General features: G+C 34.8%; 8 protein-coding genes, 1 long non-coding RNA gene and 1 pseudogene across 13 annotated transcripts in view; 3 read left to right on the forward strand and 7 right to left on the reverse strand.

The window, feature by feature from the left end:
- The window catches only part of LOC147406559 (uncharacterized), a 10585-nt gene extending 10310 nt beyond the window's left edge, over positions 1-275 (reverse strand). Inside the window, exon 1 of one of the 2 annotated variants that reach the window (XR_015176494.1) lies at positions 58-275. This is a non-coding gene — a long non-coding RNA (uncharacterized LOC147406559). The remainder of the gene's footprint in view (positions 1-57) is intronic. The other variant, XR_015176493.1, reaches the window with a different exon arrangement.
- A 9632-nt stretch (positions 276-9907) lies between these two features.
- Positions 9908-13877, forward strand: LOC147406561 (protein BEARSKIN2-like). Its single transcript, XM_086434655.1, has 3 exons — positions 9908-10070; positions 10979-11256; positions 13314-13877. The coding sequence occupies exons 1-3, from the start codon at positions 9908-9910 to the stop codon at positions 13875-13877; spliced, it is 1005 nt and encodes a 334-aa protein (XP_086290781.1).
- Positions 13878-16077: 2200 nt separating this feature from the next.
- LOC147406562 (glycine-rich protein) lies at positions 16078-31744 on the reverse strand. Its single transcript, XM_086434656.1, has 3 exons — positions 31436-31744; positions 17028-17202; positions 16078-16267 (listed from the first exon to the last, which is right to left on the reverse strand). The coding sequence occupies exons 1-3, from the start codon at positions 31581-31583 to the stop codon at positions 16174-16176; spliced, it is 417 nt and encodes a 138-aa protein (XP_086290782.1). The 5' UTR covers positions 31584-31744; the 3' UTR covers positions 16078-16173.
- Positions 31745-32917: 1173 nt separating this feature from the next.
- Positions 32918-53418, reverse strand: LOC147406563 (CLP protease regulatory subunit CLPX3, mitochondrial-like). The gene is made up of 15 exons (XM_086434653.1): positions 52372-53418; positions 51644-51705; positions 51332-51432; positions 51110-51193; positions 50480-50526; positions 40457-40531; positions 40295-40372; positions 39294-39350; positions 38480-38550; positions 38275-38374; positions 38027-38131; positions 35241-35303; positions 34990-35112; positions 34626-34784; positions 32918-33290 (listed from the first exon to the last, which is right to left on the reverse strand). Exons 1-15 carry the CDS (start codon positions 53125-53127, stop codon positions 33243-33245), a joined length of 1929 nt encoding a protein of 642 aa, XP_086290779.1. The 5' UTR covers positions 53128-53418; the 3' UTR covers positions 32918-33242.
- A 1398-nt stretch (positions 53419-54816) lies between these two features.
- LOC147406564 (putative serine/threonine-protein kinase PIX13) lies at positions 54817-58202 on the reverse strand (annotated as a pseudogene). Its single transcript, XR_015175717.1, has 5 exons — positions 58053-58202; positions 57311-57479; positions 55927-56066; positions 55711-55834; positions 54817-55272 (listed from the first exon to the last, which is right to left on the reverse strand). The product of XR_015175717.1 is annotated as a putative serine/threonine-protein kinase PIX13 (transcript).
- A 4724-nt stretch (positions 58203-62926) lies between these two features.
- EMB2217 (Pentatricopeptide repeat (PPR) superfamily protein) lies at positions 62927-68695 on the forward strand. Its single transcript, XM_086434658.1, has 2 exons — positions 62927-65648; positions 66956-68695. Exon 1 carries the CDS (start codon positions 63105-63107, stop codon positions 65628-65630), a length of 2526 nt encoding a protein of 841 aa, XP_086290784.1. The 5' UTR covers positions 62927-63104; the 3' UTR covers positions 65631-65648; positions 66956-68695.
- Positions 68696-71027: 2332 nt separating this feature from the next.
- MMT (methionine S-methyltransferase) lies at positions 71028-82433 on the reverse strand. Its single transcript, XM_086434657.1, has 12 exons — positions 82010-82433; positions 81736-81929; positions 81462-81668; positions 81269-81364; positions 80066-80254; positions 79477-79665; positions 79163-79399; positions 75708-75842; positions 73542-73847; positions 73191-73370; positions 71788-72753; positions 71028-71678 (listed from the first exon to the last, which is right to left on the reverse strand). Exons 1-12 carry the CDS (start codon positions 82224-82226, stop codon positions 71379-71381), a joined length of 3216 nt encoding a protein of 1071 aa, XP_086290783.1. The 5' UTR covers positions 82227-82433; the 3' UTR covers positions 71028-71378.
- Positions 82434-86082: 3649 nt separating this feature from the next.
- Positions 86083-93525, reverse strand: LOC147406567 (PHD finger protein ALFIN-LIKE 3-like). The gene is made up of 5 exons (XM_086434663.1): positions 93069-93525; positions 92930-92962; positions 90927-91155; positions 86803-86938; positions 86083-86711 (listed from the first exon to the last, which is right to left on the reverse strand). Exons 1-5 carry the CDS (start codon positions 93166-93168, stop codon positions 86439-86441), a joined length of 771 nt encoding a protein of 256 aa, XP_086290789.1. The 5' UTR covers positions 93169-93525; the 3' UTR covers positions 86083-86438.
- Positions 93526-98864: 5339 nt separating this feature from the next.
- On the forward strand, positions 98865-114465 carry LOC147406568 (GTP-binding protein). 3 transcript variants are annotated; one of them, XM_086434659.1, is made up of 10 exons: positions 98865-99072; positions 100647-100927; positions 101020-101393; positions 101507-101731; positions 101904-102163; positions 109846-110054; positions 111868-111993; positions 113257-113442; positions 113736-113873; positions 113990-114465. In XM_086434659.1, the coding sequence occupies exons 2-10, from the start codon at positions 100757-100759 to the stop codon at positions 114296-114298; spliced, it is 1998 nt and encodes a 665-aa protein (XP_086290785.1). In that variant the 5' UTR covers positions 98865-99072; positions 100647-100756; the 3' UTR covers positions 114299-114465. The 3 variants fall into 3 exon arrangements, with proteins under 3 accessions (XP_086290785.1, XP_086290786.1, XP_086290787.1); XM_086434660.1 differs by having other exon boundaries at positions 100708-100927; XM_086434661.1 differs by having other exon boundaries at positions 98866-99072; positions 100647-100901; positions 101021-101393.
- Positions 114466-124770: 10305 nt separating this feature from the next.
- On the reverse strand, positions 124771-127146 carry LOC147406569 (protein ATAF2-like). Its single transcript, XM_086434664.1, has 3 exons — positions 126812-127146; positions 126317-126585; positions 124771-125622 (listed from the first exon to the last, which is right to left on the reverse strand). The coding sequence occupies exons 1-3, from the start codon at positions 127017-127019 to the stop codon at positions 124954-124956; spliced, it is 1146 nt and encodes a 381-aa protein (XP_086290790.1). The 5' UTR covers positions 127020-127146; the 3' UTR covers positions 124771-124953.
- Between the last annotated feature and the right edge of the window lie 17033 nt (positions 127147-144179).

The following is a 144179-nucleotide window of genomic DNA, read 5'->3' on the forward strand; positions in this document are numbered from 1 at the left end:
AATTAAGGGAAAAAGATTGAGAGAACACAGATGGGGATTAGTGAATCGTTGAACTACCTTCTGATGGAGCAAAAGTGATCAAACGAAACTGGACGGCGTATTTGATCGAGAAAATCATAGAATGTGATCAACCGAGACGAAACATCCATGAATTTTGTCTCTTGTTTTCGTTAGAAATTGAATTTGACCTCAATTTTTTTTTTCTTTTTCGCCCTAGAAATTCAATGTAACCTCTCTCTCTCTCTCTCATCTCTCTCTCTCTCTCTCTCTCTCTCTCATCTCTCTCAATTTAAACGGATGGCAGTGGTTTCAAATCTGGGTTGGACGTCTCGTTCTTCAGACCGAGTTGTATCGGACGACTTATCTCGTTCCGTGATACACCATTAACTGGGTTTACAATTATATATAAAAATAATTATAATTCTTTCTAATAAAATGATGTAGATTAAATCATGATTAGTCATAATTTTTTTTTAAAATTTAAATAATAAATATTTAAAGAATAGAAAATGATTATTTTAATTATAAACTACAAAATCCGAGTTGTCTCAAAAAGGAAAAATCTTGAGTTCAAGCCGACTATTAGAAGTTGGCAACCCCTCGGATTTTTACCAGAGGCCCAGACATCTTAGTTTCAAAATAATAATAATAATAAATCCCAGTCGACCCGGCCAAGATTTTCAAAATATCATTCGAGTAAACTAGTTTATTAGGTGAGATGCGTGAAGCCTGAGACGCAATGTCCATCCATCTCGATGGTGAATGATACCCAGTTGATCTCAAACAAAATTTGAAACCATGCTTACAATGGCACATGAGATTACGAGGACCGATTGTGTCCCCTACCACCCGAGTCTCCGATACAAATAGTTATTTATCCGATACGAACAATTGGTAATTCAATAGCATATGATGGAAGTTTGAACATTATCTGTATTTTAATTTAAAAACAAGATACTTTCACATTAAGAATTAAATTAATTTTCTTAATTACAGGGATTATGTGTGTTTTTAGTCATTTTAACAAAGTAGTTCCACATATGTTTTGTGTTTAGATCAGATTGAGTAGAATATTAATAGGTAAAAATAAATTAAGGATATGACACATTTTTACAGATATAAATTTTAGAAAAAATTATTTAAATGACCCTGATGGAAGGACTCTTTTCTAAATAGTCCATATGTTTAGGACAGTCTCCTAATAATTCATTTAGTAAAATTTTCGTTTCTTAATAGTTATTAGATCTCATCTCACGGTTATAATGTTTTTGAAATATCTAGACTGCACTATTCTCATTTTCTTGGTGATTGTGGTCATTTATGGCGATCTTTGATCATGCATCATGAATGGAGAATGATATTCTCTTAATTTTGGCATTTAGAGATATTTTTTATATTTATTTCAATAATTTATAAAAAATGAAGAACAAAATTGAAATTCTAGATTTTTTTATGATTATATTTTAATTTTTGATTTTGAACTATGATTTATGCATTTTGGGTATTTCAAGGAGATTTACTCAGTATAGAACTAAAAAAAAAAAAAATTCAATCATATTTACAATGTCGAATTTATCATTTTTTATTATCTATTTCAACATTTTTATTGTCGAACTCACCATTTAGTGTTGAATTCACTGCTTTTTTATCATTTAGTTCAACATTTAATTACTGTCAAGTTCAATGGAATTTTTGTTCTTATGAAAATATTGTTGAACTCGACTCGACAATAGTTACATGTTGAGCTAAACAATAAAAAGTGGTGAACTTTGCACTAAGTGATGAGTTCGACAATAAAAAGTAGTGAAATCGACATTATAATATGAACCAATTTTTATTTTTTCGACTTCGATACTTGGTAAATTTCCTCGAAATACCTAAAATGCATATATCATAATTGCAAATTAAAAGTTACGATGTAATCATAAAAAAAATTTAGTGTCTCAATTTCGTTCTTCATTTTTTTTTTAATGAAACATCGAAATAAATAAATAAATAAAATATGACTAAATTGTCAAAATTAAGGGTATATCATTCTCCATTCATCATTCATGATCAAAGATCATCAGAAATGACCTCGCCATCGAAAATCTAATTGAAGAATATGTGAAAAATGATAATTTAGATATTTCAAAGACATTATAAACATGAGATGATCCAGTCCAAGATACTCTTAAAACAAAATACCCTTAAATTCTTTAAAAACCTTACTTATATAAAATAGAAATCCAAAAATGTTGATAACAGTCTTCTCTAAAAATGTGTTCTCTCCCTTTGAAAATGTAACCATTCTATAGATTTCCCACCAAACTACAAATGGGATCAAAATTCATACAATCTTTTCTTTTGAGATAAGAACTACAAGTCTACCAACTTTGCGAAGAAATAATATGGAGGGGAAGATCGTGGGGGATGTTAGGTTGATAAACTTAGGACGACTATATTGATTGACAAAATTTATCCAATATGGCTTAAAAGTTTTCGGATTGGACTATTTTTTGTGAGAATGATCTCTATGGTGAGAAGATTATCACCACAAAAAAAAATAAAATTAACCCAATATGAAACTTTTAACCCCATCAAAAGTGATTTACAAATTTACAATAAAAATCGATGGTACACAATTTTTTCAATTTTATAAACTACTTTTAATGGGGTTAGAAATTTCAAATAGGGGTAATTTTTTGTAAGAATGATCTCCTCACCATAAAGATTATCAAAATTTTTTAAATCATATAGGATAAATTTTGTCAATTAACGTTATCGTCCTAAGATTGTCAGCCGAAAACTACCTGAAAATCATATTTTAGAACTTAGATTAATTGATCAATTTGTTTAGCCCCAATAAATATGCTAATATAAGCTAAGACAATGCAAAAGCTGCATGAATGACAGGTAAAGCTCATTGTAAGAAATAGCCAAAGTTGATAACAAAACTTAAATTAATTCGAAATTCGAATCAGTTTGGGCAAGACATGAGTAGCATTCGATTTTAACTTGGCAACTTTCAAGAGTGGCCTACTATACAAACGAACTTGAAATGGGATAGGGTTGGCATACAATCGCACAATTACACGTGGCATATTAAAATTATTTCCAAATGAAAGTCAACTGCATCACCAATCAAAACCGCCAAATCGATATAATCGGCTTCATAACTGTCATACACGAGGCATGATATCATTTCACACTTCACTCAAAAGGAAATCAAACAAGAAATCTGGAAAAGAGTGCATCTGAATCCAAGTAGATTAATGTGAAACCTTCCAAAGTCGTCCCCACATGCCCAAGGCCCGAGCTCAAGCTATGGCGGCTGCGTCTCCAACTATTATTGTTGTTATTATTATTATTATTATTTGTTTAAATTATTTATTATTATATGGGAAAACACATGGGTAGGTACAATAATACTTCACAGGTGGGACCCACACAGCCCAAAAATCAAGAGATCTAGGTATTTGATCTTCTCCATATTTATACTTTCATGCATGAATTTTTTTATTATCTCACGATCATACTCGTATCTCAATGAAAAAAATATCTCTGATTCTTGCAAAAAAAATCTTAAATTTAAGATAATTTCTCAAATCAAGATCCTCTAACGATTAAATTAGCAAAAATAAAAGAAGGTAAAAAATTAGAGAACCAATCAATAGTCCTACACCTATGTGGTGATTCTGATATTTATAGATTCAAAGAGTCCATCTCCCTTTGATAATCTTTCTCAGTAAAATTTTTTTATTGTTATCTTAACGATTATGTGTTGTGTTAGAAATTCTTCCAATAATAATCTCCTGCTAATTTGATCTAAGAATATCACTACAATTGGAATCCTATAGATCTTAGAGTATATTCTATTAGGATTTTTGTGGACTATTTTTGTATCTCTTTTGAGTGCAAGTATCACTCAAGTTGAATTCGGTCAAGTGTTTTTACTTTGCCACATGTCACTTTAGTGAGTTCTTTTCGATACTCAAGGGAGTTGACACAGGAACGTCTCGATTTAAACCACTCATCAATTGAGTGAGCTTCTAATTTAAATAAATCACCAAGTGTTCATTCTAAGTCAGCCATCTCATGCATTAGTGTGCACGTGGAAGACTTTGTTGGTTTATGTCATCAGGCGTAATTATACAACTCACATTTCACTTGTAAGGTCTTATATCTATAATGATAGATGATCCAATCACATGGTAAATTTTCCATTCCTTAGATTTTGATATTGAAAATGTGGACAATTCATTCAAATGTACTTTGGGCTAATATTTTATATTTATTATTATTGTGAAGAAGATGAATTAGTTGCTAACAGCATTTTTTTTTTTTTTTTTATAAAAATGTTCCCAAAGTACATTTGAACTCACTAATTATTATTATTATTATTATTTTTTTCTGGTGTGCCAAAATGAATAAAATTGCATATTTACAACTGTCCTAACCACATTAGTTAATTTAATAAAACTACAAAAATATCCCTTTAATTTTTAATATCACAATGAGACGAGGCTTTATCTAATGAAAGGCTTAATTTGTTGGAATTCTAAATTATTAATGTGGTTGTCCTTTTTGTTCAGACAATCTTCCTGTCGAGAAGTAACTTTAATGATGATTCCTTGCATTGATATGGTACTTGTCAAAGATTCTCCAAAACGCACATTAATATTTGGATTAAGTTTTTCAAATTTTATCACTCACCTAATATCCAAAAGTCTTTTCTTGTAGAAATACTTTTTCGATTTATAAATTTCCTACATTTCATAACTGTTTGATCTCTCCCAATCTTCTCTTTGTGATTTGTAAGACTTGACTATAGTCTCTCCCATAAGCTACGAAATTGGTTAAGGGAGGTCAACAAAAGGAATGTAAGTAAATAAGAAAATGACTCTTCAGACGAGTGAACTCGACCAGGAACGACAACCTTTATCAAAACAAGGCACCATGGTTTAAGATCAACCTAAACTACAACTCAGATTGATTGTCAAGATCACACCAGATATTGACACATGTTGAGATGGAATGAATTTCACTTTTTATCCTAATATTATAATGACACAAGGGTTTGGCGCAAATTCAAAATCATCCTAATTAATATTTTAAAATTTTGAAATTTATTTGCATTTTATTAAATTATAAACTGATATAAAATTAAATTATACAAGAAATTATAATCTTATAAGATCCTAACTTATGTAAATTATGTTTATTTTACACACATCACCTACTAATACATAACTAATACCATGACCATTATGATGAGAATGACTTAAAGTACTATTGGATATTCGAAAATATTATCCATGTAGTCTCTTAGGTAGAAGTATATATATGAACTTTGAACATCGGTTGCAAGGATTAGAAATGACTCATCGTCATGTGGATCATAATTCCCTTTAGAAAGAAAGAAAAAACATGTATAGAAAAGCACCCTTATACACAAGTTACCATACGTTTGTCAGTCATTTTATTTCTAGAGTCACATATTCCCTTTCCTACCATTCTCTTAATTTCTTTTTTTTTATGTTTCTATTATTATTATTTATTTATTTATTTATTTTTATTGATAAGTTGGGATTGATGGGATCCCTCCTAGAAAACATTACTAACGAGTGTAAGAACGTATAAGATCTTCCTCTAAAATACATTGAAGTTCTTGACAAATACTAGAAGACTCCTCTATTACAAAAAATTCCTCAGAATAAGTTCCTAATCTTGATAAGAAATCTACTGCTTTGTTGCTTTCTGTCCAAAAGAATTCGAACTTGCATGTACAAAAACTAAAGATAAGGTTTGAATTTCTTTTACCCCCTCCGTGCATTTTCAAGATGCTTCCAACTCCTTCTTTATACATTGAATTGAGTATAAAGAATCCGAACTAAAAATTATTTGAGGGCTCCTTGTTCTCTTATAAAAAAAAATTATTATTATTATTATTATTATTATTATTATTATTTAAGATTGTGCAAGGCACAACTTATCTTTTTAGGGCTGAGTTAGGGTTTGGCATGGTTCAAATTACTAAGAATCCGATATTTTATCATTGAGATTATTTAAATGAGATAACTAACTCAGTAATGGACCAGAATTGAATACATGTCTATGGTATCATCACCCATAGATGTAACCAACTAAGATAGATAACACCTTCTTAACTTTATTGTTAAAGTAGAAATTAAAACATTTTGGTTTATTCATCTTAACACGAACTTTGAGTAACTGTTGGAAGGATTAGAAATCAACTCATCTTCATCTGTGCGGATGTTTAATTATATTCGATCTCGTGGACTAACAAGAGACTTTCATGTGGCCATTAACACATGAAAAGACTGAGTTAAGACAAATACGTATTTAATCATTAAAATCCATAAATTCACTCGACAGACAAGTGGTTTAAGTCAAGACCCCCATGTGTCAACTCCCTTAAATCCTTAAAAAGACTTAGCCTAAGTGATATGTGGCAAAGTCAAACCACTTGTCTAAGTTCAAATAAGTGATCTTTGCATTGTGAAGTTGTGGAAATAGCAAAAGAAGCCCCAAGGATCCTAATAGAAGATTTCATAAGATCTTTAAGATTCAAATTTTAGTGGTATTCTTTGATCAGATTAGTAGGTGGTTGCAATTAGAAAGAATTTTGATACAACATGAAATTAACAAGATAGGAACGAAAAGATCCTAATACGCACAAGATACTAGAATATTGGCAGGATTCTCATGAAGGATGTCAGCAATGTGAGAAGGGCTCTTGGAGTCTATAACTAAATGAATCAACACAGAGGTAAATGACTTATGACTCATTCTCTTATTTAATATTCATTATTCTTACTAACTTAATCATCATAGGTTCTTAATTTGGGAAGTCTTTCAAGATTTGAAACTTTTTCTATGAATCAAGATGATGATCTTCATTGAGATTTGAGTATGGTATTAAGTAATCCTTTTTACCCAAAATAAGGATCCTACAGTCTCCTTTAAAGAAAAACATGTATGATAAACCATCTACATAAAAACACTCTTATATATAGGTGACCTTATGTTCATCAATCTTTTTTTTCCCTAGAGCCACATATTCCAATTTCCTATCATTCTAGGTCTTTTTTTTTTTTTTTTTTTTAATTATCATTATTGAACTTTGAAAATTTTATAATTTTTTATTTTTATTTTATGGATGATTCAATCTACAAGTTGACTTGCAATAAAAATAGTATCATTAGAAAGCTTAAACAAGTTTCAAAATGTTCATCTCTAAACATTACAATTTAAGTACAATTTTACAAAACAGTTTTCTATATGTATGATGCCCGAAATAATAATAATAATTTTTAGTATTAACAATCATCATCGCCCAAGCGTCGTAAATTTGGGGGCGAACTGAGCCACTCTTGGATCCACTCAATTGTCTTCAAAGCCCTTTTAATACCACAACAAGACCATGGTTATTTTACCTACTCACTTACATATTTAAATATAAAAAAATTATTATTTTTATTTATATAAAAACTTATATAAAAATAAAATTAAGAAATTCTATTATTTAAGAAACACCTCATGCCGTCATGGGCATGCATCTTCATTTGATTTTACTAAGAAAAAATCTCATGTAGAAGACGAATAAATCATCCAATCAAATACGATTTCTATCTAGAAAATCTTTGTGGTAGTTTTTAAAACTCAAAAACTTGATTCCCATAAAAATATGTTAAATTTATAAATATTTAAAAATTACTTTAAAATATTTTAGATACATAAAAAAAGATTATCACAAAATTAAAGTATATCAAATTTCTAACCTGACTTGATGCATTTTCGAGCTAACTTGACTCTGATTGAAAAGTTTACTCTCGATGATCCGAGTCACATCAAAATCTAATCGGATCGATCAACTCAGCCAAGTTTTGAGTCTACTCGATGATTTTTAAAACCTATGATATTATGTAGGGCAGTATCGGGACTATCTAATTCTTTTAGTTTTACACTATATGTAAATATATATAAGTTGACATTAATTAATCTAATATGAATTTCAGCCGTCCAAAAGCGAGAATTTCTATGAAATTTTACAACTTAATTAGCTGTTTCCAAGGCCTTTTGCTTTAGAAACAATCCAAATCTCTTAATTATATTACTTTTTATTTTCTCGGGATCGTTAATTGTGTTAAAATATTTCAAAAAAAAAACTCATAAAAATTACCATTATCTCTTCTTGGTCTCATTCCTTTGACTTGCTTTTTACGATATCTTTAACCTAATCCCACGGCGTCGTAATAGGCGTCAACAGTTTGACATCACAGACTCTCACATACATTATATTGTTGGATTAAGATACAGACAAGATATCTTTATCCAAAATTCGATAAAGATATACTCTGAAGTAACATGTCCCATGAGCCTTGCAAATGTTATCAGATTCCTTCCTACTAGATTGAATCATGAAACAATATAAAGGGAACCAATCTTTGCCATACTAATAACCAATTCGAGAATCCAACCATTCAAACCCAATCTAGACCACGAAAATTTAGAGGGGTGAGAGGTGTCATTTGGACAAACATGATAGTCCACATAGTCTAAATGAGGACCTTAGTCGAGGTTCTACATGATCTTTTAGTTGAGTTCATGCAACCTTTATATATAAGAGAATAACATAATTTTTTTTTTTTTTTACACTTAGATATTTTTGATATTACAGGTTTTTTTCTTTTTTTGACGGGCCACACGTACCATCCACCATTACACGTGTACAACAGTTAAATATACCACTTTATGGGGCATATAGAAACTTGAAGGTGTGATTTGGGAAGCAAATCCAGTCGATGTTATAATTGTACTCACAACTTGCGTACTTGAATTATTTATATACATGAGCAAACTAGCAGATCAAATTATTAGACTTCGGCGAACCAAAAAACAAATTATCTTTACCCACCCATCCGAACTGAGTTTGTTCTAGAGTAGAACATGTGAAACTAACCAAATTTGAACCAATGAACCATGTTACATAGATCTTCACGGCAAACTGATCCTATGGACCGTCTAGATCCATTAGTTAGCAATTCTATGAAAATTTAGTATAGTAATAATGTCGTCTAGTTTGGATTCGATATATGATAAATCAACTAAATTTTTGGCCAAGAATGGAGAACATAAAAAATATGACACAAGAATTGTTTGAGTATATTTTCAACACTTAGAAAGGAGTTAGGATCCATAGACTCATGAAGAAGATTACATAAAAAAAAACACGATCTCCCAACCATATAAACACAAAATCCAACAATTGTGATAAACGATGTATCTAAGAATACATCCGTAAGACAAATCCAAATGATATTTATATTCATGTTTGACGACCACAATTGATGAACGATGATTAGATTATTAAAGAGTGATGATCGATGTTGTGATAAATGAAGTATATATGTCAATAAGTTGAATGCCATAATGATGAGTGTTGCATGATGAACACGAGATCTTTTGGAAATTATTCTTTTGATTCGTCCGGTAGATCGAATACGCTAGTTCTTGAATATTTTTGGATTACCGAATAGAACATTGTCTTATTTATTTGTTAGGTATACGTGAATATTATTCAAGATTAAGATGGATCAATGATTTCTATAAGATTCAAATCCAATGGCTAAGAGTCATTATGATGTTTTTTGCCATATAATACAGGTCCACAAAGAGGTGGACCAAACATTTGTACGGTTAATATTAGGATTTAGGGTCATCGAGTTTGAAACCTATAAAAATCTTGATAAAGACATCTGTATCATTCTTTACCATGAAATATATAAGTTTGTGACAACCTACGTAAAAAGTACTTAAGTCGTTCTTCTTCTCTTGTCTCTGCTTATATTAACAAGAGATTAAGGAGGAGAAAGTGATTTTTCATAGTAGTTACTAACTGGAAATGTCTTCTTCTAATGGTGGAGTTCCTCCAGGATTCCGCTTTCATCCAACCGATGAAGAGCTCCTTCATTACTACTTGAAGAAGAAGGTTTCGTTCGAGAAGTTCGATTTGGAGGTGATCAGAGACGTGGATTTGAATAAGATAGAGCCATGGGACTTGCAAGGTAAAATGAATTACTTGTGGTGTGATTAAATGAGTTGAGCCCTTGTTCTATTTTGATTAAAACAAGCTTGTCGAACTGCCTGAGTTTGTGGTTCCATCTTGACTTATTAATTGTAGAAGAATTCCAAGCAAGTTAGAGTCATATATATGCTTAATCACCTAAAATGTCTGATCATGTCGAATTGTTGATACCAACCTAAACATGGTATAGTGATGCCCACATCAAATTTATGATAGTTAGTTTAAGTGTGGGTAGTACAGATTTTGAAATTTTCTTTTATAATGGATTTTTGATAAATTTTCTGCACTTAATAGAAAATTTGATTGGTTTTTATCATTTTGGGAAGCTTGGTGTATGGGTATTTTTTGGTTCCTTCTTAATTCTAAGGTTTTTTTACAAACTTTTTAATTTGGTTTCTTCTTCTAGGTTTTCACAAACCCTCCCACCCAAAAAAAAAAAAAAAAGATCATATGAGATGAGATAATTGGCGTCTCTCTAATCTTATACGATGGTTGATTATATCAAGGTGAATTCCCATTTCATGGGCTGAAAATGAGTTATTTAACTGTTCATTTTAATTACCAAAATGTGAATGATCACGATTTTGTTCATAAATAAATTGAATGGTAATGAATTTGACGGTTTTAAAGGGACAATTTTGCAGGTTTAAAGTGACTATTTTCAATTAATCACTTTAAACCTACGAAATAGTCCCTTTAAAAACCTCCGAATTCATTATCGTTCAAGTTTTGATAATTAAAATTATCAATAAGCCAGAATTTTAAATTGGTCAAAAGTTGATCACTTTTTCCTAAATATCCCATATATCAATGATTGATATGTTGTAAGTAAAATTTGGTGTGGTTATAGAAGTTCTCATATGTTTGTGTTTTATTGATTGTTCATAGAGAGGTGTAGGATAGGATCTACGCCACAAAACGAATGGTACTTCTTCAGTCATAAAGATAGGAAATATCCGACAGGATCGAGAACGAATAGAGCGACAAATGCAGGGTTTTGGAAGGCGACAGGTCGGGACAAATGCATTAGGAACAGCTTCAAGAAGATTGGTATGAGGAAAACCCTAGTTTTCTACCGAGGGAGAGCTCCACATGGCCAAAAGACTGATTGGATCATGCATGAATATCGACTTGAGGACAACGATGATTTTCAAGGCAATGACAATGTAAGTAATTATGCTCACTCACTGAAAGTTGGGCCATCAACAAGTTTGACTTAGATCTTAATCGCCATGCAAGTGGCATATATACCCTTAATAAAAAAAAAGTGACTTAAATAAATTATCTTAATCATTCAAAAAGAATATAACCCATTACATGGTTATGGTCATCTCCTCGATGGAAGAATATAACCCATTATTATGATTATTAGGAAGTGGTAAGCCGAGTCTTGATAAGCTCTTTAGGAAGAATAGGTCAAGAGTTCAAACCCCATGAAGCAATGAATTCCTTGTGGCCACCCTCCAGGATTAGGTTGACTCTCGACTCAACCAGTTGCACATATGACTTTTCGAGGGGGTGGTGCATGTGATGGTGGGTTAGTCTCACCCAAAGGGTAGGGATACCCAAGATAAACACACACAAAAAATAAAAAAAAAGACCAACACTATATGAAGGTGTCAGCTAGCTTAGTTGGTAGAGGCATAAAACAAAGCCACTACCAAGGAATTCTGGGTGTCATGAAGGAAGCTTCGGCTCATAGTGGTCATGATTTGATAGGAGAATATTTTCAAAAGAGTCGTGATTTTCTAACTCCCCCTTTGACAAACTCTCTTGGCATGGCATGTGCACAAATCATAGATTTTTTTCCTTGGGATAGACAACTACACATATTTATGGAGATGTAAAGTTGTATACCTTGAGGAAAAAAATCTATGATTCGTGCACATACCATGCCAAGGGAGTTTGTCAGAGGGAGAGGAGAGTCAGAAAATCATTATTCTTTCCAAAAGGATTTTGCAAGGCTCCAATGACAGTAGAGTGGAGGCTCTATTGGTTGTGATGTAATGATATTTCTTGGAGATTCTATAGGGAAACTGATTTTCCTACTAATTAGATTAGATTCCTAGTGGAATCTCTAGGAGATATCCTCACATCTCAGTCATTGGTTGGACACAAAGCCTTCAACATCATTTGAGGTTTGAGGTTAGAAATTTTCTTTTAAAAGATTATTATGTGGATCTTCTAGGGTTAACTTCAGACAGTAGGTGTTTTGATGCTAACACAAGTTTACTCAACTCCTAGAGAATATATCCCAACACTTTGATTGAATGGATGATCTTAACCATCCAACGATCCAATCAAAACTAAAGCTGCATATATAAAATTGCATGAGATGCATTGAATCACTGATGATGATGATGTATCGCACCATGATATGATAATATATTATGAATATAGATACCATTAATTTGATGTATCTCATGCATTTAAATATTTATATTATGGTGGTCCATATGATACATTAAAAGTAGAGTCAACATGTATTAGCGTATAAAAGTTTCTAACAGGTTTAGTGAGAATTAAGTTACTAGCAAGCTTTAATATATATATATATATATATATATATATTTTATGCAATGATTTGGTAAAGAGAAAAATCAAGACGGTCTTGACCAAAACATTTCAATATATTAAAAAACAACCGTCATAAATGCATGTGGTTTTTGTATGTGGTTGACATGGCGAGGGCACATAATCATAGATATTTTTCTTCGGGATATAGAGGAAAAAAATATGCCATGTACAAAACAGTCATCATTATTCATTCCAAAATATTGTGTACCTGTATATTGCACATGGAAAATGGACGGGAAAATGATTTTTCCTGAAAAATACAATTTTTAGATATATTATTGTCCATTTTCCATTGATTTTATTTTTCCAACTAGGTTGGGAAAATGTTTACCCATCCCATGCTTAATTCTCTCATCCTTACCCCTACCCTCAAAATTAAAAATCAACCCCTTCGAGAAATGAATTGGTACAATTTATTTTCTCATGACTATTTCCTCAAGAAATTCATTTTCTCTTGAAATGAATTCCATGCAATCATACAAACCCTCCAAAACAAGAAGAAATTAGACTATGTTCTTGCAAAATATTTCAAAATGACACAAAATTTCAAACCATTGCTACTCTTTTTTTTTTTTTAATTCGTTTATAAAGTTATTCATGAAATTACTAATATTAATCGAACTTCGATATATTTTCGTGTACGCAGGAAGATGGCTGGGTAGTCTGTCGCGTGTTCAAGAAGAAGAACTTATTCAAAATTGGAAACGAAGGAAGTGTGGCGAGCGCAGGTGCAACCCATCATGCCCAAGTCCAAGCCCAACCCCTCACGACTCTTAAAGACACTCAATATGTACATGTACAAAGACAACACAACCAGACTTTCGACCTATACAAGCCTGATCACGGCCTTCAGTACTCCCACATTCCTGATCCTCACTTCTCCAACATGCAACAACCTCAAACCTTTCTCCATACCAACAAGCCCATAAGTTTTCACCCACAACTCCTAACCAATCAAACAGATTGTGATGCTGCTGGACAGGTACAGTATCAAGCGTGTGAATCAGCGGATCAACAGATGGGAGGAGGAAGAGATGTGGGCCTCAACGATTGGGCCGTGCTCGATCGATTAGTAACTTCTCATCTTGGTCATGAAGGAGACTCTTCTTCTAAAGGTGTGAGATTTGAGGATGCAAATCCTTCATCAGTAAATCAAATTAATCAGCTATCAATTCGCGGAGAAATGGATTTCTGGGGATACACAAAATAGAATGATTATTTTGGTTCAAAAAGCTAAACGAAACCAAAATAATCGAACCTTCTCTTATAATTTTAGGTGATTATCTATATCTATATTTATATATATTAATTTGAATGTAATTAATGAACCATTTTTCGGTGGGAAGAAAACGATTTTCGGCTTCTCTTGCCCCCATAATTGGGTATTCATTGTACCTTATGTCATTATTTCTCGTGTAACCAAGGATTAATAGATTTTTAAACAAACTCACTCTCTCTCTCTTCCCTCCGAAATCCAATCTGATAACTACAAAAGTCTAGATCAAGAATTTGGATTTTGCCTAGGATCCAATCTGATAAGTTATCAGATCGATTTTGGATCAATCGAAGATGATCCAATAAAAACCTGTTCGTGATAGTGTTTGTAATGTATAAAAGATGCATATTTATTAATGGTATATGATACATATTATATTTTTATTAGATTGAATCCAATTGGATTAAGAACGATCTGAAAATATTGATCTTTCAGATTGGATTCGGAAATATACATTATCATATTAGTTTGGGTTTGGACTTATATGACACTTTGATCGAGTCTTGGTCTACTAAATTCCTTTTTGGATTGATTAGAATTTGATATCAATCCAACCCAAACCCGAACCATTGACAATCCAACTAGAAAAGTGAATCAAATGCCCATGTGAATCTGGTCTTCCTCACCTAACGGAGGAACAATGTAATCAAAAGAGGCAATTTCGACTGTCACTAAACAAGAAGATATGTAAATTCCAGTACCCTCCAACTGACTCTCCATCCTCAACTCCACCTTCTCTAAAGGCAGAAGGAAGCAAGCCATCAACGAGCCAAGTAGGCGAACCTTGTCTTAGGGGCTGCAAACAATGAGGAATGAAACTAGTCGGCTGACTACACTAAAAAGAAGTAGGCCCTCCTATGCACAACAACTTGACGCACTTCAGCCCCCTAGGGAACAGAACATAACGGAATTCCACCTAGAAAGTCTTTAACCCCTCAATTGCGGGGCCTCCTCATATCTAGTATAGTTCCGTCAGGGCCAAAGAGAAAGTATATTCAATTAAGCAGCTACTCGCTAACTATGGCTTAATCGACTAGACTACTAGTATCAAGTGTAGTTCCGTCATGTTCTTGTTATGGCCGTATCTTGCAGGGCACTCTTTATTCTTCATTCGAAACTAATGACTAAACTGATGAATGTCAAGTCGAGGGTTTCTGCCTTGTTATCAAAAACGGGAGTTGGGTAAAGCAAACTCCCTCCTTGGATGAGCAAGGGGCTTAGTCAAGTAGAACCGAGTTGCGCAGCTTGATGCGCATCGAGAAAGGTCCGACATATCTTTTTTCTTTTTTATTATCAGTGATCTCATTTATGCTATGCCCCGCATCGTGATTGCGTGTGTTTATTGAGCCTTCTTCACTTCAACGCCATGCGCTTTGATTTGCTTTTATAGAAGAGAGAGACCGTTGTCTTGAGAGTGAAAAGCAAGTGCAAGCGATAGAAAGGATAGTCCCTCGTGCGTTCGCACTAACAAACAACGAGGTCAGCTAATCAATTTATGCCCAAATAACGACAACGACAAGTGAGCCGGTAGCGATCTACCAAGAACAACTGAAGAAGTGGAGCGATCAACAAGAGGATTCAACAAGCTCCGTGAGAAAGTAGTCATTTGTTGTTCCTATAGTAGTCTAACTCTACCTTGAGCAAGCCTACGATCCAAGCAAGGGCTAATCGTAGAGCACCCTTGCACGGTAGCACATACCTCAAGGAGCACCAATCTCCCCCGGCGAACATCTATCTGCACGAAGCCGACCTATGGATAGAAAGAAAGATGCAGGAAAGGAAAATGAAATATGAAATACGGTGAGTGTGAGATACGCGGACGGGGAGTACGCAGCCGAACAACCGCAGGGGCTTCCAGCAGTGATAGCTGAACTAACCAGAGGGGCCGCCCAAAACCTGGAGCTGACATTGAAATCTCCAATCAACGTCGGATCCCGGCTATCCGAAAAACGCAGACTGAAGCGGAGGATCACAAGCTCTCTCTAAAGATTTATGCGCAACATAATAAACATTATTATTTTATTTTAGGGTTTAGGATTTCATTCAAATCATTATGGGGTGCATTAGCATGAGATGAGACGAGTTTAGAACAAATATCGATATAATCAAAACCCAATATAAATGGAGTGTAAGATGTTAAAACTGTAATATTGTCATTATTATTAAGCAGGGAGGATAAGAGTATTTTATGATTCAACATTCAAAACTCACATTATAGTCTTAACTAGCTTCATCTTCTCCACTTCTCAATCTCTCTTGACGTTGCACTGATTGCCTTCTTTGTATTTACAACCAGTTCATCGAGCAGAGCACCGATATCCTCTCTGAAATTGCCAAGCAAGAAAAAAAAAAAAATATATATATATATATAGGTAGAGACTGAAAAATAAAATGTCGTAGGTGAAAAATTATAAAATAAATACAGCATATAAGATATTACATCTAACATCATCTAATGCTGTTAAAATATCCTTAAATACTGGTGTCCAACCTCATCAAGATGATCTATATAATCTTCTCCTTTTTTTGAATAATGCTGAAGTGACCTCAAGATTAGACTCACATTGCACACCCTAACATGAAGGTGTATGGGAATCGTAGATACTTTCCTCGAGATATGAGTGAAAAAGTATCAATGGTTCCTATCCACTTTCGTGTCAAGATGTGAGATATGAGGTCCAATCTTGAGGTCAATCCAGCACGACACTTTTTCTTTTTTGTTTGACAAATATAGATGTATCATATATTATAAAAAATAAGAGCTCACGAGTGGGTAGCTAACCGTGTATGCTTCGATTGGTTATCCTTTTAGTATAATTTGTTCTTTATTGGTTTTAAGAGCCTAGCTTTCAGAACCGTATGTCACACCACTTTCTAGTACAAGTTAAGAGTTAAAGAGAATTCATTCAAGTCCTAATTAAGGTCCATTGTTTGTCACTGAAACACTTGCTTTAACCCTCCTTTTTATTTCTTTGTTTTTCGGTTGACAGCGAAGTCCCTATAGCGATTGAAACCAACAATGTTGTGCATAAGAGGGGAAGAATGCAGTTAAGAAACCAACATGATTAAAACATATATACTTACTGAGAAGGTATATCTCTGCCCCCACTAAAGAGCTTTCCAACATTTGTGTACTGTCGTTTCTCATCATGTGCATATCCCCTTCCCACACCATAACCAAATCCTATACCAACACCACATCCGGCACCAATTCCAAATCCGAAGCGTAACCCAGGAATTCCAGGACCTAAACCTATACCTGGAGTGGAAAGAGTTAAAACCCATTTCAGCATCCAAAATACATAATCAACTAAACAAACTGTCTTATATCAAAGCAGCCATGTTTTTTTAAAAGATAGATTACGCCGAAACGCAGTCTTGGCTCAGTCTATGCTAGGACTTGCCATATAGTGTAAAGAGCCATATCAAAACTATAATGTCAATCATTATACATCCACCAAAAAAAAAAAAAAGTGAGAATCAGTCTTGAGAATTCCTGTCATGCGAAACCCTAATCTCAGATGAAGTAGTAAGTACAGTTGACACACAGAAACTTGCCAATTAGCTTGCTAGATTAATGTTTTTGGCTACTAAAATGTTTATAGTGTATTTTAGTGCAGAAGCCAATATGTGCTAATAAAAGTAGGAATATGTCACTGTTGTTAAAATATGAAATAACCTAATGAGAAGACTATAAGGACAGTCTATGTAAATCACACTAGTGCTTGTGGAGTACATGAACAGAATAGGTCACTGTTGCCTAATAACGATTATTGTAAATTGAAACATTGCACGTTGTCTTTTTCACCATTAACTTTGACTCCATCTCTATAGGGTCTGTATTTATGGATTCAGCTATCTTTCACAAGGAAATTTCCATGGTGAGGAGATCATCGGCACCAAAAATCAGGCTATGAACCCTAGCAAAAATAAAAGATCTCATTTAAAAACAAAGTCCTCAAAGAATAACAATTTAAATTTTCTCTAAATAAGTTAGCACCTTGAAAGATCAAGAGGACCATTTGAGCAATAAATCCTTCAAAGAGAAAATGATGTTCCGATAACGTTCTTCCCAGCCAACAAACTCCCATATTGCTTTATTTCTAGATGCCCCAAGGAACACAAAAGGAGTCACCAGAGAATAATAAACTCTCAAAAAAGAAAAAAAAAAAGAAGAAGGTAAAGTGGTCCAGCTGCCAAAGACCACGTCATAGAACTCATATGGTCCAAAACATCCCAATTATTTTTTCAAAAGATAACATCCCAAATTGATTGAAGAACAACCTCCATATTTCTCTAGCTAGGTTACAATGGAATAAGAGATGGTTCACGAACTCGTCACTTAGCACATAGAGTAGAAATCTACATTAATCTATTTGTGGGATATCGGTGAGAATGCGTTACAAGAACGCTGTCCAAGCAAAAAAAACATCTAGGAACCCCCCCCCCCCCCCTTTTGTTGTGTATGTGAACACCCTTGTGAAGCTCACTTAGTAATTTGGTCAAAACACCTATTGGGTACTTAACCAAACACCTTATATGCTACACACCTTCCAAGACCTTGTTTGATAATGGCAATGAAGGGTAACCCAACTAATAGTAGCAAATGCAAAGAAGAGAAACAACCACACAGAGAAAAGAGTAAGAACGCAATACCCAAAACACAAGCTTTTAGGTAGTTCACCCAAAGGCTACGTCCATGGAGGTATGAGCGTTGGAGCTCGATTTCACTATAAAGAAAACGAAGCAAATCGATACAAGGACTCCCATTATCACTTAGATTCACCTTCTAGATCTCAATTTTCTCAAACCTCTCAACCTCTCCTCTCTTGGGTTTCTTTCTTTCTCTACTCTCTTCTCTAGAAAAGACTTGGACTTGAAGTTAGACTTGAAGTTAGACTTCTTACAACAAAAGAACAAAACCCTTTTTAAAAGCACCACATAAGTGAGTTACTTACATAAGTTACAAGCCCAACCCAAATTACCTTGGACCTACCCAATAATACACACACTTGGACTGGGACTAATTGATTTTTGAGCCATACTTCAACTCCCCCCCCCCCCTCCCCTCCCACCAAAAAAAAAAAAACGAAGGGAAAAGTATCGAGGAATAAATGCAAGCAAATTTAAAATTTCTTGATGAGATAAAGCTAAAAATAGAATCAATCTCCCAACCATTCAAATTTCTCCTTAATTGAATGACATTTTTTGGAGGGAGAGAATAACATCAAAAATTCATCTGTAAACAGGTAGTCCTTGCACCAAGTGTTTTTCCAAAATCTAACCTTGTACTCCTTGTTGATCATGGGACTAACATTCAAAAACTCTTAAGTGCATCATGCACTTATAATTAATAATCTATCTTGCACTTAAGTTCTTCAACAAGCTCAATGAACCAAAATGTCTCATCTAAGTTGATGAGAAAATGCCTCATTGAAAGGGGCAACCCACAAGTTGAAAACATGGAGAGAAAAAAATTGTAAAGACATATAATCGCTTCCAAAATTAAGCCCTTGTCAATTAAGAACTCCACTATTAAAAAAGAAAAACTACTTGTAATAAGAATCGACTAAGTGAAGTCAAGTCAGAATAATTTTAAGAAACTCGATGATTAGCATGTTACACGATCAACTCTTACTGAAAATGAGTTTCAACTCTAGTCTAACTTGAAAGCCTTCTTGATCAAAGAAAACTCAGTCAAGTCTTAAGTTGACTCGATGAGCTTTTTAAAATACTGATTCACAAAATAATGGGTCCATAAAAGCTATAGCCAAGAAAAATAACCATTATCATAGAACAAATGCTACAGCAATACCTAGCAACAGCCACACACTTGAGTAACCAAAAAAATACACTTCCCATCTTTAAAAAAATTAGTCAAAAAGAAGACCTCTAAAGTTACCAAAAATGGAAGACCACTTATTAAAACAGTTTTAACTTCCAAAACGATTCTATCACTTCATCCTTGTTATTGAAAACTTTGGCATAACACTCCTTCCAAATGGCCCAAAAACCCCAAATGGAAGGAGTCTCCAAAACACATTGCCTCTAGTTCCAAACGTCGAGGTTGGCCATCCCTCAACAAGCTCTATAATGCTTCTAGGAACTATATAGCATAGATGGAAATGCTTGAAAAATTCATCCTAAATAATTTAGCAAAAGCACAACGAATAAGCAAGGCCACCATCACTTGTATTTGATAGATCAAGATATGTATTAATGGGATGCGTTTAAGGCGCCCACTATATTAATAAGGGCACCCATGAACTATTGAAAACTTAAGATTTTACCATGATTAGAGCACCCCACCTATGTTGACATGTTCATGTCGACATTGAAGGAGGCATGTCGACATGCCTCCAGAAAAAAATTTGGCCTATGTCGACATGTTCATGTCAACATTTCTTGGTCAATGTCAACATGAACATATCGATAAAAAAATAAAGATAAAAAGTGGGGTGCTCAAATCATGGAAATAAGTTTAAAAGGTGCCCTTACTAAGATGGGCACCCTTACAAAGAATTGGGGTGCCTTTAACATTGGCCTTATTAACGAAAAAGGAAAGAGAAAGAAGACGTGAGAAAAAAAAACACAATAAGAATTACAAATCAATTTCCACCGAAAAAGGAAATCCTAAAGAAAAAAACCTCTAAAATCATGAAACATTTTTTACCAATAAAAATAAAACCCATAGTGTTGAAAATGATCTTCAGAGCAACTCCAACCCACATCTCTAAAATTTGGCTCTATATTGGCATTTCTCTGAATTTAGAGAAGATGCACTCATTTGAACCAAGTTGAACTCCAACCGGTCTCCCCTCTAAATCATTATTCATTCTCTAAATCACTGTTCATATAATTAAAAATAGGATATTTAAGTAAGACCCCCGAGCAAAATGGTCTCAATTAGTGTTACCCCACCCCCCCTTTGAAATGCAAGATGAGGTCTACTCCTTTGGACTTTCATTGACCATTTTATGAATACCAAAAACACCCTTATTTTGATGACCCATTCTGCAAGTCGCTTTTGGCCTCTGTAAATCCCAGATCAAACCCATCTGACCTTCGATTTATTCCTCAACATTTCTTTAGTTTCTTCTCCACTTGATCTTCGACTCTATAGCTCTCATAAACTTGGTTTTGCTGGATTTGTTGTTTCAAATCTGTTGATTAACAAAGATCCATCTTGGAGTTCAAAAATCAAAGAGACTAAAGAAGCTGATTCATCAAAGTTAATGCCTTGGGAGCACAAGTTTTAATTTTTTTCTGATTTTTTTTTTCCGTAATCGAAACCCAAGTACCTCCATTGTTGTTTCCACCACTCTAACTCAAGCTCTCCCCAAGGTCTAGGTCCAGTTCATCCTCATCGTCTCTATTACCTATATTTTCTACACATTAAAACCCGTCTCCTCCTCTCACCCATGTAACAAAGAAGAATCTCTCAACAATCTCAACCACATCTTTAAATCTTCCTTTACACCCAACATCTCCACCACTTTGTCATCCATGATTCTGAATCAAACAGTTCTAATTTACCCTAAAAAAATAAGGCTTTATCACATTATCTTCGAAATCGCAACTTCAACAAATCTTTGGGAATTGAGGAAAAACTACATCTAGCTTTGGTGGAAACCCACCAAAATGAGGAGAACCATTTGGTTAGACAAACCCATGGAGACGAAGGGCTTCCACCATTGAAGATCTAAAGCAGCACAACCCGATTCACTTATAAGAACAGGATCATAGATTCGTGATTCGGATCTTGAGAATCGTATCGAAAATGTGTAGATTGGGTTTGAAGAACAGTGAAGAATAGTGATGATGAGGATGAACTAGACCAAGAACTTGGGGAAAGGTCAAATTGGAGTGGTGGAGACGACAATGGTGAAGAACAAAGAAGAAGATGAGAGTATTTTGGAGTTAAATAAGGATATTTATGTCATTTCACATAATTGAGGGTATTTTTGACTTTTAACAGTCTCCGTTAACGGAGAAGCGTTTTAGATAATAACTTGACTAGGTCAACGAAAGTCCAGGGGGTAGACCTCATCTAGCATATCATAGGGGGTGACCCTAATTTTGTCTATTTTGCAGGGGGGTAGTGCAAATTTACCATAAATATAAAATAAAAATAATAGAGTTGCAACCCAACTTTACTTGTTACACCCAATTTACATATATAAAAAAATATTCATTCTCAAAATCACTGTTCATGTAATTAAAAAATAATAGAGTTGTTATTGGCAAACCAACTTTACTTGTTACACCCTAATTTAAATATTAAAAAATAGTCAACCATTGAGAATAAGTAAAAGTTAGTTTCAATAGAAATACATTATTTTAGATTTCTATTGGTTGGATTAAGGATTTTATATGATCTTAATCGTAGTTGTAAACAATTGTTGAAGTTGTTTGAATGGTTTATGCTTTGTAATGTTGAAGTAATAACTTGAACCAATTTTTGATAATATTTGCAAGGTGTATTATAATCTTTAATTGGGGTGTGATAAATAATGTAAATAGTTGGGATACCAATTACAACTCTAAAAAATAAAATTTAGATGGAGATAACAAATGATTATTTTGTAGGAAAAATCGAGTATAATATTATATTAGAACAAACTTCAAAACTATATCTTTCTTTGAAAAGAATATAAAATACTAAACATATGACATTTGGATAAGTCACCAACACTAATAAGGTGGTAAGTCATCTCCTCCATATCCACCTTGATACTAATTAAAGTTATTAAAATCTTCATAACTATAAGTAGAAGATGGTCCACCAACTTAGAAACCACAAACTTTTTTTTCCTTAAAATTTTCACCTTTTTACCACGAAAATATTCACATTAGATTGGATCTTGAATTGAGTTGTATTTTTTCATGAATTATTTTTCTTGTCGTTCATGTTGAAGCTTTAATTTGTTACGATCATTCTCAAATTTTAACATCATGACTTGATATTGCAACACTGCATCTTTATCCATTTGAGCAAAATATTTATTCCTTTCATTTATTACCTTTTCAGTTGTCAATCTCTTCCTCATTTTTTTTCGTTATTCCCATAAGACGACTAGTCGAATCAGTATGCACTTCGAATGATGCTTGTTCATCTTTATCCGTATTCAAGTCAATAGATGATGGAATTCCCAGAGATTTGGATGCAGGAGTCCATATTTGAGACCATTTAAAAAACTCAAATCACTAACACTTGAGAACGGTAGTATCAACTAGGACTGACAATGATTTGGTATCCGATCCAAAAAAATCAGATTTGGGCATGAAATTTGGATTTATGGGTCAGATTCATATTTGAATTTTGAATCCGAAAAGATTTCGAATTAGTCTAAACCCAATCCGTTTTAATGGAACCTTCTATGTCTCTCTGTTAACAAAGAGAAAAGGGAGAAAAAAATCCCCTAATCCATTGCCCACAAGAAAAGCTCTCCCAAAACCCACTATCATCAAACTCATCAACAATCGAGCCTCTAACTCGCTCTCTTGTATTTCCTTCTCCCTATTTGCTCTCCACATGGATAAGAGGAGAAGCTGTTTCTCTCTACAATAATGACTCTTCAATCTATTAAAGCAAAATCCTAAAGTTCTGATCTTGGAAACACAGGTACTCCATTAAAGTCCCTACCTAGTTTAACAAACGCATTCATCAAATCAAACTTGACTCTCTTTCTCTCTCTCTCTCTCTCTCTCTCTCTCTCTCTCCACCAAACCCTAATTATTTATTCTCAAAGAGATAAAGCAGTGGGAAGAAAAGGAAAAAAATACCTAGATAATTTGTCCCAAATGTAGATATTTCTTCCCAACCCATTAAAAAAAAAAAAAAACAGAATTTGGTTCAGATCAGGCCAGGTTGGGTGAAATTGAAATCGGATCGGATTTGGTTCCAAGATTCATTGGTCGATCAGATATGGATCTAGATCATGAGAATAAAATTCGGATCAATAGTGGTCTGGTGCAAATCTGGTATCGAACCGATCCATTGCCAACCCTAGTATCAACACATTTCTTGCCTTCCTTAAAGATGGGCCACAAAAAGTCAAATAAGAATCTTTTTTTATTCGGATCTTGTGCAAATAGGGCTAAGACACTAATCAACTACAAATAAAAAAAAGAAATTAAAACAAAAACCTTAACTATTATCGTTATATGTAACTACTTACAATATCTAACTCAAAAGCACCATTTTAATTGAGATTTTCAATTTGAGAAATGCATCCCGTCAATTTGTTGATTTCCTTCATAATTATACTCATACGACATGAAAGAGATTTGAGTTTCAAGGTGTATCGCCTGCATAGCTAGGTCTACAATTCTCAAATATTTATAAAATACTCCCATAATTTATATTTTTTTATTGACATCAAAGATAGGATCATAAGAAATCTCAAGCCATGCACTACATAAAATTTGATATTCCTTAGTTGAAAATGCTCAATCATGATTATAAGATTTTGAAGACAATTCAAAAAACAAATATTATTAAAATAAGAGAAAGAGTTGTGATTTTGAAATAAAAAATTTACTATTTATAAACAAAGTATTATAGATTGTAGTTGATGAATCCGATGGTCAGATGGTTTGGTCAAGACTAAATGTATTTTTAACATCTAATGGTTGAGATGAAAAGAGGATTTTTGATTGATATGGACAAAACTTGTCACAAATGTCTTGAATAGAGTGTTTAATCCAACAGTCGGGATTAAATGTAATTTTTGCATCTAAGGATTGAGATGAAAAAAAAAAAGGGTTCATGGTTGACATAGAAAAAATTTGTCATAAATATTTTAGACCTTTTGCATCCAAGGGATGGGAAGAAAAAAGAAGATTTGTGGTTAATATGGACAAAATTTATCATAAATATCTTAAATAAAGTGTTTAATCAAATGATCAGAGCTAATTGTACTTTTTTGCATCCAAAGGTTGAGATGAAAAGAGAGGATTTGTGATTGATATGGACAAAACTTGTTATAAATATCTTGAATATATTTAATCTAATGGTCGGGTTAAATGTACATTTTGCATCCAAGGGTTGAGATAAAAAAATAAAAGATTTGTGATTGATATGGCTAGTTATTAATGTTTTGGATAGAGTGTTTAATCAATGGTCAGGATTAAATATATTTTTTTGCAACAAAGGGTTGAAATGAAAAGAGGGTTTATGGTTAATATGTACAAAAATTGTCATAAATATCTTGGATAGAGTGTTTAATCTAATGGTGGAAATTAAATGTACTTTTTGCATCAAAGAGTTGAGATAAAAATATAAGGTCTGGGATTGATATGGACAAGACTTGTGATATATGTCTTCAATAGAGTGTTTAATCCAATAATAAAGATTAAATATATATTTTTCATCTAAGGGTTGGTGTAAAAAGAAATAGTTTGTGCAGGAGATTAAATGTACTTATTGCATCTAAGGGTTTATTTAAAAAGATAAGATTTGTGATGAAGATTAAATGTATTTTTTGCATCCAAGGGGTGGTGTGAGAAAGGATTTGTGATTGATGAACAACATATAAGTTACATTATGATGCACATAAACATAATATCATGTAATACATGTTTATTCCAATAACGTAATGGTCTCTTAATAATGAAAAATCATGATTAAAGAACTTCAAATGCTCATTCTACATCTTTTTGGCATACATCTTGCATTATTGCAAAATACTGTTTCTTAGGACCTTGGGGTTGAGAAATAATTTGTATAAGAGTTGACCACTTAGGGTATATACCATCGGCCAAATAGTAACCAACATTATACTCTATTCCTCGATGGTATGATGAGCAGGAGTTATACCTAAAGCGATGTTCACAAATAGGTTGGATGACTGTAGGATATTAATATCGTTGTTGGAGTCCAATATGCATACCATATCCAAATGACATGATGTCACTGCTTCAAGAACTGTGGTTGGTGATCCATTACGTCCTAAGTATTGTCCTTTCTAAATCATTAGATAATTTTTCCAAGCCCAATACATACAATCAAGTCTTCCCAACATTTTAGGGAAGTCATGTTTTTCACATTTTGATAATAATCTTGAAATATCTTCAACATCAATTGATCTCAAATATATTATTCTCCAAATAATTCTACAATTACCCTACAAAACTATTTCATACATTGAATTGCAATGGACTAATTAATTCTTACGTATTCTTTTTATAAATGTAAACTTATTTTACTTATATAAAGAGAACACATTATTCACTTTACTTCACAAATTTGTTGACTCTTTCAATCATCTTGAACAATGAGCTTCAGAGCATGTCTATCTCATCTACCATCTTTAGATTCTGATGAAGATGATATTTCTCCTCCACCTTTCTTTACTTATACAAGAGAAATGTAAGAGTGAGAAAAAGAGCATGTTTTGTTAATTCGTTTGGATTCCTCCAACAATGTCATTATAGCTCAAGCTCTCGAAGAAGAAGACGAATTAAAACGTACAGGTTCGGTTTGTAAACATATAATAATACACCGTTGGAGAAAAGAATGTTATTTTCGACTTCTTCTTTAGTTATATTGCATTTTCTTTCAAATGAATCTAAAACCCTAGAGTTTATCTTATCATGGATTGAACAAAAAAAAACACTTCGAATAGTTCCTGAATAATGTTATTTTCAACTATAGAATGATTATTTTTCTAATAACCCAACATATGAGAATAATATATTTCAGAGACGATTTTGAATGCATCGAAGTCTATTTATTCATAGTCGTTTATTCGTTAATCATGACAATTACTTCATGCAAAGGACAAATGGTTTTGATAGACTTAGATTGACGAGCTTACAAACGAATACATAAGAATTGATAAGTCCACTACAATTCAATGTATGAAACAGTTTTGTAAGGCAATAGTAGAGTTATTTGGGGAATAATACATTTGAGATCACCTAATGTTGAAGATATTTCAAAGCTATTACAAAAATGTGAAAAGCGTGACTTCCCAAGAATGTTGGAAAGACTTGATTGTATGTATTGGGTTTGAAAAAATTATCCAATGACTTAGACGGGAAAATACTCAGAACATAATGGATCACCAACTAAAATTTGTGAAGCATATCGGGCTCCAACAACAATATTAATGTACTACAGTCATCTAACCTATTTGCGAACCTCCCTCGCACAACATATAGATCCTCCTGCTCATTATAACATCTGAGGTAAAGAGTATAATGTTGGTTACTATTTGACCGATGGTATATACCTAAGTGGTCAACTCTTACACAAATCAATTATCAATCCCTAGGTTGTAATAAACAGTATTTTGCAATAATGCAAGAAACATGCCAAAAAGATGTAGAACGAGCATTTGAAGTTTTGTTCACGATTTTCCATTATTAAGAGATCAGTACATTTTTGGAATAAACATGTATTACATGTATTACATGATATCATGTATGCGTGCATCACAAGGCACAACATGAAGTAGTTGTCATGACTAACGACTACGTCGCCAATACAAATAAATAGACTTCGACACATTCGAAATCGTTTACGAAATAGATTATCCTCATATGTAGAGTTATCAGAAAAAATAATCATTCCATAGTCAAAAATAACATTATACCCTCCCACAGTGTATTATTATATGTCTATGAACCGAACCTTTACGTTTCAGATCATCTTTTTCGAGAATTTAAGTTATAATGGCATTATTGGAAGAATACAAATGAATTAACAATACATGCTCTTCTTCCCACTCTTGCATTTCTCTTGAATAATTAAAGAAATGTGAAGAAATACCATCTTCATTAGAATCTAAAGATGGTAGATGAGATAGACCTGCTTTAAAACTCATTATTCAAGATGTCTGTGAAAGAGTCAACAAATTTGAATAATTAAAATTTTATAAAAAGAATAATGAGTCAAATTATATATTATTCATCAACTACAAATCCTTTCTTTCACGCCAACCCTTGGATGTAAAAAGTACATTTAATCTCCACCACAAATCCTATCTTTTTTACATTAACCCTTAGATGCAAAAAGTAAATTTAATCTCTTTACCAAACAATATATCTTTTTACACCAACCATTAAATGTAAAAAATACATCTAATCTTCACTACAAACAATCTTTTTTAAATCAATCTTTTGATGCAAAAAGTGCATTTAATCCCCACTATTGGATTAAACACTATATCTAAAACATTTATCACAAGTCTTGTCTATATCAACCATAAACATCATATTTTCACCTCAACTCTTGAATGCAAAAAAAATACATTTAATCTCCACCACAAACCATCTCTTTTTATACCAATCCTTAGATGCAAAAAATACATTTAATCTCAATCATTAGATTAAACACTTTATCCAAGACATTTATCACAAGTCATGTCCAAATCAACCACGGACCCTCTCTTTTCATCTCAACCATTGAATGCAAAAAATACATTTAATCTCTACCATTAAATTAAACACTCTATCCAAGACATTTATAACCAATTTATTCCTATCAACCACAAACTCTCTTTTTTTATCTCAATCCTTGGATGTAAAATGTACATTTAATCCCGATCATTAGATTAAACACTTTATTCAAGACATTTATGACAAGTTTATTTACATCAATCACAAATTCTCTCTTTTCATCTCAACCATTGAATGCAAAAAGTACATTTAATCTCGACTATTAGATTAAACACTCTATCCTAGATATTTACGACAAATTTTATCCACATCAATTACAAACCATTTATTTTCATCTCAATCCTTAGATGCAAAAAGTACATTTAATCTCAACCATTAGATTAAACACTTTACTCCAAACATGTATGACAAGTTTTATTCATATCAACCACAAACCCCTTATTTTCATCTCAACCCTTAGATAAAAAAGTAAATTTAATTCTAGCCATTAGATTAAATACTCTATCCAAGACATTTTATAACAAATCTTGTCCATATCAACCACAAACTCTTTATTTTCATCCCACCTCCTAAATGTAAAAAAGCACATTTAAACTTCAGCATTAGATTAAACACTTATCCAAGACATTTGTGACAAATTTTGTCTATATCAACCACAAACACTATTTTTTCATCCTAACTCTTGGATGTAAAAGGTATATTTAATTTAGCATTAGATTAAACACTTTATCCAAGACATTTAATAAGTTTTATCCATATTAATCGTAACCCTATATTGTCACCCCAACCTTGATGTAAAAAGTACAAACCATCTGACCATTAGATTCATCAATCACAATTCATTATAATTTTTCTATAAATAGTAGACTTTTTCTTTCAAAATAACAATTTTTTGTATTCTTATTTCTATATTCTTCTTTTTGTTGAAATGTCTTCAAAGTCATATAATTATGATTGAGCATTCTTAACTGAAGAAAATCAGATTTTATGTAGTTCATGTATTGAGATTTCTTAGGATCCTCTATTTGGTGTCAATAGCAAAAAAAAGATAAATTATGTGAATGCATTTAAGAATTTTTTTAGAATCGTAGACTTAGGAGATACAACTTGAACGCCCAAATCTCTTTCATGCGTATGAGTACAATTATAAAAAGAATCAACAAATTTTTAGGAATGCATTTGTCAATCAAAAATCTTAATCAAAATGATGCTTCTAAGTTAGTCATTATAAGTATTTATGTATAATGATAAAATTTAAGTTTTTTTCTATTTGTAGTTAATTAGTATCATAGCTCTATTTGCACAAGATTTGGATGAAAAAAATTATTATCTAACTATTTGTGACCCATCCTTGAGGAAACTAAGAAATTGACTAATGCTACTGTTCCCAAACGTCATCGATTTGAATTTTATGAAGGGTCTCAAACAAGGGCTCTTACATCCAAATCTCTGGAGACGCCATCATTTGTTGACTAGAATGTAGATAAAGATGAACAAGCATAATTCAAAGTACATACCAATTCGACCGGTCGTCTTATGGTAAGAAAGAAAAAAATGAGAAAAAAACTAACAACTGAAACAAGTCAAATCTTTCCTAATATATTTGAGGAAAATTGCAAAATCCTTCAAACTTTGAAAAGATAAACAATGAAAAGGGATAAACATTTTGCTCAAATGGATAAAGATGTAGCATTGCAATATCAAGTCATGATGTTAAAAGATGATAATGATCGTAACAAATTAGAGCTTTAACGTTAACGATAAAAGAAAAAAAATCATAAAAAAAGAACTCAACTCAATTAACGATTCAATCGAACATGAATATTTTCGTGGTAAAAAGTCAAAATTTTAAAGGAAAAAAAAGTTTGTAATTCCTAAATTGGTGGACATCTTCTACTTTAGCTATGGAGATTTCAATAACTTTAATTATGATCAAAGTGAATTTGGAAGAGATGACTTACCACCTTATTAGTGTTGACGACTTATCTAAATGAAAATGTCATATGTTTAGTATTTTGTATTTCTTTTTCAAAAAGTACATAATTTTAAAATTTATCATAATATAATGTGATGCTTTTTTTTAAGGTCTAATGTGACGCTTTATTTTTCCTAGAAAATAATCATTTATTATCTTTATCTAAGTTGTTATATTTTTTAGAGATTAATTGGGATCTTAGCTTTTTAAGCTATTTATCACATCCCAATTAAAGATTAGAGCATATCATGCAAACATTACAAAATTTTGGTTCAAGTTATTACTTCAACATTACAAAGCATTATAACCCATTCAAACAACTTCAACAATTGTCTACAAGTAGGATTAGAATCATGTAAAATCCTAAATCCAACTAACAAAAATCTAAACAAATAAAAAAATGAATTTCTATCGAAACTAACTTTTACTTATTCTTAATGATTGACTATTTCTTTATATTTAAATTGGAGTGTAACAAATAAAATTGAATTGCTAATAGCAACTCTATTATTTTTTAATTATATGAATCGTGATTTAGAGAATGAATACTTTTTATATGTAAATTGGGATGTAACAAGTAAAGTTGGATTGCAACTCTATTATTTTATTTTTTCATTATATGATTTAGAGAATGAATAGTAATTTAGAGGGGAACCAGTTGGAGTTCAACTGTTCGGACAGGAGGGGAGCATCTTCTCTAAATTCAGAGAAGATGCCAATATAGAGCCAAATTTTAGAGTCATCGGTTGGAGTTGCTCTCAGAGATTTGGAGACAGGTTAGAGTTGGGTTCGGAAGTCTCTATCTATAAATTTAGAGATATAGAGACCGGTTGGAGTTGCTCGCCTTTGAACGCTCTAAAATTCTTTATATACAAATTCCCCAATACCCTAACAAACCGCAAAAGGGGTAATAGAATGTAACAACCTTTCTTTGTACCTTAAAGATTTGATTTTCCAACATTGAAAGAGAAACAAAATAGCATTTGGAAAACACCATGAGATATTAAAAATGCAGAGAAAGTGATTACAGATTTCCTTTGTAATTGTAATAGAAAAATGAACAACCTTTCTTCTCATATTTAGAGAGAGAGAGAGAGAGAGAGATGGATACCTCCCATGAGACCGAAGCCGACACCAAAACCACAGCCAGCGCCGAGGCCAAAACCTGGGCCCACCTTCCCCAACTGCTTCGTCTTCACCACTGGTAGCTTCCACAGCAAACCCATCCCACCATTCTCCCTCTCATCTCTACCGCTCATCTCTCTCTCTCTCTCTCTGTGCTACTGCTGGCCCCTAACCCTAAGAACTAAAATTGTTGAAAACGAGGAGCTTTGCCTTTGAAAGGAAGAAAATTGAAAACCCAGTAGTATCTTCGATATTCTGCCAGTCCTCTTCGACGGAGAACACCTTGGGCAGTAGTTGTCTTCTGAGGACACGTGTCTTTATAACCTGACTTTGTGAGTTAATATTATATGCTTTACAAACGCATCAGAGTCGATGAGGTTCATGGGCTTGGTCCGAGCCCATAAGGGCAGCAGAATAAAATGGGGGGCCCAATTAACCACAAGAGACTCCAAGTTGAAGCCAAACCCTTTTCTATTTGGATTGCATTTACATTTAGGATAAATGATTTACGTGTGACAAAACCATAGATTTTTGTCCTCGAGATACACAACTGCACATATTTATGGGGATGTGCGGCAGTGTATCCCAAGGAAAGAAAATATAAGGTTCTGCCACACGAGCTACGGGAGAGTATGTCAGAGCGGTGAGTCAAAATCATGACTAAAATTTATTCTCTTCTGTACCTTGCTTGACTCCCAACTCCGCCGCTGGAGGCTCTGTGTCCAACAAGCGGATGAGATGTGAAAGCATTGCATAGAGATTCTCTACAAAAGCTTTTTTATTTATTGATGATTTGGGAATATCTGGGAGATATCATCTCCTCAGCTGTTCAGTGGATACAATCTCCAACATCATTTACATATTTTGAATTTTGCTGGAAGACCAACAAACATTGCTTGAATTCTTCTTATGTTGAAGGTGCCAACTTATCTAAGTAGGTAAGGAGGGATTCATGTTTTCCAGGAAGGCGTATCACTGACACATAAAATGCCAAGTTCTTTGATCATGGCTTCATAAGCTTGATCTCTTGAGCCTCACGGATGTGGATCAACTCTTATAGTCTCTCCATGAGGGGGTTAATCTTACGGAAGAATAATAAACGGGTTTTGACCATACGGCACAGAAAATTAAAAGAATTTGATTTAGCATCTAAAGCTGTTGGTTAAGAAACAAAAATAAAGAATAGGTTTCGAGTTAAATCAAATGTGACAGTGATTATAGAAGATGTAGCTCTAGAAGAAAAGAAGGTATAAAAAAAACGTCGACTTTGTTTATCCGACCCAAAACCTTTAATTTTGAACCAAATGTTTTCAACATCTCTTTTAACAAAAATTGCCTTCCCTTCTTACTTGAAAAGAAATAATGGAGTAAGACTTCAGACATCTCCAAGTACAAACAATGTTGAATACACATGGGCTTGGACCTTGTAACCCAAAAAAGAAACTACATAACAACGGTTAACTTGGAATGTGAAAATTAAACACCTTTTTCCAAAATGAGAAATGTTTTATACAGTAGTGTTAGCTTAAACTAGCATGTTATATTTTCTCTTTATTTTTTCTCCCAGTTTTTTCTTTTTTTCCCATTGACAAAGAAGGCTGCTTGTTTTCACAAGGAAACACAACAAATGCACCAAATTTCAATGAGACCTACATATAAACAGAGAGAGAGAGAGAGAGAGAGAGAGAGAGAGAGAGAGAGAGAGAGAGAGAGATTTAACAATTGTTAAAACAATAACTATGGTAATGATGAAATTTTTCATCGGCCGTGGCTGTGATTGTGGCTCTGGCTCTCTACACTGAGACCTCCAACAACTCCCCATCAGTCACCTCTACATTCCCCTGAAAACATTTATACACAACTTGTTTAGCGTCCCAAAACTGGATTGATTACTTTTAAAAACCAAGTCAATCTTAGAATTAGACAAATAGGGTCTCATATAAAAGCATTCAAGTGGGACCCTCCCCCTCCCTCGCATGAGATTCAGAACAGACCCAACTTATTTTCCATATATCATTTAACAGTTTCATGACCATTTATTGAAATAATTCATTGTCTCATGAACGAAATGACTCTATGTGGCAACAATGTGATGTGGTCAATAAGCATTGGCTATGATAAGTGGGCACGCAGAAGCTCCACCTGGAGAGGCATAAAAGAACTATACAGCAGTTAAGGTATTAAATCTCAATTTCGACGTCTATTTTGATCTTGGAAATAAAAACATTTTGTGAAAATATTTCGATCAGTGTGGAAATCAATACAACTTTCAAGAAAATGATGGAAATATTAAGGAAGTTCCCATTGAATGTATAGAAAATAATAAAACATAAATGAAAACATACTCATAAGTCATCAAACTATAATAAACAGCTACCTATAATATATATAGGGCAATGTTCGGCAAACAAAATTAAGAGCCAAAATTTTGTCCTATATGGGTTAGAAATTTCAGAATGGGCTGATTTTTTGTGATCAGCCCATTCTGAAATTTCTAACCCCAGTTTACAAGTTGAAAAATCATGGACCATTAATTAGTAAACTACTTTTGATAAGGTTAGAAGTTTCGGAATGAGCTGATTTTTTGTGAGGATTTATAACAAACAGCCATATGAATTATAGAAATAAAGATTAGTAAAATTTCACTACACATTGACACGAGTATTTAAGAGCCTGAACCTAAAACAACTATATGCTTATTGGACATAAGAATAACGATATCACATAACTATGAATAATTTGATATGTATCACTTTCTTAAAAGAATAAAATATTACGTACAAATTATCACATTATTATTATCTATAAAAAAAAATACATTCTCACTATATCATATGTTTTTTTTTTTTTTAAATATGTATGAATAAATTACTAATATATTTAACTAATCAGAACATAACAATTGAATGTGTGCACTATATGAATATTTCGATCAAAGTTTACCATTCATCACAATATATTTCGCCGAAATCTTGCATTTTTATACCTAACATTTTATTATTTCGGTCGAAATTCACTATTCACTGAAATATTTCGTGAAATGAATAGTGGTTCCAATCAAAATACATACATAAAGAACTTGTCGGGTAAATTTTGTGTCGGACCTTGTGGAAATGGAAATATTTCGGTATATTTCGTGCAAATATGTCAAGATTTAATATAGGATAGCAACATACCACTGGATCCTTCAACTTGGTTTCAGAAAGGTATCGCTTCAATGCGCCGTCTCCTCGGAGAATTTTTGCTCCGCATCCTGGCACGTTGACTGAGCCGATCGATTCCTCATCAACCACGACTGCATCTACTCTGTCCTTTCCTGTCTTGACGTCTGGAATCTGCGAATGCAAAAAAGCACATAAAAGGCTACCACTAGGGACTAATACCTTAACACAAACACATGAATGCTAATGTGACATCTAACAACCCATGCATGATCCCACAAAGGTCCCGAGTATTGAAATCGGGGATTGTCAGATGGCTTCAACAATTTAACCACACACCCATTGTTTTTAGTTTGCAAAGAGTGGGGATCATGAATACCTCATACATAGCTTCAGTAAGAATGCTTTCCAATATGGCCCTTAAACCTCGGGCACCAGTGTTCTTAACCATTGCTTTCTTTGCAATCAGTCTCAGTGCATTGTCTGTAAAATGTAGCTTGACCTGAAATGTGATATGGGCATTAATTACTACCACATGAAAGTGTACAGCTCGCACAATTGAACCCTGATGGATGTCACCAAAAATAGTACAGATATCCCTGGCAAGGAAGATATGGAACCAACACTTACATTATTCATACTAAACATTTTCTTGTACTGTCTACCAAGAGCATTCTTGGGCTCTGTCAGGACCTATTAAAGAAAATAATACCACAGAAATTCTGTCAGTCACCTGGGAAGATGCAAGGAGAAAGTAATGTTTGAAACTTCAAAACCTGGCAGTATGCCTTTCTAGATTGATTTGCCAGTTCTGTGCTCAAATAAGTATAAAAGCACTCTGGTAAATCATTATCAACCGCATCTAATTTTCAGAAGTTTAGAGTTCAAGTTGTTGAGAGACAGGTTGATAGCTAAAGTTGGGTATTTGAGTCATGTTTGAAGTGGCACAGAAGAAAGTACATGCTTAGGAATATAACTACCAAATCCTAGAATGCAATATTGAAAAGTGAATTTTGCAGCAACCTAAAATCCTAGTTATGATCATTTATGGTGTAAAAAATGTTCAGAAACTTGGATTTAACAGTGGGATTAATATTTCATTTTCTAAGTTTAACATGACCTAGCCAAGTTAATAGAGAACCAGAGATTTCTATAAAAAGTTTTGGTTTGATGGTCTAGTCAAAGCCAGGCCAAACCAAGAAAACTAGGCTGAGTTCAGAATATGGTTAAAAGGATAGGGACACAGTGAGTCCAAAATCCCAGGTGAATGAGGACCAACCTCACTTGGTACTGACTCGTCCTAAACTTAGACTCAACTTCACCTTCAGCATTGGCTGATCCGTGTCCAGATCTGCCCTTGAAACATGGTTTAGACAGGCAAATCTGATCATTCAAGATGACCTATCCAACAAAAACATTCCATTTCAAAAATAAAAAATAAAAATCAACACCATGTTGTAATATTTTTTTTCCTTCTTTGATAAGCGAGAGCCTACACACCAACACTCCTTTTCCAACAAATCTCATTCAAATATTATTTTTTCACTTGTTACTTTGTTTTATTGTTGATACAACTTTCATGCATAATAGCTAATCTTTCTCTTTCTTTCTTTCTTTTTTCTTGTTTTTTTATCTTTGATAAGCAAGAGCCTAATGCATATCCAAATTCTAAACAAAGAGCTTAAAATAGAAAAAGATGTATAATGCAGCTAACCATGTCATACTCATGCGTGGGTCACACACCAACACTCGTTTTTTCCAAAAAATCTTACTTCTCAAAATTTGTCTTCAGGCATGGCTGATCGGTGTCCAGGTCTCAGTTCCTTACAACATGGTTTAGATGGGCAAATTTGATCATTCAATATAATCTATCTAACAAAAACATTCATTTTCACTATAAAAAATCCACCAATGCCCGACTCATGCGTAGGTCTAAAAATCTTACTTATTCAAACATTTTGTTTTCACATGTTACTTTGTTTTTATTGTTGATCCAATTTTCATGCATAATGGGTAACCTAAAATTTTCTTACCTGATACTTGACATATTACAGGGAAGGTCCTGAGAGCAAGGATTGACCCTAAGTTTCAATCTTTTTGCACTAGTTATGAAAGATTTAATAATTCATATTCAAGAAGTCCCTCGGTAGATTAACACCAAACTTATTTAAAACACACCAATTAATGAAGTTACATATTACAACCAAAATAATGTTATACCCACCAAATATCTATCTTCTTCAAAAATAACCCTACAACAAGACTACGAAATCCCTAGACGAGAATTTTGAAGAAGGAGGTAGAGAGCACATACAAATAAAGGGAGAGAAGATCTTCTGTACACATACCCGTTGCAAACACAACCATGCTGTATAATTCTAAAACATTGGAGCCTACAGTGGAACTTTCCCTCTACGAACCTCGCCAATAGCTATCTCATCTCGATCATGCTATATTGTACTCAGTCGTGCTCATGGTTGAAGGTCGGGAAGGGAAAGAGAGGTTTTTCTGAATCTCTCACTCACCTAGTCAGTTTTTTTGCTGAGAATAAACAAGCATAGCAAGGATCGAAGGAGATTTTTTGTCCTCACAATACTTTTATTAGGATATAATAATAAAAAAACACCAATTTAGGAACTTTACGAAGGAACTTACTTGGAAGCTACTCATGAAAGAGCACGAACGAGGTTTATTTCCTTCGTTTTCTTTCTGACTCATTATGAAGAACCTAGTTCCATCTAACTCTAGAAGTTGTTGACAAACCATATACCCCAAAAGACCAATCTGATGGGGATCGAACTGGGGCACAATACATGACACCCAGGAACAGAGGCGGACAACACAACACTCAACAGAAGCTTCTCTTTGTGAAGCACTCTTTATTCATTACAACTTCAAGAAGAAGACGTGGGTGGTGGAAAAACAAAAGTTGGTTATTCCTTGGACCCTCATTTAATTTATTATAAGTCTCTCTCTCTCTCTCTCTCTCTCTCTCTCTTGGTTAGCTTGGAATTGGGTTCAAGGGGGTTTGAATCTAGGACGTGGGAACAACACTCCACATGTCTTACCAAATTGCTCTTATCAATGGGACATTGTTTTGTAAGGGTGTTTATGGGAAAAAAAATGGCTGTGGAGGATGCTAACACCCCATCTTGAGTTTGAGGGGGTTAATGTGTCTGGCACTTCTTATCAATATTTGAGACCAGCACGAGTTTTTCTATGTTAAATATAAGCCATCGAATTGTTACTGTTACTCATAGAGAAAACAGACAAGGGAAACACCCAAAGTTACCTTTGATTTTCCTTCTCATCTCTTACACACACTCCAAAAAAACTCACTGAGGGGAGAAAGGAAAAAATCTAATAGCTCGCAAAGAAGACAATATTAGATATTACAAAAAAGGAACAAAAGTTACCTGAACTAGTTGGTCCTCGTTCAGAGCTGACAAACTAACTAGGATCGGAAAGCGTCCAATAAATTCTGGTATGAGACCATATGCAATAAGATCACCACTTTCAACCTGCAAAAAAGAAGAGCAACTTATTTGGGCGATGATGATGATTCAGGTTAAAAGGAAGTTCTACAACTGTTAGTTTAACATGTTCGAAAAATATACAATGATGACGTTTCCTGTTTTTAGCCGTGAAGTGTCACGATTCTAACCGATTCCAATAAAGATGATGCAACAACAGCATTAGTTAGTCCGCCAGTCCTCATGTTAGCACGAACTGGTGCTCCAAAGCCAATAGAAGAATCTTGCCGTCTAGTAAAAGAGTAGTGAAATGTTTTAATTTTTCAAAAGCCATTGTAAACAATAAAATTTGATTACAGATTACTGCCAAAAGATAATATCATAAGATCGCAATACCTTTCTGATATGGTCTTTTCCAGATCAACAAATGCTCCACCACATATAAAAAGGATATCTTTTGTGTCTATCTGCACATTACCAAAAGTTCAAAGGATAAAATCAGCGAAGAGCTGGAATGAAATCAATGGTGAAGTTTTCAAAAACTAAAAAACAAAGACATTAAAATCTTAACTGGGATCTAGAACTATCAAAAAACACGTGCTATAAGCATCAATCTACTTCATTATCAGATCGCTGGCTCACAGAATCAGGGGCCCCAGGCATGTAAGGGAAAGAAGCCTACCTCAATGGGACTTCAAACAATTTCAATTTTTACAAAACATTATTAGGTTTTCTCATGTTGATACACATTGATAAGCACATCAACACAGATGGAGTTGTGGCTTCTTTACTTTATAAATTCTCTTTCTACTGCTCCAAAAGAAAAAGATTAAATACCACGTATAAAGCAGGCCTTTAGTTTTTAAAGATTTCAAGGTCTACACTTTTAGAATTTTGTTTAGGACATAATTATAAATGGTTGATGCAAGTTTTTTTGCCTTCTGCTTCTTGCCTGTGAGGATCTTCCCTTTGGCTTCAAGTAAGAAAAAGTTGTTACCTTAAACTTCACTTAGATCTGAGCTTGATGTAAATAATGGCAATATATGATTTATAAATCCCACGAAAGAATAATAAAATAGTATCATCATGGAATATATGAGGAAAATGACCAGGTCCAAAGGATGCAATTACCAAAAAAATAATAAAAATCTTACATCAAATGCATAAGCTTTTACACAAAATTTAAGAGAAATTGTTTATATCAGTATACCTGAATATTATCACCACGAGGATGCTTGCGAGCCCCCTTCTCAGGCACATTCACTATCTGGATTAGATGAAAGTGTTAAACTTTTAGATAACCATAAGAACAGATGGTAACGGTTTTAGAATCGAGTTCACTTTCTTATTTTTGAAAGAGCTTCTTATTGAAAAAAGAGAGTGGTGTGTCTTTCACATGAATATACCAGATAGCATGTATATATAAACCCTTTGAAACACGTCCAAAGACCTCAAATCCTTGTCGATAGAATGCATTGAACAAGATAATTAACTGAAAAGTAGAGTTTTTTTGTTATGCACTGCACATGACAGATCAGGAAGATGCTTGCATGAATACTCTGTCATTTGACATATGGTCCTTTTCAGAAAATCAACTATGGTTAAAATCAGAGGTTCCAAGTAGAATTAAGGAGCATGGGTTCAATAGATGTACCATACTAGAGGACGTAAACCCTACCCCAAAACCCAATAGCACAATATTTGTCACTGATATTGACGCAATTGTACAAATATAATATGATTAAGAATGGAAAAAAAACGAAAAGTGTAACTAACAAATAGTTATGGCAGTACAAGTTAAACGTGATTTTTAATATATGTGTGGGTGTGTATGGGACAGCTACATCCCTCAAATGTTTATTTCTTTAGTCAATGAAACCAAGAAATTTTCATTTTGATCTTACGATGCCAGCCACAAGAAACAGGCACACCACTCTGCATCACAAGCATGTGAAAAAAAAAAACATAGAGTACTTATAACAATTATAAGACAAGTTTTTTTTTTATACTTAGACCAAAAAATACAAAACCAGTATCCCTCCTCTACTTTTTTGCCTCGATTCTTGAAGACATTAATAAGTACAAATCACAGAACGGAAACTATAAGGTAGGCTACATACAACCAGCATTAGTTCTCACAAGTTCAGTTATGGAACTTTAGCAACATAAACAAAATAAATTGCCAGAGTAGTGTACATATTATGTGCTTACAGTTCCTTCCAGCATTTTCAATAATGCCTGCTGAACACCCTCCCCTGATACATCTCTACTAATGTTTAAGCTCTCAGCCTGCAGAAAGAATTTATTAGATAATGATACTTACATCCTAAATGCAACTTTGCATTCAAAAGATGTGCTGAAAAATGGAAATACCTTCTTAGTTATCTTATCAACTTCATCAATGTAAACAATCCCTTGTTGAGCTGCTTGCACATTGAACTCAGCAACCTAAATGCCAAATTTAAAGGAGGAATAGTACACTAAGTTCATTGATAGATTAAAAGGAAATGCAGACAGAAAGGATGTACGGAAGTTGTAGACAACTACTGAATAAATAAAACAAGGGCCAAAGTTGAGAGAGTATATGCATCAAAAGAGGCATCATTAGCAACAAGTTAGCATACACACACATACATGCAAACATACATGTACAAAGATACATATATAAATAATTACAGCATATACTACATGTACTTGATTTGCCTCCTAAAATCAAATTCCCTAATACAAGTCCTTGGACAACTTAGAAATGCCTTTCCAGACAACAAGCCCACAAGATGAAAAAAAAGCAACTATTGTTTTTCCAACTTCCAACCAAATTTCTAGTACCAAACCTACTAAAACCACCCTCCAACTAGTTGGTTGGTTTTTGCAAAACTTCGGAGCCCATTTCCCTAGAAGACCTCTATTGGCTACCTTGAAGATCTAGTTCCTGTACCCCCCACCCACCCACACACACAAAACCTCCATGGGTGGGCAGTGGGCTTACACCAGAATTCCATTCAATAAGATACATTCTGTAAGAATCATTTAAGTGGTTACATAAAGAATCCCTTCCCAACTTTTCGATACGATGAGCAACCGACGAGAGAATAGACAAAATGGATTGGAATTAAAAAGTAGCAAGCATAAAAAAGAGTACCCAAAAAAATCAGAGTCAAATTACCCCCTTTTGACGTCTTACCCTTTTTTCTGCATTGCAAGCCTACACTCAAGTTCTTCTAACATTGGATCTTGTATTGCTTTTTATTTGTGTGACACTCCTGAAGGCAAGCCAATATGAGATAGGAAGACAACCACCTCACAAACCAGCAACCATCCCAGCTCCTGTCAAATCCGCAACTCCAAAAACCCCACTCTTTATAGAGTAATTGAGAAGACCAGAGATGACTTCAAAACATAAGGTTTTCCCCTAGATCGAAGCTGTAAATGGGGAGTTGAACATAAATATGACGCTGACCACAAATTAAAGGTGGGAATACTTGGGCGTTCTTTTTTATTCAAAATATGCGCGACTTTCAATTGCCTTGAGAGTGAGATAACTGAAACCATGGACCACTATGATGAACAAAAAAAAAGATAAAGACGGTCACCTTAATGAAAGCCTCTACAGATTTTAAAATCTGTGTTAGTGACCAATTAAACAAGATTTACAACAAAAAAAAAAAAGAATGGTTATCATTAAAATGAAATCCTAATCCACGTTCTCCATTTAGTAGCCAATGGGCCCACATTCTCATTAGCAATAAGAACTTCATCCAAAATACAACTCCCTGCCAAATCACCACAAGACAAAGAAATAATCAAGCCCAAGACTTCTTTAAATCTAGTCATGAAGATCTTACAAAGACTTCCCACGAGATTTATAGGAAGCTATTCTCCCAAATCCCTTACGTGATGAATGTGCTATTTGGACAATTGTGAAGATACGTTCTCTTCTGAGAAACTTTAAATAATCCCACGAAAGCAACTTTTTTTGTGAGCCAACACCACCTAAAATATATAGGAAAAACAATTGGGTATTTAGGTTAGAGATCACTATCTCTGCTTAATGAGCGGATGGCAATTGTCATACCATTCTCAGTCTCCCCAACCAATTTCTGACATCCAAAAGGATACTCTAAGAAACTAAACCAGCTAAAAATGTCTAAAAGAGGCAAACATGCGCCAAAATAAAGTTAGGCCTCTCAAATCGTTGCATATGCAAATTTACAACTGTTTGCAATGGAAAACAACTTAATATACTTGGTAGCTTCAAAAAAAGAAAAGGTTTATTGGAAATGGATTGAACATTGCTCATCCACCAACAAAGAGAACCAAAGGGAGAAGCAGTGTAGTTGATGTAGGACATCTACAATCCTAGTTAGAGTTTTAGTAGGATTTATATTTTCTAGTTTTAATAGGATTTATATTTCATCGTTATGTTAGGAGTACAATTCCTCTTAGTTTATAATCTATTTTAAATTCGTTTTTATTATTTAGGCTATAATTAGAAGTGCTTAGAAGTGTCCAATTTGAGTTCTAATAAGATTAGAAAGTTGGTATTATGTTATATATAGGTTAAGAATGTTAATTTTTGGTATTTTAGTAGGATTCTAAATGGTTATGATGGAATTATCAATAAAAGGAGCTCCAAATCCAAAATTCAATGAAATAATCAATCAATTCAATTATATTTTCTCTCTGAATCACTTTTTAGCTTTATGTTTTATTTTCTTCAAGCTATTGCTTGTTTATCAATTGAATCTATTGATTCAAATTGATTTTGAGTGTTCCATTGAACACAACCTATTGAATCTATTAATTCACACGCTTCCGCTATATCAGTAGTTAAGGGTAAAAGGCACAAAGGCCTCCTAGTGCCTAAAGCGCAAGGCGGGGCGCGCGCCTGAGTAAAGCAAGGCACAATAAAATTTAAAATTTTAAAAATTAAATAGTGATAGGTGGGTTCTAAATATTTTACAATTATAACATGTATAAATGTGAGCTTTTACAAACAAGTTAAAGGATTCAACACTTCAAGAAGAAGAACGATCAATATTAAAAGAAAAAGTAGAGAGGAATAAGGAGAATAAAAAGTAAAAATAAGCCAACAACATGTGTTGTTGCTACTACGACAAAACAACAACTATGGCTATCAATGGATGGGTTATGGTCAAGCTTGGTTGAGCAGTAACCAGACCCTAAAAAGGAGGGCTTAACCTTAGACTAGCCCGATACCCTTATCGGGCCTAAGTCAACTAAGTCGTAACGAGCTTGGACTGAGTAAAAATAATTAAATGTAAAGTTCAATGTTTTCAATGGTAAAAAATTGAACTTTCCAAATAAATTTTATTTTGTATGTAAAAAGCATGCAATCAAATATTAAATTAGTGTCTTAATTAAATAAATTAATTCATTTTTAGTGAGCACACCCGATGCGCCTTATGCCTTGACTGAGGAGTACCTCAGTCAAAGCGCGCCTTGGTGCGCCTCACTTACACCGCATTGCCTCGCATGTATTAAGGCAACTTCGGCCACCCCATCTTGAGCGCACTAAGGTGCTCACCTTGACTACATTGGGGAGAAGAAGAGATTTTGTGAGATAGGGGGTGTTCAATGGTGATAGTGAGCATTACGAGAGAGATGGGGTAGTGGAGGTGGTGGGCACTGAGAGAGTATAGAGGAAGATGGATGAGGTGGGATTGAAAGAGAGAAGAGGATGGCAGTAGTGGAGTTCAAGAGAGGCCAAAACCTGTAGCCATTTACAAATGTTTTTAGTTGCTTTTGGACCCAATTTGCATTCTAAAAAAAAGGAGGGACGAATACATTTTTGCCATCAAGCTTGAGTAAAGGCTAGATTTTCCACAACAAATATTTGCATTTGCAGTCGCACCAAGCAAGGCTTTAGAGTGATAACTTGCAATCATCTTCCTAATTCTCTCCACTTCCTCCAACCCACCCCTCACACCTTGATACAGGACAATAATGGTATGCTCTCACAGGATTTGCTATCTTCAACAAACTCAAGATCTTAGGCTCCAATTAGTTCCCCCTATCGGAACCAACTTACAAATGACAATACTCACCCTTGGTCGAATATCTTCTTTACATCTCTTTCATATAAAACATGCTACCTCTTCTAGTAAACAACTTTCCCAAACTCTTCCAACTTTTTGAGAACCTTTTATTTCATGCATAACGCAAAACTTGCTTCACTCACAAACCACGGCCTATTGGGCATCACTAGTAAGCGACAGCTTGCTATCTAAAAGAAGAGTTTTAGAAGAGAAAAGTAAAACCTAGCTCCATAATTAGAGCTTGGCATATATATAATCGATAATAAAGGATTAGTCATAAATACCCTTACAAAGAAATAAATAAAGAAATAAACTAATATTAGTAAAACTAGAACTAACTATCCTAATATTTCCAATACTCCCCCTCAAGATGGGGCAAATATATCAACTAAACCCAGCTTGGCGAGGTGAGAGTTAATGGCAGAGGGTCCTACAGACTTTGTAAGCATATCGGCCAGTTGATCTGAAGAAGGAACAAAGACTGTCTCAAGTGCACCAGATCGAACTTTCTCCCTGAGAAAGTGAACATCAACCTCAATGTGCTTAGTTCTTTCGTGAAGGACTGAGTCAGATGCAAGCATGATAGCAGACTTGTTGTCACAAAACAACGATGAGGGACCAGCAATCGGAAATCCCAACTCTGTCAGCAAAGATCTAAGCCAAAGAAGCTCACATGTGCCAATAGCCATAGCACGATATTCAGCTTCAGCAGACGAACGAGAAACCACACTTTGTTTCTTACTTTTCCACGAAATAAGATTACCACCATAGAAAGTACATAAATCAGATGTAGATCTCCTGTCTGTAATAGAACCTGCATAATCAGCATCAGTGAAACAGGACAAATGTGGTTGAGTAGTGGACGAATAAAATAAACCGAGACCAGGACAAGACTTCAAGTAGCGGAGAATACGATACACAGCGTTAAGATGAGAGGTACGCGGAGTATGCATAAACTGACTGACTACACTGACTGCAAAGGTCAAATCCGGTCTAGTGTTAGTCAGATAAATCAAACGGCCTACGAGTCTCTGGTAAGATGAAGGATCAGATAAAAACTCCCCAGATTCAGCATGAAGACGATGATTCTGATCCATTGGAGAAGAAGCAACCAAGCATACCAGTGTCCTGAAGCAGATCCAATGTGTATTTGCGTTGAGATAACGAAATACCACGACGTGAACGGGCCACCTCTATCCCCAAAAAGTACTTGAGGGGACCTAAGTCCTTAACCTCAAAAACATTACCCAATTGCCTCTTAACCCTGTCAATCCATTGTACATCATCACCAGTTACTATAATATCATCCACATAAACCAAGACAATTGTATTGCGACCATCTACTCCTCGTCGAATAAAGCAAGTATGGTCAGAGTGGCATCTAGAAAAACCCATAGATAGAATGACCTCAGAGAAGTGCTGGAACCAAGCTCGCGGAGACTGTTTTAGGCCATACAGAGACTTGAGAAAGCGACATACTTTCCCAGGGGCAAATGTGGCACTAAAGTCCTGTCCCGGAGTCTGTGTAAATCCCTTAGCAACGAGACGGGCCTTGTAGCGATCAACAGTACCGTCTGCAAGATACTTGACAGTGAAAACCCATTTACAGCCAACAGTTCGCGCCCCAGAGGGAAGAGAAACAAGTTCCCAGGTATGATTCTTCTGCAATGCATCCATCTCAGTAGTCATAGCTTTAGTCCACTTAGGATCACGTAAAGCCTCAGATACAGACCGAGGAATCCGAATAGAGTCTGTGGTTGCAAGATAGGCTCGATAGGAAGGAGATAGACCTTGATAGGAAATAAACTGGGCAATAGGGTGATCAGTAACACACCCTCGCTTACCTTTGCAAAGAGCAATAGGTAAGTGAGAGTCAGAAATAGAAGGAACAGGAGTAAATGTAGAAGGTGATATACCTGAGTCCGAGGAAGAAGGTGGCAAAGTTTGAGAGGGGGGAGGGCGCCGAGAGTACACCTGTAGAGACTTTGAAGAAGAAGGTGGGGAGAACACGGGTGAAGGTAGCACTATAGAGTCCTGCAAAGGAAAAGAGTCCTACAAAGAAGATGAAACAGGAAAAAAATGAACATTTTCAAAAAATGTGACATCTAGGGAATGAATAAAACGATGGGTGAGTGGATTGTAACACCGATAGCCCTTTGACATAGATGAGTAAGCCAAGAAAATACAACGAATGGCTTTGTCATCGAGTTTGGTGCGATAGGGAGTTCTATCTTGAACAAAGCAAGTACACCCAAAAACTCTCGGTGTAATGGGAAAGAGAGTGCGATCAGGATGAAGAACATGAAAAGGTACCTGTCCCCCTAAGGTACGGCTAGGAACACGGTTCATTAGAAAAGCAGCAGTAAGAACGTCCATATTCCAATAGGGCTTGGGAACATGCATCCCTCGTAGAAGACAATGGACGATGTTCATGAGGTGACGGTTCTTACGTTCCGCCACCCCGTTTTGCTCAGAGGTGTATGGGCAAGTTAACTGATGAAGCATACCATGTGTATGGAGATGGGACCAAATCCCATCAGAAATATATTCACCTCCATTATCGATCCTAAGAGATTTGACAGTTATGTCGTACTGAGTCTGAATCATTTTTAGAAAATTAACAAAAATAGGGAGCACCTCAGAACGAGAACGCATTAAATAAATCCAAGTACAACGAGAATAGTCATCAATAAATGTAACATAATATCTATGGCCATTAAAAGCCGTAACAGGAGAAGGCCCCCAAACATCAGAATGAACTAAGTCAAAAATAGCATTAAAATGATGCATGCGAGGAATATAAGATGTACGTGTGTGTTTAGAAAGCTCACACACAGAGCACTGAAATTTGTGTCTATTACAAGAAGTTTTTAAAGCAGGAAATAATGAACAAAAGTGCTGAAAGTTAGCATGTCCTAAGCGAGCATGCCATAAGTCTAAAGACTGGGAAGAAAAAGTATGATTACCGGTGAGTGGGAGGACGGAAGCTGGAATAGCAGTTGGTGGAGCGCCAAACAGATACAACCCATCCCTCTCATACCCCTTGCCAAAAATCCTCCTCGAAGTCAGGTCCTGAAAAACACAGTAGGTAGGAAAAAAGGTTACCGAACAATTTAGAGATTTTGTTATACTACTCACAGACATAAGGTTAAGAGATAGGTGAGGAACATGAAGAACAGAGTCAAGTGAAAAATCAAGGGTCAAGGAGATAGTACCCTTGCTGTGAATAGGGGTAAGGGATCCATCAGCAAGGCGAACCTCCTTATGAGTAGTAGGAAAAATGGGAGAAATAAAATGATTAGACTCACCGGTCATGTGATCAGAGGCACCAGAATCAATTACCCAAGTCAGAGGAGCAGAGCCAGACTGAGAGGCATGAAATGCAGAAGAGTTACCTGGAGGTGCGGTAACAGATGCGACTGTTGAGGATGAGGGAGTCTGAGCTTGAAGTTGATCCCGTACAATAGTTGTAATCTACGTCTGTAGGTGTTGCAAATCAATAGTTCCAAGGGACGCAGATTCAACAGAAGTAGATTCAACAACAGCAGCACGGGGCTGTCCCCCAGAAGATCTCAACAGGTGGGGATAGAGTTGAAAACAACGAGCCTTTTCATGGCCAATCTTCCCACAGTGGTTACACGTAAGACCATTACCTTTACCACGTCCACGGCTACCACGACCTCGATTCCCGGATACTTGAGTACGAGAGTTAGAGAAACCCGAATTGACTGCGAGAGCCATCTGATCTGTATCTAAAGTAGGTATAATGGTAGGAGACTGAATCTGAGGGGGAGCGATACGGCGACGACACTCATCACTATCAATGGTCGCAAATATCTCAAATAAGGACGGTAGAGGCGTGGTATTAAGAATTTGAGTCCGCAGTGCTTCAAACTCAGGACGAAGACCCATGAGGAACTGATATGTCTGATGACGAGCAATTCTCTTGACTACATACTCGGCTGCCTCAGCAGACAACTCAGCCATAGACTCATAGTGCGAGAGTTCCTCCCAACGAAACTGAAGAAATCCAAAGTAATCGGCAGCACTCTGATTTTCCTGTGTAGCCTGAGCAATATCCCGGTTAAGTTCATAAATTCGGGAGTCATTACGAGCATGTGCATATGTTTGAGTGAGAGCTGTCCACAAAGAAGAAACGGTCTCATGATACATAAACATAGTGTAGATGCGTTGCTCCATGGAATTAAATAACCATCCAAGAATGGTGCAGTTATCAATTTCCCATTGTTCAAATTTTGGATCAATGAGTGGTGGCCTAAGAATAGCACCAAACAACCAACCAGATTTGCCTCTACTACCCAAATAGAGGCGTACAGACCTAGACCAAGACTGAAAGTTACGACCATCTAATGGTGTATTAGTTATACGCTGGATTAAGAAATTTGCCCCAAGAGTTGTAGTAGAATCCTTAGTCTCGAGAGGCATTGTCATTGCACACTATTTTGGATTGAAGGAAGATCTCTCGTTTAGTATTGCCGAAGTTCAGATAATGCACAACTGCTTGCTGTCGAAGAAATTCACAAAATAATATCTTCGTATAACCTTAGAACTATTATAGAACTGATCGTAAGGGCAGTTAAGGTCTAATGGGCTGATCCCAAGGGTTGTTCAGGGTCTGGATACTGATTGGAGAACTGTTTGCAGCCTGAATGTCTGATCGTAGGGCTTGAATAGAGTATATAAACAGATCGCAAGGCTGTAATCTCTGTCTGCTGGTGTCGTAGGCTTGTGAGGGATCATATAACCTGATCGCAAGCAGTTTTTAGGGCATAAAACCTGATCGCAGGTTTCCTAATGTCCTATAGATGTGATCGCAGACTAGATTTGGAGCATACGACCTGATCGCAGGCTGTTGCAGAGCATAAAACCTGATCGCAGGTTTCCTAACGTCCTGTAGATGTGATCGCAGACTTGATTTGGAGCATACGGCTTGATCGCAGGCTGTTGGAGGGCATAAAACCTGATCGCAGGTTTGCTAATGACCTAGAGGTATGGTCGCAGACTTGATTCAGTCCATACAACCTGATCGCAGGCTGTTGTAGGACGTAAAACCTGATCGCAGGTTTGCTAATGACCTAGAGTTAGGATCACAGACCTGATTCAGGCCATACAACCTGATCGGAGGTTGTTTAGAGCATAAAACCTTATTGCAGGTTTGATCGGAAAAAAAAAAAAATTTTTTTTTTTTGGAAGAACGAAGATGGAGGCTCTGATACCAAGAAGAGTTTAGAAGAGAAAAGTAAAACCTAGCTCCAAAATTAGAGCTTGGCATATATATAATCGATAATAAAGGATTAGTCATAAATACCCTTACAAAGAAATAAATAAACTAATATTAGTAAAACTAGAACTAACTATCCTAATATTTCCAATACTAAAAAGCGCCATTTGACTGTTATTTCTTCATTTGAATATTGTTCATTGGGTTTTCAGATTTTACAAGTTAAAAGAAAACAAAGAATGGGATGGAAGACTGTTACAATAGTTCCAATACGAAATCCAGGATCCCATGACGGCAAATATTGTGGTACGGTCACTGATAAAAGGAAACAGCTATCCATCAAAACAAAACAAAAAAAGCAACAGCTGAAAATTCAACAGACAATCCAAAAATTAATTTTGAACAATATAAATTTGATACCACTTTTCCATGAGGTTTGGTTGATTGGTTGATATGGGGGGTGGTGGGCGGGCTAGGTTGATAGTGAATACATTTGCATGTGAATAATATATGATTTTGCGTTGATGATGGCTCCATAATAGGTGTAGAGAACCGCGTCCTCATGGTTTTGTTCCGCTTCATTCCTCTCCAATACGCAGGTGTGGCCTTTAGATCTTCTTTGAGTTTGGTAGATGAAGCTAAGAAGAAACATCCTCTGCTTGTGTGAAGCCATGAGCTTTAGGATTTCATTGCCAACCCTAAGCCAGTAAGGTATGGTTTGCATCAGGTTGACAATAAATGTTAACTGCATCAAGACATCCTCTCTCTTCCTATGTAAGCTAAGCTTGCATTACCAGTGCCAAGCCTAGATAAATGAGCGAGTTGCGTTGGACTTACAGCTGGCATAAAATTCTCTTTCCCAATCTCTCCACTTGATTTCTGAAGTCACTGAGTAATGGTAAAATAAGGTCCATGTTGTAAACCCCAAGGTCTTGTCTATGATAGACCCACTTATGGGATATGGCATAGGAGGTTCGTAAGAATAACATAGATCACATTGAATGTGCTTGCAAAGCCTCAAGTACGATGTAGTTTAAATTGTTGTTAAAAAAAAATTGTGAAGACATCTAAGAATGTTATAATCGTAAATCATACCGTAAGCAGCTTGTACAATATAGACTCCACATCTTCTCCAACGTAACCTGCCTGCAGAAATCAATACTTGCTTGTTTTTAATGTGTTTTATCAATAAAGCAACTAAGAAGTTTCTAAGTTGGGTACATTCATTGAAAAAAAAAAATTATAAGGAGGGGGCAGTTGTTACAAATAATTTCATTATTTGCATCAAGAATGTTTCATTATAAGCAAGAATTCATTAATTAAACAAAATGATCGAGATGACCAACAATTCAAAATATAGCCCCTCTACAAGAGTTAGTTTTCCAAGTAACAAACCCAATCCCACCTCCCCATAAAGTCATCAAAAAGAACTTCTCTGAACTCCAGAAAAATACCAGGGAAAAGATATTTAAAACAACATTTGAGAAGGTTCGGCATTGCATCAAGAATGTTGTAATACTTTTTCCCTGTATGCATAACTATCAGTGACTACGACAAAATATATGGAGTGAGACTTTAGTAAGGACAAATGGATTAAGTACTAGCTAAGACCAATGGCTGCAAGATGCCTCAAAGAACCCATTTCCATGATCTTATTTTCATCATCCATAAGACAGTAGATATTGGGGAGCAAGCTTCCCACGGAATGAAAGATGGGTGTCTAACTTGCCTGTGTTAATGTTGTTGCATCTGCAATGACAAAGGGCACATTTACAAAGCGAGCCAGTGTTTTTGCAAGTAGTGTCTTCCCTGTTCTCACATTCAATATTATAAAACGTAAGCCAAACTAACTCTCTCCCAATTCCACAGCTGTTATCACACTAACACCAGCAACATTATCGATAAAATCAATTACTAAAGTCGAGAATCACAAAGCCGTAGTCATACCAGAGCCAGTTGGACCCATTAGGAGTACATTGCTTTTCTCCAATTCAACTGAATCATTCTCATCATTTTCTGCCTCATGATTCCCTGATTTTGCTGCAGCCCTATTATTTGAATCAACAATCTCAGTTCTATTAGGCAGCATCAGAGGAACAAGTACCTAACTTCTAAGAGCATCAAACAAACAACAACTGCTTACAAATGAATTTTGACTAGAGGACCAAATTTGAGTGCAATTTCATCATTTGAGGCACAAAATAAAGATTATATGGATCACAACAACAGAGTAGATGGGGAGAATCATGAAAAACTAACCCTTTCTGCGAGGACGTGAAATATATCCTCTTGTAGTGGTTATAAACACCCACAGAAAGAACCTGCAACCATAGTAACCAAGTTCGGATTTGGAAATTATTCAAAGGAGTCTCAATTCTGTTAAACCCGGGAGAGTATCAGAAAATTTTCCGGAAAATTCTGGGCATTATATAAATGATGTTTTGGGTTACTTCAAAAAACCTATCAACTTCAACCTCCCAAAAAATCCTATCTTGTTCTTGAGATTAGAAGGTTGATGAAGATGGAATCTTGGGGTTGAAGGAATGGGGGTCATTAATTGGCAAATCCCAATTAACAGAGAACATTTTCAACTTCAGAAAAAATTGGAGAATATTGTGACAGTATAGGAAAAACTTAGAAGAAAAACAAAAACAAAAGAACAATTGAGGGATTATATAAACGATGTTTAGGGTTTCTTCCAAAAACCTATCACAACTTCAACCTCCCTAAAAATCCTATCTTGATATTGAGATTTGAAGGTTGAAGAAAGATTGAATCTTGGGGTCGAAAAAGGGGGTGATTAATAGGCAAATCACTGATTAATTCGTTAATTTGCCAATTTAATCTACTGATCCCTTTTTTGGAAAATTTTGTGACAGTGCCTGCAACATGGAAGATGGAACAAACGCCCAAAAATATTTCCTTTTTTCTCCTAAATCTCAATAACTAATCGAAACAAACCCGCCTTCACATCAAAAATTACAAACCTTTTTCGCTCTTTCCTGCCCAATTACAAATTTATCAAGCCCTTTGCAAATCTCCTTCGGCGTCGGCAAATCCTTCCCCAAATTCGACCCACCCCACCCATTATTCTCTCCACCTTCACCACCACCTGACCCACCTGGACCCGCGGCTCGTATCACATTCACTCCGGGTGGGAACGGTGAGTCGGACGCCGTGTGCACCGCCAACCCATTTGGTGGCGGCCAATTCTCCGGTGTGTCGCCACTATACGACCTCAGCGTATCCCATAACGAGATCTTAATCCGATTCGCCGAATCATCTTCACCATCACTACCACCATTTTTCTTCGGCGAACCATCCTTCCCTCTAACGCGTCCGATCTCAATAAAGCTTCCTTGCAAAGGTACAAGTTTATGTGGTCGGAAATAATACGCAGTTTTGCAATTAGGGCACAGATTGACAGCTTGATATATGGCTTTGTGACCATGATTGGAGAAGATTAGATCCATCTGTTTGGAACAACGAGGGCAATTAGCTTCCGTTCGAATTTTACCGTTTGAGAAATCACCACCTGTGCCTCCATCCCATTTATGGCGCTCTTGGAACCCTACAAGGGATTCTCTTCGACGATAGGTACCGATATGGAGGTAATTGAACCGGGTAGAGATGGGCGATTTCTGCGAGAACCGGTAAGAAGACCGGGTTTCTGATATTGTGGTGAACCGGACGGTTCTTGTTGCTGTTTCTCTTAGATTTTTCCATCTGAAAATTCCAGACATCTTTCTCTTCTTCTTCTTGTTCTAATCTGAATTCAATTATACATAGAAGTGAAATTCAGAACCTAATGGAAGAAATTGAGAAGATCAAAGAGAGAATTTGGAGAACTAGTGGAGAAGGAGATTGAGATGAACTTGAGATCTGTGAGTGTGTGTGTGTGTGTGTGTGACAGAGAGAGAGAGAGAGATGAGATTGGGATCTGTTGTAACAGAAGCGTTTGTCCTATTTTAATATAATAAATTAATTTTATAAAGAATAGGAAGAAGGGATGGAGTGCATGTGTATGGGAGAGATTATTACAATTGAAGAGAAAGTCGAGAGATTGCTTAGCTTAAGGCTGTGTTTGGATTGAGGGAAAGGGAGGGAAGAGAAACTCATTAAGGGAAGGGAAGGGAAGGGAAAGGAAGGGAAGGTTCTCTTCACCCTGTTTGGATTGAAAGAGAAGAGAAAAGAAAAAATCAACTTTCTCCTGTTTGGTTAGGATTCATAAGAGAAGAGAAGAGAAATTATTATTGTCAAATGACTATTATACCCTTCATAGTAAAAAACAAAATTCTACTTATACAATGATACAAACCTTCATACCATATTTCTTACAGAAATTCCCTATTATCAAACTTAAGAAATACAAGATTGTATATCATGAGAGCTTATATTTCCACCAATGTTTTAAAAATCAAATTGATTCATTGGTTCAATTTGGTTGGACAAATGTATGTTTTTATTAAAAAAACTAAAAATACTTGTTCATCTCATTGACTCAAAATCCAAGTCATTTGGCACACTAAAATATGCAAATTTGAGATTAAAGACATGGTCCTAGACATTTTAACCTACAATGATGGACCTTTTCAAACTTCTTACAATTTTTAGCTCTCTCAAAATGTTGAAGTAAACTATCAACTTCCCAACAGTTACTAGCACACATCATCTCTAACCCAAATTCAAGATTAAGCCATTTATTTTCGATCAATTACTAGGGAGAGTGGATAACATTGATTAGAAAGGCTCATTTTTTATTATTATTAATATCGTAAAGTTATAATGTTTTTCTAGACTATTTTGATCTAGATTAATTGTTCTTGATCGACTGGCGCTAATAAGGGATATTCCATACTAAATATTTACAAAGTCTCAAGAAAAATTTCTTCCTTCCCCATATAAAACATAGTAGTAGAACTTAGTTAAGAACCTTGAGAAGTTGAAAACAAGATCAACTGTCAGTAAAAGCTTGAAGGGCCAGATGGTTGGGAGCTTGATCTTTGAATTAATTTGCTTAACCTTTCCAAGCCACATGTTTGACTCAACCCCTTATCGTTAGTTGTTTTTTAACAAATGCGGTCAAGTTGTTAGGTGTGACATGGTTCATTCACTATGTGAAAAAAGCTTATATTTGACAGTCTTAGCCCGTCAAATTTTGAGAAATTTGACGAACCCTCTCGTCAAATATGCCTGTCAAATATTTTCTTGTAGAATTTTTTTTTGACGGCCCTGGACTATCAAATTATTGGAAAATGAGCTTAAAAAAAACAAAAAAAATTCCATAGAGTATGACCGTCAAATTTGAAGATTTAACAAACAATAGCTCGGTCCTCTAATTCACCAATCACAATAAAAAAAATAATAATAAAAAAATCAGAAAAATAAAAAAATAAAAAAAAGAAAAGAAAAATCATAAAACAAATTCCAAATTAAGCTAAACAACTCAAAATTCATATTATATATTGAAATTCCATTGTTAAACAGGCTCTACTAGAAGCAATTAGGCACCAATAAGCTTCTTATTACAATTCAAAGGGCACCAATAAGCAGCCGTTTTGGGATTCCTTGGACTTTTCCTTGATGGCTTGCAACCGTTCCAAAGCTTCCACAACTTCTTTCATCGATGGATGGTTTCTTGGATCCGTCCCTAGGCATTTGAGAGTGAGTTGCGCTGCTTGTACTGCTCCTTTGACAGGATACTGACCATCGAGCCGTGGATCTATTATATTAGAAAGCTTTCTTCGCTCCGATAGAGATTGGCTTTAACCACTCCACCAAATTATGGTGCCCACTTGGGCGGTTTGTGTCAATTGCTCGTTGGCCTGTTAGCATCTCCAGCAACACTACTCCAAAACCATATACATCACTCTTCACATATAAATGACCTGTTCAGTTTGGGCACATTTTTTATTCATTCATTATCAAGTATTTTTAACTCTTCTTTTGTGGGCATGCACACCAATTCAGATGACTCAAACGCATTAAATCAAAAATTAAATTCGATCAGCCCAACTGTGGCCCATTGGGACTGGATTTGAGCTCAGTGGACCTATGTTCAGTAGGTAACTACCTCTTTAGGTTTGGGTTAGGACTCAACCAAGTCCTAACCCACCCATTGACAGCCCTAACTGATTTTGTTGTGTAGATCCACACATTCACATGTCATGGTTATTCCAATGAGCACGACCGTGACATGTGGGCAACTTTACTTGTTGATTTGAAAAACATGATTCGGGCCCTTGTACATCAAACCGCTAGGCGGGGGTGACTGTCGAATGGCTATGTAGTATGGGATCATAAAAGGAGCCAGGATATTTTTTTACCTGTGGCAATATATTCAGGAGCTGCATACCCATATGTGCCCTTTACACGTGTTGTCACATGTGTGTCACCAGGCAATGGGCCATCTTTTGCCAAACCAAAATTCAATAGTTTTGCATTAAAATACTACAAAAGAAAGAAAATACAAGCACATTTAATTGCATTAAACACACTTTTTTCTTTTAATATCAAATTCTGCGATGATTTAGTAAATTTACCTCGTCGAGTAAGATATTGGACGACTTGAAGTCCCTATAGATAATTTTCTTTTCGGATGCGTGCAAGAATGCTAGGCCTCGAGCTACACCTATGGCTATCTTGAGTTGTGTGCTCCATGAAAGAGGTTGGACTGAACCCTCTGCACAATAAATAATCTTGCATAACTAACAAATGTTTGGATAGTGGACAATCCATCCTAAAGTCAATATGAAAATTTGAAATGCTAATCAACATTTGAAACACACATTGAAGTACATCAATTCTACTGTGAACTAAAACTTATAAGGCTATGAACTAGAAACAAAGAAGTGGAGACTTAAATTGTTTATTTAATTTTTGCCTTGGTGTCCCAAGCTCAGATGTCTCATATGCATTATCACTACCATAGTCAAGTGTTTTGGAAGAACTGCCACCAACCACAGAAACACCTGAACTTTGTTGAAAAGAAACTGCACTGTTTCCAGAAGGCTTTGCCTCTAAAGTTTGCTGATTTATATCATGAAATGCTGGAAAGAAAAATACGTGGAACCAACATGTTAATAGGAAGTCATACTTATTAATATATATATATATATATATATATATATATATATATATATATATATGTATATATATATATATATATATGTGTGTGTGTGTGTGTGTGTGTGTGTGTGTGTGTGTGTGAAAGTTCAAAGAAAAAAAAAAATGAAGTACAGATGTTTCCAAGCACAAATGATGCATTAAGGACATTAGGAGACACCTACAAGACCTAGCAGCAGGGTTTAGCTCAAGGAAGGATGCCACTAGAACACTTCTAAATAAATTAAGGGTCCCTATCCGTGGCCAACAGTTTGGCAAACATTTTGGCAAACACTTTTTCAAAACATGGGTTAGAGGTCTTGGAATGGGCTGATTTTTGGTGAGGATGATCTCTACGGTGAGGAGATCATCCTCACCAAAAATCAGCTCATTCCAAAACTTCTAGCCCCATTTTACAAGTTGAAAAATCGTGAACCGACCATTTTTTGTAAACCATTTTTGATGAGGTTAGAAGTTTTGGAATGGGCTGATTTTTGGTGATGATGATCTCCTCACCATAGAGATCATCCTCACCAAAAATCAGCCCATTCCAAGACCTCTAACCCATGTTTTGAAAAATGTGTTTGCCAAAATGTTTGCCAAACTGTTGGCCATTGAACGCTACTCATAAATTAATATCAGATAGTAGCTTGCCCATCCACTCCTCCAAAGAACACCTTCTTTGAAACAAAACTAAGCAGTTTGTGAACATTAACTATCCATACAGAATGCAGATAGCTGATTCCAAGTTTCTAGATAAAGGTAACTATACAGGAGGATTGTAATTAATTAAACAATACATAAGTATTCAAATTTGCATACCTGATATCCCAGAATCTGGCCTACTGTTATGAGCTTCAACATAGGCATTTGCTACAGGACCAGCTCTGACATTGCCAACAAATTTATTGCCATTGCTGTGCCAAGGTGCAGACAAAATGATATCCCATAGTGGAGGCTCGCTAAAGCAACTTATGATCAAATTGCACTTCTAACTTTTTCAAGCTACATGATTAGATGATTTATCAAAATATATGGTATAGAAGCAAGAAATAAAGATCCACAATTTACTTGAAGCAATCCAAATCTCCTAAGAGGCAAGTGAACCTAATCCAATAAGGATATCCATATCTGACCAACCATGTTGTTTTGGTTGGTCAAAAGAATGAAAAAATATTGGCAGACATTAAGAGAAAAGTTCTGGATAGGAAGGTCCTCTCATCCAAACTGTAAAGTAGTATATCTCCTACCCATTAGTTGGTTGACCTTGCGCCATACATAAGCTCTACATATTCCTACATTAAATATATAGAACAACAAATGTTACTTGTCATCCGTTACTCTTGGAATGTTGTTACATGACTTTTAAGTCCATCTATACAGAAAAGTATGGCTCGTGATTCTTATTATAAAAATGGGCGAAACACATCACTGTGAAAGCATGTTTGACGATCTCAGTTGTGCTTTTAATGTCAATAGGCAATACATTGGGGTTCTTATACAATGTTGAATCAAGATTATACATAAAGAATCAACTAGAGATCCCACCCTAGAACGTACACACCTTGAACCAAGTTGACTGCAACGGATCGTCGGTGGTGTGCACTTTTCCTTCAACCGTCACGACATGGTCACTACACCTTTTACCTGGAAAAGTGTTTTGATGGCTGCTGCTGGTTACTTGAAGTTGAATTGGAAGATGTGATGTTTCCATTATTATCTTGAGGTGGGCCAGCCCACTTCGGTTCTGCATTTGACGGTTCCACCACATGGACAGATCTGTCACTCATTATTATCTTTGTAAATCTCTTCGGTTCTGCATCTTACGATGTTGCAACCAACTTATTTTTTAGCACTTCATTACATTGTGCAAATCCACTTATAGAACTTTTGCATGAATAGGCAATTGACAAAATGAATATTATTAACTGAGATTCAAAGTGTTGCTCCAGTATGGACCTGTATAGGTGAAAAATAAATAAATAAAGCCAACAAAACTGCAATTTTAACATAATATAAAGCACACTTGGCAAAAAGTATTAATAAAGCATAGCATACAAACAGAAAAATGAAATGCCACAAAAGATAAAATAAAAATCGAGGTAATTTAAGGTTGGGGTCAAGCATGTCAAAGAATAAAATGAAAAATAACCATAGACTATAAAATGTTCAACAATATCTAAAAATATGAAATGGAGAAAAAGATCTTACAATGAATTTAAAATTGAAATTGGATTAATTTCTTTTAGGTACTACAACAAATAAGAAAAATATTTTTCTGAATACATTAGAAATAACTTGAATTATCTCCTAACTTATGAACCATTCTAAAGCAAGTCCACAATGCATCTAAAGCAAGTAAGCAACACAAAAATAAGTAGAATGTCAAATCCAAAAAGCATTGATGAGCTCGAAGTTCACATAGTTGATATGTGTTGGTTGGGTTTCATGATCTGAGTCTGAAGTATAGAATCTATAAAAAATTTAAAATTCTATTTTATTAGCTATAAAATTCCTCATAAAATTAGTGATCTTTTTTTTAGATTTCATCAGTTGCAGAGAGCCTTCACCGATATCAAATCAGTAATTTATTTTATTAAGTAAAACCCAAATCTCTAAACTCTCAACTACAAATTCCTAACCACCAAACACTTATAAACCTCCAAAATTTACAGAAAAGAAATTCTAATCCAAATCAACAAACACGTTTTTAAGCACAACCTAGATTAGCAAACACAATTTTGGACTAAACCCACAACCTCAAAGTTGGTTTGTAATCCATCAAACCAACTTAGCTATGGGTCTAGGCCTGAATTAGCCAAATAATTTCACAGTGCCAATGCATGTTGGACCCATATTTATGAATCCAAATCCATGAACAATTCACACTCCAGCTGTTCTAATGGAGAATCCAATTGCAGAAAAATATAGCTATCTAGAAAAGTATATCTAATATCAAACTTTCTTGATTTTCAAGAAAACACAGATCTGGATTTTCAAAAAATTTACCTTCTTGATGACCTTGAGATCGAAGATGATGACTTCCCACTGTTACAAAAAAAAAAACAAAACAAAAAACAGAGGGTGTAAGGATTTTTTAAAAAAGAAGATGAAGAGAAATGTGTGCCATTGAAGAGGGTTTCTTGAAGAAAACCAAGAGAATGGGAGAGAGAGAGGATACCTTAGGTCGTCTCCTACACGAGTTCAACTCAACTTCTTCGTTCTACACCTCTCAAGGGTTTTTGAAATCAGATTTTTGAGGGTTTTTGAAAAAAGAAGAAGAAGAGAAAGATGTGTGAGCTTCAAAAAGAGAAATATGGGTGATGTTGAAGAAGGTTTCTTGAAGAAAACCAAAAGAATGAGAGAGAGAGAGGTCGTCTTCTACTCGAGTTCGAGTTCAAGCTCAAGTTCGAAGTTCGGCTACTTCGTTTCTAGGGTTTCTGAAATCAGGTTAATGTGTTTTATCATTTGGGGTGTATGTAGTAATAAATGGCCTGTAAATATAAATAAAATTTGGAAATTTTGAAAAGAATAAGGGCAAATTTGGAACAAAAATTGAGCTCTCTTCTCTTCCCTCCGAATCTCTCCATTTTTGGAGGGAACAAAATTTTCACTTTTTTCCCTTCCTTTCCCTCCGTTTTTCTTCTCTTCCCTCCCCACTTAACAATCCAAACAGGAGAAAGGGGGCTGTTTTCTCTTCCTTTCCCTTCCTTTCTCTCAATCCAAACACAGCGTAAAGGGAAGAGTGTGAAAGTCTCTCTCCATTTTTCATTTTTATTTTTTATTTTTTATTTTTTTCTTTCCTTTGGGGATTTTCATTGAATATTCAAAAGATAATAAAATACTTGTTATCCTTTCGCTACTTGAAACTCAGATTTTTTTATTGTATCAAAAATACTTGTTCTTTTTATTTTATTTATATGCATAGAGGTCTGATTTCTTTAAATCTAAACACAACTGAGCTTTTCTAATTTTAGTCCTCTAAAAGTCACATTTTTATTATGTCTGGACCAAGATTTTAAATGTAGTCCGAGAAGATTCATCCAATACGTCTCGGTATCATCCACCAATGACAAGATTCATATGTATTGGACGAGATTTAAAATTACAATTCATTTTTTTTATTGTTGAACGAGACAACTCAAACGTATTGAAAAACTCATGTGAGATGACTCGGTCACGTTCATGGACGAGACGAGCATCAAAACAAGGTTTAAAATCATGATTTAGACGGTGAAGCACTTACTTTTTATTTCACCTTAAAAATAAAAAATTTAGATCAAGATAATGTGTCAAATTATGATCTATTCTTGTCCAAAACTCATATTTCAACTTTATTTAAAGTATAATGGAGCATAAATAAGGTTTTCTTATTTCTTTTTTGGGTTGGGTAATGAAGATTAAATTAGCAATCACTAATTAATAATTAGTAGGTGAAAGCAAGTTTTGAATCCAAGTTATCATATCAACACTCAAACTTTTAACCAATTTAGGAAGTTGGCATTTTCAAATAGGGTATTCATGATTAGATTACATGAAGATGGATGGATCTGCTAATTTATTAGAGCATCTCCAACAACCTGTTATTTGAGCGTAGCAATGCCAAACTTTGGCATGACCATGAAAAAATCATGCTCATATGCTAAACATTGTCGCAAATATGAAATATGTCATATACTATACAAAAATTGGCATTAGATTTAGCATATTTCAAAATATAAAAGAATTTTTTTTTTTTAAATCTTTTGGATTATTTTATTGTATTACTAAATTTCCATCTAAATCGTATCAATGGCATTTATTTTTTCAAACATTGTATTAAAGAGGCAGAACCTCCCCAATGGCAATTCTATATTTGTCTCTTTCAATTCTATTTTTGAAAAGATAAAGTAAAATATTATTATATTTAGCACATACCTCTCCAATGCCTTATCTCCAAAAAGGCCATTGATATGTTTTGGATGGAGATTTGACCCAAAAAAATCCAAAAGATATTTCTTTTTATAATTTTGATAGCAATTTGCAACAATAAAAAATATATATTATACTAAAAATCAACCAATTTTGAAAATTTTAACCCCATCAAGGGTGGTTTATAAAAAATGGACGGTCCACAATTTTTCAACTTGTAAATTGGGGTAGAAGTTCCGAAATGGACTGATTTTCATTGAGGATGATCTCCTCGCCATAGAGATCTTCCTCACAAAAAATCAGTTCATTCTGAAACTACTAACCCATATATTGAAAAATATTTGATTTTATATATATATTGGGGCGAGGAGGGGGTATATCAAATTTGTCTCCATCTCGAATCTGACTCAGTATTTCATTTTTAATATTACCCCCCCCCCCCCCTAAAACCCGTTAGAAGTGTGAAAATCCAATCCTGTAGGGGTAGGGTGGGGGCAAAATCACTATCAGAACCACTGAGAAATAATAATAAAATATTTATTAAATGGATCATCAAGTTACTGCCCAAAATTCAATAACTATTTAGAAATCCCTCCATCAGGGTCTTTAAGTAACTTTTTTCAAAAAAATAAAATAAAATAAAACTTTCATAAGGTCTTTTTAATTATTTTCCCTACTTTTTAGGCTTAATTTTAAGAGTCATGCTATTGGCATCCACTACAAGCTCTTAGCTTTCATTTACTCATGGCATTTGCCTAATTTTTCATAATACTCTTTATGCCTACCTACTCTTTACACTCGCTTATTAAAAATCTTAAAAGTCATCGAATGCCTTTTGATGAGTTCAAAATCAAACTTGTTTTTAGTTAATTTGATAGGTACTTACCGAAAAATTACAAATCCAAATTCGATATTTACCTTCATATCAAACATGAGAAAAAAAATTTGATGGGTATCCTACCAAACATTACAAAATCGATTAGGTAGGTACTAACCACATACTGCAAAACAAATTCGATAAATACCTATCAAAAAAAAATTTCTTGTGTAATCCTAACAACTCCAATCCAATGTATCATATCTATTTTGTAATGTTTGGTAAAAAAATTATGTTTAATAGAATACCTACTAATTATGCTAAAATAATATCGATCTAAACTACATAATAAAATTTGTCAAAAAATAATCGAATTTTTTAATTTAAAAATATTAATTTAAATGTTTTAATAATGATTTTTTAATCTTTCTTGATAATTATAAAAGAGTCAAAGAAATAAGATAATTTGAAAAAAAAAAATTTTAATCTAATCTCCATGATCCTCTTACAAAACTAAGAAGAAAGAGAGAGAGAGAGAGTAGTAGAGGAGGAGAGAATAAATAGATGGTAAGATGTTTCGAGTTTTCATCGTAAATGGATGGATGGATTAGATGGTAGGTGTGCATAGTAATTTGATGGGGGTGTATGTGTAATTATGTTTTTTTTTTTTTTTTTTTTTTTTAAAGATTCCAGTTCAGTGGGTGGCAAGAGAGTATTTGGTGGGCGCGAGCACGACTCTTCCGAAAACATAAAGTCTGAAGCGTAAGTGCAAAACCCTAGGGTTTATCATTTTTGTCTCAGAAGAAATGGAGGTAAGTGAACCTGCTTTCAAGCTTCGATGAAATCCTGAAATTCTCCACTTCTCTGCAACTAAAATCGACGAAATTGATGATGATGCACGGCAGCAATCTCAGACGAGCAAGCAATAAATTGAACAATCTCTACTTGCTCACAAAAAACCCTAACCCTAAACTTTTATCTTTTCCCTTCAATCGAATTTCCGATACTAAAGTTAGCGACTCATACCGAACAATACATGATGATTGTCACAAAAAGATGAGATTTTGCCCCACAAAAGAGAATTTTGCCACTTTTATACAGACTTCGGTTCCCCCAAAAATATTTGAAAAAAATCGTACCTTTTTAAGAAATTTCTGTTCTGGAGAGAATGGTGGGGATGCCTCAGCTGAGTGGACAGACGATATTGTGTATTTAGATGAAACAGGTGGTGTGATTTTCAAAGGGAATGGTATTCGGTCTGTCGAGCCGGGGATGGATGACCATGTTATGATTGGTGGATTGAAGAAACCATTTTCGAATGCTTCCGCTGTTGCAAAGGTAGTAGAGATTGTGAAGAGATGGAAATGGGGACCTGAATTGGAAACCCAATTGGATAAACTACATTTTGTTCCAAACATGTCTCATATAAATCAAGCGTTGAAGGAAATCGGTGAAACTGATGCGTCGGTGAGTTTATTTCGGTGGGCAAAGAGACAATCTTGGTATTCTTCCAATGATGATAGCTATGTTCTATTGTTTGATAGATTGAATCAGACTAGAGATTTTGAAGGAATTCAATCGTTGTTCGATGAGATGATTCGAGAGTGTGGTACTAATGGGGTTTCATCATTCACAGCGTATAATCGAGTAATTCAGCATTTAGCGAGAGCTGAGAAATTGGAGGTCGCATTCTGTTGTTTCAAGAAGATTCGAGATTCAGGTTGTAAGCTCGATACCTTGGCTTATAACTCGCTTATAACATTGTTCCTTAACAAGGGTTTGCCTTATAAGGCATTTGAGATATACGACACTATGGATGAGGTTGCGTGTTCGTTGGATGGGTCAACCTATGAGTTGATGATACCAAGTCTGGCGAAATCTGGACGTCTTGATGCTGCTTTCAAGCTTTTTGAAGAGATGAAAGAAAAGGGTTTCCGACCAAACTATTCGATCTTTTCATCTCTCATTGATTCTATGGGGAAAGCTGGGAGGTTGGATACATCAATGAAGGTGTACATGGAAATGCAGGGTTTCGGGCTTAGACCATCTGCAAGCATGTATGTGTCTTTGATTGAGTCTTATGTCAAAGCTGGCAAGCTAGAGATGGCTTTGAGGCTTTGGGATGAGATGAAGAAAGCAGGCTTTAGGCCTAATTATGGATTGTACACTATGATTGTTGAATCACATGCAAAGTCAGGGAAACTTGAGGTTGCGATGTCGGTTTTCTCCGATATGGAGAAAGCCGGGTTTCTACCAACGCCATCTACGTATTCTTGTCTCTTAGAAATGCATGCTTCGACCGGGCAAGTAGATTCTGCTATGAGGCTGTATAACTCAATGACCAATGCAGGTTTAAGGCCAGGTCTAAGCACCTTTACCTCCTTATTGACTGTCTTGGCAAATAAGAAGCTCGTCGATGTGGCTGCCAAGATTTTACTTGAAATGAAATCGGTGGGATTTTCGGTCGATGTTAGTGCTAGTGATGTTCTGATGATATATATTAAGGATGGGTCGGTTGATCTTGCTTTGAGGTGGTTACGTTTCATGGGTTCATCAGGTATTAGAACTAACAATTTCATAATTAGGCAGCTTTTTGAGTCATGCATGAAGAATGGGTTGTATGAGTCGGCTAAGCCTCTCCTTGAAACTTATGTGAATTCTGCTGCGAAGGTTGATCTCATACTGTACACGTCAATATTAGCCCACCTAGTAAGGTGTCAAGATGAGCAAAATGAGAGGTATTTGATGTCAATCTTGAGTGCTACGAAACATAAGGCACATTCGTTTATGTGTGGAATGTTTATGGGCCCAGAGCAGAGGAAGAAACCTGTTTTGTCGTTTGTTAGGGAATTCTTCCAAGGACTTGATTATGAGTTGGAAGAAGGTGCCGCTAGGTACTTTGTTAACGTTCTTCTTAATTACCTCATACTCATGGGTCAGATAAACCGAGCTCGTTGTGTGTGGAAAGTTGCCTATGAGAATAAACTTTTCCCCAAAGCAATAGTCTTTGACCAACACATTGCATGGTCCTTAGATGTTAGGAACTTGTCCGTTGGAGCGGCTCTCATTGCAGTTGTGCACACCCTCCATCGGTTTAGGAAACGTATGTTGTATTATGGCGTCGTCCCAAGACGGATCAAATTGGTTACGGGACCCACTCTAAAGATTGTGATAGCACAGATTCTGAGTTCAGTAGAATCGCCATTTGAGGTCAGTAAGGTTGTTTTGAGGGCCCCAGGGGATTCTGTCTTGGAGTGGTTTAAGAAACCAATTGTTCAACAATTTCTTCTAAATGAGATTCCTTCAAGGGCAGACATCCTCATGCACAAGCTTAACACATTGTTTCCTAGTTCTGCGCCTGAAATTAGATCTCTTTCCCCACCTAAGCCATTGGTTATGGGAAAGTCCATGTAACATTTAACAGTAGTCGAGGTAAGTTATTACAGGCCTTGTATTGGAGAAAATGGTAATTATATTAAGTAGTTTAGCTTCAATGTTATTGTGCTTTGATCCTTTTTGTCACTTTATATAGAGGAAATTTGGTTGATCTACTAATATGTGGAGTCGAATGTCTTTGCATGAGATTCTAAATTTGGAGTTTTTTCTGACATGTTTCGTGGGAATGTCTGCAAATACCATGTCAAATTGGATTTTTTGTTGCCATTATCAACGTTTTGAAACTCAAATGTGTGCCCTTTGGCTAACACCATAAGGTCTCTGAAGCATACTAATATTACTCAAAGTTATTCTTTTAACTTATATGGAACCTTGAAATTAATTTTTACTGTTTGTATTGTTTGTTTGGTTTGGATCTCTCTCTCTGTCTCTGCGTTGTATGTATTTGATGTTGGAGATAATAATGCTCTCTTTTCAACAGGTACAATATCTTAGCTTTTCACCTTCACAAATAAAAGGTTTCTGATGACTAGTTAGAAATTTAATCAAATGATCTATAGAGCTATCAAAATATAAGATGAAATGAATCATCCACTCTTTCATTGAGGTTGACAGTAACTTTTTGTTGCAAAAGGTCCTTATGAAACTGTGTGTGCTGTGAATGTCAATGGATCCCAGCCCATAAATATAGGGTTTTGAACCAAAATAGAAGAATAAAAAAGTGGCAGGAGTTTTTGCAATGATGGGGTTGTGATTTAAACCAATGCTCAAGTGCCAAACCGACGATTGGACCTAAAATTTGTCAAATCATTAGGACCACAATTAGGACCACAATTAGGCCCTAGTTCAATTCGTTTGGACTGGTTTAATTTATTTAGTTTATTTAAAAGATGTATACATTTTCCATAAATTACATTTTATTTTTATTATAAAAAATTTCAGACCCCTGGTTCAGTCTGATTCTTAAAACATTGGTTCAAACTCTACAACTTCTTTCAGATTGTCACATCCATCGCACTTTTGGGAAAGTTCTTTTAGGCTCTTATCCTCTACCATGTAAAAATAGAATAGAGATACAATTTTCATCAAACTTGGTTTTTGCTTTAGTGAGATGCCACATCATTGCCATGTCAATGTAACAATTTCCAGCAGAGTAGCTTCGTCTTTTGAAATGTAACAATTCAAAACAGTGATCCATCAATAACTCTCATGACCCTTTCGTCTTCTAACTGGCATTTTCTTACCAGTTGTTGGAAATTGTCAAAGAACCTTAAGCATCATGTTGATATAAATTACATTTTTCTAATGTAATTGTAAATGTTCATTTGGTTTTTATTTTGCAGAATTACCATTGGAAGAGTCGATTGAGCACAAAACCAGAGTATCATCTGCTATAGGAGGTATTTTTATTTTTTTAATTTCTTTCTCTAAATTTTTTTCAATGAGGTGGTATTTGATGTATTTGTACTATCCAGGTAGTGTTTAGTACTTTTGTTCTATCCATATTGAAGTTAATATTTAGTTTTGCTTCATCGATTTTAACTTCATGGATATGAGCTTAGACTTTTGATTGTATTCTCTGTTTTTAAATTGATTTATTATGTTTGTATGGAAACTATTTGTATCTAAGATCAGTAAATTGAATCTCTCCCTATCTTTAGTCAATAGTTTACATTTTCCTATATTTTTATCCAAATATAATTTCTAATAAATTGATTTTGAGCATTTTTTCAGAGTCTGTTACTATAAATCTCATTGTATGGGAGTTGGGATTGTTTGTCACAAATTATCATGACTTTGTGTTTGCATCTTTTTTTCCTTTCTTTCATCGTAGAATTCTTTTATTTTCTCTATTAAGTCAGTGAATCCTACAAGCAGTAGTGGCAAGACCAAAAAAAAAAGGAACCAGTTTTTTCACCAACAAAGCAAAGTGAAATCAACATTTTTTGCATCACCAACTAAAATCAAAACCTAATACTAACAATTTATGAAAACATCTAGAATAAATTATATAACTAAAATCTATAAGTTATCTACCATTTGATTTATATATCTAGGATCAGAAAATATATAATTGGGCTTTATATTGTCTTAACCTTAAGTTTGCATAGCCACTATTAATTACTTTAACTACTCTAAATAAAATTTCTTGGAAGCTTGGTGCACCTCCAAAGGTGATAAGAGATTTCGGTAAAATAAAAACTAATTGAATACTAGAAATGGTCCTTGAAAGGGAGGTGTGTTTTCTGGTTTGAAGAATATTATGTGGTCTCTATCTTGAACAGCTTAGAAGGGATTAAAGTGTTATAATTCCAGATTTTGCAAACAGTTGGATGCTAGAAGGGATTAAACTGTTTTATTTCTTTCATTGCTTGGTGCTACCTCTTAGCTTTTTTTACGCCAAAAATTTATGATTTTTCTAATTTTTCACCCCAAAAATAAAAATAAAAACTGTATCTCACCACATAAGTATTTTACCATTAGAAATGGTGCTTCTGCCAAAGTATTTACCTCTTGAAAATGGTGTTTGTTTAAATTTTCATTTGATTTAGAAATGGTGTTAAATTGAGGTAGAGTCCAATGCAATATATACTAATATACTCTTTTAGTTTGGATCCTTACGGGATCGAACTCAAAGAGTGGTCACAATAACAATCCTTTCAATCATTCCTCAATATATTCAAGCTACGAGAACACAATAATCTACAGGGAATTAGTTTCCATATCCTGCTCTGACAAGGTAAGCAGGACTAGTTGAAGGCGAAAGTTGTGCAGAAAAAGAACAGACAATTGTGAAACCAGAAGGATTGCTCTTAATGTTGGAGGATTTCCTACAGAGGCTTTGAGTTCAGCTTGGAGTTCTCAAGAAGTGATTACGACACAAGTAATCATTGAGTGGCTTTTTCTGTGTTTTAACTTTTAAAAAAAAAACTATTTAATCATATAAACTCTGATCCCATGTTATCAAATAAAAATGAGATTTGTTGAAGGAATGTGTGTGGTAAAGATGAGATTTATTTGATCATTCCCTACCACTGTAATGTGTGATTATGATTTATTAATGAAATTTGGATGTCGTAGAATTTGTTTAACATGTTTTCTCTGTAGGCACCAATTTGATATTTGTTTAGTTTTTGATTATTTCTCTGCTATTTATTCCTAATGCTTGGAAGCCTGAATTTTTAGGACAAAAGTCACATATGAATTGACTTAGACACAGTGAATTGTATTTGAAGGCAAATTCATTCACAAATTAAATCCATAACCCATAACCTCTCAAAATTATTGGAGAACATTTATTACAAATTTTGGGGAGAAAATTGTCCTTTGTAAGTTTTTCCTTAGCATAGGTTTGAACCCATAGAATAAAACTAAATCATGTATGGTTCAAAACTCTTCTTGGGAATCACGGGCCACTCCATTATGTCTCATTGCCCTTTTTTTTTTCATGGGAAAAAAGAACCTCTCGCGAAGGGTTTCTTTCCAAATAGTTCTTAAGTTTTGCTTGGTAGTTTGACAAGACATTTGATACACTTTTTTCTTTCTTAATGGTCCCTGGTATGGTCGGAGTTCATAATTTTTTCTACCAAACTGAACACTTTTTTATTCAGTGTCAAGTTCACAATTTTTACTATCGAATTTATCACTATTTACTGTTGAGTTTACTATTTTTTATTTATTGTTGAACTCGACGCTCTTTAATTACTATTGAATTCAACACTTTTTAAATAAAAAGTAGTGAACTCGACACTGGTAAAATCCACCCATTTTCAATTTTTGAGCTTTTTTTACTAAAATACATGGAAAGTTCGACTAAAAACTTGAGATAATGACATGTTTAAATGATTTCAACCCAAAAGAAACATTCTTGATCGATTTTCATCCAAAAACTAAGTAAAAAAATCTTAACTTTTTACATATATTTTCAAAATATTTGATAAAATCCTTGAAAATGACTTCTTCTTTTTTAAATCCTTTATAACAAAAACTCGATTGAAATGTTAAAAATTCAATTTTTGGATGAAAACAATGAGTTTGAACAGTTAGAATATTCACTCGTGAGAAATGTGGGAGATGAGGTTCAAGGACCATTTAGAAAGAAAAATTTACTAAATGTCCCATCAAACAACCATTGAAACTTAGGAGCTATTTACAAAGAAATCCTTCCACGAGGATCCTTTAAGTAATTTTCCCTTTTTTTCCATAGATGTCACATTATCCGATCTGCCATGGAGAAGTGTTTGATTACATGATCATATTTGGTAGAGGTAATTTTTCTATTTTTTATTTAATTTGATGGTTGTAATTAAAAATTACAGCCATCAAATACTTTGGAAACGAGAGGGATCAATGTGCTTTTGGTTTGACCATTTAAAAGAGGAGATTTTCAAAGAATGTTTTAAAAAAAGTCTTTTATGGGGATGGAAAAGTCTAAAAGAGGTTGTGAATCCTCAGTCTATTGAACATCTTCTCAATCAAGTGGTGATCATTGTGATAACTAATCCTATCACCTTCTAGCATTTGTCGGCAATGATCATAGTCACCGGGTCGGAATACAGGTTTAAAACAGCAAAGGAAAACTTCGGAAAAACCCTGGAAAAAAATGAGAATAAAACGATAAATTTAAAAATAAAAAATATAGATTAGAATTTATGAAAAAATAAATGTAATACATATAATACATCAGACATTTATTCTAAGTTTCCAACATATTTTTGAGGGAAAAAAAATTATTGAATACATGATAACATATTTCCACATGTAACTATACATTCTATGATGCTAAAAAGAAAAAAGTTTAACCATTATTGAATCTTATGAGCAGAATAAGACACTACTAAAAAGGGGAACAAAAAAAATCATAATGTCAAAGACATTATCATCAAAGCTCATATACAACAGTTATAAATCAAATCACAAACCACCACCATAAGGCTTTAGAAATAAATCATAAGCCTACAAAAAATGAGATTTTATTATTATTTTTGAAGTGTTTAAAACATAAAGAGTATTTTTTGTTGTTGAAAAAGTCAAGTTTTCTTTTATTGTTGAAGTTTCAAAATGGTTTTGAAACGAGACGTTATTTAAAGTAAAATGGAGTTTTTTGTTACTAGGTCAATGATCGATAATCAAGTGTCAGCCACTAACACTAAGCCTCTTTTTTAGAAAAAATAAGTTGAACAATATTTATAAATTGAATCGTGCTGGAGTGACCTCAAGCTGAAACTCACATCACACTTCTTGACTTGAAAGTGGATGGGAACCATAGATGCTTTTTCAGTTGTATCTCAATGAAAAGCATATATGGTTCCCATATACTTTCATGTCAAGAAGTGCAATATGAGGTTCCAGCCTGAGGTGAGGTCACTTCAGCATTATTCTAATAAAATAGATGTTCAAACTCTATATAGCCATTTCAAGCCCTAAGAAAAAGTTGTCATGTGACCGATAAATATAGAAATTAACTGTTTGTGAGATCGGATATAAACATTCTTGCAATAATCAAGATGTTTATCACGTAAGGGTTTACACATGAGAAGAATCATGCTGACAACAAACTTGCACTAGCTAAAAAAATCAGAAACAAACCCAACATGGGGCAATGTAGCAATTATAAACGCTTGGCCTGGTAAGGGAAAAACCTTGATTGGCGTGCCCAGAAGAACTCGGTAGAATTCCATGAAACCCACCATTGGCATTTGCTTATTTCATGATACCTAAGTTGCAGTGATGACAAACTGGACGAAAGAACCAGATAAAGGCATTTTAGTCTCCGAGGATCATCTTATTGAAACTGACAATACTTTCCAATGCCTGTTCGAATTTGCTATCCTCCAAGGCAATTGTGAACCGACAGTATCCGGGGATTCCTGTCCACGAGCCACTGTTGATACATAACCCAGTGGCCCTGAGGATGGCTTCCCTGATATTTGAGTCGCCGAGTTTAGCTTCATAAGCTTTGCCTAGGTTAAGCTTCAAGGTTCTGCCAAGGTACGCAGATGGCTTTGCCACCATAGACACACCACCACAGCTGTCGACCACATCCCATCCACTTTTCTGGAGAGTCTGTCGCAATAAAAAACACAAGGAAATTTGATTGTAAAGAGGGAAAAAAAAAAGTCTGATGAAAAAAAAAAATCAGTTTACGAAAAATCTTCGATGATGAAATATTTACCTCCTTTAAGAGTTCAGATCTCCTCCTTAGCATCCCTTTATGTTCAGAAAGGGCCTCCGATAGGCTTTCTGCTTTTTGCTCTCTCATATCCAGCAGTTTCTTTATTGCGTACTTAACGGTGTTGTGAGGCTTGTTCAAACTGGGAAAGGCATAGAATGAATCAATCAAAAGATGATTTAGAACCAGAAACCCAAATTCAAGCCCTCCAGTCAGCATCTCAAAAGATAATCCACCAAGTAGAGACACACAAAAAGATGGGTTGCTCAAGCAATTCAACTTCAACAAACTGTCCTCCAAGTTCCAGCCATCCCAACCATCGGTATTGAATTCCAATCCTGAGAAAGTAATATCAATCACTACTCTGGCCCCAAACTTAGCACATACAGATAATATTTGTTGAATCTCCTCATTGCTATAAAGCAAGCCGGTTGGGTTGATTGTTGGACCTGAAAGGTACACCCATGGTCTATTGACCTTCCCGAGTAATTCTGTTAGTGTCTTCTCCATAAGCTTAAATCCTACATCAGACTGTGTCGGGATATTCACAATGTTGGCTTTCATAAACTTGGCAGCAGACACATAATTCCCATTTGAGCCGGAAGGGAAGCACAAGGTGCCACCTTCTTGAATGCAACAAAGGACCAACTTGTTGAAAAGAGCCAATGGGGAGTCCCCATATATGAATTCTGTGGAGCTATCTGTCGGGAATCCATAGTTTCTCCTGATAAATTGTTGGACACCTGTCTTCACATCAGTTTCTGTCTCAATCATATTCTGTCTTGCAAAACTCTCAAAGATGGCAGCCTTGACGGGGGCTGGTACTGGCAAGAAGCTTTGATCTATATCCATGTGAATCAGTGATGAATTATCTGCCTCAGTAACAGAAAGCTCGGCATCATTAAGGACAGAAATAGCAGAACTTGAAAACCCAATCATCTCAGTAGATTTAACCTTTGCACATTCCCTCTGCAGGAACAAATACTAGCTTAAATAAATTAAAATTGATAGCTGTCATTAACATTTTGACCCTATTAATTAACAAAAGCAGATCGATCCATGGAAAATTCCAGGGAACAGTTCAAAATGCATCAAAATTTAATGCTTTGTTTATTGAGGTTTTGACTGTTTGCTTTGGCATTTTATGCAATGAACCCCTACCTTAAAATTTAAGATCAGCAGAAAGAGTTTGGGAAAAGAATGTAAAAGATCAAAATCTTTTGCTCTCTTTTCCAAAGAAAAGAACAGTTTTGCAGCAACCTGATCAATAAAAAGCAGTGACCCTACTAAGGTTTCAGAGACTTGAGAAGCAACCAAGTTCTCAAACCATGTCTTCCATATCCAGATAGAAATAACAAAAACAGAAATATACTTATATATAATAATATAAAAAAGAAGATATAAACCTGTGCAGGTGGATGGCGATCAGCAAGCTGAAAGGCTAGAAGCTCATGGAAAAGACAACCATAGTAGTATTGGCTAAACAAAGCGGCATGCCCCTCTAGTAACTCCACAGTCTTGGACAATGCTTTAAAAATGGTTTCCTCTTCCGAAATGATAAAAGCAACTTCCAGATCTGAATAAACCTGGAAAGAATGTTTCACTTTGATCACAAAAAAAATGTTTAAAGAAAGGTAAAGGTTAAGTAAATTTCATAGAAGGATTAAACCAAAAAACAGTTTTTCAACTCCAAACATAACTAATTCAAGCTAATCATTAACATTTTCAAGCAGTTCTATTGAAGCAAGCAAGTTTACCTGATTTTTAACTAGACCACATAAAATAGCTGCATGTGAGGGCAAAGTGTTTCCCGCTAGATATTTCAGAACCCCATTCGAACCAGGTAGACTGGACAACTCAAAATGGTCAGATATGTCCAAGAAAAGACGAGAACCAATCTCTCTCGTGGTGTCTAAAAGGTGTTCGAAAGCCGAACTAGTAACTGCCTCAAAATGAGCCATCCCCGTAACCACAACTTGTGGCTTCAGCTTCTTTATCATCTCTATCATCAGATCTGACTGGCGTGGAGCTTCAATAACTGTAAGCATATCCTCTGTTTCTCCCTGTCATTAAAGTATTTTCTTTTCGATGTTACAACAAAAGCATGGTGCAGACAAAGTCAAAGACTTAGTATTATAAATTGCTTTGGCTATGTATTGGCTCAGTTGAAATTGGTATGTTAATCTCTCCAAGGAAAGGGACTTCCACTTGTTAGAAATAAACTTCATTTATTAACATAGTTAAAAAAAAAAGTCAATATATGAATAACAGATTATAACAGGAAAACGATGAGAAAAGGCTGCAAATACTGAATGCATTTAAGTGAAATAATTGTAAAATTATATACTATTTTATCACTAAATATCTCCACTAGAGTTAGCCTTTTCCTAGAGCTGCATTGCTGAACCCAACCCTGGGGGGTTATTTCGGATTGGCAATCAGTGCGAAGCTTCCGTTAAATGCTTTTTATGTGAAGCAGTGAAAAGGATTTGAATCTATTTCCGTGAAATAATTTAAATTATATTACCTTATCACTAAATATCTTCCGTTGTGTTTAACCTTTTTCATAGTGATGCACCCTAGTCCCCACTCATAGTGGCAGAACAAAATTCAAGCGTAAGACAATGGCAAATGACTGGGACAACCTTTAATTGCTAGAATATACATAGCAAGGATACAACCATGTACCATTTTCGGCCATATACACTTGTCTAATCGTCTTAAGACACATCCAAACTCATATAGTAGTGTCACCCTCTCTAAGCAATACTTTTTAAAGATGCCAGGTATGTTCATGGTTTAAAGGATCAACTTAATCCCAAGTTGGCTAGCTCTGATTCAACTTGGGATCACCTAGGCCGGAGCTAAAATATATAGCATCAGACTGGTCCGGTATTCTGCCTAACTTGCCTCTCAACTTCACTTTTTGACTCATTTTGCAACTTGACTCCGCCGGACTCGGACATGACAAGGCCTCTGTCTGCGTCAACTTCAGCGTGGATCATCCAAGTAGCCTCAATGTAGGCACTAGACGATCTGAATTCAAGCCCGAAACTTAAAACAATAAGTGTAAGATGCTTGTTCGTGCACCACATTATTCTGTAATATTGATGGGTTGTTTGACTCCCATGTAGAAGACACAGAAAATTCTCGTCTCTTCATGTTCTATTATTCAACCGTTTTAAAACTAGCCAGAGTTTTTCCCATCAGTATGTATTTCGCCTCCATTTCTTCTTACCTTACTCTTTTTTCCATACCCTGACTTTCCAGAAGTTCTTCCCTTTTTATTTTATGTTGCCCATTTTTTTTACTTGAATTTCAAAAAAATTTAAACCCTATATCCAATCATCCTTTCTCATTTTGGGATTTGTTGTTGCAAGCTTCATGCCAATAGGTGCACATTATCAAACACCTATCTACTCATGCACAGCATGTTTTAGCCGAAGAATCATTGGACCCCTATATTGTGAGACACGTGATGTTCCCTTCTCTACCCATATCCGTTCCTTTGAATTTTTTCAGAACACATCTCCCAATTATTACTACATACATGGGTGGAAAATATGTCCTTAACTCAGCCACTGACCTATATGATCCTTAGTATAGGATTGCTCTTTTTGTAAAGAGAAAAAAGAGAGAGTTGTGACAAAGACACCATTTCTCTAGAAACCAGCTGCCCTTGCAATGAATATCAGTATATCATCATAGAGCCAGTTTTTTTTTTCAACAAACATAGAATTTGTTCATATCCAAGAATGATTACAGATGTTAAATGAACTATTTGAAATGAGAAAAATCAACTTGAATGTTGGGAAAGATGGAACCATGCATGATAAAATCAAAATCTGGTGCAAGGCTATTTCAACAAAAACAACATGACATGTGAATAAACCATCAAAACAAAAGAACCACAATATCCATACCTCAACTGCCAAAGATGTCAACCATTGCTTGGGTAGATGTCTGGTCAAATGTTCATCAACAATGGCAAGGCGCGGTGAAAACAGTCGAAAGACATCTTCAATTGCCACAGCCCTTGACGGAAAGACAACAACATTCTTGACCAACAATGAGAACAAATTAGTCAGGGACTGAATCCAATTTACATATCATGAGAAAACTTCAAGCACCTGAAAGTTTTCCATTAACTGCTCGAGGAGAAACAATCTACTTATACAGTGATCCTTTTATGAAATTAAAAAAAGCAATAATTTAGGAGGTCCTTGTCTCTTCTACATTGTAAACAACATTCTAGCTTATTGATTGAAACATCATGTATGGGCTTCCATCAAGCTCTCAATTCCTAATATTTGTAGAGTAGACAGAAGAATTGCACAAACATGTTATTTACTTGCAAGCTCTTATAAGCTGAAGAGAGTCTTATGCATGTTTTTCCCTGGAAGGTATGTAACGTAATTTATATTAACAAATAAAAATGATTTTGGTGGTTTAGATAACCAACAAAAAGGTGGCCTTAAAACATTTTACACACAGAATTCCATACAAATAGAGGTTTGTTTCCTAGAACAGCTTTCTTGAAGTACTAACATAATATACATTTTGAAGACGAATGCTAGCCACACTTGCTACTCCATGCACCCAGATCTCATACAGAGTCAAATTTAGGTGTTTTACACAGAAAGTGGAAGCCTATATAACTTTCCAGAACACCCAGAGTTGTATATCTGTCGCACAGGATCCCTCATGGACTTGGGTACGTGAACTAGCATGTAGTGCCGGCACTCCACATTTGAAAACTCCCTGTGCCTTCCAGGGTAACAAAGAACATGGAAACCATATACTGGTTTTTTTTAAGTAAAAGAAAATAATATACTATGCATCAAGAAATTTGTAAGGGGAAAAGTATTGTCCTAGAGAAAGAATCATAAACTCAAAAAAGATTATTACAATTATAAGTACAACATTAAGTGATACGGTGCAAATGAACATTGAGCAGCAGGTTTTATTCCATCAAAGAGTTTGTCCATGCTATCCTAGTACTAGTTTGACCATGGAGTAGATATTGTATGGCAGAGGTTGTCATATCTCTGACAAAGATGGGGCTGAAACCAAGTATGCACGACTCAAGTGACTTCTCTTGCTCCTCTGACCGAAAATTCATGATATTATGGGTGATGTAAGAATAAAGTTTTTATTTATTCTGCGGCTTTGGATGAGATCTAACAATGGATCCCTCATTGCTTGAGTGTCATCATTGTAAATTTTTGTTCATCATGCAAAGCTAGTGGAGAATCTGTGACTCACATTCTAATTCACAGCAATTTCACCAGAGTTATTTGGTCTAATTACTTCCGCCTTATTGGTATTGATTGGTTTTTCCTCCCTTCCCAAAGTGGATTCCATTTCAGTTTGGACTATGTAAGAGGATCTTGTGGGGCCTTATTTCCTTTGCAATCTGCTGGGGCATTTGGCAGGAGAGGAACAGGGCAGTTCTCTATGCCAAGGGATGTGTGTACGAGGGGGTCATATCAAGCATAATAGTTTATTGCTTTTCTGGTGTTTGGTATTTCAAGAATTTAAAGTTTCTTCTTTAAAGATTTCATTTTCAGGTCGGATCCTGTGATCGGTGACAAGATGTAGCAGGTGGCAGATTGCTTTGATTTTCCCTTGTAATTTTCTTTGGTATTTGTAGTTTGGTCCTCTCAATCTCCTTGTTTTGTGTTTCTTATTGGGGTTTAATGAAATATCAAAAATAAAGAATTAAATTTGATTACTTGCAAAGTTATCCCTAGAGGTGAGACTAATTTTGGCGGTGTGAATCCATTATCCATTGTGTGGCGTGACTCCATATATATAGGGTTATTAAGTAGTCAGAGAGACAACTTGGTTACCTACATGTAGACCCCTATTTTCCGAATACAAAACCTAGTCACTAAAACCCTAAAATTGAAATTTGTAGAACCCTTCTTATCCCTCGAACGACCCAATAACTTCAATCCTAAAATCTTATATTGTTAAAATTCATCCCATCTCAAACCCTAACCCTAAACCCAATTTTCTAGCACATAAAATTTCATTTTTTTCCTCCACCACAGACCTTTCTGATTGAACCCAATTAAACCCTAAATTCTTTTCAATCTACCGAAATCAAAATCCTAGGTCATCCTACATGACCACCCCTTGGCCAACTCCATAATGTTTTCTAATCTAAGATATAAAAGAAACATCAAGGAAAACTATTCTCTTCGTCTCAGTGGATGGCAATAGCATAATCACTTTTTGCCTCCAAAGATATCTAAGATAGAGTTCTTTAGTTTTAAAACTTCAAAGAAGTGCTCTAGCTTTTGTGCATTTAGAATTCATGATAACAATAATGCCCGAAAAAACTTCAAGCATCCGTGTTCATTGTTTCTAAAGATCTCTTATACTGAATGGGTTCACTTTACCCAAGTCAAGGAGTTGTCGTCAAAGCTCACTAGCTTCATACTTGGCATTCCTATAAGTATGAACGTAAAGGACCTCACATAGAATATTCAAATATCCCCGAAGGTATCCACAATATTATAAAACTTTCCATAGCCTTCTAAAGCGTCTGAAGTTCACAAGTTATCTTCCCCTACACCCCTACCCCCTACTCCCCACATTTCTATAGCTTTCTAAAGGACGTGAAGTTTACAATTTATTTCACCCTTCGCCACCCCACGCCCACTTATTCCCCACACAGTAAATGGAAAATTGAAGTTTGATATATCTCTAGACCACGAGAAGGGTCCTCACCTCCACTCCTTGGAATCCTTTATACCAATCGTCTTAGAGAAGAATTTGAGACTAGCACCAAATTTATCTTTACTAAGTCACCTTACACCAGTGGTCCTCCGATTACCGAAGGAACATTAGTCAAAATTAAGCTTCAACTAACCTTCTCTAAGCTTTTACAAACTAGACGAAATCATATGCAGGCAGGTCGATCAACACATGTTGACATTTAGAAGCATGGATCAAAAAAAGGAAAATGAACAATAAAGAGACAAGCTCCAAAGAAGATAATGCTACTTATAAAATAAAAAGGTGGAATCAGGTAAAGGAACTGTTGTTATTTCAATAATGTTATTATTCCAGAGAAACGATAATTTTAAAATACGTTCTATTTCATACTAGCCATATACCTTTAGCAACTCAAAATACACACAAGCTTATGGACTCGAAAAAACAAGAAGTACATCCTATGAGCATCTGGAAACCATGAAAAAGAACTTGAAACAACTGAGTGATGGTAGAAACTATGAATGTGAAATGTAAACAACTGTCAGACCAGCTACACCAGTAATGAAAACATGAAGAAGAACAAAAACATATGCACACAGCATACATAAATAGGAAAATAAAACAATATCAAAAGATAAGAAGGTTTTCTTACATCAGTCTTAAGTGGAACATGATGGTATACTTTCATAAAGCCAGCAATAAGATTACGAAATTGTGTACTTCCACCAGGTGGCTCGTAAGGGAAAAATGGATTTTCTTTCAAAACACTAGCAAGATGAGCTAGGAATGGAATCTTTTCGTCAGCAACAGAATCATCATTGAAAGATAAATCCAAGGAACTGCTGATCTCTTGGAATCCATTTTTAAGAAAATCAAATATTATCTTAACCTGTCAATTTATTCACATTGTCAACCATTTGAACTCCTGCAACACTGGTGAAGTATAAACCAAAGTTAAGTGCGTACCTGATTTGGTTGACGAAGTTGACAGCTGTAGACTGACAAAGCATGTGATATACGGCCACCAGCCTTACCATAGGCCCAGGCTGTACGTGCACAAATAGGCTGATCAGCAACAAGCCCCATGAAAAATTCAAAACGGTGGCGGCTGTTCTTCTCAATTTCAACTAAGGCTGAAATATCTGTATCTGCAGCCTGTTTTGACATATCACGAAGCATTCACTTTCCTATATCTCTACCATTTTAATGAGAGAAGGTGGAGTAGAAGTGGTTCATCACCAAAATTTGGATTCCAAAAATACCCCCACCTTAACATTTAAACTTAATATAATCAATGTCATTTTGGTCAAAAACGAAGAAAATTGCAATTGCACATCCCTAAAATCACGTTTGTTAGTTTTTAAAATTACAAAAATATCCCTTTTACTATGTAATCTTCAAAATCATCCTTTAATTAATATTTTAAACACAAATAAGCCCTTTAGATACATGTGCATTTGCACATGCCACCTTCTAGTATGAAACAAAACAAAAATAAAAATCAGAAAGACTCATTTTCTTTATCAACTGCCTGAAGATAGTGGATATTAACTACCTGAATAACTTTAGTCTGCCAAAGCTTTGTAACTTGGAAACCACGGCGCTCAAACAAGCGCTTGCACACACCTTGCCCTGGACGTCCTCCAATATTGAAGATCATAATTCCCATAGGTTTAATGACAGAAATTCCTTCCTCGACTGCTCTAGCTATAAGACCTAACCCAAACTGATCCTCAACAAAACCCTGGTGAGCAGGTATAATACATTTTCAGTGTTGATTTTTTGTCGTCTAATAGAGACTAAACAAAAAAAAAAAACAATGATAAATCACACAAGAGAATTCCATCATTCAATACATGCTTAGCACAATCCTAGGAAAGATAATGATAGAGACAATGCAATAATTCATGATTGAATAGATCTTTAAATAAACAATTGATATGCAAACCATAAGTGCAAGAACTTGAGGAATTGAAATAATGGAAATTGGCTAAAGATCGAAAATTGCTAAGTCAGTCATAAGTCTCTATCTTCTCCCCAACACCCAGCACTTGATCTAAAATCCCCCCCCCCCCCCCCTGCTATTTCCCAAATCTCCCACAAAGTGCTATGTTCGTTGCTCTAGCAAAAAGCCCAAATAATTTCATATTTTCATTCACTCCAATTGTGGATACAAGATATTTTATTCATCATCATTAAAATCTTATATCAATTATATAGGGTAGACTGAACCGTGGTTCAAAATATCAGAATGTATAAGCCAAGATCAATAAGAGACATTAACTCTGTTTGAGAATGTATCAGTTGAGATAGTATAGTTTTTTCCCTTTATTAAAGCATTGCCTCGAGATGAGATTTTAACCCTTGAACAGAACAAATCTTGCTCCTCGATTCAATTCAATTCAATGCAAAATCCTTTCTTCTATTAATTCATAAGTCTTCATTATCTACTCTGAAGACTAATACCAACTGATGGCATTATCTACTCTGAAGACCAATACCAACTAATGTAATCCAAAAGAGTCGTTCTAAACTGACTTCCTTCGACATGGCACTCAACAATGCGCTGACATGGCAGGGGGTAGAAAACCATAGATTTTTTTTCCTCTAGATACAAGGAAAAAATAATAATCTATGGTTCTCAGCCCACTGCCATATCAGCGCAGTATTGAAGGAAGTCAGTTCAGCATTTCCAATCCAAAACTTATCGCAAAGATCAATATAAGAACAACGAAATCGGTAGGAAAAAAGTTCTGACCTGAAGCGCACAATAGTTGCTCAACGAATACAAGAATTCCTCACTAGCATTTTCAGTAATCATCTTTGACATAGCTTCTGGGTTCGGATTGAGAATCTATAAAAAATAAAAATCGATCAAATCAATAAACTATAAAAACAAAACCCCTCCAATTTTCCACCAAGTAACATTTCTATAGTTAAGCAGCAAATACCTGAGGTATACATCCTACGATTCGTTCTAATTGAATGTTATGATCTCGACAGTAACCTAGGAGATCAGATTCATGAAATTCCACCCTGTCAAGTAAGGTTTTGTTCTCTCCATCATAGATAGGTTGTCCATTTTCATCCAGAGCATTTAGATATAAACTGATCCGTGCGACTTTTATTGCTCTTGGATTAATATCAAGTCCATAAACCTGTTTAAACAATTGTTACTCTCGAATCGCCAATATAAGATTAGATGATTAGAAAAGCAAAGAAAACCTTCAATGGGGACCATTTGTCAGCGAGAGCGATAGAAATCCATCCATTTCCACATCCGAGCTCAGCGACAGTCTTGTCCTTGAAAATTGAGTCAGGATGTCGATTTAATCCTTCATAGAAGGTGAACGACCAATCTTCTGGAATGAAAATGCTTGGAATCTCCATCATTGTTAACTTATTCCTTCTCCGAAAACCTGAGAGAGGCATAGAGAGAGATACATTGGTGGTGAAGATCGAAGAAAAAAGAGGGAAATTGAGAGAATATGAAGATGACCTTGGTGATTAGAGAGGAGGACATCGTGGATTCGAAAATGGAAGGTTTCGAAGCATCGATCGAGTGATTCCTTCGAATCGAACCGATTCTGGAGATTAGCTAAGAAGATTCGAGTTTCGGTTCTGGTTTTTGGATCTTCGAGCTTCTTAAGAAGAGATTTGAAGGCGTTGTACGCTGAGTCTCCAGATTGCTCGCATTGTTTCAGGAAATCCTCCATTAATGGATCCAATCGAGAGAGAGAGAGAGAGAGAGAGGTGAAGAGATGCAGAAGAGAGTCGAAGATAACAGTGGGAAATGGCGGGTATTTAATAGTGAGGTATCAGTTCAATGTTGATAGTGACATTGACTTAGACTGAATCTCATCCGTACACGTGGTTGATACCCCGGTTGCAAGGCAGAGATCCGCACTTCATGAAAATATTTCTTTATACATTGATGGTTGGACTAACTATATTTAGATATTGGGGAAGGGAGAAGCTATGATTGGACAGTTTGGCCCTTTGACCCTCATTTTGTGGACTGTGGACACACAAAAATCGGTTTTATTTTTTTGGGTAATTTAATTATAACCCCAGGTTTTAGTGAATACTTTATATAGCTCCCTGTGTTTACAAAATGATTCATGCCTTGACCATGGTCTTCTATGGAAAACTAGCTAAAATGACCAAAATATCCCCATCTTCAACTTCTTGCCAAGGAGCCTTGATCCTTTTTCATATTCCTATTTTTCATCTTCAACCTTAGGTTTCGATGACAATTGTACAACTTATTTTCTTCTTACTAGTTGAGTGATCACTCGATTTTTTATAGGTTTAAAAGGTGAAGGTGCGGTTTTAATTTGATCCTATAAATAAATAAATAAAATTATCTTTGATGATGTTAAAAAATAAATTAAAGACTTGGGTTGGCTCAATGGCAATTTTGGATTGATAGGCATTAATTGTAAGTCGTGAGTTCAGTATCCAGTATGAGCATTAATTCCTTTGAGGTCACTTGCGAGGGTGAATTCTCACTTACCTGGTAAGTGTGATGTGCAGGAGTTGCACGTACCCTAGAATTAGGGTTGTTAATGGGTGCCCATTTACCCAGAATCGAAATCGAAAACCCCGGTCCCAATTCCTTTTTTATTGGAACCGATTAGAGTTGGGTCTAATATAGAATCGAATCGATAGGAACCGAAATCATTAGGTTCTATCCAATGGGTACCCATAACCGATTTATTTTGTCATTTATTTTTACATTATACATAATTCAAGGTAATCCTATATTTTAAAATTAGCATATACGATATAAAGTTCTTCAATCATATAAACTAAATATTTTAACTTAAGATGAGTCATTTCTTTTTAAATTTATTACTTGTAAAGGAAATACATTTTAATATTTGAAAATAAAAATAATTAAATCATCATTTTAGTGGAACAAATTATTATGAAGTTGATAGTTTACAAATAATATGTTATTTTTTAGAAAGAATTTTTTATTATAATGATTTTGAAATAATTTTTCTTTTTCTATTCTTGAGAATCGAAACCGATAGGTACCCATGATTTTTAATGATTCCGGTTCCAGTTCCATTTATTTTAAAATCGAAACTGATAAATATAAAGATTATGGTTCCAAATATCATAGGAATCAACCCATTGACACCCCTACCCAGAATAGGTCCCGTCCTTAGTCCTTTGACAAAATCATGGTAGGTAAAGCCCAAACACAATCCCAGCCCGCTGTCTATAGGGATACCCGATTATTAAAATAAATAAACAAAATAGAGATATTTTTGAAAAAGAAAATCAATTGACTCCTACTATAGGAGGAAAATAGGGTAATTTGATCATTTTATAAGCATTTCAAAGAAGACAATGCTCCAAGGGTATCTCTAAATTATCCATATTTTTCTAGGATTCAAATGAAAAGGTTCAAATTATCATCAATGATGAAAAAAGAAAAAGTGTTTACTTTCTTTTGATAGGCCTTGGGTTCAATCATGAAAGCATGCTGTTTTAAGGAATAATAAGTCCCACTTCCCCAACATGCTAGGAAAACCTTTTTAAATGTCTCTGACTTATTTTAGTGCAAAATCTTCTAGAAAAAGTATCAAAATGGACCATAAATGAGGTAAAATAACTGGTCCAAGCATGATTTTAAAATATTTTATCAAAATAATTGTATATATTATTCTAATGTTTATTAATTAATTTGTATCAAAATGTGTTTATGCACACAGTATCAAAAGGGTTTATTTATCATTTAAAATAGAATCATGCTGCAGTGACATCACAATTTACATAGTTTCACACAGTGCCGATGTCGAGGTGCTCTCAAATCTATTGATGTTTTTCACTCTTTTATCGATGAAAAACATTTATGATTTTATGCGTACATCCACATCAGCAATGTGTGAAATGATGTAATTTTCAATGTCACTTTAACATTTTCCTTTAACATATTTGACTAAATCCACTCATCTTCTTATTAAATAAGTCTCTACTTCATTATCCATTGTTGCGCACTTGCGCTACTCATCTTTGGACACGGCATTGTTACCCCTGTTACGGTAAGCACCTTCACTTTCAAGTGCCCTGGGAGACCAGTTGCTCATATGGAGAGATCTCTTCACATGTCATTTGTGGAAAAAGTGTACTTAGATGATGAAATTAGAAATGTAATTTGTTTAAATTTAAGAAAAATTATTTAAAGAACCCTTGCAAAGGGATTTCTTTCTAATTAATCCCTAAGTTTTAAGATTTATGAGTCCATTTAATAAAATTTTTATTTCTAATCAGTCCCTAAACCCTACTCCTCCACATTTCTCACTATTGAAATGTCGAAGCTGTACTAACCATTCGAACTCATCATTTTCGTAACAAAAAAATAAAATAGATTTCCAATATCTCAATCAAGTTTTGATGATTCCTTCCAATGAAAAGGATTTGAGAAGGAAGAAGTCATTTTCAAGAATGAAAAAAAGTCAAGTATTTTGAAATGTATGTTTTTTTTTTTTTTGCTTTGTTTTTAGATGAAAATCAATCAAGCATGGTTTTTTTGGTTTGAAATCATCTACACTAGTCATTTTGTCAAGTTTTTAGTCGAGTTTTCCATGTATTTTAGTTGGAAAAAATCGAAAAATGAAAATGCGTGAGTTTTACCAACGTTGAACTTACTACTTTTTATTGTCCATTTTGACATTTTCTTACAAATTATCGAACTCAACAATAAAAAATGGTGGGTTCAACAATAAATAAAACTATTGAACTCAACAATAAATAAAAAGTGGTGAGCTCTACAATAAATAAAATTACTGAATTCGATAATAAATAAAAAGTGGTGAACTTGACATTGTATAAAAAAAAACATAGAATCTTAGTTTTATTCTTCATTTTTTGTTATATATCATCGAAAAAAAAAAAAATACATCTAAATGTTCAAAATTAGAAGTATATCATTTCTTGACTTGTTTGGAGGTCTTAAAAAAGAGTCGTGCCGGACTAACCTCAAGATTGTCCCTCATATGACGTGAGAGTATGTAAGAACCCTAGATGTTTTTTAACTCATATCTTTATGAAAAGCATCTATGGTTCCTACACGCTTTCACGTCACAACGTGCTCTATGAGGTCACTTCAGCATTATTCCTTTTATAAAAAAAAAAAGTATTAAGGTTCAAAACCCCACCTTCTCTGACTACTAACCACTTTCACAGCCATCAATAAAAAGGTAGTATAAAAACAGGAGAGCAGAGGGAGAGATGGGAGGAACGAAGAGGTGGCAATAGCGAGAGGGAAGATAGGTGGATGCAGTAGTGGTCGTAGCAAAGATGAAGAGAAAGGAGGTGTTGATAGTGGTGGTGTTTGAACGAGGGTGGCTTTCAAAAGTATCAATCTCGTTCATCCTATCTTCACTAATGCACCAAACAAACAATTAAGAAAAATACAAGAGTCATGCTGGAGTGACATTACAATTGAGATTGTTTCACACATGGCAGATGTGGAGGTGCACACATAACCATTGGTTCCATACACACTTCCACGTCAGCAATGTGTTAAATGATGTCAATTTTAATATCATTCCAGCATTTTTGAAAATAGAAAGGCCTGTACAAATTATGTCCTGAATTCAGAGACCAAATTTCATGTACAAAGATGCAGAAAAGCCTGCCCAAGTATTTTAAGGAACATAATTCTGAAAGAAAAGAACAAAAAAGGTATAATGTATAAAAGATATTGCCTATCAAACCAAAAAAAAAAATGCTGTCAGGACTATATAAACAACCATGCAAATTCGGAGAAACTGAACTCCCACTGACACATGACATGTCGATGCAATCATCAACTTCTATAAGCAACTGATTTTACTGCTGCTTTTAGTCCCACAAACTTCAGAAACTTAGTTTTAAATGGTGTTTATGAACTTCCAGACCTATCGATCCTCTTATGCTCTTGCCCTCTTGTTGCTGCAAGCCGGACACTTGTACTGCTTAATGTGCTCGGCCCTAGCAGGTGTGATCTTTACACACTTACCATGAAACCATCTCTCGCACACATCACAGCATATCCAAAACTCACCACTCGCGTAACTATCTCCACAGGCTCCACAAAGCGAAGCCCCCTGTTCATCATCGTCTTCGTCCCCACTCTCATCCTTGTCTTTCAAGGGGGGTGACGTCTTCAATCTCTTTGTTTGGGATTCAGGCAGCTGGGGTTGCTGAGAAGGGCCAATCAGAGAAGGAGAATGAGGCACCAGAGTAGTAAAATTAAGAAATTCATGCATAAATCAAAATAAAATTAGTCCTGACCATCTTCCCACTTGGTTTGCTTTTGTTGCTGCTGATGGGAGTGGATGTTGATTTCTCTAGTGATTGCTTATTGACGTTCCCAGTCACAGCTTCAAATATGGTTGGTACATCATTCATCATCTGGAAAAGCCTCTTTCTGTGATCAAAATCCAGACAATGTAATATCTACATGAGTAGCAAAGACAATTTGGCTTGGATATTTATCAAACACAAAAAAAAAGGCTTGGATCTCTAAATATTGCAATTGTAAAAAGTATAGTGAAGTGTACTCTGAGCTGTCAAAGCAAGCTTCATACCCCTTCAGATGGGGTTTTCCAGACACATGGGATGCTGAGGTGGCAACTTTGAGTAGATGATCACCTGGACAAGGAAAAGAACCCTCTCCCCTTCCCTCTTTCAAATTCAACCCTACCATAAATCATGCTTTACCGCATGAATGACAGCCCTTGAAATCTTACACTTTTCATCAGAAAATAATAATAATAATGAAAGAAAAATTCCCTTATCGCACATGGAAGAGGACGACTGGGCTGAAACTTGCCAGTTGGAGAAGGGAGGAGGTAGTCCAACAGATGGCCCCTTTCAATCCTGCACCTCAGCTGCAACGTGGAAACCGTCTTTGCAGGAATCCAGGTCTGTTGCGTCTTGGCAGGGTACCATCCTCTGAAAAATATATCCAGGTTTTATTCGCAATAATGCTAGCCAGGTCTGTTGCAGGGATCCAGCTCTGTTGTGCATTAGTGTGCAAATTTGATATGAATAGGACATGTGACCATGTCAACAGTGGCTTTCTTGACTATACGATGAGGAGAATGGTTTTTAAGACTAGATGGAAGGAAAGGCTGTGGGTATGCCTTTCTATGGCATCCTTTCTTGTATTGGTGAATGGTTCACTCATTGCAAGTGCCACCGTGCTCAAAGAGTGGTTCCCTCCCACAACCCCATGTAATCCAATCAAAATATCAAAGGAGGCTCTAAGGGGGAAGCCCATTAATGACACTAAATACAAGGTGGAAAACATAGTCTATAGTTGGATTCTTCGGGAACTCAAGATGTTTGTGAAAAAGAAATACCCTATCTCATTTCCTTTTCATCTGTGGTGGAAGCCCAAAGTAGGATTACAAAGAGACTGATGTAAAGGGTGACCTCATAGTGCTTGAGAGAGAGAGAGGTTTCCTTAATATCTTATATTCAGTTTGCAGGTACACTTTTTTCTTGAGGCATCTTACTCTCAGCTTAAATGCATGAGATATGTTCTCTGTTACTTTGGAACAGTTTCAGGATTGTGTATACATTTTTAACAAAGACCAAGTATTAGGAGTTGGAAAGTGGGTGATGTTGATGATTTAATAGCAAATTTGGGGTGTAGGTTGGGTTGTTTCCCATCCATATATTAGGGTCTTCTTCTTTGGGCAAGCTACATAACCAAGGCAATTTAGGATCCAACTTTGAAACAATTTGAGAGGAGGCTAGCATCTTGAAAGAAAGACTGCCTATAGAAATGGAGTAAGCTTACTTTGCTTAAAAGTTCATTTGTCTGGTCTACCAGTTCATTGCTTACTTCTATTCTCAATTCAGTGTGCAAGGCTAGCAAGATTGAAAAGCAAATTTCAAACATATGGGAGACAAGAGAAATACGACTTAGTGGAATGGAAAAATGTGTGCCCCAATGGAAAAATAGTGAGAGAGCATATCACTGAATGAAAGAAAAGAACATACAAACAGACAGAACAGAGAAACAACAAGGAAACACCATTCCTCCATTTAAAAACCAAAACTTTAACGTGTATGCCACTCATATGGTAATTGAATGATACATAATTAAACATAATGACCTTCACCTTCAAGATAATCGCTTCAACATTCAACTCCTTGGCGTTTCTTATGCTCTTTTCAAAGGTATCAACAAATCACAAAGTGGGTTAGAATCCTAAACCATCACCAACTCCTTTCTCCATCACAGAAATCATAGCCTTACAGATCCCATCAATTCTCTCGAAATCAAAATCAAAATATTTCCACCACCTTACGTTTCTTCATCCTAGCTCACAAGGGGGGGGTGTGTTCATGATAAAGGTGATATAGCCGATGGAAGATTTGCTAATATACGATTGCATATACAGTTTGTCATGGCATATTGCTCTAATGATCAAAGATTTGCCTATTGGAGCGTTAAAGTTTTTTTAATCTATTTTCTCCTATAAATACCCTATTCTAACCCCCCACCCCTATTCCTACATCATTTTAAGCTATTTCTTTTACTCTTGTACTTACATATACTCTCTTTAAACCTTATTTGTACAATTATTTTTTCAATTTTTTGGGTCTATGCATTCTAATATAGTTGTTAAACATGACAATATAATAAATCACAATGAAATTGGTAATAGAAGATTACAAAATTATTTTATACTAGAATTATTGTATTGTAATAATTGTAAATTCTTCCTTTTTTTATTTATTTAAACAAAATCTAATTTTTTGTGATATGCCACCGCATATACTATTGAGGGATTGCATATGCACACACACAACATATGCATGATCACACATAATAGCATATGCTATGTAAAAGCATTACTTGGGACTTGAGTCTTAAAGGTATTTAAGTGACCAAGAATTAGATTTGATTTATGACCTCTCCCATTTAAGCAATGCACTTTTCTCTATAGCAAATGAAGATAAGTAACGGTTTTTGTTTTGCTCAATTTTTCACCAGGCACTTCATCTTGTGATCCCCTACCGTTTTCAGCTTCTACCATGTGAAGTGCTCCAATTCCATCCAAAATAGCTTTTCTTTTCTGTTGTTGACAACTAGCTTAGAAAAAAATTTAAGGATCATTTGATTTTTCAGAGGAAGATCACTGTAGACTATAACTTAATGTGCAAGGCTAGCGAGAATTAGTTGACCACATGTTCCTCTATTACGGTGTGCCAAGGGAGGTATGGAATTCCTTCTTGTCCCTCTTTAGCATGTTTTGGATTGAACTTATCCAATCCCGCACTCTTTCGATATTCGGCTTTGAAATTCACATGTACAATCCTTCTTCAAGTGTCAGATTCTCACTCTTCCTTCCTATCCAGCCGATTGATTTCATCCACAACAATTTTCTTTTTTGCTTAAATCTGACCAAAAGATTCCTTGTTCCAGACCTAAACTTTATCCTTAAGAGCTTCCTACTTGCATGTAAAGTGAAGACCCAGCCTACCATAGAAAGAGAAGGAATTCCAGTATTCAACGACATTTTCATGGAAGTTCTAGGAGACAAATGACTGTTTTGGAGAAGGATTGGATTCCAACAGCTCCTGGGAGTGCAAGAAGACAAAAACTAGCGAAAAGCCGATGCAGTTCAGACCCACTTATGGTTTCTCACATTTATTAGATGCAATTCCATCCTTTAGATTATGATATATGATTGTCCCTCCACTATTTCAAAATTTTAAAATTTTCCCTTACTTATAATGCAATAGCATGAAGTACCTTTTGAGCATTTTATCCCTAGTTTTCCTCAATCCTCTTAATTTCCAAAGTACTCCCCTTAAACACCTAGCCGATGAAGGACAGTTAATTATTTAAGTGTAATATGCCATAACAAATAATGGAGGTCAACACTACCAAAAGATAAATCCTCAAGGAATTGCCTCATCAGGAAGCTTCCATTCATGTTCAACTCTTCACAAGCACAACAAGCTTCACCTCTAAATCTATAATGAAATTATGATGATGAACTAAACAAGAAATGCAACCAAGGGCCAAAAGGATATGGTTGGGAACTTCTGAAAGTGCAGACACATTGATTGCACAACAATTATCAATAGGGCTAGCTATTAACGATTGATTCACTAAGTTAGTCCCACTGAAAGGAAATATAAATCACAATAATTCGCAAATATATAATCACAAGAATGAAATTGAGAATGCCAAGCCTTGAAATGGACAAATATCCCCGGCTAAAATTTTATGACCTGGATAGTCTTCAACCATATAAAATCAGGAATTAAATACTACTTAATATATATTAAAAAACTCCAACAAATTTTATTCTCGGGAAACATAAATAATAGAGAAATATGAAGGTATAATTGTCATCATTTAACAGCAAGTATCAAATAACAAATCTTACCTGTCATCCTTGTCAAATCCACAGCGTGCACCAAAATAGAAAGCAACAGAAAGCAACCATGCATCGCTGTGAACAGAAACTAGTGATAACCAGTCCCTTTCTTGCATCCCGTCCCTGGCAAAATTTATGCCAAGTGCAGGCTCAGGAAGCTCAGCGGGTACCTCGTCAGCAGGCAAGCTAACTTTCCATGATTCATTTGGAAAACCATAAAGACACAAGTTCTCCTTCTCTGTGAGCAAACCGTTGATATTTCAGACACAGAATGCAACCCTCTTCACCAAAAGACTAATCCATAGGGGCATCGAGGATTATCTAAACAGAAACAAACTGATTTTATAATAACTACTTCAAAGCTAATATCTACTAAAAGAGAAAACCTCTCCATGATAAATAAGCCATAAAAAAATATTCAAAACAACTTCAATTTTTTTTTATAAGTTTAAATTTTATTAATAAGGGGACGAGATGGCCCCGAAGAACAAACTTAACAAAAAGAGGGGTGGAGTCCCACTATGGATCTTCTAAACAACTTCAATTTTCAAGACATCAGTATTAAAATTTTGGTGCGTGACTAGGCACGGGGCTCATTTTGGGTAAAGTGCTGATATCTTCCAGATGGTAAACATTCGTCTTAATAGAATTAATTATCTTTCTGGTAGTTAGTAAAATCTAAAACCAGAAGTAATATGTATATAAAACATAATATTGCAGATAATAGCAATCCATCATTAAAATCTGAAAAATGGAAATAAAAACTGAACAAATTTAAGATAGATAATGACAAGTATAAGTTTAAAGGTTCCAAAAAGAGAGCACTTATGTGATTTGTAAGAAAATCATCAAAAGAAAAACAACAATTATAGTAATATTTCAATAATATTATATTTGATGCTTCCAAGAGCAATGAGGTTGATGTTTAAAACAACACAGACATTCAAATAGGCCATCAAATCATCAACCCGTTACCATCAACTGGAAGGTATGCCCCTAAAATAAGACACACCCGATGAGTAGACAAACCAGACTATCATAACCTTTAGTTATTGGGCTAAAAATTGGGGCAACTGAAAATATAAGGTGAACCGTCGGAATTCATACTATGAACTCTACTATAAGAGACATGCATAAAATGCAGTCTAGGGAGCATGATCAAATTTATTGTGCTATAAAGAAATATAGTTGGGTATAGAATTAGGGAAACCAAAATGACATAAGTAATTTAAGAAAATTATCAACAAAATCGAAATAGAAAGGTAGCTGAAATTTAAAAAGATGCATTTACGAATAAATTTGCAGGAAGGGTGGTGATTTTATTTGCTGAAATACCACACAATGCATTTACTGTTCATGACGCGTATAATGGGACATAGAAACAAGGAAAACTCCCAATTGAAAAGCGTGTGAAACACTATGATCCCTAGTGCTTGGGGGGCAACCACTCCCCCACCTAACAATTCAACTCTGAGAAAGAAAAAAAAAATTGTTCAATGGGCTGGAGAACGAAGTTTGATATCCATGCACATAAATGTCAGGTCATCTCAGTGTCATTCAAGACCGAGTAGGATATTCAATGTGAATTGTACTGCATATTACCCAGCTGATATTTTGAAAATATCGGCTGAGTTGACTGGGTTTTTGTATTATTTTATTACAATAATTACATTTCTAAATTTTTAAATAAAAATATGATCTTGCCAATAAACATTTTCTAATCCAACTTATTCCATAGAAAAACATAATTAATTGCATATATATATATAAATAATTGTAAACCGAGTCAAATGGTTTCTGTCGTCCAAAACAGGATAACTCGGACGAGTCAACTTGGTATCCATGGGGGCCGCCAAGACAAGACAAAATACCAAAGATTTAAAACCATGACTAGAAGTATAGTAGAAATAACGTAAGTTGATTCGCTTTGAAACATGCTTTTTTTGGAAAATTAAAAAATAAAATAAAATATCCTAATAATATCCAGTAATAAAGCAAGAAAAAGAACTCACCAGGATCACATAGCTGATAAAACTGCTCGAAATCTGCAACAACAACAACAAAATACAAGAAAGAATTATCATCGAAAATACAGGAAGAGAAATAGATAAAAGGAAATAAATGGGGAGAATCAAGAGAGAGAGGCGGAACCAGTGGTAAGAGCCCGGACCATCCCAGTGCGTCTGCCCTTAAAATCATTGTAAACGTCTTCCACAGTTCGAGGACTGTGAAACCCTAGATTTCCTTCCATTCCCCACAAAACAAACAAAAGAAAGCCAGAAAGATCGAAAGTTATTAAATCTGTATAGATGAATGATAATAAGAGAGAGACAGATAGAGACTAATGGCGGATTGCAGAATAGATTTTGAACTAGAGAAGGATATTGAGAATCGCGTACAGAGAGCAGAGAGAGAGAGAAAGAGATTAGGGTTTCTATGATAAACTTTGATGAATTAGTTGGGGAACTATTAGGTAGAAACTACTGTTATTAGTTCAGCTCAGATTCAAAGTTTTGGAGAAAATGGACGACAGAGAGAGACTGGGCTGGGGCGAAGGGAGGAACTGGTTCTGGTTTGGGGTCGTTTGGATTCTCTTTACGTTTCTATTTTTCCAAAGAGTCGTGTATTTCCTTACGCCCCCCCCCCCCCCCCCCTCTGACACACTTTCCCTGACGTGTCATGATCTATAACCACATATTTTTTACCCTCGAGATTCGAACTGACACATATTATGGGACTGAAAATTTTGTATCCCGAGGAAAAGATTTAACGATTCAGGAACATGCCACATCATGAGACGTGTGTAAGAGGGGCGTCAGAAAATCATTATTCTTTTCGAAATTATCTTTGCTACAACAGTCGCGATCCAGAACGGTATCCCTTTCCTATTGCAACACAAATTGTCCACGTGGCATTTTTATTGGATAATAAAGCAAACTACGTGTCATATTGAAAACTGATTGATTAAAAGCCGCAAGCGGAACCGTATCTCACCACTAGTAATACTGTAACACATTTAAATGGTTGAAAGAGCGCCACATCAGCTATAAAATTAGATTTCACTCTTAAAATCTAGGAGAGTTTAGTAGCCATTCATTTTTAAAGACATGTATCTACATCAAAAAACTTATTTTATTTTTTTTATGTTTTTTATTTATTTATCAGATCTAAATTATGATCACAAGATGTTGAGATGTTAGTTTTTTTTTAAATACCATTCTCACAATTGTTTAAAGTGTGATACAATGTTAGAGCAGAAAAAAGTGTGTTACAGAGGATCTGCTTCCCTAAAAATTCAATTTACTTTAAATTCTATCCAAAATTACACTTAAGAAGAAACGACATCTTACAACGACCTGGTTCTTACCATTATCATTAGGGTTATAACTTGATCCGATTCAAATCGAGAATTGAACCAAATCATCCTTATTATATGAAATTGTGATATTATATGAAATACCATTATCATTAGGGTTACCATTAATGACTTCTTTTTTGGACAGATTAATGACTTATTATATGAAATTTCATTTTCATTATTATTATTTTTTTCATTAAAAATATGTTAGTTCCAAGCATGTTTTTAGGATAATGACAACCCATAAAATCAAACTGAACCAAATCATCCTTAGATCAATTTGGTTTGGTTTGGTTTGGCTTGGCTCGATTCTGATTCTTATTTAGTGGAATCGACCTATGTTAGGTCAATTCTAATTTGGTCTGAAACTAAATCAAGTTGCACTATTAATTATAATGAGATAATGTGGAGTATAAGTGAGTTGACACCAAAATTTGGTTCTCACAAATGCCCCCACCTTCACAATTAAACTTGATAATTTCTATTGGCACTCCAACGTTTACTTATTTCACTCCAATTAAAAATATTAAAAAAATAAGTAAATGGTTGTGAATAAGTAAAAGTTGGGGTGATAATAGAAGCTTTCTTGCTTTTTCTTTATCTTTTTTTGTTGTTGCTAGATTTCTATTTTTTGGGTTTAGGATTTTATATGAGCCTAATCATAATCGTAAACAACTAAGAAAATTGTGTTGAACGAGTATTATAATGTTTTGTAACATTGAGATTATAATTTGAGCCAAACCTTTATAACGTTTGAATAATGTGTTTTCATCTTTAATTGGGGTGTGATAACATAGCTGCAATTGGCAACCCAACTTTTACGTATTACACCTCAATTAAAAATAAAGCAAAATGAGTGAATAGTTAAAAACAAGGGTGTGTTAACTTACACGAGTTACGTAAAATCACATGTTTGATAAACAAACTCGTACGAGTTGGCAACTTTTCAACTTTGATCGGGTGTGATAAACAATTTAAGAAATTAGGGTATAATAAGCAAAAGTTGGTGAGTGACTAATATCTCTCTAAATAATTTAAGAAACCAGGTGTAATGAGTAAAAGTTGGGTGCCAATAGATTGGTTAGTTCATTTGCATTGTCCAATGACAAATGAGGTTTGGGATCAAGTCTTCTTCTTGTTTGGTGTGGAGTAGTGTATGTTGGGTATAGTGAGATATCTCTCGGTGGAGTAGTTTCAATTGAGGGAGAGTTTCGTCTTTCCAAGAGGTTGCTTTGGAGTTTAATGTCGTTCGTGATTTCTTAGGGCCTTTGAAAGGAAAAGAATGCTAGAATGTTCGAAGGAAAATTTGTCTCGAGTCATAATTTATTTGTATTGATCTAGGGTTTCTTTATTTTTGGAGCAAGATCTTTAGGGAGTTTAAAGGGATGTTTTTTTAGTTCTTCCTTGTATGATGAGATTGCATTTGTAATTTATCAGAGACGTAGCTTTGTGTTTGCTTCTTTTTCTTTTTCCTTGATTTTTGTTTTTGTTTTCCCTTTCGGTAGGTCATTTTGATTTGTCGCTTGTACTTGTTTTCGCTTATCTATAAAAATTAAAAAAAAAAAAAAAAAAACATCAATTTTATGTAATTTTTAAAAACCCTTTTAATCAACATTTTAAATTACAAATAAACCCTTTTCATACATGAATAGAGCCTCTTTGATGAGATTTTCCTCAAACAGTCTTTGACTTTAGGTAGAAACTTGATAGTCCATTTAATAAACTTTCTCTTTCTTAATGTCCGCTCAAACTCATCTCTCGTTGTTTTATTTTTTACAAATACCTAAATCATCTTTTTTTCTCATATTTTTCATGAATTTAGCTTTTTCAAATGTGATTGTGACCATTTTCGAAGATGTTGATCATGAATGTCAGATGGAGAATAGTATACTCCTAATTTTTTATTTTAAAATATATATGTTGATTTATTTCAACTATTTGTAAAAAAAAATGAAGAATGGAGTTAATATTCAATTTTTTTTTAAATATTAAATCATAATTGTTGATTATGGTGTCTATTTCGTAACTATGGTATCTACATTTTGAGTATTTCAATAAGATTTTTATCCAATATTGAAGTTGAAAAATACGGACAATGAAAACAAAAACAAAAACAAAAACAAAAACAAAAAAAAAAACAAAAATCATAATTGCATTTATAGTGTCGAGCTCAACATTTATCATCAAGTTCAACAATTTTAAAAAATTTTGATTTCAAATAAATTGCAGTGCTATATCTGATATATATGTCGTAATTGATCCTATTGTCAAATATGTCATTTTTTTAATACTAGCCATTGTGATTGATATATCAACTACAATGATGGATAATCCGTCGCACTAGCTTTAATTTGAAAATGTTAAAAAATGTTGAACTCGATAATAAAAAGGGGTGAACTTAACACTTTGAATGTAATTTTTTTTTCTAGTCTACAGTGCTGGAAAAAATATTCTTAAAATACCTAAAAATGCATATAAACATAATGGACACTCGAACAAATAATATTAAAAAATTATACAATCCCAACTTCGTTGTTGTGTTTTTCAATTTTTTTTTTTAATCGTCGAAATAAATATGTTCAACATTAAGAGTATATCATTATCCATTTGTCATTAATGGTAAAAAAATTGTCCAGAATGGTTGCAATTGCCATTTGAAAACCTAAGTATACAAAGAAGATGAGAAAAAAAAAAAATGTTTACTAAATGGACTATCAAAGTTGCCCCTAAAAGTTATGGACTATTAAGAAAATAAAAAAAATCTCACACATGGTATTTTAAGTAATTTCCCCATATAAAAAATAAAACCCTAAGCTTCGTTTTGGGTGCACCATGTGAAGGGAACATCATTATAATATATTATATATTATATATTTCTTAGGACATTGTTTTACTTTTCTTTGACAATTTTATAGATAAAATTATTATTTATTTGCATTGTATCATACAAGATTATTGGGAAAATTGCTTAATAGACTGAATGGAAGGGAATTCTTTCTAAATAATCCTTGACTTTTGGGCAATATATTCTTATGATTTTTTATAAGAATATCCAAATTGTCATTTTCTCATATTCTTCACATACTCGGGTTTTTCAACGGGATTGTGATCATTTTCGATGATTTTTTTTATGATGAATGAAGAACGATATATTCCTTATCTTGAACATTTAAAAGTACTTTTGTGATTTGCTTTAAGGATTTATAGTAAAAGATGATGATAAAGAAAATTGAAAATCTAAATTTTTATAGGATTTAACTATAATGTTTGATCTGATTGTTCATTTTGTAACTACAACATTTTGGGTATTCTAAGAAGATCTATCCAGTGCATGGTTGTAAAACTCGTTTTGACGTCTCATTTTGTTCGTGAACAAGACCTAGTCATCTTGGACGAGTTTTCTGATACATTTCAAATGTCTTGTTCAAGAATGAGAAAATTGAATATAGATTTTAAATCTTGTACAATACATATACTTGTCCCGTCTGTCTCGTTGGTCGTTGGGTAATATCGAAATGACTCGAGAGATACTTCTCAGACGAGTTTTGAAACCATGATCCAGTGTAAATGTCAAAAAATGGAAAAAACTGAATCACATTTGTAGTGTCGAGATCAAGGTTGAAAATTGAAAATTTTAATCACAACAATTAGAAGTTTCTATATGGACAATTCCACTTGTTGGACTCAATGATACAAAAAATATTGATTTCAATAATAATAAAAAGAATGTTGATTTTAATAATAAAAATGTTGACCTCACAATGAAAAATTGATGATCTTAGTGCTGCAAATGTGATTTGGATTTTAGATTTTTTCTCGAGCTGGGCATTGGATAAATCATTTCGAAATACCCAAAACGCATATATTATAGTTAGGAAACGAACACGATCAAATATGTTACAACTAAATCTAAAAAAAAAATCGAAAAATTCCAAGTTTGCTTAGTATCATTTCTTTTCTTTTGCAACTCATTGAAATAAAATAAAAATACATACACGTTTAAAATTAGGTGTATATTATTATCCATTTGTCATTCACAACGAAAAATCGGTAATAATTACAATCACAATTGAAAATTGATGTATGTGAAGAAGATGAGAAAGGGATAATTTGGATATTATAGAAAGAATAATGCTGAAGTGACCTCAAAATCGAACCTCGTATCACACATCTTGACGTGAAAATATGTAGAAACTATATATGCTTAGCAAAAAAAAAAAAAAATTTTATGTGTGAAAATAATGCTGCAGTGACCCCAAGCTTCTATCTAATTTCGCACATTTTAACGTGAAAGTACTTAGGAACCACAGATGCTTAGCCAAAAACACATTAATGGTTCTTATACACTTTCAAGTCAGGATGTATGCTATGAGGTACTATCTCGGGATCACTTCAGTATTATTCTAAAAGAAAAGAATAATGCTAAAGTAACTTAAGATTGGATCTCACATCGTACTCCCAGACATGAAAGTAGATAGGAATCACAAATGTTTTCCTTGAGATTTGAATTAAAAAGTATCCATGGTTCATATCCACTTTCACGTCAAAATGGGCGATATGAGATACAATCTTGTGGTCACTCCAGCACGAGTCAAAATAAAAACAGTGTATCCCAACGTAAACAGGGCTGAGAATTCCTTCATCCCCACATAAGTTGGGCTGAGATTTAATCTCAATTCTCAACACGAATCTTTAGGACACATTTTTCATCTCCCGCCCATGTCTCACGCAGTGCACAACCCTCTCTCTACCTCCATCACCGCACATCTCACGAACCCACTCCTTCTCAGGCGTTGAGTAAGTGAAGTCGTCTCTCTCTCCCCCTCTTCGTGTATTTGTGTAATTTTGGTTGGTTCTCCATTTGTATTTTGTTCATAGGTTGAATCAACTTTATTTTATAACTCTCTTCGTGAATCAACTTTGAAAACGAAAACCCCATTGTCCTTGGCTGAGATGCGGGAAAGAGAGAAAGGGTTTGGTTTGGGGTTTTTAAGAAATTTAATTTAGGGTTTATAAGAAGAGTAAAGGTTTGGGGTTTTCTATTGCAAGTCTGGTTCCATGCACTCTGAACAAAAAGACTCCATTTATAGTTGGATCGAGAAGACTCCATTCAAATTGTGTAGCAGGGAATACTCCATTTAACTGAATGTATTTCCAATAGCATTATTTGATGTGTTATCCTTCTTGGCTGTAAATTCTTTGATTCTAAATTCATTGTCTTTTCGTATTTTCAAATTGGGTTTGGTTTCGGTTTTTATATTTTCTTATTTTTCTGAATGGAGTTTTCAATTAAAAAATCAATCCAATTGGACCACCACAATTTTATTTTTATTTTTATTTTTTCTTTTCTTATTTGACGTTTTTCTTTATATATTTTTTATTTAAAAAGATGAACTTTTTCATTGTATTTTTAAAATGGGTTTGTTATTTAAAGATATTGAATATATATATGGATGGGTAAGTTGGGCTTGAAGCCATGATTGTTTTCATGTTTATTATTTATGTAAGATTGAAAATACACTTAGCAATTCATTTTTTTTTTTTGCCCCCACTGTAATACATAATTGCATGCTTCTTTTTTATCAATTTTTTTTTTTTTTGAACCCTTGGGATGTTGTGTAGTGGGATCATCTGAGTAGAAGGGAATTTGCTTGCAATTTTTGCACTTCCATACCCCATTCATTGTTATTATATTTGCATACATCTATATAATAAAATATAACTATAGGGCCCACGTTGTTACAGTTTTGTGGGGATAAACGGCCCATTCAACTACAGTTTCCTGGGATCCACCCTACTCAATTTATTAACTTTCCTTTTCAACCCTTCAACTTTTTTGTCTTTCTTCTCACCCTTACCTTTTTTTAATAATTATATTCCTCCAATTCTACTAACTTTCCTCTTTTAACCCCTTTTCAAAGAGCGTTTGTAACTAATTGTGTAACGGATTTTGGTTTTCTATTAGAGTAGAACATCAAATCAGCCTAGGGCAAATAGAAGAGAAGAAGAAGGGGAGAAAGAGAAAGAGATAGCTGAACACTACTTTTCTTGTAGGGTTTGTCTCTTTATATATTAACAAATAATTAAAACAGTAAAATATGTGGGACGCACCCCATATATCCCATTACACACGCAAGACCCCAAAAAAGGGAGGCCCATAGGGCTGCCGCACATAATAGAAGCCCTAGGGGCTGTCGCACATAATAGAAACAGCCCTAGGGGCTGTCATACTGTTGCACAAACAGATAAACAGATTCTGTTCTACAGAATCTGCAGAATTCTAACAATTAGGAATCCTAGGTCTAGAGTTCTGTTAATGTGTTGTATTGTAGTTGCTTTTGTATTGGAATCTTATTAAGCTTCATTTGCAGACTGGCAGATGTTTTGGTTGCAACATACACGTATTGAACTTAGATTTCCTAATATCATCAGGGAAATTGAGCCATTTCGTTCGTAGTAGTGGTGGTGTGATCATCCTGGGATGGCTCAGTCCTGGGTTCGAGCTCTTTTGGTGAGAAGGTACTATGGTTCTGGTTTCCTAAGCCACAGGTCATCTAACCACATAAACAATCCAAGAAGATTTTGGCATTCAAGAGATCCTATGAATTCCTTCTTGTCATATAATGGTGATGTTTCGACTTCAATTCCATCTGATAAGGGATACAAGAGCTGCTTAACTTACGTGTTAATTGTATATTATGCTGTTCTGATTTCTAAAGAGCGTTTTATTTTTAATGCTTCTCAGGATCATTATTGGAGCCATCCCTCTTTCTCCCCGGCCAGCCGGTGAGCTTCGGTTCGATCTCATATCCATGGAGATTTTCATTTTCTCTTGGAGTTTGTGGATTAGCCGATGCAGATACAGATTTGCGGGTATTAAGTAGGAATCATATTGTTGTAGAAGATGCATCATTAAACCCTTATCCATGCAACAATTCAAGTGCCAGTCTCACGAAATCTGTAGTTGCGTATGCCGACATTACTAGTACTAATGAACCAAAAGTCAAAGGTGCTCGCAAAAAATCAGTAGTGGACTTCAGCAAAATTGACGTGGATCTGCTTCCAACAGTAATTCTTGTTGGACGTCCAAATGTGGGCAAGTCGGCACTGTTTAACCGGTGAATTTTTGACATTAGTCTGTTTTATTGGTATGGCTATGATCAAACATAATACCACAATTGCTCGGGGATTTATTTTTATTATAGTAAAGGTCTGTTTTTTGCTCATGTAGTCTTATTCGGAGGAGAGAAGCTCTTGTATACAACACGCCAGGTGACCATGTTACTCGGGACATGCGAGAAGGCATTGCCAAATTGGGGGATTTGCGGTTTAAGGTATTGGACTCAGCTGGCTTAGAAACGGCGGCAACTTCGGGAAGTATTCTTGATAGAACCGCAGACATGACTGGGAATGTACTAGCAAGGTCTCAATTTGCAATCTTCTTGATAGATGTGAGGTTGGTTTCATGCACAATTCTTCATTGTGGCTTTGAAATTTTGTTTACTGTGTTTATTTCATCCAATGAAAATACAAATGTTTCACTATAAGTCTTGTTTTTTTGTTTTTTTTGTTTTCCTTTCTGTCTGTTTGTAACTAATTTGGATATCTGTTTCTACTTTTGTCGCTAGAGATGGACTGCAACCTATGGATTTGGAGGTTGGAAAGTGGTTGCGCAAGCATGCACCTGGAATCAATATTATTCTGGTGATGAATAAGTGTGAATCACTTGATGATCAAAGTGGTTCTCTTATTGCATCTGCGGGGGAAGCCCATAAACTAGGATATGGGGATTCAATTGCAATATCTGCTGAAACTGGATTGGGTATGGCTGAACTTTACGAAGGTCTTCGGCCTCTACTTGAGGACTATATGCTCCATGCATTAAATGGTAAGACCTATGTCTCATAGCTTTTATGGGTAATGATACGATAGACTTGGTTTCAATTCCTGCCATCGCCGAGTTACTGATCTCATTAAAAACAGGTTTACTGGTTAAAAAAAATGCCTTATAGCTTTTAGGTTTCGTCTTGCATGATTAGACATATTTTATTCTTATCTGACCTTTACATGTTTACATGTTACTGTTGTAAGTAGTGTGATGACTTTTCTTGGATTTCTTTAATGTTCAGGTATATTGCAATATAACTTTACAACAAAAGAGGTACAAGAGTATTGATTTGTCTTCAATCAGTAAATTGGTAACACCCAAAAGGAAGTAGAAACTTTATCACGATCGATACTACCTTCAATGATCAATCAAACCAAAAACGAGATTAAAGGTGTTTAAACGACCTTGACAAAACCATAATTAGGTATGTTGCTGTCTTCTAGAGTTGTCAATGCTGTTTATGGTCCCATGGTTTAAAATTTTGTCTTGTTTCATAGTGTTTTGTACAAAACGTTTTGGATTTTCAACTTCCCGAGACGAAACAACCAAGAATAATTTGTTCATCCAATTTCTCATGTTATATCGTAATGTTTTGGCCGAAACAAAACAAACTGAAATAAATCGAAACAAACTAAAACTCAAAGAGAATAGGTTGTTTTTATCTCACACTCAGAGAGAGAGAGAGAGAGATGCACTTGTGCCGAGCTAGTAGGTCGAGGATTGGACTTTAAGGAAAAGGCTTTCATTGAATGTATACCAACTGGCTTTGCAATGTTTCCTGCCCTACCGATCCGTCCGTACCAATAGCCTAAGCTGCTGCTGCCTTTATTCCAGAATGAGTGGCAGCTTTCCCACCCACCCTGCAAACCACGGATGCTGACTACACAGAATCAGAATGAATGAAGTACCAGGGGGCAGAGACAGAAGCATCGAGTTCGCTTCTCGCTTAAGATCTCAAAGTAGCCTCACACATAGGAAGTCCTTTTGCCTATCTGGCTAAGCTAAGGTCAGCCACTGCTTTCTTGAGCTAGCGGATAGGTGAATTATTGATTTTTTTAGATTTTTTTTTTCTAGGGTTATCAGAACCTCTTTGTTTAGATTTATAATATATTTGTTTAGATTTATAATATAAAATATAAATAAGAAAAAGAAATAGTGGGCAAGCAAAACAAAAAACGGGGGGATTACTCATAGAGTAAATAGAACTTTTTCAATGAATTTATAAAAAAAGTCAGAAAAAAAAAAGGAAGGGAGTGGTTTGAAACATCGGGGCAAAAGGCCCGTTTTATCATTTATGCGAATAGAAGATTATTATTATGTTAACTATGTTGACTGGAGGAATTTCGAACTTTTTTTATGGTATGAAATAAATCAAAGTCTCGTTGGAAGAGTAAGAACTCAACGGGACCTTGACCCTCAAGTGGAGTTGGATTGGAGGTGGAGATCTCAATTTGCAGAGGTTGGTTCACGATTCTCCGCCTTCTTGCTTTCTTGTTGCACCTCAACAGAGTAGGCTCGATTCCTTAAAAGGGTTTGTTTGTAAGGAACACACAAGCCACCCCCCCAATTCTTTGATTATTATTTGAAAAGTCCCTATGTTTTTCAGACTTATTAAATACCCCATGACCTTAGTCTCCTCTTAAAAACCTTTTGTGATGACCTTGGTTTCCTTTTAAAGACCTTTTGTTTTAGGACACACCCTTGACCTTAGTATTCTTTGCAATAGACCAGTCCTTCCATGTCTTTGAACTGATCACAGATCCCTTGACCTCAGTCTCCTCTTGAAGACTTCTCTTTTTCAAGTTGATGGCATGTCCTTGACCAGAGAAGACTAATTCCTCAATATTTTGCAAAAATATTTTAGACAACTCCATGCATTCAAACTGATGACATAGCCCTTTAAATATCATTTTATGTATTTATTTGCTAAAAATGAAATTTTGGTGATTTACTGTGAATGTTTTGGATTATTTCGATAATGTTTTGGTTTCGTTTCGGTTTTTGAGGAGACCGAAATGAGATTTTAAACCATGTACTGTCCTTGAATTCTGGTGTCACATCTTCATGAATAAATGGTGGTCACTAAACTTTCGATGTTTCCCTAGCTGATGCATTGATGTTTCCTTTCCGATCATTAACTTAGCTTTGATTCCAACCACTTAACAATTATCGGTTGACTAAGTCCTCCTGACATATCACCATGTATATCCTGTAGAGAACCTGAGGTTGACACTTTTTCATGATCTTCATCATTCATAGGAACTTGGACAATCTAAAACTCGATATTTTTCATTTACAGCTGAAGTTTCAATTGGACGAGAATCTACATTTTCTTCATCCTTAGTTAGCTTCTCAATAGTAGATGCAAGTGGAACTCCTAAAATGCATAACACTAGAATTTCTTTTCAAAAAGTGTTAGAATGTTTGTCGGGATCATAAACAACTTCTCTTGTTCCAAAAAGTTTAATCATGTTTATCGGGATCATATACAACTTCTCTCGTTCTAATCCAAGATTGTCCTTATAGCAGGTGACATCAATGCATTGGATTAATAACTCAATAAACAAATTCTGAATATTTTTGCTCCAGTGTAATGGTTGATGATACCATTTTCAATCCTAAATCCACCTAAATCTTTCAATTTTTCTACCTCATTGTCATTAAAGCTTTATCCCAAAGATTTGGGGCAATAAGGACTGGTGTTGGTGGAATCAATAACAAAATTGACAATTCTTCATGCAATCTAACACCTTGTGGGAAGCTCCTTTCCCCTTCATTTTCTCCCAATGGTGGATTCCTAGTTGTTCAACGATGGTGGATGAGTTTCAATGGAATTTGGGTGTTGGTGGCTATAAGAAAGTATTGCTGTAATGGTTTGCAACAAGGATGGGTGTTGTAGTTGGCATGTATGAATTGTGATGGTGGGGTGGCAATTCGATAGAATGATTGCGACAACATGATGATTGACTTAGTGACAAAGTGGGACAGCAATGGTGATTAAAGGATGTTGATGGTGGGTATTTATGGCAATGATGACAACGTGATAATGATACAATGGATGATGAAAAAGGAACATGGTTTGAGTCAAAATGCTCATCTAGAATGTTTGGTCTGATATCAAAATTGGTGCAAGCTGGTAGGATCGAATCCATTAGGGAATAGGAATTGGAATCATATGAGCTCGTAAGGGGAATCACTCAAGGGTTTAAAACTCTAAAATATCTTCTCATTCAACTATTAAATCTTTGAAAATTGTCGGTGGTGCATTCACATTATAAACTATGAACTTCTATATTCCCAAGCTTCCTAGTTATAATCAAATCAAAATAAGAAACTCTACTTTTTCAAATGCACTTAGATAACTAGTAATTCTCAAGACAAAGGATGATGGTCCTCATTAATGCTCTTGTTGGCACCATTTAAAACTTAAAGAAACCAATAATACAATCAACCCAATGGGGCAAGGCTTGGAAACCTCTAACCTTGGTTTCATGTGCAACTTATATTTTGAAGTCCAATGTTATAATTTTTGATGCATTTAACCTCTATTTAACCTTTGGAAACCACTTCACATGGTTTTACCCATGGTTGAAAGTTTTGTACCATCTCGGCTGAGACCGAAATGAAGCGTTGGTTATGAAACATTGATTGTTTGGATTGCCTTGGTCTAGATAGCCTCAAATTTTCTCTTAACCGAGGAATTGCCTCGAGAAGAAATTTTAAATGTTGTTTCCCACACATTCACATTGACCAAAACTAACCAGCACTTTCAAATTTCAATGTGATTCCATACATCTTATACCATTATGGTTCAGTGGTATTTGTGTTAGAATTAGTGCCCTGGCTAAGTCATTTTTGTATTTGTACGGTTGTTTATTTGTTTATAAGAATGAGATTTTTGTAACCATGAGATTAATACCATTTAAATAAATGATATGATCATTTATTTCATGCATATGATGTTTGGGTATATGATGACGTAGCGGAAGCGTGTGAATCAATAGATTCGATAGATCATATTCAATGGAACACTCAAAATCAATTTGAATCAATAGATTTAATTAATAAACAAGTAATAACTTGAAAGAAAATAAGGTATAAAGTTAAAAAAAGTAATTAAAAGAGAAAAGATAATTGTATTGATTGTTGATTGATTATTAATTTTCGGATTTGAAGCTCCTTATATAGATAACTCTATCATAACAACTTGTAATCCTACTAAAATACTAAAAATTAATATTCCTAACCTATCTATAACATAATACAAATTTTCTAATCCTATTAGAACTCAAATTGGAGACTTCTAAGTACTTCTAATTATAGTCTAAATAATAAAAATAAATTAGAAACTAACAAGGAATTGTACTCCTAACATAACTATGAAATAGAAATCCTACTAGAAGTAGAAATAGAAATCCTACTAGAAATAGAAATAGAAATATAAATAGAAATCTAACAGAATTAGAAAACTACTTAGAACTGTAGATGTCCTACATCATATGATCTGTTTCCGTTGATCATGCAATGATCAATGTGGTATGATGTACCATAAAAGTCCTCAGGTTAAAATGTAGGTTGGCTAAGTGATTAACTTCTTGTTGACCCGGAATGGATGATGGAGGCTTTGCTTATAGTTTATACGACTGTTAGTGTTAGATATTCTTATTATATAGGAAGCAGTTGATTCTCGAGCTACCGTAGTGGGGACTGCACTTTCAACACATGGATGCTCAAGTGTCCATTGACTGGTTGAGCATGAGAAGTCTCATACCGAAACTTATTATCAGTTAAAGAATTTCTTACCAATGGACAAATCAATAGATCCTTAGTTGTGAGGCTCTTGCAAGTTGCTAAGTAGCTATGTGGCTACTTTGATTGTACTTAAGTGGGTCCCAGAAGGTTGATCCATGAAATGACGTACATTGGGTAATCAACGATCTGCTTGGGTATTGGCTTGTGTCCAATAAGGAATCCATGCCATGTAAATGTGAGAATATCCAAGATTGAGAAATGATCTCAAAATATTTTATAGTCCGAGAGCCCCAATGATAAGTCCAAGCTATGGGTTAGATGGTAGATCAAATCATCACAATCTTAAAGGCCTATATTGGGTATTGTATTATGTAAGGAACTAACTGATCAGATGTTTCTGGAAGGGATTGGTTTCGTTATATATCATATTCCGGGGGTTCAGTTTCAATATGGATATCTCACATCACTTGCAATTCCAGAACCAATTAATCATGGTCAATTAATTGGTTTAGGGAAGCCTAAGATGAGATACCCCAGAGTAATCTACCTATCAAAATAAAAAAAAATAAAAAAATCCCAGAGTAATCTGTATTGGTATTCATGTTGGAGAAAGTTACCTTTTATGATTTATCCTAAATAGAGTGTAGTCCAACTGCAAATCCCTAAAATTAGTAGAGTAAGAGCTGCTCACCTAATTGGAACCTTTTAGACAGTGCTGGACCCATTGCTTGACTTATCCTTAAATTTTAGGCTAGAAATGGTTGCTCACCTATTGATTGGGACGTCCAAACTATACGAGCCCTTAATATGTTTTAAATGTTAAAACAAATCCCTAAAAATTAGGGACTCCAACTGTTGGATGGCCACGCTTTGATGGGGCCCATTTTTTTTTTTTTTTTTGACTTAATTATCAACAAATTAGGAGTCCAATTAGGAGGTGATATCCAATGCTTTAGTTCACTCCAACTAGATCTGACATTGGTTTCCTATCAGGAAACCGGTTATCAGTTTCAGTTTTAGTAAAAGAGCAACAATTGTTCTTCTATAAAAGAAAAGGAGTGGGGGATGGTAAGGATTGCTGGCTAATGAGAATTGTTCATTTACTAATATTATTTCAGTTTTTGAGCAAGACTGAATAATCACTCTGTGAAGGATGGTCAGGATAATGAAAAACACATTGTCTAAATCCTGATTAAAGTTGAGAAGAGCTGATCCAAAGAGAGACATAAACAACAAGCTGTGGAGGATTAAACATCATTAACAAAACCAAGATTTGATCGATCATTCAGAGTTATAAAAAAGCTAGGAATTCAGATAATGTAGTTTAAGCTTTAGTTTGTATATTTAGGAGGATTATTCCGATATACAAAAAGATCCGGTGGGAATCTACAATAACTGATTCTGGTTTTGAAACGAGTTGGGTAATCTTTTTCTGCAAAATCATAGAATTCCGCCTTTACCCTGTTTCGTTGTAGGCTCATTGCTTACATTCTACACCTGCCAAACACAATTACTAAGTCTTCAATGGTTGTAAATGTTTATGTTCGTATTATTCCATTTCTTATGTTCTGTGCTACAGGAATATGTGCAGGGGTTTGTGTCCCGTAATGGATTGAATAATAATTATTGTTTCCTTGAAGGTTCCAGCTTGCTATGTTTGTTAAAATCTGTGACTGTTGATACCATAAACTGGGTTCAAAATTGCCTTCCCTTATTAATTAATGACCACTAACCCACTTATTTATCAAAAAAGTTCCCTTGTTTTTAGTTAACTAATTTTAGTTTTTGATACCTAAGGCAGTACTTGGGGACATTGATTGATACGATGTACAATCTAAGATACATATTGTAGGAATCAGCAAATGCTACTTTTTTTTTGATCGGTAACGAAATTTATTGATAAAGTGATCGAGAAGACCAACTAGAGTTTACAAAATACAAAATAGAAAAATAGAATCACAAGAAGGGAATAGAACAGACCCAATCCCATCTTGCCACTAAATCATCGAAAAACACTCTCCTAAATTCCTTAAACACCTTGCACCAAAAGAAAATACAAGCAAGGGTCGATAAGCTCACTGCTGTGACATTGCTACCTTTATCCTCAAAACATCTACTATTCCGTTCCTTCCAAATAGTCCAACAAATAGTGAACGGTGCCAAGCTCCGAAGCACTTTCTTACCATCTACAAAAGCAATACCCCACTCCCACCAAGCATGGAACAAAGACAAGGCGGTCGCTGGAAAACATCCTTGCAATCCAAATCTAACCAAGAAAGAGTTCGAAATGCTTCTTGCAAAAGGACGGTGAAGCAGTAGGTGGTCAATTAATTCCTCATTCTCTAAGCACATCAAACAAGCATTCGGTCCATGCACGCCACGTCTCATCAAATTATCCATAGTCAATGTCTTCCTCAATGTTGCACACCAAACAAAAAATGCCACTTTTGAAGGAATATTCTGTCTCCACACCCCTTTCTTTGGGAAGAAAGAGTAATCCCCCGCCAAAGACTTATAGAATGACCTAACCGAAAACACCCCTGAATGATTACCTACCCAACATCTCGCATCTCCTGCCTCGTTAGCAAACCGCACACCCTCCAAACCGTGCAACAATAGAACTACTCCCTCTAACTCCCAGTCATTAATGTTTCTTTTGAAACCAAGATCCCAACTTATCCCTCCTCCTCCTTGATTCAAAAAAGCTAACACTGGCGACCCTTTCTTTGTGGATAACAAAAAAAAAGTGGAAATCTCTCCATGAAAGAAACCTCCCCACACCAAATGCTACTTTTAAACAATTTTGAGATGAAGTTAGCCCTATCCATTCTTTTACATTGCTTGATTTTCTTGGACATGCTTTTGTATAAATCTAGATGTTTCTGCTTGCATCCTTGGATCCTTAAACTCTTATCCCTTTTCTGTCTCAGACAAAACTTGTCAGAGCAATAACTCCGTTGAGGTTGAGGAGTCCAAATTACCTTTGCAGTTAGCAATTGTAGGGCGGCCCAATGTCGGAAAGTCTACTCTACTCAATGCATTATTACAAGAAGAACGTGTTCTGGTTGGCCCAGAAGCCGGGTTGACAAGAGATTCAATTAGAGCTCAGTTCCAATTTCAAGGGCGAACCGTATATTTGGTAAATACCAGCTTTCTTATGCTCTCTGGTTTTTTTGAATTTTGAAAATATTTTTTTTTAACCCTGGTATTTGCATTTAAAAAAATATATCAGATTCTGCTAAATGGTTGTGTATTTTGAAAGTCTAGTGACACAGCATTTCTTTATTGTCTTACAAAAAAATATTATAACAAAAAAACTAACAAAATATTACTTATTTGTGGTCATTGTCAAGTTAGGTGCAATCCTTGCTTCAAGAAACCATGTGGGCTAGTCTTTATATGCATTGCTTTGTAGTAGGTCCCGTGGGTTTATTTCCTGTAGTGCAGAGTAGTGGTCACCTGTATATTTTGTTTGAGCTTTGCATTTACAAGCACACTTTCTGGTACAAATACTATAGCGTCTGATCTGTTACAAAATGCTTTCTTCCTGCACAATTGAGAATATGCTTAAGCGGATTGGTGGACTACACATAGTTCAGAATTCACGAAAATTATTTTTTGGGTGATTTGAATGACAAAATAGGATCTCAGGTGGGGCTCTATATTTCACCTTTCATTTATAGTGGTAGTCTTCACCTGGAATTCACATTATTCTTACTCTTTTTTTTTTCCTTCCCCTTTTTAGATCATTGATGATGTAACTCAGGTCATGCCAAAATCATTGATATAAATTGATCACTAAGGATCAGGTTTAAGTATTTAACGACACCCAAACCACATCCAAACCAAAAGGGAGCTAGTGAATGACTAAAAGCTTGGTGGAGTTGTTCAATCAGTTCCGAGAAGGGTATTAGTAGGAGTGTTTTAGTTTTGTTCAAACAAATCATAAGTGAGTTCCATGTTTCATCAACTGTATTTTAGTAATTAGAGTCTTATTATTATAGATTTCTATTTTAAATTGAGTGCTTATTAAATCTCCGAACAATTATTGTTTTGGTAGTTGTGGTTCCTATTTTGGAATATCTTTCATAGAGAGTAGTTGCTAGATTATCCAGTTCCTTGAATTTGTGAGTTTCAAGTTGTTGGGAGTTTCTGTTTTCATTATTAGGAAGTTGATTTGTTTAAGGAAAATATTGGGGGACTTCCCATATCCATGCCCCTATAAATATATGTAACTGCTTCAATATTAGGAATAGAATGAAGGAAAGGTTTCATTGTTTGTTACTGTTGACGTATGCTTCAAAGTGGGACCCTTTGATTGATTGATGTATTATCCCCGCCCAAAACCGTTAGTCAACCTATGGCATATCAAAACCCTGCTATCTTTCTTCACTTTCCTTGATGTTAGTAGGATTTTCTTCCATGGATAGACCGACTTTATATTGTGTCCAATAAGATATTACATTGTCATTGCCGCTCGAGTGAACTTCTCTGTTGCAATATGAAGTATAATTTTTTTTTTCCTTGGAATGCATTAGACGAGTTTGGTTGGTTTTCCTAGTTTCTAATACCAATTTGGTTATTTATTATTTAAATACAATAGTTGACAAAAGGACGTAATATTCATGTCAAGAGAATAGTCTCATTTCAATTGATTAGTAGATCATACCCATTTGTTAACTTACAAGGTTAACACTTCAAATCTCATTGAACCCACTTTCATGTTGACTATTGACACCCTTGCTTACCTAGAAAAAAAAAACCATCAGATTCTCGTCAATGGAACTCCAATTTTTTCCAGGGAAAAACATTTTATTTTCTTAATGCATATTAATTTAATTTTAACTGAAGATTTGGTTTGTCTAATTTAAAAATCATGAGAAGCAGAAAATGTTGTTTAAAGCTCTATTTGCTTTCTATGTTGTATGATGGGATTGGGGTTTATTTTTCAGGTTGACACTGCAGGTTGGTTGCAAAGAACGAAGCAGGAGAAAGGACCAGCATCCTTGAGTGTCATGCAGTCCAGAAAAAGTCTTATGAGGGCTCATGTCATTGCTTTGGTGCTTGATGCAGAAGAGGTGTGGCAAACATCTGATTCCAGTAACGAGCAACAAGTTTACAGGGGGTGATCTCCTCACCTTGAACCAAAAATTAGCTGATTGCAATATTTCTAGCCTTATCAAAACTTGGATTACAAGTTGAAAAATCTGGACCGTCTATTTTTTATTAAATTGAACTCCGCTTATGATTTGAGTGGAAGTTTTAGGAAGAGCTGATTTTTTGCAAGGATGATCTCCATGGTGAAGAGATAATCTTAAAAAAATGTTAACCTTTGACTCCGGGACATTTGAGTTTGTCATTTTATAAATGGATGGTTCAAATTGTTTCAACTTCTAATCCACTTTGTTGATTGGGTTAGAAGTAGCTGATTTTTGGTTCTCCGGAAACCAACCATAGACTGAATGTCATATGGGTCCCACAGGCCCATTAAAGTTGTGCTGGAAAAATTGTTAGGTCAAAATGCTTAGATCCAATGGCTAGAAATCATCTATCAGGATTTTTTTTGGTATAAAGGTCCAGCATGGGATGGAGGAAAAGTTCATGGGATCAATGGGCTGAAAGAATGTGCCACGTGCCATTTTTAACTTGACCAACATGGGGGATGGGTATTTGTGTCTGACACAGATACAAGGTGTTTGATATGGTGCCTTTGAGAAGCCCGAAACAGACATGTCTGTACATGTGTTACCATTTTAATAATTTGTTTTATACACAATTTATGTTTTTAAAAGAAAAATAAATAGAGGAAATAAAAGTTGAAGAACATGTTATCATACACCGGAGGGTTGGTCTACTTTCCTGCGAACTTCATGCTCAAATTGGTCCTTGATTGTGAAGGAGTTTTGAAGATGTCGATTGGTGATTTTGTCTTCACAAGGGAGTCTTTGATTGGGACTTGGATTCTGTATTTCTTTTGTTTTCTCCACTAGTGATCTAGCGTGTCTTTGCACCATTCTTTTGTTCTTAATGTTGATATTTTCCTCTTAACAATCTAAATAAAAAGTTAGATAGAGTTGTCCAAAAACTAAATAATTTCAATAGGTTAATAATAAAGAGACAGCTATCAAACAATTGGCATTGTGTTTGACAACTTAATAACATAGTGTATGAGGATGAAACATACATGCGCACGTGTAAATACTATGTATAAGTGTTTATGTATGCATTATAACACTTGGTTTGATAGATGGAAATTTTAACTATTTCAATCTAAAATATTTGTACTCCGTAGTCTAATTTATTTGCTCACTGAAATATTGCTGTTTATTTGAGTCCAATAGATTTCAAAAGCCAGAAGTAGTATGAAGCATGCTGAAGTTGTTATAGCAAGGCGAGCGGTGGAAGAAGGTCGAGGTCTGGTTGTTATTGTGAACAAGATGGATCTTTTACGGGGGAAACAAAATTCCAAATTATATGAGAAGGTCATTAAGGCTGTTCCAGAAGAAATTCAAACAGTGTTGCCTCAGGTTTGTCAATTTCTAATATCTGTGACGTTGATTTGTTTTCTCCTTATCGCGATCCATCGTTGCTTTTAAAGAATTACTTATATACAATTTTTTACCTACATCTGCTCTGGATCGAAAAATCATTTAGTGGTTTGGTTTCCTGGATTCTTTATGTTGGTCGAGAAATGAAGTAAATTTCCTTATAGAACAAGAGTAGTTGTATGTTTGAACTCATGATGATGCATTCTTTTGTGTCTTTTTTCTTATTATCATTCGCCACAATCCTAACCCATAATTGACATGAGCGTCAACAGGTGACAGGGATACCAGTTATATTTGTTTCTGCATTAGAGGGAAGGGGACGGATAGCTGTCATGCATCAAGTTGTCGATACATATGCAAAATGGTGTTTAAGGTTGTCAACAGCCCGTCTTAACCGCTGGCTGATAAAGGTAATCTTGTAATACCATGCCACTACGAGCTTGTTTTTTTTGTATAATTTGTATAATTCATCTCTTAAATGCTAAACATTGTATAACTACATAGTTTCTCTATTTTGGTTCATCAGGTTATGAGCAGGCATTCTTGGAAAGATCAATCAGCACAACCCAAGATCAAGTACTTCACGCAAGTCAAGGCCCGCCCACCCACATTCGTAGCCTTTGTAAGTGGGAAGAAACAACTTTCGGATACAGATATAAGGTTTTTAACCAAGTCTTTGAAGGAAGACTTTGATATCGGTGGAATTCCCATCCGGATTATGCAGCGTTCTGTTCCAAGAAAAGCAGGTGGTGGCTTTAAGAGCAGTCAAACTTCTCAAAGGATGCCTGCGAGGATCTTGTCTGAAAAGAGAATGTCTGGACAACCGACAACCTGAAGGTCCACGCTACAATATTCAATCTAATTGTAGAGAGTTGTTTGATCATAGTGGTATCATTTGCAGCAGTATTATATGCAGCATTGTTCTTTTGTTAGCTTAATTGGGTTGCAACTACATGGGTTGTTTAATTGAGCTATAAATATATACAGGTTGATCCACGAAAACTTACTCGGAAGTTTTTTGATCGGTAAGCTGGAGTTGAACCCGCGTTCAATGTGTCAAACCAACTGAGCTATGGGTCTAAGCCTAACTTACTCGAGAGAGGTTAGTTGCTAGAAAGAGAACAAATTCCAATTTCTTTCGGACCCAATCTGACATAACTTTCGGACTCGAGGATTTGGATTCATGATAAATATCCAATTTGATAACCTATCGGTTTGGTTTTAGGTAACCCATTTCTCGATTATTCAATGGAGACCCAATCCATTTGTTGTTGTAGTGGGTTTGGATCCTAATATTGAGATAAAGATAAAAAAACCCAATCCAACAAGGTTGATTGGTTCTAGATCAACCTGATCCGACACATAGACAACACTGGTTAAAAACTGGTTATGAATTATGAACATTTAAAATGTTATTTATTTAAATTCAATTTTTTTAAACTGTTTAATTAAATTTGTTTGACAAAACTTTGAAGAAATAATGCAAATTTTCTCGAAATGAATTGCTATTTCGACATAAACTTTAAAAAATAAAAATAAAATGCAGGTGACTTTGTACAGGTACTTCAGGTAAAAGAAATTTCATAAAAGTTTTAAGAAAAAAAAATGAGAGACCCTAATTATACTTATCACATCCTGATATTTTTAATTATTTATCACCCTAATTAAAGCTTAGGACTCACCATTCAACTGTTACAAAAGTATCATAACACATTCAAACAACTTTAACAATTAGTTTAATTAAAATCCCAAAGTTTAACAAAAAAAAAAAAAATATATATATATATATATATATATATATATATATAGGGGCGGTTCAAGGGCCATATGAGAAAACATATGAAAAAACTTTCGTTTTTCAAAATAAGAGTTAGAGGTTTTGGATTGAGCTGATTTTTTGCAAGGATGGTCACTATGATGAAAAGATCATCCTCACAAAAAATCAGCTCAATCAGAAACTTCTAAATCCATCAAAAGTGATTTACAAATTAGTGATAAAAATTGATAAAAAATCGACGGTCTACATTCTAAATCACTTTTAATGGGGTTAGAAGTTTCAGATTGGGCTGATTTTTTTTTTTGGATGATCTTCCCATCAAAGAGATCATCCTCACAAAAAATCAGCTCAATCCAAAATTTCTAACCCATATTTTAAAATTTTATTAAAAACAAAAGTTTTTACATATGTTTTCTCATATGGCCCTTGAACCTGACCCATGTATATATATATATATATATATGGTCCCGTTCAATGGCTAACCTTTTGGCAAAACATTTTTCAAAACATGAGTTAGAAGTTTTGGAATGGGCTGATTTTTGGTGAGGATGATCTCTACGGTGAGGAGATCATCATCACCAAAAATCAGCCCATTTGAAAACTTCTAACCCCATCAAAAATAGTTTACAAAAAATGGACGGTCCACGATTTTTCAACTTGTAAACATGGGTTAGAAGTTTTGGAATGGGCTGATTTTTGGTGAGGATGATCTCCTCACCGTAGAGATCATCCTCACCAAAAATCAGCCCATTCCAAAACTTCTAACCCATGTTTTGAAAATGTTTTGCCAAAATGTTTGGTGCTGAGCATTTCCATATATATATATATATATATACATATATATATATATATATATATATATATATATATATATATAGTTTCTATTGGTACTCCCAACTTTCATGTATTTTCAACCATTGATTTATTTTTTGGGAATTTTCACCAAAACATTCGCAACTTATGTCCTATTCTGGTTTTGGTACATTGTTCATTTTAATTCCTAAAACATGCTTTTCCAATAAAATCATCACTTTTATAATCAATAAATTCGTTGATAAAATACTTGTAAGATCACTGATAATGCAAAGTTGATGGTATTTTATCAACGAATTCGTAGATTATAAAATTGATGAATTCACGAATTTACAATTTATAAAAGTAATGAATTCACGGTAAAAGCATGCTTTGGGAATTAAAATGAACAATGTAACAAAATCGGAATTTCGTCATATTCAACAGACGACATGGAGATTCACCTTTTTTATTTTATTTTTGTTTTTGTTGGGGTGTAACAAGTAAAAGTTGGGATGTCAATAGCAGTTCTCAATGCAAACCCTTTGTTAGGGATACTATTGGCACCCCAACTTTACTTATTACACTCCAATTAAAAATAAAGAAATAAATGACTGACTGAGAATAAGTAAAAGTTGGGTGCCAATAGAAACCCTCTCCTTTTTTTCACTAAATTTATATTTTTTGGATTTGATTTTCTATGAGCCTTACCATAATTGTAAACAACTACTGAAATTGTTTGAATTGAGTGTTGTAATGTTAGAGATTATAATTTGAACCAAACCTTTGTAATGTTCGAAGAGTTTATTTTAATCTTTTAACAGGCGTGCCATAAATAATTTACGAAGTTGGGGGTGCCAATAGCAACTATCTTTTTTCCCATTCCTTTAAGAAGAAATTTTTAGTCTTATATTCCAGCCTTGACAATAACTGACAATGGAGTAAGAATTGTTTTTAGTTTTGTAAAATGACCAAAATACCTTTCATTAGCTTAAATCATAAAATTACAATTATTTAATTTATTTTTATAAGTTATTAAACCTGAAACAATCTACATTTCCGATCAAGATCGTACATTTCATCTTCCTTTTTTTTTTTTTTTTTTTTCCAATTTCATTCTTCTTCTTCCTCCAACATTCTTCTCAATTATCGTTCTCCATTATTGTTGATTGTCACTCCAAATCAAACTTAAACACTATTAAATCATAATAACGGGTAGAGGTTTCTTGAGGTATTTCTTTCATGCACAAGCTTCATTTTCTTCATAAAAAGATTAGAGAGGAGTTTTGAATTTTTTTTTTCTCTACAGAGGTATTACTACTCATATTATTTACATGAGGGATAGCATGAATTTCATTTTGACAATTTTATTTTCTCATTTTAAGGCTTTTTAGAGATCCAACACATTGACTTGAGAAGAGGAAACTCCACGCAAAGAGAGGAAAAAAAAAAGGGAAAAAGCAAAGAAGAAGCAAATATGGGTATTGTATGTCAAGTAGAAAAAAATAAAATAAAAATATCAATAAGAATTATGCTTTCTTGTAAAATTAGAAGTTAGGAACAATCCTGTAGTAGTTACTCAAGCAAAATCACAATTTTTTCGAGTTAGGATCCAGAACGGTGTTTCGTTCTTATAATAAAGGTAGTTGTCTACATGACACATTTTTGTTGGAGTTTAAAACATCTACAGCTCTTAACTCAATCATACATGTCGTTAGATGTATTCGAACTCCAATAAAAATGTGCCATATAGACACTTAACATTGTTACAGGAACATGACATTGTTCTGGATTACAACTCTTTTTAAGTTAGGATTCAGAACGATGTCCTGTTCTTATAGTAAAAGTAAGGTGTCTACATGACACATTTTTGTTGGAGTTTAAAACACCCAAGGCTCTCTTAAATCAATTGTGCACACAATTAGATATCTTCGAACTCTAATAAAAATGTACCACGTAGACATTTACCAGTGTTATAAGAACATGATACTGTTCTGAATCGCAACTCCTTTCTTTCATTTCATGGTGAAAACAAATCATGCTTAAATTAAATATTTCTTATTAATTAATTATATTTTTAGATAGTGAAGAGAGAGAGAAAGAGTCCTTTGCTCATTTATAGCATTAAGGACAATTATGTCTTTTTGAAAAATTAGTAATGGCATAATTGACTTTTCAGACATCACAAACCCCACTCTCTAGTCAATTATACCAACCTTTTGAATAGGTAGAGCTAATGTTGTATCTTAGTTGTGGGCTCCAACACAGGAAAATAATCCTCTAGGCATTTTTATAGAATCCAATGTAGAGGTACTGTAGGGGGTGGAAGGAATATTCTCCAGCCTTTTGGGAAAGTGAGAATCTTTTTGCTCACAGGATTCGGGATTCCCCAATCACATTAACCCACGTATACTTAGAAATCCTCAAATTTACAAAATTACCCTCATAAGTTACACGTGTCATACAGGGAGAGATTGTATGAGTACTGTTATGAAAAAGTCTCCAAGAAAACCAATACTTGGCACAAAGTCCCTTCTAAGGTTTTGTTTTTTCTGGTGGACTACTTTTAACAAAATTTTAGCAATGGATAATTCTAGGAAAACACATCTGTTCTTAATTTTTTTTTTTATTACTGAATTAGAGGTGTCAAAGGGTACCCAATTATCGAATGTATCGGAATCGATTAAACAGTTTTGGATCCACTATGAACGATCCGATTAATTTTTTAGTCAATTGTGAATAGTCATTTTAATGATCCATTAAGAATTGGGTCTCCACAGAGTACCCATTGAGTAAATAGATAAATAAGATTAAATTTTTTTTTTTTTTTAAGAAGATATTTATATTTGTTATTTATAGTATATATATAATTAATTAATAGTAGTTACTAATTATGGAGAGATATTTCAATATTCAATGTTTTCTCAAATTATTAATTTAATTTTCAAGTTTCAGTCTTTTCTATTTTCTAATCATTTGTCCGTATTTCCTTCTCTCCTTCTGAAGTTTTAACTTTAAAGAAGAACAAAACTATATTCACGGGTTTATAGGTTAGATTTTTCTCATCTTTAATCTTTTGAAAGATTAAAACACATTATTCTAATACAAATAAATAAATGAGTTTGACTAGTCTTACTAAGTTGGTAAGGATTTCACCCTTACTAAGAATCCTTGGAGTTCACTTTATGACATCAAAAAAATGATATGATGATTCACGATTGTAGAAGACAAAATTTAATGAACTTCGACCAAAAAAAGATATTTTTAACTATTGACTTTTTAACAAGTTGGGTTGAAGTTCAGTAGCCGTCCATTCTCAAAATCTTGGATCAAGCTAATTAATTTTTTTTAATCTTAGTTTTTGGATGAAATTTAGAGGTATGTGGTATTGGATTTCTAATGTGGTAATCCATTTGAGCAAAATGACACTTAGTAATTAAGTCAGTTTTTTTTTTTTTTTAAAATCTTAACTGGTATTTGTTGGGTTGGTTCTGGTCCAAGGGTCTCACACCCGGAACCGAAACCGAAACCGATGTTTAAGTTCGGGTCTGATTTTTCTGGGTATAGATGGAACTGACCCAGTGACACCCTAGACTGTATGCTACAACTAACATATTTTTGAGTCTGATTTTTTAAAGTATACATGGAAACGACCCCTTGACACCCTAGACTGTACCCCATAACTAACATATTTTTCCTTGTTTTGTTTTGTTTTTGGGTGCAGAAGGGAGTCTTTGCGCTTGGTTGATAATATTTCTTATCATAATCATAGAAACATATTGGAAAAAGGAGATTCTAAATTCTGAAATCAATTTTCAGAAACAATTTAGCCAGACAAGATTATGGATATTAAAAATATATTTCTATAACCTCATTCAGATGATCCAAAAATCCGAATTACGACAAAAAACAAATGTCCCCAAGTTTTTCATGACTTCAATGGATGCATGTGAGTTAATAGTCTATTAGTTTTTTTTTTTCATGTAATAGAAGATTTATCTTTTGTTGATATACATTGGGTAACCCATTGAGTTGGAGTATGTTACTTAGCTCATCGGTTTGTGGTTCGGTACCCTAAAATAAATCTGGTTCATTGGTAATGGCAGAGAATTTGTTTATTGGTTCATTTAGTATGAACCATATGCCGTAAACTAGTTTACTTCGATTGATTCCTACTTTGATTAATTTAGTAGGAATGAACCCAGTAACATGTGGCTCGACATTAACGGATAGATTGAAGCAAGCAATGTCACCGTCCCCTCAACAGCTTATATAGAAATCAGTTATGGGATTATAATTTAATGGGGGCAATACTACATGGCAAAAGCTATTTTTTTAAGTAAACATATTCAAACCCAATGGGTTTATTCTATGCATCCTCTTAACAAACGAGACAAGATGCATGTAGGGATTACGGGGTGTCTCACTCTTATTTCCATGCAAGCATAAATTCTATTTATCAGTCTTTGCTCACATAACTTTAACAACGATTTACACAATTTAATGTACGGAATTAAAATAGCTAACAATACGAGAATGAATTATAGGATTTGTTTTTGGATTGATTAATATTAACAGAAATATAACCACGGGATTTTAGGTCGCATGTGTATCTACATGGAATTGTAGCTATTGCCATTGTTCCAATATAACATAGGTTAACTATTCCCCTTAATTTGATGAACCATCCTTGATCTACCCTTTCTGGATCGGCTAGGCCTTAATGATGGAATCCTTGATTTCAACAAAATCTTCTTCTCTATGTCATGTTCTATAGAGAAAGATTGCATATGCTTTTTATTTTAGAATGCATTTATTAATCTTGTGAAGATCAATAATAATAGATAGGGGAGACCAATCCATTCTTTTATGAGGGCTGATTTTGTTACTCAAGCTGACAGAATAACTCAAATCACTAATGTGGCATGTGCAAAGAATCTTAGATTTTTTGCATTGGGATACACAACTGCACATGTTTATAGGGATGTGCAGTTGTGTATCCCAAGGCAAAAATCTTAGATTTTTTGCACATGCCACGTGGGGTGAGTTTTTGAGTTATCCTTCCAGGTTGAGTTAGAAAGATCTTCTCTTATAGACAAGAGTAGAGGGCCTATATTCTCCATAGAATAGAATCCACCCCATCAAAGGAAACTAATTTGTCCATAGTGGAGGTTTCCCAAAGGGACCGACTAGTTGCACACCAACCTTGAAAAGTAACCTTATTTTTTTTAATAGCGTTATGAATTTCTGACATCCCCTCTGACACACACCCCCAACTGTAAATCAGTTTCCTATGGATACGGATAGTCATAAATCTTTTTCTTATGTATCCTGAGGCAACTGATTTACGATTCTGTGATGGGGGCATGCGTTATAGGGGAGTGTCATATTATCACGACGCTTTCTTATAACCTTTATTTTAACCTACTAGGCATTTCATAATGCGAAAAGGCAAAAATTTGACGGACAAAGGGGTCGAATTGGCGTCAAATTTTTTTCAACGGGTCGAAACTGTCAAATTAATGAAGGATGAGAGAAATATGACAACTTTAAACAGTCAAATATGGGAATATCTAGAATTCGACGGTTCTAAACTGTCAAAATTCAGTTTCTAAAATTCTTGGGCCCTTGCCCGTCAAATTTTTTTGTTGAATTTATAGTTTTCATGTAGTACTTCATTATTGGTGTCGTGCCTTCGTCTTCTTTGCTCATGTATAATGTAAGCATACTTGTCATACCGACCAAGTATTTCTTACCAAAATGATTGAACCAACAATAATTTATGTGTGTATGTTGGAAAAAGAACAGAAAAAAAAAGGGAGCGCAATATTTTTATTTTGAGTGCAATCATCCAAATGCAAGGGGAAAATTGTAAGTGATGTAGTGCAATTAGCAGTGGGTGGTGTGCAACTAGTTGATCCCTTTCCCAAATTGATTAGAACTCTCACTTTAAGTCTTCATGTTATTGACAAAACTTCTTTAACAAGTAAATCCAATATTAATAAAACGTTGAAACCGTGAGTCAAGGCTTAATGGGCCACAACAATGGACCGGTAGGTCCAGAAACAACACCATTCACATGCACAACATCTTTATGTAGAGGCAAGAAAAATACTGTGGGTCCTCTCTCTCAATTAGATGCCCCCCCACCAAAACCTTAGCCTACGTATCACTCCTAAAATTCATGCGTGACAAAAGACCTCTCTCTCTCTCTCTCAATATGAGAGGGCCCTCATGTTTCCTTGCCAAAGCCACCCCACATTGTGATACATTTCTATGCATTATCACATTATTGACAAGGCAAGAACTAAGAGGGATCCCCATCATGAGGTGAACCTCCAGCTTTTCACAAACATTATCTCCCTAAAATTAGGGCTATATCTCATGCATCATTACTACAGTAGACATCATGCCAACACACACACACACACACACACACACACATGCATAACCCCTTTGCATGCCAATGCATCATCTCATTGATGTTTTGGCACGTGTTGGATTTTCCCTATGATTCTCATGTAGGGCTGTCAACGGATGCTTATCGGTTCGAATACAGTAATATCCAAATCCAAATCTGAAATTTTTATCTGATATCCGAAATCGAATTCGATTTCGATAAATGTTCTAAAATTCTGTCCGAATTCAAATCCGATTATCCTATCGGATAATATCCAATTAAAATTCGAATAGTTTGTATATAAAATAAATATAATTTTTCCTTATCCAACTGATTTTTCATTATTAAAAACAAACTTATTATATATTATTTTATTTGAATAATAAATAAATAAAATAAAATAATATATATATATATATTGAATGGGATTCGAGATGTTAATATCTGAATCTGTATCCGAAAAGGATTCGAATATATATAAAACTATCAGAATTCGAATATGATATTTGAAAATTTTGGATAATATCCAATATTTCGAATTCGAATTTGAATTGGATTTGAATTTTTGACTATCCATTGACACCCCTATTCTCATGCCATATGGGATAATCAAAGGCATAGGTTCCATATTATGGTAAGCTCTACTTTGAACGTGCATATTTTATACTTAGCTTCGACTTCATACAAAATTTTCAACTTCCAATTTCTTCAAAAATGGCCAAGTTATTGATAACCACTTAAGGATAAGGAGAATGGGATGCTTAACACCTCCTCCATTTTTCAATTGACCCTCATTACATAGACGCTCGGTTTAGACCATTGATCTGAGACCTTAAGAGTTAGTTCGATTTTCTTAAAAATTAATTTTCTTGGAAAATGAATTTTTGGGGTGATCATTCACAGCCACTTTGACTAAATAAATGGTGACAGCTCTAAACTCAAAGTGGCAATGCAATTTTCACTTTGAAAATCACGTAGCTACGCATAATTTTATGAAGAAGCAAATTGGAAGAAGAGTACAAATACACTTTTGAGGCTGAGAAAAACTTATCAAGCAAAAAGTCAATAAGCTTATTTACAAATGAAACCCGTTCGAAAACCTAGTCTTCGAAAATATCTTGTATATCTGTGGAAATTCTTGGACCAATGGAACATCAAAGCTTAGTTTTAAGCGAAATGTGTGAAGGACCTTTTCTTTACTTTCGAACGTCTTGTCATTTTTTCTCCTTCCAAATTCCCCAACAAATATCAACTATGAGCAATCCTCAAAATATTCAGCCTCTCTAAGAAAAAAACGGTAATATACCAGCTATGACATACAATCATGATATAGAAGATGCCAACTTAGCAAAAGATGGTAAGACGCGTGGAAAATGTTTCCACATTTTAGGTTCGACTCTCTTAGAACCCAGCTTCACGGTTACCGTCAAAAAAAAAAAGAAAAAAGACATACAATCATGATAAAATTAGATAAACCCTCAATCCACTTTGAATTGGAAACAAGAAGGAACACAAAATACTGCAAGCTATGAGACAATTGAGAAATATATGATTAATAGATGCACCATCTCTCTTGCATAAGAAACAAAAATCCTTCATGAAGATATTCCCTTCCCTAAGATGATCAATTGGTAGAATTTTATCAAGAAAGATATGGTTCACAAGAAGAAAGATACCGTAGAAGGAACCTTTGTACCCCAAACAAAATAATCAAGAAAAAATAGTGGCCATACAAAATTCGACGCCTTTAATTAGAAAGATCTGATGACTAAAAGACTGTCAGATGATCCAAAATCAATAATTTCCCATCCAAAATGGAAGTGATAAAAGGACTTCTTGAGAGATCTGATAGAATAGTAGAAACTGAATCAATCTCCTAATCATTGATGCTTTTCTAAAGCCACAATTTTACGACATGTCATCCATCAGATTCTGAATAAGATATTCCTTTTTTGTTATTTAGAGATCGCTAGAACGACATAAGGGTTCTCTCGTTTCCCCATCTATCTTCCTAATATCCAACCTTGTCCATTTTTCTGAACTTAAACATGACGTCCATTATGAACACCCCTCCCATAAGACTAGCTTCTACACTAATGATTATAGATCTTGACACAATAAACTTTTATCCCCCCTCAAATCTCCGCAACCATTTTCCTAGAAGAAGAGCCTTACCCATTGGCTTGATTTTCCTAACCACTAACCTACCCTCCCCTCCCCCCCAAACCCACACAGACGCACACATTTGAAATTCTAGTCCAATTCATCAAATAAAATCTAAATTTAGTCTCAATAATTCATCCATTCCTCTAAAATTTATATTGGAGAATTGAGAAGCTGAAAATAGAACTTACTATAAGGAAATGAAATAAGCCCCATTGGAGCAAGCAAAGATACATTCTTCCAACATCAGTTAGTTTTGGAAGTCAGAAATATTCTTGTCCTTAGTACTAGAGAAAAAAAGACATAGTAAATCAGTAAACCTATAGCTTATCTATGCATATATGTCCAGTTACATTTATTATTTAAAAGGGCTAGTGTAATCTCTATCAGCATCTGGGATGGGATTCCACTCCCAGAGCTTGTCGGAGAAAGTTTGCAGCGAATTTGGTAGGGTGTTGAGTGCTAGTGATTGTGATTGGGGTGGCGGTAATGGCATGAAATGGGTGATATTCTGATGATTATGCTGTTGTTGTAATTGTAGTAGTAGTTGCTGTTGTTGTTGTTGTTGTTGCTGTTGGGAATAAGCTTGTTGGTAGTCTACTAGTTTACGAAGCTCGTCGACAGAAGCCATAGGTATAGAAGAAGAGGTACTGAAGAGGGTGGTGCAATTAGTTGGAAGGAGATAACCCAATTCTTGAGAGTGGTGTAAGAATGTTCCACCCACTTCAAGTGTGGTGGTTATGGGAGGTATTGCACCATAAGTTCTTGGATTGGGTAGCCCAAGTGCGGTCCCCGTATCGGTACTACTGCTTCCTTCTGTTTCATGCAGTTTCTCCATCTCGGTCGGTGGTGATTGTCCTTCAAGAGCTTGGAAACTTGCCGTCGTCCCATGATTCACCATATTGTGCTGCTTTTTATCGGATTGGGTTCCTCTCGATGAGGATGGCCGAGAGGAATTTGATCCAGGAATTAGGGTGTGATCTTCTATTCCTGCTCTCTTGTAGACTCGGCAAAGCGAAATTTCAGCCTAAAAGAAAATAATTGATTTTAATGAATTAAGGAATGATGATTGAAAGAAGCACAACTGTAAGAAGAGAGGATTATTATGAAAGTTTTGCTGTAAAAATAAAGAACAAAACTTCAGAAGTAATGAGAAGTGTCATAAATTTATAGTTTATTCATGACCACCTTAAATTTCTTTGTTATAGGTTTTAAAAACAACCCCCACAAAAAATTTAAAGAAAAAAATATTGAAATTGATTACCAAACTTCAACTGGGTATAGTACTCCTTCTGACAATGAACAACACACTAGAAGTAATGAGAAGTGTAATAAATTTGTAGTTAATTCATGACCTTAAATTTTCAGTTAATTTATTTCCTTAAATTTCATTATAATCAGTTTTATCTTACCCACACCAAATTAAAAAGAAAAAAAAATGAAATTGATTACCAAACCTCAATTGGTTAGCACTTCCAATCATTTTAGTATTATATGGTATTAATGAATTGTATATTGAAGAAGAAGAAGAAGAAGAACCCTAATGGGAGAACTAGAATACAAATTAAATCTGATAATTCTCAGTCTCTCATGATAGTTTTTGAGATTACAAGAAGCCTAATATTTTTCATATTAATTTTTTTTTTTATAGTTTTAATTCTTCAAACTGATTAGAAAAAAACATATCGTGTTTCTAAATTTCTTTGAAGGTAATTTAGTACCTTTTGATGCCGTTCAGTCTCGCTGTGGGGTAAGCGATATTCATTCATGATCCAACTGCTCCTGATACCTTTAGGAGCTTTCCCAGAGTAGAAGACTAGGGTTTTCTTAAGCCCAATTGACCGAAGGTCATCGGTCCGGATCATTCGGTCGGCCCCTGTAGCCTTCCAATATCCCGAAGTTGTCACACGATTGGGTCGATCACCATTCCGATACTTTCGATCTCTTGGCACATAGAAGTACCATTCCTTCTCTCCAATTGCTGCTAATGCTGAAAATTATAGAATTCAATCAAGACAAAAAAAATATTAGTAAGAAGGATTGGTAATGATTTTTCTTTCCCAAGAATTAAATCCACAACAAAAATATTAGTAAGAAGGATTGGTAATAAATTAAGAAGGATTGGTAATAAATTAAGGAAAAAAAGATCAGAATTATGACATGTAAAAGCAAACTCATTTCACAAAAATTGAAAAGGAGAGGAAGGGATGGGAAACCTGGAAGCTCCCAAGGGTCGTAGCGATAGAGATCGAGAAAGGTTATTAGTTCAACATTGAAGCGCTTTCCTTCGACTTTACGACGAAGGTAGAATTCAATGAGTTCTTCCTCGGTAGGGTGGAAGCGAAAGCCGGGCATCACCATGTCTTGCTCATGGCTATCTTTGTTGTTGTTGTTGTCTTGGTTCATAGTTGCTGCAATTGCCATATACTAGTTATAGAATCTTGTAATTAAGTAAGGATATCATCAAAACAAAGTTCTATAGTTTCTTCAGATCTTTCTCCTCTCCTTTATACAAAGGTTTTGAGAGTGCTGGTGCAAGTGGTAGGGAGAGATAAGCGATACGGTTAAAATGTCAAATGGGTCCCCTTCAATGACAAGAGCTTTCTCTCTCATGGAGTCACATAAACGCGTGGAGAGAGAGAGAAAAAAGAAAAAGAAAAAAAAAAAAAAAAAAAAAAAAAAAAAGGGAGAGTGTTGGAGAAAGATCTACATAGGTTTGAGGGCCTTCAGTGGAGGAGGAGGAGGCATGCATTAAGGTGTTATAGATGTGAAAATGACATCTCAAGAAGAGGACAGGTTGGCTGTAGCCCGTTAGCGGTGCTGCCCCCACCTCCATTCTTCACCACTTCACTCCTTTTCTAATTCTCTCTATATCCATCTTTTTTTTTTCCTTCCTCTTACTTCAATATTTTTTTTTTAGCCAACCAAGTGACAACCATATACCCATTTCACATCCCATCTCTCTACTCTACTACGTAGTATGTAGCATTTATTATTAAAGAAAAATAACACATATAAATCTACATTTCTTTCTATTTATCTTAAAAAAAAAAAATCAATTTTATAACTTTTTTATTATCAAAATTATTTATTTATTTATTTGGAACCGAGGTGTTTAGGTCTCTTAGATCAACCGACTAATCCTTGAGACAAGTGTAGCTCCCCCCCCCCCCCCCGGTCGCGCCCCAAACACAAAATGCACTAAAATTTCTGGGTAAATCCCTAAGGGTGGTCCCTAAGGGGAGATTCGAGCTTAAGATCTCCACTCACTGAGGCATGGTCTTGGCCATCTCATCATCCCTAAGATGGTTAATTTCTCTCTATTTATCCAAAGATCTATATATCTATCTCTCTTCTACGTATACAATCATCCATCACATTTACATAAACATGAAACAAACGTGCGTTTTAAATTTTTTTTTATCATTTCTACATGAAATTTTGATTCAAACGAATTAGAACAAAAAATTATTTTCAAAATAAGTTGAAGAGTCATGGAGCGTCAATTTTCACCGTTAATTTATAAACCACTTTTGATAGCGTTAGAAGTTTCAAAATGAACTATTTTTTGTGAGGATGATTTTCTCACCATAGAGATCATCCTCACAAAAAAATCAGTCTATTTCGAAACTTCTAAACCATGTAGGACAATGATTGCCAAAATACGCTTGTCTCTTGACTCCAATCCTATATATATGGATTGCATGTCCACGTGACACCCAAAAGCATGATCGTGTGCCACATGGATGGAGAGCACACAATTCTAAGAACTCTAAAAGCATAAAATAAACTGATCAATGTATTTTAAATTTGAGAGTTTAGTGGTCGTCAATCATACCCCTGCAACTTTATTTCCTTTTTTCTTCTACTCCTTAATTGTGTAAACACTAGTAGTTAATTATGGGGGGAATAATCACGTTTGATAACATGAACCAAGATGCCTCCACATGGTCACTAGTGCAAAACAAAGATGAATCGAAAGAGACATATGTGTTTCATCCTCGAATTAGCAGAAACCATTCGATAGGAGAGAGGTTCAGTCAAGATACCCATCTCTCACTTTAGTTGACTCCTTAAGGGAATTCGGCCTAAGTGACACATATGAGTATTCGAAGCACTCGACTTAGCATGATTGAAAACCTAATCTGTGGAAGAAAGATCACAAAATTAGAAAGAGAATAAGAGTGGACCTATAATGGGAGGTCTCCTATGATCTACATGATCTCAATTAGAATGAGATTGTTAGACTAATTTGGAAGGAGATTAACACAAGAAAGAATTGTGATTCTATAAAGAATTAGTAGATAACGATAGAAGAATCCTATTTCAAGTAGGATATGAGAATAAACGCAAGATTGCGAAGAAGAAAGTTACTAATGCAAGAAAAATTCTAATTTTTTGTATAAATAAGGTATCGACACACAAATAAAGGACTCTTTCCCCTTGTATTTTGATTTAGATTACATGAAAAAATGGATAAATTTTACAGGACTCTTTTAAACACTACATGAAAAATGATTAAATTCGATGGACCTTGGTGTTGAATTTACCCATTTTTCACATAATATTTTAAGTTTTCTTCTTTTGCTAACTTGATTGTCAGAAGGTCTTTATCATAGCCTTGATAGTATACTACTGGTTGGACATGGAAAAGACTACGGAGATCGAGAAGTCAAAGTGGAATTGTCACGTGGCAATGTGGAATAGTTGGGAGGAGTGTGATTAGTCTCGCATAGGATAGAAGAACGTTCAAATTCTGATCTATAAAGATAAATTAGACCTTACATAGTACAACGCGTTTTAAAGTTATGTGAGCTTAGACTAAAAAAGGATAATATTGTACTATTATGGGCTTGAGGCATTACAAATGATATTAGAGTCGAGGAAGACTCTTTCTAATTGGTGAGGAGTTTGTCACGGCCTCATCGGTGAGCCACTAATTGGACGTGGAAAGAACTGCGAAGATCGCGTGGTCGAAGTGGAGCCATCACATTACGAGGTGGAATCCCACGGTCACACGCACTGCCCCTTGGAAAGTCCTACGTACAACTGGTTGAGTCGAGGGTCAATTAGACCCTAGAGGGTGGCCCCAAGGCATTCATTGCTTTGTGGGGTTTCGAAACTTGACCTACCCTTCCTGAAGAGCTTATCAAGGCTCGACTTGCCACTAGATGAACCTCTTGGGATTAGATACATACATAGTTATAGAACCTGAAAATTCAACTTGAATATTCACTGAACCTAGAGGAAAACTTGTGAGTCAACTTAGAAGAATTGAATTAAAATGTATCTTTATAAATATTTAAAATTAAATCGATCAACTTTATAAATATTTAAAAATTAATTTTAAATTTTTTGTTTTCCACAAAGTATTATATATAATCAAATAACATGATCAAGTTTTGACTTGATTCATCTTGGAGTTGATTGGGCCAAATTGATGAGTTGACCTAACAACTTGTCAAATTGACTCATGGTGGGTTGGTTCAATCTGGTTTTGAGGTTGATTCACCTCAAATTCCAATTGTGTTGACTTGGCCTGGTTAGAGTCAACTCAAATGAGTTTTAAACTACGACACATAGTATAGTACATAACTATACATCACCTATCTGGGCCAAATTGACAAGTTGACTCGATGGGTTGGTTCAATCAAGTTTTGAGGTTGATTCACCTCAAATTCCAATTGAGTTGATTTGGTCAGGTTAGAGTAAACTCGAATGAGTTTTCGAACTGTGGTACGGAAAAATATATATCACCAATCTAGAGGGAGAGATTTTGATTGGTGGATATATTTATGATTCCCTTTGGGCCGACTTTGATGGCTTTAGTTTCTAATGAGACACTGTTTGGCTTTTTCGTAACAAATCAAACCAAAAAGAAAGAAATACGTTAAATTAAACGTACCTGGAAAGATAAAGAATTTGATTGAGTGAATGATGAGGGGTGGCTGTGTGAGAGAAAGGTATCATTGGTCAATGAGACAGACCCATTAATAAATGCTAAAAGCGAGTGCGGTGCTTACAGGTCAAAATATAAACCAAAATAAATACAAACAAGACAAACGAAGCCTACTTGTCATCTTTGACATCCAGAGACTGGTCACGGGCGCGCTCTCTCTCTCTCCACCCAAACCATAGAACAACTAAAAAAGCCAACAATTGTCGGTTTTACTTCTATCCATAAAAATTTCTTGATTTTGTATTCTGAATTTTTTTTATTAATTTACTATTTAAAAAAAAAAGATATAATCAAATATTAATTATATGATTTGATCAATGTTTTAAAAATCAAACCTCTCGGATGTTAGCTCAGATGGTAAGAAACGACAGGGTTTTCTTCTCAGATCATAATTTTGAATCTTTGTATGCATCTCTACAATAAATGTGATTATTTACCTGTCATAACACGTAAATTGAATGAGAAAGTGTGTGGCGCATTAGAGAGATTAGTCTCACCAAAGGTGGGGATACTCATTGGGTCTACCAAAAAAAAATCATCAAACAAAAAATTTATTCAAATGATCTGATCGAACATGATTCAATTCAACTAGACTAATTTGTATTTATTAAATAATTTAAAAAATTAGAAATCAAGTATGAGGGTAAGAAAAGAAAATTCATGGACTCATGAATAGTTGGAAAAAAGGCAAAAGGATTAAAAGGATTTTCTTGAATTTTTTTTTATAATATTCAAATCTACACAGTTTACAATTTTTTTTCTTTAAAAAAATACTAATAAAATTGACTTTTAGTAATAATAATTTTTTAGATTTTAAGAACGAACCAGTTCATAAGAGTTGAGAGTTCGTACTATTGAACACTAGTTTTGAAAAAATCGGTAATTCTTTGTAAAGTGCCAGTTCAAAGTGAATCAGATCAATTTTTTTATTTATTTCTTAATCCGATCGGACATAGTTAGAACATTGGTTTAGTCCAATTTTTTTAAAAAATAATGAATAATAGTGACTACAAATATTTGGGCTTGGACCCGTACTTTGTCTTTGATGTATTGCAACTTTGAGGTCATGGGATCATATCCAAGTTAAATATCCATATAAAACAAAATGGACATTGAAAAAATCTTAACAATGACTTTTGTAGATGCAAAAATTGGATTTGAACCACTAGTTTTGAAAAAATTGGCGATTCTTTGTAAAGTGCCAGTTCAAAGTGAATGAGATCAATTTAAAAAAAAAAAAATCCAATCAGACATAGTCAGACCATTGGTTTAGTCCAATTTTTAAAACACGGGATTTGATTAATATAATTAATGAATAATAATGACTAAAATATTTGGGCTTGCACCCGTATTTTGTCTTTGATGCATTGCAACTTTGAGGTCATGGGATCAAATCCAAGTTATGTATCCATATAAAACAAAAGGACATTGAAAAAAAATCTCAACAATGACTTTTGTAGATGCAAAAACTTGTACTATTTTGTAATTTGTGATAATGCCTCGTGATCTTCCTTCCTCGTGTCCTAGGGTGTGCCTTCAACAACACCTCTTCGACACTCAAGTTAGGATTTAGTACAAAAATAGTATTTCGTATATTTTTTAGAGAAAAACTGTATACCTTTTAGTGCCTTGCACTTATGTATTTATGGGATTTTCTTCCTTTTGATCTTCCTAGATTTTCTCTTTGATTTCCGTTTGGGCGGTTCCATTTTGTTAGGGTCTTCCTTTGATTCTTGCGAATGTGGTTAACCTCCTTATTTTAAGGGATATGATACCCCCGAACTTCAACCATAAATCCTTGGAACTCGATCGAAAGTACCGATTGACCCCCTTTTCCTCTTCTGATTCGGACTCTCGGTTAAGTCATCCCATAAATGCCATATGTCATTTTTATGAAAAATATCCTCCATAATACACCCTTTCGAAGTTTTGGATTGTGATCCGAGGCTTTGAGACAACTTAATAATTTGTTGGCATATGACACCCTCCTATTGGACTACTGCTGGTCAGTTTCTCGTAAGCCTTCCACCCATGGCATTAACTTTGAAGTCTAACCATTCGAACATCCATGGTGGTGCTCTAAATGACTTTCTCGTAGGGTGCATTATCGACTGTTTTGCGTTTCGAAGCATTTATGCGTCGTACAAACATGTCGTCCCTCCCGTTACCAATGGTACATGCATGTACGTACTGTTTCTATCGTTTCTCGCGCACGTTATATGCGTTGCCAACTCATTATTGCTTCATTTTTCTAGTTTATCATGACCCTTCGTTTGTTATGTATCTTGATACTCTAAAATATATAAATATCCCCTTTCCCTTCACTTTTTTTTTACTTTTCCTTTTTACTCTTTTTATTTCTCTCCAACTATTTGTTGAAAAGATTCTATTACCTGCTTCCATGCTCATCTTTGCTCGGTGTTAGCAACCCTTAACCATTGTAGTGTCAAGATTTTCCTTCTACCAAGAGATTAGAAAATAACATTCCCTCTTCTCGAGTCTTTTTTAAACCCTTTATCTTTTTTTTCTTCTTCCATGGCCAGAGGGAAGACTTATTCTCTCGTGTGCCCTCCATTATTCGAGATCAGGGATACTTAAGCTATCCTTGATGATGTGGGCATTTCTTTCTTGGATGAGCCCTCATCCTCTCAAGGGTTCCCCAAGATGCCATCGTGGTGTACTGGGGACAGTTTAAGGTTGACCTCCGAGTTCTTCTCAGTAGGTTAACTCGAGAAGTCTTAAACTTTTATAAGAGGGCTCCTAGGAAAATGAGCGGTAATTTTTACCATCTTATTTATGCCATCGAGCAGATGAATGCTCGATTGGAAGAAGGTCTGCAATTCAGACTTTTTGATATAAGAGCCCAGCTCTCTTTGAAGAGGTGCCCTAAAAAGCAAGGGTACTTTTATATAATTAAGAGGAGAGGAAAACTATCATTGTTTGAGCTTCCAAACTTAGACAAGGACTGGTTCTTGTTCCTGATCAAACTGACTGGTTGGTAGAAGAACACACCTAGGGATAGATTGCCCTGATCACCTTCAACTTGTTCAATAGAGTCGGTGAGTCTCTTTTTTTAGTTCTTTCATAGTTTCTTTTATTTTACTTTGGGATTTGATTTTCGATCTCTCATGAATTTGTAGATCCAGGCAAAGATAAAAGAGTCTTTGACTTCGTGATTATAACCCACATCCTTTCTGACCTAGAGTTATATCACTGGATCACTGACTTCTTTGCCATTGTCGATTCTCACATGGAGGGTGAACAAGGTACACGAACACTGAGTTGTGTACCTTCGATGGGGTTTCGTGAGGTACCTGAAAACGATCTCTAAGACATGTTTCTTTATTCCAACCGCCCCGCTCCCTTCAACTCTGACACCTTATTAGATGAAGTGATGTAGTTGCAACCCTTTCTTTTTCTGGAAGTGGAGGAAGAAGAAAAACAACCACTTCTGTAGAGGCCAAGGATGGGTATTGATCCCTGTCCTGTTCCCGTTGGTTTATTCGAGGCCCCATCGGTTCCTACCTTGCTTCTGTTCAGGCCTTGACTTCCACTTCTGGGTCAGGGTCTAGAGGAGGCGACCCTCCAGGCATTTCCTGGGTTGTTTTCAACACCCGAATTGCGCAAGTGATGTTTGAGTCATCTTGTCTTCCCAATGACAGGGTACTTACAAACAAGCACTTCTCAAGAAACCCAGTTCGATTCTTTTAAGATATTTTTTGAATTATGGCTATAGTAAGTTTCATTATTCTCTTTTAATTTTTAATTTTTTCCTTTATTTATTCGTCGATGCCTAATACTTTGTTTTTTGTTTTTCTTTTCAGGATCAACAATAAGTCTTGAAGTTCGGACAATCTAGGGATGTGGCCATTACTGATTGTGATGTCGTTGAGATGATTACAAAAAAATTGCAAAACAAGAGGGATGCCGCTGCGTCCCATAATCTCAAGATCCAGGGTGATTTGGGTGCCATGATATCCAAGTTCCAAAATTCGAAGCAACAATTAGAGAAATAGAAAAACATTTTGATGTTATTGTAGACACGAGATTTTGCCATTACGATGACCACATCTACAATGGTTTGGAGTCGCCACCATTCATTTTTGTAAGTGGGTGTGAATGGTCACCCGATGTGCATTTTTTTTAGAAAATGTGACATTTTTGGTATTTGGTGACTCTCGATGGATAAAGATGAATCAACCCTTGAGATTCGGGTAAGCGGCTCGGTTGGAGAAAAGGGAAGGTGTTAGGCACCCTTTTCTCCCCACTAGATAGTGGTAACCTCAACTCAACTCGGTCATTTTGATTAAAAAAAATACAAAAAACGATGTGCCACGTGTTGTGCATTTGTACCCTAGATAGGGATTCATTTTCGGCTTGATCATATGGTCATTCCATTGATGGAAATGACCCTTATAGACCTTTAGCCTTGGGGTCCATTCATCCTAAAAAATAAAATGAAGGGGATAGGGTGATAGAAGATGGAGGAGGAGAGGGTGTAGAAGAGAGGTGGGGGGATTGCCTTGAACCCACCTTGTATCTTCTTTCTTCTTCTTGAGTCCTTAGTATTTTATGAAAATACAATTCTTGTATGGTTGAAGGAGTAGAGAAGAGATGATGAGAGAGATGAGTGGAGTATAATATTTTTTTTTGTATATGAGACTTGAGGAGGATTGGTGATGGTTGTTAGTAGTGAGAGTTGGAGATAATTTTGTAGTGAAAGTTGAGGGTCATTTTTGGGAAGAGGAGGAGGGTATTTATAGATGTTGAGGAGTTATTTTAGGGATATAATGGGGTGAAGTGAAGAAAAATGGTAGAATGGTTATGAGTTTGAGAGAGAAGTAAGTGTAATTTAGAGGAGATTGGAGGGTATTTAGGGAAGGGAGGTTAAATGGGTGAGTTTTGACCCAAATGGTTTGGATCCTACCCAACCCATTTGGGTGGAGTGTTTGGTGAGGTGAATTTAAGATGGTGGTTGTGATTAAATGGTATTTGATTTAAGAGAATGAAGGATTTAAAGAGGTGGTTGATGATATTTTGGGAGGGTGAGGGAGATGATGCCATGTGTTAAAATGGGTGGAAATGAAGGGTTGGGATAGGTTGATGGGAGAGGTTGAGTGTTTGACTTGAGAGGATGGTGTAGGTTTAGGTTGTAGATGTGTGTTTTGTAGGGAATGATGAGGGTAGATTAGGGGAGGTATAGGTTAGGGGTGTGGGTAGATGTATTTGATTTGAGAGAAAAGGTGATGGGTTGATGTGTGGGTAGATGGGATTTAAAGCAAATTAATGGGGTAGGTAGTTGGGTGAGGGAGGTGAGATGGGGTGATGACATGTGTCATATTTGATTATCAAGATGGTGATTGGTTGATGTGGGTAGTGGTTGATGGGTTAGGGTTGTGGGTTGGATATGAAGTGGATATGGATTTGGGCTTAGAGGCTTTGGAGTGTTTTGGGCTTGGGTTATGAAATGGTTTTGGATTTTAAGAATTGGTTGGGGATTATTTTGGAATGGATTTTGAGGGTATAGGTTGGTTTTAGATTTTGGTTGATGTGGATTGATTTTAGGTTAGGGGTAAGGTGAGAAATTGATTTAGGAAAGTGTTGAGGGCTTGTGGGCCTTAGGTGGGCCTATGGTTTTTACGGATTCGGAGGCGGAGCGGTGGTAGTAAAGAAGGGGTAGGCATCCCAAGTCTCACATTTTTAATTTTTTAATTTTTTTAGATTTTTGTAATCATTAGTTTGATAAAAAATGCCACGTGTTGGCGAATCGGGCTTTTTAGGCCCGTTGGTGAAATTTATCGAAAATTTGGCGTTTTTTATTTTGGAAGCGGAGCGGTGAATATTGGGAAAGCGTAAGGTAGGCCGAGTCTTTTTGGTGGGCCTCCTAAACCATTGAGAGGTCTTAGGGGCCTCGGTTTGGTAAAAATGTCACTTTTCAATGACTTGGGCCTTTAAGGCCCGTTGGCCCATTTATTTGGAAAATCGATATTTTTGGGCCCTTTCGAGAAGTGGCCCGTTCAAATTGAGGTGTCTACAGTTATAATCAATACAAACACTGAAATCAGAAGCAAATATTACATTTATCGAGAAAATGGTCTTAAATAAAACCCTAAATCCAATAAACTTTTCAAAAGTAAATTAAAAGGACAAAACCTAAATTAATAAACCAATCACATGTAAAGGAAAAAAGAAAAAGAAATAAATTTAGAGTGGTATTTACCAATTGGATAAAAGAAGAAATGACAGAGATATTTAATTGCTCTGAAATCATCGAAAAGCGAAAGAAAATCTCTGATTTTTTAGAGATAATACCTTGAAAAAATAAATTAAAAAAATTTAAAAACAAAATGAAAAAAAACAGATAAAAATGGAAATAAAAAAGATTTATAGATTAAGCTAGACAATGAGTGACAAGAGGCTTCAATTGCTCTAAAGTCATCATAAAATGGAAGGAAATTCCTAATTTTTGAGAGAGATTATATTAAAGAGGGAGGTGAGTTATTTATATAATTTGAAAGGGTATTTTTTGTAAGTTAAAATATTAATTGATGTAGATTTACGTCAACAATCGATCTCTTTATTATTATAATAATATAGATGTGGAAAGGAAAGAAGTTAGTAAAAATCACTGGCCACTACATCATTGACTACAATATCTTTAGGAAAATGCTGAAATGACAAAAAGTATTTACTGCGATTCTCACAAGTCTGACGTGGGATGAGCACATAATCATAGATGTGTTTTCTCGCGATACAAGTAAAAATCATCTACGATTATGTATATATGTCCACGTCAGACTTGTGAGAATCACAATAAATCCTGTGTCACCCCAGCACGACTCATATCTTTATCTTATTTTTGGGAAATGCGTTACAAATTATAAGAGTTAAGAAATTTAAACTAGGCTGAATAGTAACAAAAAACTCCGTTTTTTTTTTAAAGTTTCGTTTAAAATGCGTCTTGCACCTCTAACAATTAAAATAAAGAAAAAAAAATCGACATTTTTTAGAAAGATGCATTTTTTACATTTTCAACATGTTTTTTTTTAAACGTAATAATAAGAACCTTTTTTTTTTTTGTTGTTGTTGTCCTATGATTAATTTTTATGCTCTTATGGTTGTTTGTGATTTAATTTATAAATGTTATCTAATTTGAATTTTATAATTATGTCTTGATATTATAATTTTAAAAATTTTCAATATTGTGTCATTTTGCTCCAAAAATACATTAACGCACGGTTACACTTGTTTTTATCTTAAATTGTATAATTATGTGTGTGAAAATTTCATTTTTTCCCCTATTTATTCTATAATTTTTCCTTGTCGTTTTAAATCCATTTTTCGACTTGGTGACTATGAACCGGAGTAAGCAAGAATATTTGGGAGAAACTCTATAAAAGGATTAGGTCCCTTGAAAAGACAACATCCATGAGGCTCTCCCTTGGAATGATCTTATCAATAAAATATATTAATTTTCTATTTTCGGAATGAATATGCATTAGAGGTAGAGGGTGAGACCCATCAACTAATGATTGGTGGATGATCCTCATAATCACAACTGTTCCTCCTATCAAAATATAAAATTATTATAATTTGATTTGATATATGTGATACACCTTATTATATTAATACATCATTACCTAATAAATGATTTGATGCAAATGGATTTACAAGAAAAATAATTGAACTTAAGAATTAGGGATAAAAAAATGAGTTGTTCTTCATTGACTTTGTTGGACACTGTGTTGGCGTGGCAGCGCACAGAGTACCATAGATTTCTTTCTTCGAGATCCAATATTTTCAAAAGTTAGGAGTTTTTTATTTTTGTTTTTATTTTTTACTTTATATTTTTATGGCACACAAAAGAGGGAAAGACTTTGAAGGATGCAGGCTGCTTCAAAATTTTGAAGCTGGACTCCGCAACAAATGTCCTGTAAGATTATATAATAGAATTTATTGTAGTTTGGGGATCATAGAGTCTATCATTATTATATTACTTGATTGATAATACATGCATGGATTGTAATCTTGATAAAATGTGCCAAAACTTCGACATGTAAAATTTTAAAAATGGCAAAATGCTTTACTGTCTACGTTGGACACTGGTTACAACATTGAGTTGATCTGATAGTGCATAGAGAATCATTGACTTTTTAATTTGTATCTTGAAAAAATAAATCTATGATTATCTATGCACTCCTAGGTCAATTCAATGTATCACGACTCTTAAAAATATTGCTTAATGTTTTGAAAATCTATCGAAGACTAGACCATAAATTTATCAAATTGGTAGATCTTGATTCAATTTGGTTGGACCAATTTCTTTTTTTAAGATTATGTATGTTTTTCTTTCCTAAATTGTCTCCATTAATTTTGTAGAAATATAAAACATTGACAAAATCATAGTTCATTAATTAAATAGGTTTCGTGGAAAATTTTGCCACAAGTTATAGATCACAACATAAGCCAATAGAGAAAAGATAAAAATAAGATAATATATTTAAAAAAACAGAAGAAAACGACACGTATACATGAAATGACCAAAATAACCTCGTGGCTCAAGTTGTAAAAATATCTACGCAGAGGTTATGGAGTGTGGGGAGGGCTAGATTCTGGTAGAATGAAATGGTGGGCTCATAAAAAAGGTGATGACTGTCAGAGCCGCCACGTAGATGGAGCCCACTTGATTAGATGTGACGTAGCCATCCCAATAAGCCTCCCGTGGTCTGGACCATTTGGGCGGTTCGCCACCTTCTTTGATATTTAGAGAGAGAGAGAGAGAGAGAGGTTTCAAACAAAATTGAAGAAGAAGAGACATCAAAAATCTAGATTAATTAATGCAGCAGAACCAGTCGACCCAAAATAAGTGTGCCGTGACGTGGGCCCACTAATCACCGACCATATTGGACTATGTTGCGACTCGGTGTTGACCGTCCAATCCTACCACATTAATGGTGTTCTAGTTGCCAAAATACCCTAGGACCTGTTTGGATGCAAAGAGTTGGAGTGGAAGTTGGAAATTCCCATTAAATTTAATTGGTGTTGGTCCGATCCGACAAATTTTTTTCTCCTTAAGTGATTCCAATTCTTGATTTCTATCTATTCTAATTCTCAATTGGTTCGGTTCCAAGAGATCCAATTCTAATCAATTGTAATAAAATAGGATTCAGAACTAGGATTTTCGATTTCGATTAAATGGGTACCTATTCTCAAAATACGTATTTCGAACATTCAACTTCATAGAGTTGTACCTCTCTTTTTCTTAGTATCTCTCCTTTTTAAGGAGTTACAACGACGTATGAGATTAGAGTTGTAACTTCTTATTAAGTGAGGGTTGACAATTCGACCTAGAGTTCGATATAAAAAAACAAATGATATTAATGATGATGCCGATCGCTAACAAGATAATGATCTCGTGAAAGATAGGATTGTCTGCAATGTGCGCAAACAATTTTTTGTCGTAAATAAATCAATTCAACTCCTTCTTCTTCTACTTTAACCCTAGAGAAACCAGTCTTAGATGAATTTCATCTTTAATTTTTTTTTTCTTTTTTAATAGTTGTTCTTCTATAAATTATTTCTCCAACAACACAAATTAAAGAAAATAATTTCTTCTTTAACCATCTTGCAAATCATCAAGTATAAAATTCTAATATTTCATGCTTAGGATCTTTTAAGAAGTAAAAGGGACCAATGATAGGTTTTTGGATGTAACATTCATGATATTAGAGCATAACATTAAATCCTTATGCGAGTTGATGATGTCAAGTGTTATGCTATTTTTGGAGATTTAAGATTTAGTCTAGAGTCTAGATTAGTCCTAAGAACAAGATATATAGTTTCGATATAGTCATGGGAACTTGTTAAGTGATGCGACAATATTTTTATTCTAGAATTGATGGTGGCGGGCATGTAATTAGGACTTTGTATACGTAATTTTAATTGCGATTTAAACATGTTTCGGATGTGAATTGAGATCTGACGCTAAAAATAAAATATCCACGACGTCGACATCTATATAATCATGAGAATATTTTATCGAATTGCTAAGAAAATGAGTTGAAAAAATTACTTTAATATCGTAGGGACGTGTAAAACTATTTTTGTGTACTTTTGAACTTCCTTATATACATTATGATAATAAATACTATTATTTTTATATATGAGTTGAGATTGGAGTTTAGTGAAACTATTTTTATGTATTTTTGGATTTCCTTATATACATTATCATCATGTGTATTATGTCTTCTTGTATGTATATTTCAATAGAGTGAGAATTAGTGTTTGCGATGTAGATAACTGTCGATCGATGTGAGATGTGTAGTTGATGTATGCTACACTTTTGGGTTGTATTTATAATTATGTTATTTTGGAATGATATAATATATATTCGAAATGATATGGTGGACGGAATGCAGTTAGATATATAGATTTTGATTATACATGTATGCCTATACATGTGAAATTTTTTCATAAGTTAAGTTTTTAGGGGAAACTTTGTCGAATTTATTTGGAAGAAATTCACATTGTATTTTAGATTTGAAGATTTTGATTTTTTTTTACTCCACTCTCGAGATTTGGAAAAATCTAGATCCTAAATTGAGAACGTAACAATTTAGAATTAGCTACAATTACTAATGCCCTAAAGATATGAAGACATTATTTGTAGGGAGAAACAATTGAGATATGTTCTTTCTCTTAGAAAGAGTTGAACATAAGGCAAATGCGTTGGATGAAATCGCAAATGTGTTCTCACGTTGAATATTTATTCTCAAGTTGCATTACCACCATAGTAAGCCAAATATAGTAGTAAATGCTCTAAGTTGTAGGCAAGAAGGTATATTTGCTTACCTAAAAATTAAGGATTGAAAAATATTGGACACGTTAAACACTTATACCTTTGATATTCCATCAGAAATAAATGAATTGAAAGTATATGTAGTTCATTTTATAATTCAACTACTTTTGATTCAAAATATTATAGAGTTTTAGAAATCTGGTAAGGACGTAGAGAAATACAAACTAAAAATAACAGATAATGATAAGACAGATTGGAGTTTGGGTATAGATGAATAGTTGAGATTTAAAAATAGATTGTGGATTCCACGAAATGCTTAGTTAAGGACAAAAATATTAGAAGAAGCTCATAAATCAAGTTATACTTGTATACATCCCAATTTAACCAAACAAGCCCGAGAGCTCAATCAAAGCTAGTGATATGGATGAACTTGATAGATTTTTGATCAATCGAGTGAGACTCACTTTAAGCACACCTAAATGTATCAAAAGCTTATTAAAAAAATTTCATTTAAGCCTGGTCCTCAATGACCAATGGCCAAACATAAGCTTTCATTGGTTTTTGGTAACCTAAAGGCAAGGCCATTTTTGTACTAACCTTCACTTGATTGTTGTGCAAACTATTTTTTACCTTGGTCTTCACTCACCTACATGTAAGGCAATTTTACTCTGACCCTAACTCACCTAAAGTAAGTTCGGTTAGATAATTGAGATGAGTATGTGAGCACTTGAGCGCACAAGATTTGTTTAAGGAAATGAATATCTAAATCCTCCATTAAGTGACTTATTCCACAAGAATTTTTTTTTCTTTTCCCATTATGCCCATGCATTAGGCTTCACATAATCTCCCGACCAAGGCTTTTTAGTAATTCTCCAATTCCAATTTTTATTTGAAGTCTCATTTGATCCTCAGATAAGGTCAATTACCCTTTTGTCCCCAATTTGTTGAGACTCAATTAGGAAGATTTACACTTAAGCCCATTCTTCCAATCTTTAATTCACGTTTTTACTTTCATAATTTCTTGTTATTTGACCAAGATCAAGAGGCCTTGACTCTTTTATCCAACCACAAGAATTTTCTAGAACTTGTGTTCAATGTCTCTTATACCCTCAAGTTTGTTGGAGACTCTTTCAAGGTAAGTGACTAAAAAGTTCAAAATCCAAATCTACAATTACATGCCATTAATACTTATTCTTTAGAGATTGACCCAAAGTCAAAAGATTTAGACACTTCTATCCTTCAATTAGATTTTTTAGAACTTTGAGGGCTTTGATATCTCTACTCTTTGAAGACCATGATTGGTAAGACTCATAGAGGTGCAAAATTGACAATTAAGGATAATTTAATGGAGGGTATTTGAAGCATTACTTGATAGTTTTCTTGAGAATATTAGGAACTTAAGAAATAGATACTTCATCCAAGGCATTTGGAGGATATAAGTTAGAGTCCCAAAATTCTTTCTTAAAGCCTTCTTAAGTAATAAAAATTTGTTCAATTAAATTCTTATTCATCCTAGAAGCCTAGAACAAGAAGAATAATAAAAAAGAAGATAAGAAGAGAATCAAAGTGGGGTGCAAAACATTATATTTTGTTTTGTATGTAATTAAACCCCTTCAAAGCCCCTTTCTATCTCTCATATTCTTTATTTTTATGCACATTTAAATTTCTAGTAATGTAGTTATTTTCTTTTTTTGTTCTTTCTTGTGGAAAGGATGGTAGAGAGTAATCCTTCAAAGCGAGATAATCTTCCCCTATAAGTCCATAATAAGTTTCCTGAGCAACATTTAGCATATCTCGTCCGTAATTTTTTTTTTTTTTGAAGTCATTTAAATTCTAAGCAAAGTATAATAGCTTTCTTTTCTTTGGAGTTGCCAAAATGCAACTTGATTAATGTAGAGCACCAACTCTTAGATGTATACTTAACGTCATGTTGACTCTTTGAGTTAGGAGGTTTTCTTAATGCAACTCGATTAAGAGTGAAATTCAAATTCTTGATTGTAAATTAGGCATCATGTTGACTCTTTGACTTGTAAGTCGACGGTTCCATGCAACTTGGTTTAGAGTAGGAACTTTTAGTTGTAAACGCATTGTTGTGTCGACTTTTCAAGTTAGGAGTCGACGACTCCATGAAACTTGGTTTAGAGCGAGAACTTTTAGTCATAAACTCGTTGTTGTGTCGACACTTCGAGTTGGGAATTGATAGCTCCATGGAACTCGATTTAGAGAGAGAGCTCTTTGATTTTTGGAGCATAGGTTCCTAAAATACAAGTTCTTGAGTTTGAAGCTCGGGCTTTTTAGAGCATGAGCTCTTTTAATGATCCCCGAATCTCTCTTAATTTCATAGTTGAATCTATCAAAACCTACTTATCATATGCACAATCTTAAGATCAAGAGGTTTTGGACCTAGGGGTGCCTAACTCTAGATAACTCTTAATTTATTAGAAACAACGCAATAAACTTTCCAACTTGATTATATGAAATCAAAACCGTCCAGTCGGGTCCCCAGATGAAAGGTCGAGCACAATGTGTAGTAAGGGCATTCTTAAATCACCTTTATGTCTAGAATAGACATAGTCTATCCCCAATTGGATAGGACCATCCTTAGGCATCGATCATGATCAAGAAGCACAATTGATACAACTCAAAACGAACTTCTCCTATTAAGCTCATGTGACCTAAAGTCTGAGTCTAATTAATTTGATTGGGCAAATAGTGATTCAAATTTTGCTTAAGGGCAAGGAATTGGTAATAACCTCCAATCCTTATCTTGTTGGTGCCATCCCTTGGAACGGGTGCTCTCTTACTAATTAGTGATCCAAGTGTGTGT

This window comes from Akebia trifoliata, chromosome 3 (genome assembly GCF_017979445.1).
Source record: "Akebia trifoliata isolate Shusen 1 chromosome 3, ASM1797944v1, whole genome shotgun sequence".
In the NCBI taxonomy this organism is placed as follows: domain Eukaryota; kingdom Viridiplantae; phylum Streptophyta; class Magnoliopsida; order Ranunculales; family Lardizabalaceae; genus Akebia; species Akebia trifoliata.

Excerpts from the sequence above, each read along its gene's own strand:
- LOC147406561 (XM_086434655.1), top strand. The coding sequence starts at position 9,908 with ATGTCTTCTTCTAATGGTGGAGTTCCTCCAGGATTCCGCTTTCATCCA. Across the intron at positions 10,071-10,978 it reads AGAGCCATGGGACTTGCAAG|AGAGGTGTAGGATAGGATCT; the intron begins GTAAAATGAATT and ends GATTGTTCATAG. Across the intron at positions 11,257-13,313 it reads ATTTTCAAGGCAATGACAAT|GAAGATGGCTGGGTAGTCTG; the intron begins GTAAGTAATTAT and ends TCGTGTACGCAG.
- LOC147406562 (XM_086434656.1), bottom strand. The coding sequence starts at position 31,583 with ATGAGCGGTAGAGATGAGAGGGAGAATGGTGGGATGGGTTTGCTGTGG. Across the intron at positions 17,203-31,435 it reads CGGCTTCGGTCTCATGGGAG|GTATAGGTTTAGGTCCTGGA; the intron begins GTATCCATCTCT and ends TTTCCACTCCAG. Across the intron at positions 16,268-17,027 it reads GGCAGAGATATACCTTCTCA|AGAGGATATCGGTGCTCTGC; the intron begins GTAAGTATATAT and ends TGGCAATTTCAG.
- LOC147406568 (XM_086434659.1), top strand. The coding sequence starts at position 100,757 with ATGGCTCAGTCCTGGGTTCGAGCTCTTTTGGTGAGAAGGTACTATGGT. Across the intron at positions 110,055-111,867 it reads AAGGGCGAACCGTATATTTG|GTTGACACTGCAGGTTGGTT; the intron begins GTAAATACCAGC and ends TTTATTTTTCAG. Across the intron at positions 113,443-113,735 it reads TTCAAACAGTGTTGCCTCAG|GTGACAGGGATACCAGTTAT; the intron begins GTTTGTCAATTT and ends GAGCGTCAACAG.
- LOC147406567 (XM_086434663.1), bottom strand. The coding sequence starts at position 93,168 with ATGGAAGGAAATCTAGGGTTTCACAGTCCTCGAACTGTGGAAGACGTT. Across the intron at positions 92,963-93,068 it reads GGTCCGGGCTCTTACCACTG|ATTTCGAGCAGTTTTATCAG; the intron begins GTTCCGCCTCTC and ends TTGTTGTTGCAG. Across the intron at positions 86,939-90,926 it reads GGATTTGACAAGGATGACAG|AAAGAGGCTTTTCCAGATGA; the intron begins GTAAGATTTGTT and ends TTTTGATCACAG.
- LOC147406569 (XM_086434664.1), bottom strand. The coding sequence starts at position 127,019 with ATGGCAATTGCAGCAACTATGAACCAAGACAACAACAACAACAAAGAT. Across the intron at positions 126,586-126,811 it reads CGACCCTTGGGAGCTTCCAG|CATTAGCAGCAATTGGAGAG; the intron begins GTTTCCCATCCC and ends TATAATTTTCAG. Across the intron at positions 125,623-126,316 it reads AGACTGAACGGCATCAAAAG|GCTGAAATTTCGCTTTGCCG; the intron begins GTACTAAATTAC and ends ATTTTCTTTTAG.
- EMB2217 (XM_086434658.1), top strand. The coding sequence starts at position 63,105 with ATGATGATGCACGGCAGCAATCTCAGACGAGCAAGCAATAAATTGAAC.
- LOC147406563 (XM_086434653.1), bottom strand. The coding sequence starts at position 53,127 with ATGTCTGGAATTTTCAGATGGAAAAATCTAAGAGAAACAGCAACAAGA. Across the intron at positions 40,532-50,479 it reads TATTGTACAAGCTGCTTACG|GTTGCTGAGTTCAATGTGCA; the intron begins GTATGATTTACG and ends TTTGGCATTTAG. Across the intron at positions 39,351-40,294 it reads TGAAAATGCTGGAAGGAACT|ATAGTGAATGTGCCTGAGAA; the intron begins GTAAGCACATAA and ends CATCTAATCCAG.
- MMT (XM_086434657.1), bottom strand. The coding sequence starts at position 82,226 with ATGGAGGATTTCCTGAAACAATGCGAGCAATCTGGAGACTCAGCGTAC. Across the intron at positions 81,365-81,461 it reads TCGTAGGATGTATACCTCAG|ATTCTCAATCCGAACCCAGA; the intron begins GTATTTGCTGCT and ends TATTTTTTATAG. Across the intron at positions 79,666-80,065 it reads GGCAGACTAAAGTTATTCAG|GCTGCAGATACAGATATTTC; the intron begins GTAGTTAATATC and ends ATGTCAAAACAG.